At 50.1% G+C, this 140,879-nt stretch overlaps 8 protein-coding genes across 10 annotated transcripts; 3 read left to right on the forward strand and 5 right to left on the reverse strand.

The window, feature by feature from the left end:
• Positions 1-3,643: 3,643 nt before the first annotated feature.
• ANO8 (anoctamin 8) lies at positions 3,644-12,548 on the reverse strand (the record flags this gene model as incomplete). Of its 2 annotated transcripts, none has more annotated exons than XM_084248735.1 (18): positions 3,644-3,984; positions 4,821-5,487; positions 6,335-6,445; positions 6,532-6,663; positions 6,771-6,962; positions 7,198-7,998; positions 8,722-8,796; positions 8,917-8,972; positions 9,068-9,194; positions 9,306-9,458; positions 9,722-9,883; positions 9,979-10,106; positions 10,184-10,300; positions 10,850-10,946; positions 11,024-11,162; positions 11,313-11,445; positions 11,573-11,683; positions 12,443-12,548. In XM_084248735.1, 18 exons carry the CDS (start codon positions 12,546-12,548, stop codon positions 3,644-3,646), a joined length of 3,648 nt encoding a protein of 1,215 aa, XP_084104861.1. The 2 variants fall into 2 exon arrangements, with proteins under 2 accessions (XP_084104861.1, XP_084104860.1); XM_084248734.1 differs by having other exon boundaries at positions 3,644-4,002.
• Positions 12,549-14,415: 1,867 nt separating this feature from the next.
• On the forward strand, positions 14,416-17,390 carry GTPBP3 (GTP binding protein 3, mitochondrial; the record flags this gene model as incomplete). 2 transcript variants are annotated; one of them, XM_084249090.1, is made up of 9 exons in its annotated part: positions 14,416-14,468; positions 14,793-15,046; positions 15,148-15,238; positions 15,326-15,524; positions 15,698-15,770; positions 15,866-16,009; positions 16,172-16,337; positions 16,713-16,991; positions 17,165-17,390. In XM_084249090.1, the coding sequence occupies 9 exons, from the start codon at positions 14,416-14,418 to the stop codon at positions 17,388-17,390; spliced, it is 1,485 nt and encodes a 494-aa protein (XP_084105216.1). The 2 variants fall into 2 exon arrangements, with proteins under 2 accessions (XP_084105216.1, XP_084105217.1); XM_084249091.1 differs by having other exon boundaries at positions 16,776-16,991.
• An 11,120-nt stretch (positions 17,391-28,510) lies between these two features.
• PLVAP (plasmalemma vesicle associated protein) lies at positions 28,511-36,121 on the reverse strand (the record flags this gene model as incomplete). The annotated part of the gene is made up of 6 exons (XM_084250024.1): positions 28,511-28,596; positions 28,732-28,789; positions 30,722-31,425; positions 31,514-31,610; positions 31,657-31,728; positions 35,753-36,121. The coding sequence occupies 6 exons, from the start codon at positions 36,119-36,121 to the stop codon at positions 28,511-28,513; spliced, it is 1,386 nt and encodes a 461-aa protein (XP_084106150.1).
• An 8,184-nt stretch (positions 36,122-44,305) lies between these two features.
• On the reverse strand, positions 44,306-47,294 carry CCDC194 (coiled-coil domain containing 194; the record flags this gene model as incomplete). Its single annotated transcript, XM_084250342.1, has 4 exons — positions 44,306-44,456; positions 45,015-45,147; positions 45,774-45,870; positions 46,968-47,294. 4 exons carry the CDS (start codon positions 47,292-47,294, stop codon positions 44,306-44,308), a joined length of 708 nt encoding a protein of 235 aa, XP_084106468.1.
• A 26,352-nt stretch (positions 47,295-73,646) lies between these two features.
• LOC311181578 (2-Hydroxyacid oxidase 1-like) lies at positions 73,647-74,828 on the forward strand (the record flags this gene model as incomplete). Its single annotated transcript, XM_084250025.1, is given in 3 exon segments — positions 73,647-73,709; positions 74,073-74,708; positions 74,712-74,828. Coding segments are annotated over 3 exon segments (816 nt in total).
• A 2,511-nt stretch (positions 74,829-77,339) lies between these two features.
• On the forward strand, positions 77,340-80,751 carry MVB12A (multivesicular body subunit 12A; the record flags this gene model as incomplete). Its single annotated transcript, XM_084249023.1, has 9 exons — positions 77,340-77,429; positions 77,522-77,620; positions 77,746-77,842; positions 78,594-78,720; positions 79,090-79,209; positions 79,284-79,390; positions 79,962-80,023; positions 80,300-80,356; positions 80,489-80,751. The coding sequence occupies 9 exons, from the start codon at positions 77,340-77,342 to the stop codon at positions 80,549-80,551; spliced, it is 822 nt and encodes a 273-aa protein (XP_084105149.1). The 3' UTR covers positions 80,552-80,751.
• Positions 80,752-94,022: 13,271 nt separating this feature from the next.
• On the reverse strand, positions 94,023-99,255 carry TMEM221 (transmembrane protein 221; the record flags this gene model as incomplete). Its single annotated transcript, XM_084250464.1, has 3 exons — positions 94,023-94,492; positions 97,180-97,265; positions 98,936-99,255. The coding sequence occupies 3 exons, from the start codon at positions 99,253-99,255 to the stop codon at positions 94,023-94,025; spliced, it is 876 nt and encodes a 291-aa protein (XP_084106590.1).
• Positions 99,256-103,742: 4,487 nt separating this feature from the next.
• On the reverse strand, positions 103,743-106,851 carry NXNL1 (nucleoredoxin like 1; the record flags this gene model as incomplete). Its single annotated transcript, XM_084250026.1, has 2 exons — positions 103,743-104,049; positions 106,526-106,851. 2 exons carry the CDS (start codon positions 106,849-106,851, stop codon positions 103,743-103,745), a joined length of 633 nt encoding a protein of 210 aa, XP_084106152.1.
• Between the last annotated feature and the right edge of the window lie 34,028 nt (positions 106,852-140,879).

The following is a 140,879-nucleotide window of genomic DNA, read 5'->3' on the forward strand; positions in this document are numbered from 1 at the left end:
GTTCCCGGCTCTGTCTCTGGTAAATCTGCTCACCCTCCTGCACATCTGGCCTGTATCCCGGTTCTTGTATAAATAAATAAATCTTTTAAAAATAAATAAATAATAAATAAAAATCTCATTAAAAAAAAAAAAACCAAAAACCCAGGCAATAGAAGTGGCTGTAGTTACTGTAAAATTCATCTTCCCTTTCCCCTCCCAGAGACTACCTTCCTAATATGCACTGTGTTTTCTTTTCCTTTAATGAAATATTTAAAAAAGATTTATTTTTTAATTTATGTATGCATACAAGAACTGGGGTGGAGGCCAAAGGTGGGGGGCGGGGGTGAGATGATTCACTAGAGACTGAGTGGGGTGCAGAACAGGCAGATCTACTGAAATACACTGTTGAGGGGAGCAGTGGGTGAGACAGGAGAGGTCTGCTGTGCCATGTGGGTTAGCTCCCTGGCGGGGATCAGACTCACTGCAGTAGCTGGTGATACCTTGATAGTACTGAGACTAACCCCTGCACCACCGGGGAGGCCCCTCATAAAATTTTTAATGAGCAATTGTGTTGTACAGCAAGGTTAGATTTTTTGCTTCTAACATTGACCGTCGAATGGTTACCTGCCCTGGGTGAGGTTGGAGGGGCCCCATGATAAAGTGATAGCTCAGACAGTGTGAGCTGCCTGGCCTACCCTGTCCCCCTCCCTAGCCCCTCATGCTTTCATTCTTACCAGCAGGGAAAGATCTTCCCAGACCACCCACTTTTCCTTTTTTGTGGCTACCTGTAGGCTTCCCGGCTTGGGAACGCACACTTTGCCCTCTGCTGTGAAACAGACATGTATGGGTCTGTGCCAGGGTGGTGACTCCTTGCACACCAGTGGCCTCAGGGATCTGGACAGGTCTGGGTAGCAGAGGGGCTGCCCAACCAGGGTTCCAAGGCCCCTCTCTCTGACTCTGGCCATCAGAGACTCAGAGCTCTCCCTTTCTTGTTCCCCAGAATGCCGCCAAGAAGAGAGACCAGGAACAAGTGGACCTCGAGGGTGAGAGCTCTGCGCCCCCCCGCAAGGTGGCTCGGACCGATAGCCCAGACATGCACGAGGACACTTAAGACTCACACTCCCCCACAGGCGCCTCTTGTCTTCTGTGCTCCCCTCCCACCGTGTGTGTAAGCGCTCCCTGCCCGCACCCTCCCTTGCCCACACCACTTCCAACCTCATAGGAGCCAAATGTATTTATTTTCCTTGAGTTTTTATTTATGCTGTAAATGTACCAAGTGATGGTTAAAGGGGCCGTCAGACACAGTAGTGTGATATTGGTAGATGCTTTTTAAACATTGTTATTCCCTCCATCCCGTTCCCTCTTCTCCCCACTTCTCCAGACACCAGAGCGGGTCTGTGAGGGTCTAGAGCCAGGCCTGCTGCATCAGGTGACAGTGTGGGGGCCCTTTTCCCGATTCCCACCTGCTCGTCCGGGCTTTTAAGACTTGGCCTTGTCTCTCAAGTTCCACTGGAACCTATTCCGTGCTCAGATCCTGCTCTGAGCGTGTGCAAGGCGAAGTCAGCCCTTCTGGATCTTTCTCCTGTCATTTTATCATGGACTAGTGCGTGCTCCATGTCCACCCCAATAAAAGGGTCTTTCCTACTTGACCTTGCGTCTTTGCTCCGCGTGCCTCAGCCCCAGAGGACGGAGCCCCTGAGAGTCATCCCATCATCACCAAGAGGAGCCAAGAGGGAACCCCATGCACTGGGGCCCTGGGACCAGCTGGATTCTCTCATGGGCCTGCTGTGATTGCTTCACTCAGAGCTGACACCTGTCTGGAGCCGCCCCCTGCTTCACCTGTCAAGGTGTCCCTGAGGATCAGGATGTCCCCAAGAGACAGTCAAGCTGCCCGGGGTGGAACTGTGGTGGACTGCACTCCCGGGATACCTGCCAGCCGCAGTGGAGACAGCCTCAGGCTTAGAGAGCAGGCACATGGATGCCTGGGTGATGTTAGTTCTGCGCGTTCCACGACCATGAGGGCTTCCAGCTGGGGTGGGTTTGGAGCTGAGCTCAGGGCCCTAGAGGGTGTTTGGGTTCTGGGCAGTGGGTTCAGGGCTGTAGGGGAAGATCACTACCTGCCTCGCTGGTCCCAAGTGGGGCCTAGGGGTCAGAGCTGAGTGCCAGGGCTTTGAATGGTGAAGTGTTGGACCATGTAACTAGAGGACACATCAGGCCTTGGAGGGGTGCCCGACACCTCCCAGGTGGAAGGTTCCAGGGCTGGTTGCCTGGCTGTACAGGGGGGCTTTGCCTTCTAGCTCTGGGCAGTTCCTCGCTTGGGCATGGAGTTCCTAGTCCCAGGGCCGATCTGGTTACCTGGGTGGGCAGGTGGTTAGTCTCTTTGTTAGTGACTGAATAGGTGGGACCTCAGCTTTAAAGGCCAGGAGGCAGAGCTGGAGCAGAACAGGCACACCCTGCTCATCTGTATTTCTGTGCCCCAGTTTCGCCTTGGGGCGTTGGACTCCACCTCCTGCCACTGCTATTTGTGGCATTGGTGGGGGTCCCACGGCTGTGCAGGCCCCTCAGCTGACCTCCCCACTTCTGCCTTTGGTGCCCCCACCCCATCTGCTCCCCCAAACACCAAACTCTGCCTTCCCACACCTCTGTGCCTTTGCACAGGCTGCTCTCCTGCCTCCAGTAAACCCTGATGTCTCTTTCACCATCCCCCCCAAAGTGCCCCTTCCTTACAATGGCTCTCCCTGGGCTCTTCCAGCTTTGGGCAGGGCCCTGTTGGACACGTATGAGGTGATGTCTTCCCTGATCACACAGCAGAGCGCCAGGGACTTGGGCCTGACCCACAGTGGGGCACCCTGGCCACTCCCTAATGCCACCCAGGGACCCCTGAAGGTGCCATATCTTCACTACAGTGACCTGGGTACCAGATGCCTTCCAGTTTTCACACTCCAGTCTCTTCCCATTACCCCCTGGTTCTAGATGGCAGCCCTGGCAGTGGGTATGCCAGCAATTGTGGCCAAGAGGACTGAGCCCCACTCCTGCAGGGCTTAGCCTGGCTCGGGCCCAGGCCCAGCTCCCAAACTGCTGAGTCCTTTCAGTACTTTGAGATTTCTTTCTGTCTAGGAGGCTGAAGGCAGGGCCTGAGGCCCTGCAGCTCTTTCCAGGGAGGAGTTCTGAAGTCAGCCCCCAAATTTGGGCCAACTCGGAAGCGGCCAGTCTGGAGTTTTCCATCTGTGGCCTCAAGACCCAGTTCTTAGGAGGAGGCCCCCAAGGGTCACAGAATGGGCGGGGCATCCCCAGTGCCAACCTCATCACCCAGGCCCCCTGATTCCCCTTCCACGGTTCCATCCTCTGGCACTGTTGAAATATACTTTTTATTGCATTTCTGCCGTTTTACAAAAATATGACAAAATAAATTAAAAACAAATAAATAATCGCCTATTCTGTGTTTGTGTATTTTGTTGGGTTTTTGGGTTTCCTTTTGTTTTCCCCATCCTGGTCAAAAGGTAAACGGCAGATGGGGGGCAGCCCCCCCAGGCCCTCGCCCCAGGATAGGGTCACCAATACTGGGGCCCAAGTAGGTTTTCTGGGTGGTGGCTGCCACTCTGTCAGTATTGCATATGAGAGCAGAACAGAGAGTATGGGGATGACAGTTGGAGTGGGTAGGAGGCTAATGCCAGCCAGTAGGCCAGCACACAGCCTGGGGGCTAGGGCTGGGTGAGGGTGTAGGGGGCTCGGAGGTGGGTGGCAGCATTGGGGGTGGGAGGCTGTAGAAGCTGGCGTCCCCTGGCAGGGGCTGAAGGGCAGGCGGGGGCCCAGCCAGGGCACAAGGCGGGCACTCGGCAGCATCGGTGGGGGCTTGGCGGGGGGCAGCGCCCTCGCCCCCACAGCCCCATGGCCCATCCCACTGCCAGCAGCCAGCGGGCGGCGTCGGGGGCCTGGGCAGCAGCGTTGGTGATGGCGGTGGCGCGGGGCTCCGGCTACGGCGGGTGCAGAGGGTGGGGGCGCCCACTGGGGCCAGTGCTGTCCCTGCGGAGGCGAGAGGGGCCGTTCCGGGGGGATGCCGTCCCCGCTGCCGGACCCACTCAGGACCCTGCCCCCGCGCACCCTCCTGGAGTTCCAGGCACATCAAGGGCCTTATTGCTTCTGATCAGTGATGGGTGGGCATTTCAGGTGCATCCCCTGCCTGGGCCCCTGCCCATCACAGGGAGGACACCAAGGAAGTCCCTCTAACTTCCAACCTGCGTCCCTGGTGCCGCAGCTGCTACCTCTAGGGCTCCCTAGGGATGGGCAGCTTGCCCAGGGCAGGGTAGGAGGGCCGGAGTGAGGCCCCTGCTCAGCACAAATGTGGGCCCAGCATCCAAACTCCCTGGTTGAGCAGCCCTAGTCCCTACTCCAGGGAAGCTCTCCTGGAACAGCTGGGCTGCAGGGTAGGGACTTGCATAGAGGCCTGGGGGGAGTTCAGTCCCCCCAGAGTGAGCTGGGTGTGGGGTCTTATGGGGACAGGAGAGGCTGGGCCAGGTGGCAAGGTGGCCTCCCTTATCTCTCCTGGCACCAGAGCATGGCAGGGACACCCTGGGTGGAATACTAGGACAGGGGGCTTTGGCATCCCTCCCTGGGGGTAAGGAGGGTCAGGCACAAGGCTCCAGGCTCTCAAGGGTCCTGGAGACACTGAGTAGACTTTGACCCACAGGCTCCAAGTACCATGCACCCAGGTCCCCAACCAGTACCAAGACCAGACCTTTACTGGTCTTTATCCCATCAGCACCTCTCCCCAGACCTGGCCACCCCACCCCTATCCCCAAAGCCCAGCCCAGAGTCCCCACCCCCGAGTTAAAGCTTATGACCTGAGCCTTCCTCTTCAGGCCGGGGGGCATCTGGCTCCTCAGCTGCCGCCTCGTCTGCCGGCCCACTCCGCTGAACCCGGCTGCTGCCACCGCCAGGGGTCCCGTCCGGCCGGGCCTGCCCTCCCGCCCCGTTGGACCCGGCCTCAGCTCTGGCCCCACCAAAGGGGAAGAGCTTGCCAGCGTGGAAGGCCTTGGGTGGCGAGTGGCTGCGCTCAGGGTCCCGCCTGGTCTCAGGTGACTTGAGGAACTTGAAGCTGAGGAAGGCTGGCAGGCGAGTGTCGCTGCCCGTGGGCGACTGGGCAGGTGGCGGCCGTGTGGTGGGGCCGGTCCCCACATTAGCTAGCGAGGAAGCAGTCCCTGATGACAGGAACTTGCCCTGCAGTGGGATCATCTGCTTCAGCTTCATGACGTTGTTGGGTGCCAGCAGGGACCCTGGGCGCTTGGGCCTCTCTGACCCATGGCCACCTGCCCCACTGCCCTTGGCCTTGGCTGAGGCCTTCTCAGGGGCAGCAGGGTCCAGCCCAGAGCCCTCAGCTCTGGACTCTTCCCGGCCACTGGTATCCCGTTCCCGCCGGGCATGATGCTCAGCATGCCGCTGGCGCTCCTCCTCCTCCCGCCGGCGCCGCTGCTGCTGCTGGAAGCGGTGCTGGGCCTGGCGCTCATGTCTCTGTAGGCAGAGTAAAGCCATTAACAGGACTGGGAGAAAGGCTGTGAGCCGGTACCCTCTTTGGAAGTGGGGCAAGTTCCAAACCCTTATTGGGTGCCAACTGTATCCCTGGATCCACACTGGGGCTCTCTGTAGAAGTGGGGAGAGATCTAAACACTTATTGGGCACCAACTGCATCCTTGGACCCATGCCGGTACTTTCTGAGAATTGAGAGAAAGAATGTTTACTTGCCACCATTTCTGTCCCTGGCTGCATGCCAGGTACTCTCAGGAATTGGAAGAATGGAAACAAATATTGGGCCTCCATAGATCCCCTGGTTTCTGGAGAATCAGCAAGAGAACCACGATGGGTGCAGACCAGAGTCCACATTGGCCATTCCAGAAGCTAGTAGCCACACATGCCTTGTCAATGTCCACTGACATAATTAAAATCAAACAAAACTTCCATTTCCCAGTTGCCTCTGCCCTATTTCAAGTACTTACTCGCCATGGAGCGAGAGGGTGAATGGGCAGCAAGATCATCATGGAGAGCTCCTCGGCCAGCTCTGCAGTTCTCTGAGGAAGGTGGCAGGCTGGGCTTCTAGGAAGCCTCAGCTGTGTTTCTGGTCCTTAACAGGATGTTCCTGGTTGAGCTAGCCGATGGCTTAATATCATCAGTGCCAGCCTGGTGCTGAGTGCCACTGGGATTCAAGAAGGGCCCAGGCCTGCTCTGATGCTAATTATCACCCTGGGCTCGGCACATCTGCCCTCCTGCTATGGACTCAGCCATTGAGATGTGCTCCATCTTTGCCACCAGCCAGATGTGCAGGAACCCTGTGGAGTGGGGTAAACTGACACTGGGAAAATACCTTGAAGGCCTCCCGGCGTTGGTACTCAAGCTTGGCCATCTCCTCGGCTACCCAGCCCGGGATGTCAGGAATGGCCACATGGATGAGATACTTGAGGAGCAGAGCGAAGTGCTGAAGGGACAGAGAGGAGGCTGCAGGCTCAGGGGTGCCTGCCAGTATGTCCACCCCATAGGTTCCTCACCCACTGCTCGTCCCACCTCCAGCACCACCACAGACACGATGGCTGCCTCCGGGCTGAGCCAGGGGAAGAGGCGCTGCAGTTGTCCACACTGGCCGATTAGGTAGCAGTTGACCACGATAGCCAGGACACCCATGGCCTCCATCACTTTCTGCAGGGGGATACAGGGAGCTCAGGCCAGGCGGGCCACCCTCCCCTAGGGCCCTGTTATTCCCAGGTGTACCCCCTCTCCTTCTGAAGCCCAGGCACTCTCCCCACCTGCCACTGGCCGATGCTCTCCACCCGCTGCCCGAAAGGCCGCTGCAGCCCTGTGCAGAGCTTAAGAGCATCACTGCGGATCTCAATGAGATTGTTGACCAGAGCACACAGTGCAGCCAATGGGAAGGCGGAGGAGAAGAGCACGACGTAGCCAAACTGAACAAACATCTCCTGGTAGTCCTGGAACGTGTCCTGCAGAGAGAATCTGGGTACAGCCTCTGGCCACCCTCAGACGGCAAAGCCTCCTGCCTTAGGTCACCTTCTTCTACCAAGTCCAGCTCCCTCAGAATATCCCATTTAGGTCCTTCCAGTAGGTTTCCTACCACATCAAAGGCCCTGTTACCTACCCCCACCACCTCCTTCCACCCTGGGACAGCGTGCCACCTCCTTGGAGGGCCCTGCCACTGCTCTCAAGGCACCTCCTCACCTCATACTTCTTCATGCAGCTCTCCAGCTCGGCCTGGGTGAGCTGGGGCGAATGGTCCTCCTCTGGCGGGTCGATCCAAGATGCCCGATTCTGTCGCCGCTGTCTCCGAGCAGAGTCCCCTGAGCCTGGCTCTGGCTCTGGGCCCCCATCCGGCGCCTGGTCTCGGCCCTCACCCCCCGCTCGGCGGAGCAGGACAGCTGGCGGCTCTGGCTCAGGGCTGCCAGGAGCCCCCTCGGCCTCATCGTCCTCCTCCTCAGCCAGTGTGAACACTCCTGGCTCCAACCCCTTTTCCACCATGGTGGGGCTCCCCTCCTCCAGGAGCGCCTCAGGGCTTGGGCCAGGCCGCTGCCGCCTGGCTCCCCGCTCGGCAAAGCTGACCTTCTTCAGACGGAGCCCGCAGTCCAAGAGGCCACCCTCCTCGCCTTCCTCGTCCTCCTCGTCCTCCTCCTCCTCTTCCTCCTCCTCCTCCTCGCCCCCCCTGGGCCCGTCCCCCACCTCTCCACCTTCGCCCACTGGCTGTCGCTCCACCACGGCCTCCTCTTCCTCCTCAGGAGCCCCACAGCCCCCGCTGAGACACCTGCGGCCTCCCCCACCACTGCTGTTGCATCCCTCTTCTGCCTGGGGCTCGAGGCGGTGGGGTGCAGGGCGCCGGAGGCTCAGCAGGCTGAGCAGGGCTTGGGCCAGCTCCCAGGCAGCCTGCAGGCCAAACTCGCCACGGCCCAGGCGCCGGTACAGGTGCGGCTGCAGGACCTCGCGCACGTTCTGGAGGAACTGGCGAGTGATGAGCAGTGTGGCCAGCATCTGGGGGCAGGAAGGGGTGAGAAAGCCTGCGTGGGGGTGGGCGGGGCCTTGGGCACTGAGACAGCCTGCTGGTTTGGGGCCCCTTCTGCAGCATGATTCCACACACATGCCTTGAACCCTATTCCTGAATCCACCCCTTTGGATATGGAGGCCCCAGTGTTCAGCCTCTGCCACAGTTCACTTGCCACCAACCATAGCCTTGCAGGCCATAGCACTCCCAGCCAACCAAATTGCATCTCCTCCCAGATTTAAGCACCTCCCAGGAGCTCAGCAGGTGCCCCCTGCCAGCAGCGCCCCGTCCCCTCTGAGCATGCACCCCTGGTTCTGCATGAGACCCCAGCACAGCACACTGCCCACACTGGCAAGGCCCTGTGGGCTTGCCACCTGCCCATACTTTGGCCCAGGCCACGAGCAGAAGGCCCCGGAGGGACAGGATGAGCAGGCGGAACTGCAGGGCCACGAGCGGGACCAGCACCGCTCGAAGCTGCCGCTCGAGGCTCTGGGACAGGGACAGGACGAGCAGGAGCTGTGGAGGGACCGACGGACAGATGGACAGACAGATGGGGGGGGCAACAGGCAGAGAGGACGCACAGACAGACAGACAGAAAGGAGAGAAGGATGGAGGAGGGGGGGGAAGGGCTGGAGAGCCCATGGACCCCTGGTGCTGGGGCTGGCCCCCCACTGGCCACCACTGGAGGGCACTACCTTGGGCCACAGTCTCACCTCTTTCAGACGCTCCATATCCTTGAGGTAGAAGCCAATATAGAAGAGGCTCAAGTACGAGTTGACAAACTGGAACTGTGGGAAGCAGACAGGCAGGTTGTCACCCTGCCACCGCTGTGCCCAGAGCTGTGCCTCATGCAGAATCAAGGTTTCCCTGGCATATACCCCTGCCCACCAGCTGGCCACCACACTCACCAGGACAACCTTGATGATGAGGTGCTTCTCATAGGCGCTCTCCAGCCGGTAATTCTCTGGGGGCCGAGGGGGCAAGTGAGGGGTGAGGCCCAGGTCCCACTTGAGCAGTGGGACCTTCTGCTCAGGCAGGGACTGCCCCCACAGGACATACCCATGTCATTGAGCCAGATGGCAAGCTTCTTGTAGCCCTCAGCACTTATGCTGACCAGCAGCGCCAGCACAACCTTGGGAAGGAATCGGATGAGACGCGGCAGCCCCTTCACACTCAGCACCAGCTCCTGCAGGAGCAGGGAGTCAAGGTCACCCCAGCAGCTGGGCATAGGTTGGGCTATGCTATGTGAGGGGTCACCAGGTTGGGGCCAAAGCCAGGGCTGGGGTCTGGAATTCACCTGCAGTTGGAAGCAGCCGAGCATGAGCAGGAAGACACAGGCCAGGCAGCTGAGGCACAAGGGAAGGCTCACAAGAAGCTGGAAGAGCAGCCGCTTCCAAGGCGGGTAGTAGAACTCCTCAGCCCGGGTCACGGGGCTGATTCGTCGAATGCCCTAGCAAGGGGCAAGGGGAAGGTCCAGTATAAGACCAGGGGGTCTTCTGCCCCATATACCATTCCCTTCCTTACAAACTCAATTTCCCTCCATCATGCTTTTGTTCTCATGGTGACCCCGCTGAAAGCATACTTCCCTCAAATCTGATTTCCTACTCCTTCTCCTCTGAGCATGCAGCCCCTCCCTGACCCCCACCCAAAGTGCTCTCTCTCCTTTACCCCATTCTTGGAGTCTTTGGATTCAGACCCCCTGCAAAAACTGACCCTGAACTGGGGTCGTGGCTCCTCCACGGCTTCCCCAGGTGAGTCCAGAGTCCCCCACTTGTAGGCTAGCTCTGCTCCCCTCCGTTTCCACTCCTCCAGGAACAGTGTTGACCAGACCACGTTGAAGAGAGCAAAGACCACACAGGATACATCCCGGCTTGTCTAGAGTGGTGGAGGGGGGCTGAGGTGTTGAATGGCTGTCCCAGGGATTAGGGTATCTAGGGTGCCCTAGCCCCAGCCCAGCCCACACCCTGTACCTGATCAGCCTCCGTGAATGTGTACAGGACAGAGCCAAAGACAGCTGGGTATACCATGGCTGAAGTGTAGAAACCCAGCCAGGCAAAGTACATGGCAATCTTGACACCGAAGTAATCACAGATCTCATCTTCAGGGGGAAGAGGGAGTGCTGGTCAGACCTGCCCACCTTCTGGATCCCCGCCCATCCCCAGGTCCAGGCCGTACCCAGGGGCTGGTTTTCACACACGGCCTGCACCCATGACTTCATGAGGCGGTTCAGGATACGCTGTTCATGGACTGGGAACACCTGCTGGATGATCCCACGGGCTGCCAGCTCAGGGACTGTTAGGGGACAAGAATGGGGGATTCCTGCTTCTCTGCCTGCTCCTGGTCTACCTACCCCATCACTCCCTTAGCCCCTCCCCACCTTGGGCTTTTTGCCTGCTCTTACACCAGCAGAGGCTCTTCCCAGAGGAGTTCTGGGTGGATGGTACATCTGGTTCTCCTTCAGAATTTGGGAGGGGTAGGGGCAGGTAGGAGGGCACGAAGGAATCCTGGGAGGGTGGGTCCCAATGGGGAGCCATGCTTTGAAGTAAAGCCATTTGGGCCTCAAGTCATTGCTCTCAACATCTAAGGAATGATGCAAAGCTGGTGCCAGGAGGTGACTTGCAGGGACTGGTTTCCTGGAGGGGAAACTGAGACCCAGGGCCACACCATCAAGGCTACCGGGGCGCTGTCCATGGTCCTGCCCTGGCATTCTCACGGACTCCAGGGAGCAAGTCCCACCCCTCCCTTAAGACTCTGCCCCTTCAACCCATTGATTGGTCTGGCTCCAGGCCCCGCCTTTCTCCCGTGATAGATAGTTCTCCAGGAGCCCCATCTGACACTCACTGATTGGCTGGTCCTCCAGGAAGCGCACATTGTGCAGCGCCTCGCCCTGCTTGGCTCTCAGGTTCTGTAGCCAGAAGCGAATGATGCTCTGGCGTTCCTGCAGGGGACAGGGTGTGAGCACAGGGAGCAGCCACCCACGGGTTAGGGATGTGCGCTGGGGGCCAGCTGGTGCACCTGGGATGTGAAGAAGCGCAGCTCACTTTCCACGTTTTCGTAGATGAAGTCCTCCTCACAGGAGAAGCCGCGGGTGCCACCACCAAACTCGGCCTTCACTGCTTTGCGTAGACCCAATTCATCGGCCCCTCGGAGTAGGCTGCTGGGAAGACAGGGGTAGTGGGATCATGGGAGGAACACTGGCTACCTGGTGACCACCTGGGACAAACAGGGTAGCTGGACCTCACAAGTTGGTGTTTAGAAGGGCGGGGAGCCAGATGGCAAGGTCAGCAAGAGGCCAAGGACTCGCCTCTCATACGTGGCGGTGACGAAGAAGGCGTAGGCACGCGTGTGGCGGTGGTGGCGGACTTGCACGATGAGCTCAGGGATGCCCACACGGATGTGGTTCAGCAGCCATAGCAGAGTGTGGTCATCAGTGGTGTCTGCCAAGGGGCACAGGTACCCATGGCTCTTTGCCACAAGGGGTCTGAGGCTTCTTACAGACTCCCACTCAGGGGGACGAAGCTCAGGGGAGCCCTGTCTGGGCACTGAATGGGGGGACACAGATACCTGGGAAGGTCATAAGCACATCACAGTTCTCTGTGGGCACCGTCTTCATCCATGCCTTGTGGGACACCAGGTAGCGACCTGCCTGCAGGAGCCTCTTCCCAAAAAGCTTATCTGGGGGGCAGGCAGGGCAAACTTGGGTCAGGCCACTCCTGCACCACCTCCAGTCTTGATCACTCCAGTCCTGTCCCTTTTCTATTCGCCAGGGTTCCTTGGCACTCAGTATGGCATTCAAGACCCCATGAACTCTGGCCTTGGGTTCTTTACTTCCCTCCACGTCCTTGCACCAGTCAGGCCCTCCTCTAGGAATGCCCTTCCCCCAGGTCCTCACATACAAATCTTACTCATCTTGAGGCCCAACTCCGCCTCCAAACCACAATCGATGGGGCACTCACTAGCAGCACGGAGCGCTTCACCACATTATGTCAGCTACCTCACAGCTGGGTGCGGTTCTTACCCCCATTTCACAGGTGGAGAAACTGAGGCTCAGAGCGTTTAAGTCAGGCGCCCAAGGTCACACAGCTGACCTGGGATTCGAACCCAAGACAGGGTGATTCTGTATATTCCGCGGAGGATCTCTCAAGCGCATCCCTGCCCAGCTGCGATTAGGTAGCCCGAGGGGAGGGGGGTGACCTGGCTCAGCCCCTCGGTGGGGGGGGCTCCCGGAGGGGTGTGTCCACATCTCTGCTCCGGGACCCCTGCCCGCCGCACCGTCTTAGCTGCTCCCGCCGACCGCGGCTGCAGTGCTGGGAGTAGCTGGTTCGTCTACTGGACTCCAGGCCGGGAAAGCTGACCCCAATCCCCTACCCGTCCAGCCTCCGCGCGCACTCAAGGCACCTGCAACCCTACCGGATCCAGCAGCCGCACACATACCCAAAACTCCAGACGCCGAGGCTGCAGGCTCGCCCTCCGGCGGGGGCCGCTTGCCGCGTTCGCCCTCCAGGGATGTGCCCCCAGCGCCGGAGGCGGTTTCGGCCATAGCGAGGACAGGGCAGATCAGGTCAGGGGCTACGGGCGACCCGGGAGGTGGCGGGCCGCGGGTTCATGCAGCCGGTGCGGCGGCTGAGCGCGCCGGAGGAGGAGACAAAGGCCGCGCCCGCCCGCGCCGGCCGCCGTCCCCGCGTGCCAGAGCGCTGCTTCTCGTCCCCGCCCGCGCCGAACCTCGACTCTCCTTGGCTCCGCGCACGTCACTCGAGTTCTCCACTCCGCCCAAGTTGTTTTCTGGGTTTCGTTCTCGCCCGCCCACCTCACTCTGTGGTGCTCGTCCCTGCCCGCACCTAAATTGCAGTTTCCACCTTGCTCTTGCTGTATTCTGGGTCTCGTCCCCGCCTGCGAGACTTCGTTTCTCCATCTGCAAAGGCGCGGTTTGGAATAAGATGGGCGGAATTAACTAAGGCCCGAGATGGGAGAGGGTGCGCCTGGTCAGAGTAGATTCCTAGGAGCAGTAAAGTCAACCACCATTGTGGAGAAGAGAATAAATAATTATAGCCAAGTCCTGCACAGCACGCGTAGTTCAATTGCATAGGACGCCCACCCATTTTTCATCTAGTTAACCCCTGCTCCTTCCGACGTAAACTCCTCAGAGTTGTCATGTTTAAGTCTTTCTAGCTAAATGTGAACTTCAAATAAATTAATAAGTAGTGTGTCCCAAATATCACATAGGACATAATTATACGTAAACTTTATTCTTGGTATTTTGTCTGGCACCCGGATCCCAGATCATCCGGAGTAGCCTCCTCCGCGAGACTGGGGTCAGATCGGGTTCTCATAAGGCAAACACTAGACGCTAGTGTATACCTGTGATAGATGGGACAGCTCGACGTCAGCGAATGTCATCGTTCCTCTTTTACAGATGAAAAAGTTGAGAGGGCAGGCCCGGGAGGATGGGGACGGGGGTGGGGTGGGGTGAGGGGTGGAGGATTAGAACTCTAATCAGTCCCACCAATTCTTCCCAAAGTGCAGGTGCGTCGCCCGCCCGCTCTATCCAAGAACCAGAAAATTGGCCGTGCGAAACTGGGAGAACCCGCCCCGTTGGCGCCGGGAATTCCATCATCAGCGCTTTTATTCTGCGATCCTGCGCTGTCCTAGGTTAACCTGAAAGTAATCTCCGCGACTCCCCTTTCTGCCTCTTCGGGAGCCGGAGACAGACCAGACACAATTCTGCCGGAGCAGACCTGGGCCAGAGAGGAGAGAGGGTTGTGTTGGGGGGATTTCAGAAAGGCGTCCTCGCGGAGGAGACCTTGGAGATGGAGGCCCCTTAAGGATGAGTCTGTTAAATGAGGAGGGGCATCCGAGGCTGAGGGAACGGCCGAGGGAAAGGCGGGGATGGGCTACCAGCTGGAGTGGTCCTAGAAAACAAATAGGAATAGTAATCTCCCCAGAAGTTTGGCCGTTTTCCCAAGGCCGGTGGCGCGTGGGCTCTCCGGCACGCACCCCTCCCTGCCACTAAGGTGCTCTGGCTTCGCCCAAAGCTACGGAGTGGCTAGATGGAATAAGCTCAAACGCTCTTTCCGCGGTCATTCCGACGGTCAGACCCGCTCTCCCCTCCCACCCCTCATTTCCGGGGTCTCGGGGAGCCGCAGCTTTAGAATCCCACGACCCCGATCGGATGTTGCCGGGGGAATGTCATATCACTGCACCCAGAGGGCGTCCTCAGAATCAGCCAATACAAACGAAGATCTTCAGTGGGTGGGCGGGACGTTTTCTAAAGGGCCCAATGGTAGCCAAGACTCGTTAAGTACTTCGCCAGTCACTCCGCCGAGTGGGCGGGGCCTCGTGCCAGGACTTGAAGCCTCCCAGGAAGGAAGGGCGGGCGGGCGGGCGGTCGCGCGGCGGGCTGTGAATCCATGTGGCGGGGCCTGTGGACCCTGGCAACCCTGACGGCTCGCGGGCCTCGCAGGTGGGACACCCGGGGGAAAAGGGTGTGACAAACTGAGTCGCTGCTTGGGGCCCAAACCTCCCTGGGATCTGGGGTCCTAGTTCCCTGCGGCGGTGCCGTCTGTCACGTTCTTCCAAGTCCTGTCTGTCCATCCCTCGGCCGCAGAACCCCCTCTGGATCGCCCGCTCTCTGAGACCTTAATGAGGTCATCTTGAGGCCTCCGGTCGGTGCGTCCCTCCCAGCCAGAGAGCCTCCACTTTGAGCACCTCCCTGTTATCGAGCCCTAGATCTACTTGCCACTCTGTGTAGAGCCTCCCAGGGGCACTGACTCTCCTTCCTGTCCAGTCTCGGGCCGTTCACGCGCCACGGCAGCGGCGCCCCGGCCCCGGGTTCCGGAGCCACCATATTCGCGCTGAGCTCGGGCCAAGGCCGCTGCGGCATCGCTGTGATTCGGACTAGCGGCCCCGCCAGCCGCCACGCCCTCCGGAGCCTCACTGCGCCCCAGGACTTGCCCCGGGCTCGCTACGCCAGCCTGCGCCTGCTCTGCGACCCCCGCTCGGGGGAACCGCTGGACCGCGCTCTGGTGCTCTGGTTCCCAGGTGAGGAACTCCAGATCCTGAACCTCCTGTAGCTCCCATGACCCAGTTTACCCTCTTCATGCTGTGCCCTCCTTCTGACTCTTGTCGCCTCGCCACATTAGGTCCCCAGAGTTTCACGGGTGAGGACTGCGTGGAGTTCCACGTGCATGGAGGCCCGGCCGTGGTGAGCGGCGTCCTGCAGGCCCTGGGTGAGTGCAGCCTTGGGTTGGAGGTCTGACTCTGCCAGTGGGTGTGGGTATAGACCTGGAGGCTCAGGATTCAGGACCTTCCCGCAGGCAGTGTGCCAGGACTTCGGCCAGCAGAGGCGGGAGAGTTCACCAGGCGGGCGTTTGCTCACGGGAAGCTGAGCCTGACTGAAGTGGAAGGCTTGGCCGATCTGATCCATGCCGAAACGGAGGCACAGCGGCGTCAGGCCCTAAGGCAGCTGGATGGGGAGCTGAGCCACCTCTGTCATGGCTGGGCAGAAACCCTCACTAAGGTGAATCCCCCATTCACCCATCCTCTGCACTAGATCCCTGCCTGTCCTGCTCTGAAGTGAGAGTTTCTTGTCTGTAAGCCTCCAACCTGGCCCCTTAGTGGGGCTGAGCCCGGGTACATGGGGCGCCAGGGAGTGGGTTCCTAGGTGATGACTCTACCTACCCTCTGCTCCAGGCTCTGGCTCACGTGGAGGCCTATATTGACTTTGGTGAGGATGACAACCTGGAGGAAGGAGTTTTGGAGCGAGGTGGGTCTCCCTGGAGATGGGGGTATGAGTACACTTGCCATTTCCACTACCTGAAGCCCCCACTTTCCTTCCCCTCTGCTTTCCTGTACCCACAGCTGACAGCCAAGTACAGGAGCTGGAGTTGGCACTGGGCGCGCATCTTCGAGATGCCAGGCGTGGGCAGAGGCTCCGCTCAGGGGCACATGTTGTGGTCACGGGACCCCCCAATGCTGGCAAGAGCAGCCTGGTGAACCTGCTCAGTGAGTAGGAGGGAGACTGGTGATGGGGCCAGGAACTGAGGAACTGAGCTGTTTCAAAATGGGAAAGGGGCCAGTAGGGCAAAAGCTCAGTTCAGCCACGAGGGGTGGTGCTTTGTGGAGGGTCCTTCACCTCCACCTGGTCCCTCATGCTTACTTCCCTAGGCCGGAAGCCCGTGTCTATTGTTTCTCCGGAACCAGGGACCACCCGCGATGTGCTGGAGACCGCTGTAGACCTGGCTGGGTTCCCGGCGCTACTGAGTGACACAGCAGGGTTGAGGGAGGGCGTGGGTCCAGTGGAGCGAGAGGGCGTGCGGCGAGCCCGAGAGAGGTGGGTTGCCTGGGAGGTAAGTAGAGGGAGGAGACGACTCTATCCTCTCATGTTTCTTCCTGTTGCATTTACTTTTCATTCTTCCTGAATCAGAAAAAGCTACTAAGCTCCCTTAATCTTGGGGACTTGGTAATTTGGGGGAGGGGCAGCCCTTTGAGTTGGACCTCTGTCCCTGGCCAGCTCTCTCCTACTGAACCCCCAGCATTCTGCTCCTCCCCTTAATGCACAGCTCTTTCCCACATGTTTGGCCCTGCCCATTATTCTTTACCAGCCCCCTCACCCTCCTGCTGTGTCCCAGGTGCTTTATTCCACCCTGTGTCCTTAATTACTCAACTCTGGGGGTCACTGCTCAGTTGATTCTCCTTATTCCCCCAGGCTGGAACAGGCTGACCTCATTCTGGCCGTGCTGGACGCCTCTGATCTGGCCTCTCCATCCAGCTGCAGCTTCCTGGACACGATTGTCACCACCACCCGAGCCCAGAGCTCCAGTGGGAGTAAACAGCGGCTCCTATTGGTGTTGAACAAATCAGACCTGCTCCCCAAGGGGGGCCCAGGCCCCAGTCCTGAGCTGGCCCCCTATCTGCTGCTCTCCTGCCTGACCGGGGAGGGTCTGGATGGCCTCTTGGAAGCACTGCGAAAGGAGCTAGCTGCAGTGTGAGCCCCTTCACTCTTTCTATAGCCTCATTTTATCCAAATTCAAGTGGGCATAAGCCAATGACTTTGGACACAAACCTGTCTGGCAGGCTCAGTTTCTGTATCTGCAGAATGGGAATGGATACCAGTGTTGCTTTTGAAGGTAGAGACACCATGTGCTTTTTCCCTTCCAGGTGTGGTGACCCGTCTGCAGGCCCACCACTGCTGACACGCACCAGGCACCAGCATCACCTGCAGAGATGCCTGGATGCCCTCGGTCAATACAAGAAGGCCAAAGACCTAGCCCTGGCAGCTGAGGCACTTCGGGTTGCCCGGGGCCACCTGGCTTACCTCACAGGGGGTGGAGGCACAGAAGAGATCCTGGATGTCATCTTCCGGGACTTCTGTGTGGGCAAGTAAGGGAACTGCCAATCTCAGACACAGGCTGGGTGGACACCTGGAAGCTTTGAGGAATCTGGGATCAGCTTAGGCCAAGCGGGATCGGGATTTTCTATCCCTTGGGGAGGATCTTGTCACCAGAGTAACTGCCTTCATGGGTAGTAAGCTCCCAGTTGCTGGCAATTATCAGGTTGTGACTGGCTAGATCTCTCTGGGGATTTCTGGGTATTCAAGCCCTGGAGAGGGGCTGAGTGGAGGTCTCTTTGGGCCCCCAAAGCTGGAGGATCAGGAGTAGAGAGTTGGGATGAAGGAAGGAAGATCTCAGGAGTACTTGTTTTGTAGTTTTTAATTTATTATTCAAATACCAAAGGCATGTAAAAAACTCAGTTGATCCAGAAATGTGGAAATCTCCCCTCTCCCCAGCTCAGCTTGTGTCCCTCCAGAACTTTCTCTGTGCGCTTACATTTGCATTCTTATAGATGCACCAATCAAATACATTTTACATTTTGTACATAAATTGTGTGTATATTGCGCTGCAAGTTTTCATTCCCTTTTTAGTATTAATCTTAGAACTTTGCCTCTCGTACCTTAAAAGTAACTCATGAAATCCTGGGCCCAACTTCCTCTGCAAGTTCATTCACTCCATTCATTCACCCGGTGACTGTCAAGCACCTGTTACACATAATTTTGTTGGCTCTTTACACTAGCACAATGGGGTAGGTATTTAGTCACTGTTTTATGGAGGAGAAAATGGGCTCAGAGAAGTGGTCACTTGCTCATGGTTCAAGCTTTAGGATTTGTACTTAGGTCAGTTCAGTTCCAATCTGAGCTCAGGGACAGGGTACTGGAAATATGGTGGAACAAGCAGGTTCACCCTTGGCCTGATGGAAAAAAAAAGAGGCTCATCCTTACAGTGAGATCTCTGACTGCAGTGTGAGCTTACAAAGAAGAGATCTGACCTGGCAGATATCTGAGGGCACATGCCCTACATAGGTCACCTAATGTTAAAAAGGAACCCTGATGGAAGGGGCTGGTAAGAGTGTCCCAGGCAGAGAACGTAATGTGTGCAAAGGCTTTGAATTGGGAGCGTCATCTGGAAACAGGGACAACAGAGGTGGCCATTGTGGCTGGAACAGAGTGAGCGAAGGGGAGAGAGGAAGGATATGAAGTGAAAGGGAAGTGGAAGGAAATTACAGTGGGGTACAGATGATCCTTGAACAATGCAGGAGTTAGGGACAACAGACCCACCAGATACAACTTTCTTTTTAAAAGATTTATTTATTCCTATAAGAACCGGGGTATAGGCCAGATGTGCGGGAGGGCGAGAGGATTCATCAGAGACAGAGTGGGGAACAGAACAGGCAGATGAACTGAAATACACTGCTGAGGGGCGCAGAGGGCGCGACAGGAGAAGTCCGCTATGCCATGTGGGACCCTTGCCACCTGGCCGGGATCGAACCAGTGCTGCAGAGGCTGCGGACAGCCTCACAGCGGCGCGCTCAACCGCCTGCGCCCCCAGGGAGGCCCCCAGATATAACTTTTGACTCCTTAAAACCTTAATGCTGCTAGCTTGCCGTTGACTAGAAGCTTTATCAGGAACATAAAACAGTTGATGAACATGTATTTTGTGTTATGTATTGCATGCTTACAATGCATTAAGCTAGAAAGAAGAAATTTTATTAAGAAAATAGTTGTTGGGGCCTCCCTGGTGGCTCAAGGGGTTAAGACACTGCAGCCTCTGCAGCATGAGTTTGATCCCCAGCCAGGGAGCTACCCACATGGCGCAGCAGATCTCTCCTCATTCACCTGCTGCTCCTCTCAGCAGTGGATTTCAGTCAATCTGCCTGTTCTGTGCTCCACTCTGTCTCTGATGAATCCTCTCACCCCACCTCCCCACACCACTGGCCTGTACCCCAGTTCTTGTATGAATAAATAAATAAATCTTAAAAAAAAAAAAGAAGAAGAAGAAAATAGTTGTGAAGAGGAAAAGGAAGGGTTTTAAAAACACCTGGTGGCACAAGGGGTTATATCTCAGCACTATGAAGATAGCCACAGCCACTGCAGCACAAGTTTGATCCCTGGCTTGGGAGCTAATCCATATGGAACAGCAGACCTCTCCTTTCTTGCCTGCTGCTCCCCTCAGCAGTGTATTTCAGTAGATCTGACTGTTCTGCTTCCCACTCTGTCTCCGGTGAATCCTCTCACTCCCACACATCTGGCCTGTACCCCAGTTCTTGTATGCATAAATAAAATAAATCTTAAAAAAAAACAAACAGGGTCTCCCTGGTGATGCAGCGGTTTAGCGCTGGGCTGCGAAGCTGCCCGCAGCCTCTGCAGCGCCGGTTCAATCCCCTGCCACAAGGGCGGGGCCCATGTGGCACGCAGACCTCTCATTCTAGCCCGCTGCTCCCCTCAGCAATGTGCTTCGGTCCTTCTGCCTGTTCTGCTCCCCGCTCTGGCTCTGCTGAATTCTCTCACCCTCCCGCGCTTCTGACTGTACCCAGTGCTTGTATAAATAAATAAATAAATAAATAAATAAATAAATAAATCTTTAAAAAAAATAAAATAAACAAGTGAATCAGGGCTGGGGCGAGTGGTTCTGCAACTTTGGGGGCCTGATGTGGCGGTGCAGATCCACCAGGGGGCGCCAGGCTCTAATGAAGCAGATTCTGGGTGTTTCCCCATCAATACAGCAAAGCCTCAGGTTCCTGGGATGAAGGCTTCCACCTTGCCAGCAGCAGAAACAACATCTCAAAAAGGATCATGATCTTTTCCAGAATCAGGAAAAAATATCCACCTGCAATTACACGCTCTTGGGTTTGGGGGAACATGTGAGCACAGGCTGGGATGGGTCTCAGACCCACAAAGGTGCCAGGATCTCCCAACTAACCTGGATCCCAGACTCTTCACAGACTTCATTGCATGGTGTCACTGTTTGTTGATCTGTTTGCTTGTTCAGCAGTTGAAGCCACTTGTGAATAGGGGGCTCCCTAAGGCATGGGGTTACTCCATGATCCGAGTCCATGGATATTAACTGTTAAACCCATTTGGCAGGAAAATAGATACCCAGAGGGAAGAAAAAAATAATGTGGGCTGGTGTTGGGATTGTCCAGAGGTCTTCTAGGAGGGGTGAGTGGGGTCTGGGTGCGGAGGGAGATGCTCTTGGGGCAGGATGCATGTGCCCCACCCACCTCCCCCGGGATCTGGCACATAGCTGCATTGAGGTCCTTGGCTACAATCCTTTTTTTCCAAGAAGGGTGAGGCAGTTTGTGGGAAGTAGCCATGGGGGTTATTTATAGAGGTCACAGGAAATCCCCAAAGAGTCAGAACCTCACCCGGAGGCTGGACCACAGGGTCGGGGAGGGGGTCAGCCAATTGCTCTCTGGCTGGTACTCAGCCCCTGCTGGGGCCTCAGGAAAGCCATCAGCCTGGGGGAGTCAGAGCTATATGGTCATGGCAGGAGAGAAAGGAATGGGGCTGGGGACTACATCTGGGACATCTAGGAGGGCTGCCTGGAAGAGGAAGCAAGTGCCTAGAATAACTGGAGCAAGTGCTGTACTGTGTGTGGAGGGAGGGGGCACAAAAGAGCCGAGGGTCCCTCTGGACCAGTATGGGAGTTGTACTGGACGCTGAGGCTGATGAAGTCAGGGTGTTGGACAGCTGAGTCAAGGTCCAGTCATGGAGGCCAGGTTGGTGGGTTGGTATCCTGTGATGTTCCAGTTGGGAGAGACTGCCCAAGAGTCAGAGAATTGTGCCGATTGTTTGGACAGTTTAGTGACTATTACTATAGCCATTTCTCAGATGATAAAATGAAGGCTGAGATGGATTGATCCAAGATTCAAATCCAGAATGACTGGGTCCAGAACCCCAAATTAGGCTTTCTCTCCAAGACTTGCAGGCTGCCTAGCCAATAGGTTAGAGGTCAGGGACGTTCCCCACTTCCTTGGGGCCTCAGACTGGCCCGTCTAGGTGGCCTGGCCTGGCTGACCCCCTGCCCTGGCTTGGCGGGGCCCCAGCCGAGTGTTTCCTGCAGCCGCTGTCTCTCACCCGTGTTTCCGGATCCAGGAAATATCGCTCCTTTGTCCCTCCTGGCTGGCCTGCCCTAAGTGTGGCGTTGCCAACCTCAGCTTGCCTGACTCATCCCCCGTCTGTCCAGGGTCTCAGAGAATGGGGAGGGGGGAGTTGGGGGAAGGAGAGAAGGGGAGGGAGAGGGGGATCTGAGGGGGAAAGGACCAGTTGAGATTCTACATCATAATTTTGGGGTCATTTTTCCATCATGCTTTGCTTCCTGGGGTTATTAATTTTCAGAGATTAAGTCCCAGAAATGGGGTTTCTGAATCAAAGGATTTGTGCAGCTTGACTATTATTAAATGTCACCAAACTCATTTCCAGAAGGGCCATAACCAGATTTGTATTTCTACCAGTCTGGTAGGAAATTTCTCCTTTATGTCTTCACCAACAGTGGCTATTAGGATTTTTAAACATTCCCCACCCCTCCAGTCTGCTGGGTACAAGTGGTCTTCCCATGTCCCACTAATGTCTTTCCCCAGCTACCCTCTAATTTAGTGTCCTATTAGTTGATGCATGCCAAACTGGACACCAGTGTTCTTTCTGAAATCCCATTTTGCCAAAAATAAAACCAAACAAAACAAATGTCCTAGGACTCTTGTGAGACTGTTCCTGGAATCATTTTGTCGAGAAGTTCCTGCCATTAACAGCAGCTTGCGGCATCCTGGCAATTGTCAATACAATTGCAAACCAAGAAAAACAAAAGCCACAAATTATTAAAATGCTTTTTAAGAAACTCTTTTTAAATATCTGTTTTTTTTTTTTCATGTATGGAGAGTCCTACACCTGCAAAAGGGGGACATTGGCACCCCACCCTCCCCACTCCCAGATTGAATGCTCTTCTGAACTGGGGACTTTAGGGAAGGAGTTCTTGTTTCTAGTATTTTCTTCCCCAAGGCCCTGAGACACCTTTTCAAAGCAAAAATCATGACTCTGGGGCCTCCCTGGTGGTGCAAGGGGTTAAGCACAGTACTATAAAGCTACATGCAGCCTCTGCCTCTGCCCGCCAGGGAGCTCTGCCGGCCAGGGAGCTACCCACATGGCACAGCAGACCTTTCCTGACTTGCCCGCTGCTCCCCTCAGCAGTGTATTTCAGTCAATCCACCTGTTATGCTCCCCACTCTGTCTCTGGCGAATCCTCTCACCCCCCGCACCTCTGGCCTGTACCTCAGTTCTTGTATGCATAAATAAATAAATCTTTTAAAAAATCATGACTCTGGAATATTTGAAGGATTTTCTAATGTTTATTTGGTGTCACTAACATTTATAAGGCTGGGTGTGGGGAGAGAGGGTCATGAGGGAGTGGGTGAGCTACCCTCACCCCAGGGCCACGTGAGGAGCCTAGAAACCCTCAGAAAGGAAAAGATAAATGTCTCCCCTTTCTGCTTCCAGGTCTGGCACTCTAGTGGTGACAGGTGAGAAACCCTGGGGGATAAGGAATTGGAGGAGGGGTCGTGGGGTCATGGGGCTGTGTGGAGGGGCGGGAAGCTGTGTGTGTGGATGGGTGGGAAGCTAGATGCTGTGCCTGGAGGGATGTGAAATGGAGCCAGGGCTGGGCAGACAGAGGGTACATGCATTGCTGTCGCTGTGTCTCTTGGCCGTGTGTGCTGTTATCGCCACGGCACCAAGGCATCCCTGCGTCCATCTGTGATATTGTCGTGGCATCTATGGGTGTGTGGTGTGGTGTGGGCCTGTGAGAGTACTATGGGGTGTGGCTGGGTGGGGACAGCGTGGGGCACAGGCCAGGGGCACCCAATTTGCTGTGTGTGCAGAAGTTGCGGACTTCGGTCCTGACTGCATCCTGTGCCGCGGGTGTCTTGCCGTGCCGTTTCTGCTGACCAGCCAGTCTGGGGCACCCCTTGGTCCTTGGGGCCCAGAGCCTCCTCAGCCACTAGGGTGGGAAGGAGATGGGAATGCAACAGTGGGTCAGACAGAAGGCTGGAAGGACAAACCTTGGATGGGGTCAGCCTTACCTCCCCCAGGCCTGGTCTTGCTTCCAAGGACCCTAGGGCTCCTTTGGGGCTATCCTCCCCATGAGACTCCTGCATGTTGAACTCTCAGGACCGGTGGGATGCAAATGTTTGCCTTTCCATTATATAAATGAAGACACTGAGGTTCAGAGCAGCACCTCGTACCCCAGACTTGGTCTGCGGCCTGTCTGACCCTGTTATTTGCTTCCTAAGGCCTTGGGGATCCTGGGAATTTGCCCCAAAGTCCCTGGGCCACCCTTGGACCCTGAGGCACAATCTCACAGCCCTCTTCTGTTTACACAGAACCAACCAGGTCTGGACCCTAACTCATTCCAGGCAGGGTTTTCAATGAGCCTGCCCTTGCTCCTATATTCTGTATGGCTCCCCAGTACTCACAGGACAAAACTAGATCCTCTGGACCTGGCTTTCAAGACTCCACCAACTCTGCCCCCACCAGACCTCCCCACCAGGGACTTGAACCCTGCCAAGGTCCCCCAAATTTCCAAGATTAACACTGCTTCCCCTTCTGCCCCCTGCCTTTGCAGAAGCCATCCTGCTGTCTGGGATGCCCTTCCCCCTCCCAGGCCTGGCAGAAGTTCTCATGAGGGGTCAGGGGTTGGCGCAAAGGCTGCTTCCTGGTGGGGGAGGTGGGGGCCTCAGCCAAGTCCTGCTTCCTCTGGCCCCCCTCCCTTCCTTCCCTGGCTCTTCCCTGGGGCCCCACTTGCCGCACGTTCCTTGGCTGATTCCTGCTCCCCCTCCCCCTTCCAGGCTCCTGGCCAGTCCTGATATCCATTCTTCACACACTCCTGCCCGCTGGCCTGCCATGTTTCAGAGACTGAGGCCCCTGATCCCCTACCATCACTCACTTTGACCAGTGAGTCCCCTGGCCTTTGCCTCCCAGCGTCACCCTAGGATCTCACCTCCTCGCACTTGCCCCCTCCTTCACGCCCCTCTACCCCAGCCTCTCACGCAAACTCACCAGGTCCTGCCACAGGGTCTTTGCATGCACTGTATGGGCAGCCTGGTGTACCTTCCCCCTATGGCTCTGTGAAGTCTCTACTCAAATGTCACTCTCTCTCAAGATCAGGGGACCCTGTCTTGGCCCCCCATGAAAAATTCCAACCTCCTCACAACATCTCATCCCTTTTCTGTCTCGCTCATACTCAAGGGGTCCTAAATGACTCATCTCTATCACCTGGCACCCCATAGTGAGCCCACGAGGTCAGGGATTTCTGTCCTTCACTCCTTCCCATATTCTTTGGCTGAACGAACAAAGGAATCATAATAGCGATGGCAAGTGAACCTGAGCACATTTGCTGTATGCCAGCTCACAACTGGTGCTGAACTCCCACCCTTGACCTTCCACATTGAGACTTCTGCCATCTCTACCCACGCAGCCCCAGAGCCAACATTTACCCAATATTTGTCTTTATATCAACTGTTTTTTTTAAACTGAAATAAATTGATTGCCAAAGAAGATCCATCAATAGGGACCTCCCTGGTGGCCTGGGGTTAAGTCTCAGCACCACCACCACAAGGGCCCACCAGAAAGGCCTGAGTTCCATCCCTGGCCAGGGAGCTGACCCGCAAGGCGCAGCAGACCTCTCCTGGCTCACCCGCTGCTCCCCTCAGCAGTGTATTTCAGTCAGTCTGCCTGTTCTGTTCCCCTCTCTGTCTCTGGTGAATCCTCTTACATCCGCCCTCCCCTCTTCCACCTCTGGTCTACAGCCCTGTTCTTGTACACAAAAATAAATATATAAAATCTTTTTTAAAAATCCATCAATAGAAAGTCTATCAATAGAAAACAATTTAAAATGTTCAATTTAAAGGCAAGATCTTCCGATCAAGTTGGGGTGACTCCAGGTCTGTCCTGGTTTTGTGAACATGGGAGATGCATGTGTCTGGAGGGTGTCATTAGGGTGGGTGCGTTAGCATCTGGGAAATGTTCTCAAGCCCCCAAGGAAGGGAAAGGAGCGGAATAGGAGTTGACCCTCTCTGCTCTGGAAGGGGAGGGTTTAATGCAGGGCACTGGATTTGGCCCTGCATTGGGCACATAGCAAATTTAGATGTTATGACTCTATGAGCCTGGAGTGTCCAGTGATGACTGAAAATCCAGAGCTGCAGCATCCTACCCACCTGGGACTTTGCAGGTGCCTCTCTTTTCCTCCCTCCTTTTCCTAATAAACCTGTCCTTTTAAAATGTAAAGAGAGAGAGAGAGAGAGAGAGAGAGAGAGAGAGACTCCAGAGCTGATGGCGCCTGCTCACCCGTTCCCTCTCCCAGGGGCAGGCAGATCAAGGCTGGAGCCCAGCAGCCCTTCCTGCGACCCTGCAGTGAGAAGCAGAAGGGCCCTGGCTTAAGTAAGCATTGTTTTCTCAGCAGGGGGACGTCACTTGGGGTAAACAATGTCAAGAGCTTCCCCGGTCTCAGTTGGGACCAGGACAAGCCTGGGCTGAGAGGCTGGCTCCAGCCCGGACCCGCTGACGCATGACCCGCATGACCCGGGGCTGGTCACTTCCTTGGGGCCTCAGTTCCCTCCTCTGAGAAATGGGGTTAGTAATAATAGAAGCTCCTTCCTTGCCACCAGGGCTCTGGGCCAAGCTGTGGAGAGGAAAACTGTTTGCTCGGAGCAGGGATCTCGTCCCCTCTCCTGTACCCCCAGCTCAGCCAGCCCTCTCTGCAGACTCCCCGTGGGATTTCTCCCAGAGCTGGGTGTCCAGAGCGTTCTGTGAGCGCTGCGTCGTGTGAGGGGCTGAGTGCCCTGTCAGAGGGAGTTTGTAGGAAGAGGCATGGTGGGGATGGAGTCGGATGTGGAGGACTCTGGGTGGATAGTTGGCGACGGCTCTGGAGGTCAGTTTGGCCCCCAGACCTGCGTTTAGCACCCCGCCCCAGGCTGGAAGAGACCCAGGGTTGACAATACCAGGCGGCCAGGCCAACGAAGGTACAGGCTTTGGGGTCAGAGAGATCTGACTCAAAGTCCTGAGTGCCTCTCGGAGCCTCGGATTTTATCCTGCCTATGGGAACAACAAAGACCACTTCCTCCGTCAGGCCTGATGGGACCATAGCCCAGACCCCAGAAGGACCACATGATGTTCTCGAGGTGACGGCCTGAGCCACCCTCCCTGCGACACGCGGGGTGTCGTCCAATAGAGGAGCAGATCCTGGGAGGCGGTGAGGAGGCTACAGCCAAGTGTGTGCTAAAGACCCTTGATGTGCCCTGGTGAAGGCCTTGGCCCTTGCTCTAGCCATTTGTGGACAACGTTTTACAGTTGGCAAAGGCTTTTCCAAGTGAGCAGGGAGGACAGGGGACTCTCAGAAGCTGCTGTCGCTCCCTCTTGCCCTCCACCCCAGCCTGGCTTCTGGGCCTTTGTCCTGGTTACTCTTGCTGCCTGCCCATGGTTACCCCTGCTCTCTGCCAGGCATGCTCCTGCTCATTTTCCAGCTCAGTGTCTCCTCCTCACAGGGGCATCCCCTTGCCTGTCTGGAGGTCAGTCATCTGGTTTCATGTCCCAGCTCTGCCTCTCCCTGTTCTGTTAGCTGGGGCACAAGGCACACCCTCTCTGTGCCTAATTTTCCTCATCCAGAAAGTGGGGATCACAACAGGTCACTCACTCACTCACTGATGAGGGTTGTGAGGATTGAATGAGTTAACTGTGCAGAGTGCTCAGAACTGTGCTGGGCTCATGGTGGGCATCTAATTATTACAGACTTTCATCACCTTTCTTATGGCTTCTTCACTGTCTTTCCCGCCCCTGAATGGGGCGAGAGATGTGTCTGTGTCACTGCTGTATCCTCTGGGGGCTGGCATAGAGCCTGGTAGAAAGCAGGTGCTTGGGCTTCCCTGGTGGTGCAAGGGGTTAAGCACAGCACTGTGAAGCAATCTGCACCTCTGCAGCACGAGTTCAATCCCCTGGCCAGCCAGGGAGCTACCTGCTGCACCTCCCCCTGCAGTGACCTTTAGGGCTAATGGCTTTCGCCACAGTCCCTAGGTCCGGCTGGGCAAGGAACCAGGGCGCAGGGGGAGAACAGCAAAACTCCCTGAAGCAGGGGGAGAACAGCAAAACCCCCTGAAGACATAGATAAGACAGAAGCCTGTTGAAAGATAACGACCCCAAGGAGCCACTACAGGAATGCTGACCGCAAGGAACCTTATCTCACCTTCTCAAGACCCACAAACTTTATTCTACTACAACTGTCTCTCTAAAATCTTTTCCCTTTCTAAAATCTTTTCTCTTTCTCTGTCTAAAAAGGTCATTGGTTGCTGATTAAAAAAGAACATACGAAATCTAATAACTAGGCTAATTCAAATGAAACGTTACTAAACTCTGTGTATTAATAGAACTGTTAGCTTAATAATTTCTCTGTTGTATGCTTAGCCTTGTTAGTATTAATTTTAATGATAAAAATATTACATTGTGAAAAGTAAAACTCACCCATGCTAATTAATAGTAATTTAGTGGTAGTGAGTAGTTAAAACAAAAAAGTAATCACATAAAACAAAAAGAAAAATTAATAGCCTAACTACTTAGGAATGCGCCTGGGTCCAGATGTAAATCACTGCCCTGTCAATGATAAGCTAAACCTATAAGCAAGCTGATTTCTTCACTGATGTTCGCCATTCCTATGCCTTTAGAAAAACATATATATACTGGTCACCAACTCAAAGAAAATTACACTCAGATTTACACTCTCTCTTGAAGTGCGTCTGTTTGTCATTTCTTTCGCTGACTCCCTGACCACCCTGCATGCTTCTCTCAACCCTGAGAGGGCCTCATTGTCTACTGCTGTGCTGGTCCGCGGCAGCTACCCACATGGCGCAGCAGACCTCTCCTGTCTCGCCCGCTGCTCCCCTCAGCAGTGTATTTCAGTCAGTCTGCCTGTTCTGTTCCCCACTGTCTCTGGTGAATACTTTCACCCCCCATACCTCTGGCCTGTACCCCAGCTCTTGAATGCATAAATAAATAAAAAATAACCTTAAAAAAAAAAAAAGAAAGCAGGCACTCATAAGGAAGCAACAAGTACGGGATGAGCTTCCCTCTGCTCTGGTCCTGTTCCCAGCCTCATCCAAAGCCCTGAGACTGAACTGTCTCATCCTGCCAGCGCCTTACCTGGGTGGGGATATGGCATTGCCTGAAGGGAGCCTTTGGGATTCCAAGATCATCTTCTTGAATTCCTCTAGTTCAGCACGGTCTGAAAGAGAAAGGAAGAGGTAGAGTGTGACCTACTGCAACAGGAGCCCCCACTCCTGGGCTACAGCTGCATCTGGCAGCCTGGCATACAAGGTAGAAAGGAGTCACCATCCCTATTCTACCCTCCATCACTCACCAATGGGTGGGGGGTTGGGGGCTGGGACCACAGGCCTTGGCAGGGATATCAGCTGGGACTGTGGGAAGAAGGATAGAGAGAGGTTAGTAGCTACCAGAGTTTCTGGATAAGTCCAGGGAAGCTCCAGCTCTTCCACATCCTTAGATACCTGGGTCTGAGGTCCTTCCAGGGTGTAAAAACAGACAGATACCATGGAGAGGGACATGTGATAAAGGATGTACAATCCCTACACCCAATCTCCCTCAAATGACTGGTGACTCTAGGGACTGACTTCCCTTGGCAGCCCCCAGAGAGCCCATCCTGCAGGAATGGCTGGTCCCACAGTCTTAGCACCACCCTGACCTCAATCCATGACTGCAGCTGAGTCCATGCACCTGCCCAGTTCCCTCTAGACTAAAGCAAACCTGCTCTGTAAACCTAATGTATCTCAAGCCTCAATGCTATCCCGTGAATAAACCGAGCCAGTCCTTCCAAACTCGAAATCCAAAACCAGTTCATAACCTGGTCACTTAAAATCTGATCCCAATATGAAAATGGAAACTTTCTTAGACTCAAGTCCAGTCCTAATGACAAATCTGATCTGATTGTAACTTTAGATCTAACTCTGCCCCTAAGCCATCCCCTAGATCTGGCCATTATGAACAATCCAACCCCCAACCCTATTCCCCCATCATCAGCCCTGGGGTCTGCCATGGCCACCCAAAAACACCTTCCTAACGCCACACTCAATTTCAGTGCAGCCTTAGACCACAACCTCTGCCTGAAACAGAATGTCCCAGTCCACTGAGGATCAGCATCCACATATCTTCTACTCTGCATCCAACCCTGACTCTCTTTACCCCAACCCAATGTATCCCAACCCTAAGCCAGGGTCACCTAATCATTTTACCTCAAATAGATCTAGCACCAGCCCTATTCAACCCCCAACAGCCACCCTAAACCCAACCCAATCTCAACAGCTAATCCATGGTCAATGCCAAGTCCAGTATTAATGCACATGAAATCCTAAACCTACTCTTGGCACCAAACTTCTAATCATCTCTAAAGCCACCAGCCACTTACACCTAACTGTGCCTCAATTCCAGCTTTAGTGCCTCAACTCAACTCAATTCCAAAGGCACTGAAATCCCAGATTCACGTCTCACCAGCCCTAGATCCAACAGCCACCCTGCAAGTGACCCCTCACCCAACTTTTTACCTTTCCTTGAAACCCAAAACTCAACCCCAATACTAAGGTTAGTAAAATCTTAGCTAGAATCCAGTCCTTAACCCAGATCAATTGCAGACATAGACGTCACTAGGAACTCGCCTTGACCTCATTCTAAACAGGAGTTCTACATCCACAACAAACCTTCCTCTAGACCTGCTTCAACGCTCATCATAATCCCAGTGCCCCTCTCAACCCTAACCTATTTCCCCACAACCTTCAACTCAATCCTACATTCCAACCTTGAAACAAACCCCCCAGTGAATCCCTAATCCTAACCTAAATCAATTTTTATATTCACCGGCCACCCTAATCTCAACCCCGATCCTTACCCCTTTCTCAAGGTCATTCCCAATTCCCAATTCCATCCTAATCCTCATGACAATTAAATCCCATATTCATACATAAACACGATCCTAAACCCAACTCTGGACTCTACAGCCACTACCAGTGATGCCAGCCTTGATTCTAAATTCACTTTCAATGCCGAAGCTCAACCCAATTCCAAAGCAGTCAAAATTCTAGACCTGCTCTTCACTCAACCCTGAACCACAGAGTCACCCTACCTTAAACTGAACCCTAAAAGCTTTCCCAGTGTTGATCCCCATTCCAGGCTCTGCCCCAATCCTCACATCACTGAGACTCTTAAGGGAGTCCCAACTAACTTCATCTAGACCAGTAAGATGATCTCAAACCCAGGTTCAAACCCAAATTCAACAGCCCCACAAATTTGACTTCCAGACCCAACCCCAAGGCTACCTGAATCTGGGCCCACACACCCACCTTGGCCCTTAAGCAGGTGTCCAGGGCCAAGTCCTTGGACGCCAGCTGTATCTTGAGCTGCTCGGCTTCCTTCTTCTTCTCCTCCAGTTCCTTGGCCAGGTTGTCTCGCTCCTTCCTCAGTGTCGCCTTTTCCTCCAGCGCGAGCTGGGTCTGCCTAGCACATTCTGCATGGAGCTTGGTCTCCCGGGCCTGGGCCTCCTTCTCCATCTTCTGCTTGGCCTCCTCGCTGGCCTGCAGACGCTGCTCAGTCTCCAGCTTCTGGCGCTGGAGGTCTGAGTTCTCACGTGTCACATGTTCGATGTCAGCCCGCAGGCTCCGTGCCAGCTCCTCCGCCTTGGCACTCATGAGGGTGGGCAGGAGCTCGCAGATCCTCCGGGTGGAACTCAGTTCTGAGGAGTAAAGGCTGTAGCTCATGGCGTCGAGGTTGCGTGAGATGATGGAGTCCTGCCAGACTTTAAGCAGCGCCTCCTCAAACTTGCCCTTGTCAAACCGGAGGCACAAGCTGAACACCTTCTGCCGCTCTCCCTCTGCCAGCCGTAGTTCTTGCTGCACCTGTTCCCGGTTCTTGGCACACTGAGTAGTCTGCTCCTCTGCCAGTCGCTTGCCCAGTGCCAGGGTCTCCTTATCCTTGGCACATGTCACCTTCTCCTTTGCCATCTCCCCCTCTACATCCTTGATCTTCTGGTTCAGTGACAGGACCACGGCTAGGGATACAAACACAAAGTTTGGGGGCTGCCAAGACACGGGACAGGGAAATCTGCCAGCCCACTCTCGGTTGTGAAGCCCACTCACCAACATGCGTCTTGTTATTTTCCTTGCATTGCTTGAGGCATTGCTCCTCACTTGAGATGATGGCAGCTATGAACGGCAGTTTGCTGTTGTGTATCATCTGCCCAGGTGGGACACCAGAGAGAGCTCAGTGGGTGGCCCCTCACCCGAGTCCCCAGGGCGGCCCAGGGCTTCAGGGCTGGGGCCCCAGATCTCGCACCCAGGTAACCTGTGTTGGCCTGGTTCAAGAGGGCGTGGCTCCTTAGGGGGGATGTTGGTCTGACCTTCAAAAGTTGCAACTGAATACTGTTTGGCATAAAAAAGGAACTGTGCACTGACACATGCTGGAACTTGGGGAAACCTTGAAACGTTAGCTCACAGTCACAGTCAACTGATTTTTGACAAGGATGCTGTCATGGGCTGAATGATATACCCCCAGCCCACCCCCCCCAAATCTGTATGTCCTTACCCCCAGCACCAGAGAATGTACTTGGAGACATATTTGGAGACAGGGTCTTTACAGAAATGATTAAGTTAAGATGAGGTCATTAGGGTAGATCCTGATCCAATAGGATTGGTGTACTTATTGGAGGACACTTATTTTTAGTTTTTCATTATTAAGGGGAAATTTGAACATGGATTCAAGGAAGAAGACAGTGGTCTAGAAGCCAAGGAGAGAAGCTGGAACACCTTCTTCCTTCACAGGAACCAGCCCTCCTGACACCTTGATCTTGTGCATGTGCAAAAATAAATTTTTATTGTTTGAACATCCATCCAGTGTGTGGTACTTTGTTAAGGTAACCCTAGAAAACTAATACAGGTGCCATGGTCGTGCCATGGGGAAAGAAGAGTATTCAATAAATACTGGTGGTGCAAGGGGTTAAGACACAACCAATGATGCTGTCTGCAGCCACTGCAGCTTGAGTTCGATCCCCGGCCAGGGAGCTACCCACATGGTGCAGCAGACCTCTCCTGTCTTGCCCGCTGCTCCCCTCAGCAGTGTATTTCAGTCAATCTGCCTGTTCTGTTCCCCACTCTGTCTCTGGTGAATCCTCTCACTCCCCACCCCCACATCTCTACCCTGTACCCCAGCTCTTGTATGCATAAATAAATAAATCTTTAAAAAAAAAAAGGAAAAGAAAAGTATTCAATAAAGGTTCTGGAATAACTGAAATGCCACAGGCCAAGGAATGATGCTGGGCTCCTACCTTGCATCATATATAAAAATTACTAAAAATGAACCAAAATCCTAAAGAACAAAAGCTATGAAACTTCTTAGAGGAAAACGTAGGTGTTCACTCTGCATGATCTTGGATTTGGCAAAAGGAAAAATAGATGTGTGAAAAGTGTGTGAAAAGACCTTCACCATTGTTAGTCATTGTGGACTGAAAATACACTGCTCCCCTCAGCAGTGTATTTCAGTCTCTCTGCCTGTTTTGTTCCTCGCTCTGTCTCTGGTGAATCCTCTCAACCCCCACACCTCTGGCCTGTACCCCAGTTCTTGTATGCATAAATAAATCTTAAAAATAATAAAACCAATAAAGGGCAGGAACAAGTGCTAGTGAGAAAGTGTAGAAATGGGAATTCTCTGACAGCACAGGTGGGCATGCAGAAAGGAAACAGTTGTAGAAAACAGCTGGCTATTCCTCACAATGTTAAACATTGCATACCCAAGAGGAAGGGACATATGTGTCCATACAAAAAATTGCTCACAAATGCTCAAGGCAGCACTACTCACACTCACCAAAAGGTGGAAACAACTAAACCATTCACCAAGAAATGATGGATTAACTCTATCCATTCTCTCATTACTCAGCCATAGAAAGGTGTGAAGCCCTGGCACATGCTACAACATGGATGAGCCTAAAAATGAGATGCTGAGGGCCAGATCAGAGGCAAAAGGTCACATGGTATCTGATCCATTGATAGAAAAGTCCAGATCAGACAGATCTACAGACAGAAGGCAGATGAGCAGGAGTCAGGGACCACGGGAGGGGTGCGTGACCGCTCATGGGGATGTGGTTTCCTTTTGGGGTCATGGTATGTTCTGGAACTAGATGGAGGGCTGGTTGCGCAACATTGTGAATACAGTAAAATTATGTAAATAAAGCTATTTTATAAGAAAGTGTATAGCAAAGCCTGTACCTTCTAAACTTTGGAACAGAACCCCCTACCAAAATATAACAACCAAAGAAGAGCACGAAGGATTTGTCTTTCTGCTATCCTCATCCTACTTCTTTGGAGTTGACCCTCCAATAATGTCCTGGGGGAAGGGAATGACAGAAATAGCTCTGAAAGTTCTAGTGACTTCCATTTTCTCAAGCCTTAGTCACAGAAAGGGAAGATCTGCAGGTATAAGCAAGGAGAATTGATTTGAAACATGAAGTGAGAAGGAGGTTTTCTTCCAGCTGGGGAAGGTGATGAAATGGGAACCCCAGGATGCTCGGTCACACCTCGGGCCCAGGTCCCTGTGCCTTGACACAGGCTGGGTGGGGCAGAGTCAAAAAAAAAAAAAATCACTGCATTAAACTCTCCTTTCACTTCCAGGTCCAGGGCCAGAAGTGCAGTTTTGTATTTGCAGAGAATTTAAGAAAAGAAATGTTTCTTAGCCTTGATGGGAGAAAGACTTAAGATTCAAACCCACTACCATCAGACATGGAGCTTGCCAGATTGGGGTGGGGGCTGCTTCCCAGCATCGGTGCCCCTTCCCAGGATGGAGGGAGTACAGCCTGGAACCCAAGGAACCCCAGAACCCCTAGAGAAAACCCTGAAAAGAAAAAGTATAATTTTTCAAAATTTGAAGTTATAATGTTCCAGATTCTTAGATTTCAGATATTCTGTGATGGAGGAGTCCAGGGTGCTGGGAAGACTGTGAGCATCTAAAACTTTGTGATCCTGGAATTCCTAAGGGCTCCTGGATCCAACGGGCACACACATTCTAGAAGAGCAGAATGGGCTGATCCCTGGGAATGAGAAATCTGAGAGGGCCTGCCGGGCCTGAGGGGCATCTGTAGAGGAACACAACACTGTTCTGGAGTTTGAGGGGAGGATATAGTCCACTGAGGGGCTGAGAGGGTAAGTTCTGTTTTGGAGTTGTCTAAGGGGGTACATAGTCCATCCTGGGGTCTTGGGGGGGGGGTCATCCCATTTTAGGAATCTGAGGGTGATCTGTCCATCCTTGAAGGCTTGATGGGGGAATTTACCCCATTCTTGGAGTTTGAGGGAATGTACTACATTCTGGGAGGCCCCAGAGTGATCCATCCTTCATTGGGATTTGAGGAGGAACTCACCCCACTTTGGGAGTCTGAGGAGGACCTATCCTTCATTGAGGAATTGAGGGGAAGCAACTCATCCATTTTGGAGGTCCAAGGGAACCCACCTTCCCTCAGGGGTTTGAGAGGGAGAGAATCACCTTTCCTTAGGCAAGTCTGAGAGGAGTATACATCCTTCCTGCTGGCTGGGGAGCACTGGGTGTTCCGGGGCCCCAGCAGAGCCGCTTCCTTCCAAAGCCCCCCACCTCAATGAGCCAGGAGAAACTGAGGCACTCCCCACCCCCCAATCTCTCAGCCAGGTGCAGCCTCTACTTGGTGTCTTGGGGCTGCAGAACTTCCCCAGAGGGTGTGTGTGTGTGTGTTCTTGTATGAGAGAGAGAGAGAATATGAATATCATGGGTGATTATTGAGTCCAATGAGCTTGGCATGAGTGAGAAGTTAGAGGGGGCAACAGACTCCAGGAAACCCCCTAGGGTCCCCTATTCCAGCCCGGCAGGAAAGGGAACTTGTCTCAGGCCTCCATTGTTCCCTAAGCTTTTCTCTGTATCCTGGGGTCCAGTGACATGGTTTTTCTAAAGTAGTAGATACCCAGCATGAAGCAAATATGAGCTGTTCATTACCCATTTTACTGAGTAAGAAGCAAATGCTTTGAGTTTTTCTTTAGCCAACTTATTTGTAGCTACTGTGCATTGCACATGCAAAGTGCTTTGGCATATTAAATCAGGGGCCCAGTTATGGACAGGATGCCCAGTTATACCTGAATTCCAGAGAGAGAATGAACAAAAAAAGATTTAGTATAAGTATATACCAAATTTTGCATGGGATATACTCACACTAACAAAATCTGTATTGTTTATCTACACAGGCGCCTCAGATGAAAGTAGAGCCTGTGCCTGTCCCCATCTCATGGGCAAAGTTTAGAGGGATGATGTGACTTGCCCTAGGGGCCAGGGTGCCCAAGTCCCACCCATAGATTTACCTGCAACCTTACCCGTTCATTGTTACACTGGCGGAAGCTGGCGTTGATTGCGTCCAGGTCTCGGCGGGTGCTCAGCAGCTGCTGCTGGATGGACTCCTTAGATTTGGCGGTGAGGTTGAGCACCTTGGAAAGGTTGGCCCGGGTGGCTGTGAGCCCCACCACCTGGGTGTACAGGGTCTGCGCGCGTTGCTCGGTGGCCTGCAGGTTGGACTCGGTGTTCTCGTGCGGGTTGCCGTAGACCATGAAGAGAACGAGGCCCACGATGATGAGGAACTGGATGAGTGAGACGAAAAGGAAAAAGTAGCGCAGGTAGTACCAGCAGCCCCGGGAGCTGCTCCCTGCCCGCGTGTAGGGCCCTCCGTGTTCCACGGCCAGGCCCATCGCTGAGTGGGGCTGCCCGCCCTGTGCACCGCTCTGCTCAGTGGCTTGGCCTGTTCTGCGCGGCAGCGGCTGCCCCTTCTGGACCCTGCCGAGGTGGGGAGTGTTTATATTACTCCTCTTAATACTTCCTCTGCCTGGCTCCTTCCTGGCCAGGAGGAAGCAGGGGGCTGCGGGTTATCACAACAATCCCGTGAAGGGTGGGGGCCCAGGCAGCGGGGCTGATTAACACTGGGAGGGGCGCTCGCTGCATTGCTGCCTATTCTCTCCTTTCATCAGCCTGATCTTTGGGGGGAGGGGGGGCAGGGAGGAAACTGAGTCACAGGGGTAAAAAGGGACTGCCTCCGGTGTTCATGTCCACAGGGCTGACCTTAGCTCCTTGAGGGCCTGGCGATTCCACCTCCAGGCAGAGCCGCTTAATTGCGCTAAATCATGCTGAGCGCGCAGCCCAGGCACAGGCATGTAGTAGGTGCTTCGTAATTGGCACACACGGAGCGGGCAGATCCCTGGGCAGTGGAGATCAGGTTCTGCCCAATAGCCCATTCCTGTGGGCACTTAAGTGCTCGGGCAGCAGTGCGTGCAGCGAACCTGGGTGCCGGGCTGTGGAAAGAAGCCGGGCCTGAGTGAGCCCAGGGGAGGGGCTTCTTTTGTTTGTGCCTTGGTTTCCCCCTCTGTGGGAGGATGCCTGGGTCACAGGGTGGTGAGAAAGGATTTGCTGTAGTTATTACTATTGGTTTCAGCTGGCAGCATTACCTGGGCTTTCCATGAGGTGGAAAGCAGATGCGCAGGGTGGGTGGCACACAGGCGCGGGCCTGCAGGGGTCCTCTAGAGTAGGATGCATCTAGGAGGCAGAAGTTGGGTTGGGAAGGAGGAAGTTCCCAGGGGTGGGCAGGAAACCCCTGTCTGACTTTTGGCCTTTGCAACCACCCGGTAATTCCTGATTCCGGACCCTTCCCAGGCTGGCGAAGGGAAGACAGTTGGGGTCTGCAAGTAATGCCCAACCAGTTATTTCTCTAGGTTGACCAGGCCTACCCAGAGGCCCCCCACCCCCAAAAACGGGGAGTAGGAGAGGGACATTGTCCATCTTCCACCTCCGTTATTGGGGGTCACAAAGGTAGAGTGTATATGTAGTTTCAATTTAGGTCTCTCGAGTTGAGACCTGACTGTGTGACCTGGGATAAGCGACTTCTCTTTGTCAGCATGCTTGACATACACTCAGCCTTAATAAATAGTGGCATTTTTTAAGGTGAGAGGGGCTGGATCATGTGTAGTTTTTGATGCTAGGCTGAGGAACTGAGGCACTGTTATGATAACCCAGGTCTGTGGGAGCACTGAGGGGAGGGAGCGTGACGGGGTAGAACCTGGGTGACAAGAGTCCATGCTCAGGAATGGGGAAAATATTTGGACCAATAAGGAGTGTGACATTGGTGGTGTGTATTTAAGATCCAGGCTATTTGTAATGATATACTAATGATGTTGCATATATGTATACATCAACACTATCATCAAGGAAAAAGAAAACAACCATAAATTCCCAGAAAAGTAAAAAGCCACCCTTCACCTAATGGTGCAGATGTGCTACAATTTTGAGCAACTGTTCCAGTGTAAGAACTAGAATTTCAAATATACACACTAATGTCATTGTATCAAATTGCAAAATACTGTTGCTTCTTTTTGGCAATATAATCTCACATTTTTTTAAAATTTAATTTTGCATAGAAGAACTGGGGTGCAGGCCAGAGATGTGAGGGGTGAGAGGACCCATCAGAGACAGGGCAGGGAGCAGAACAGGCAGATCTACCGAAATACACTGCTGAGGGGAACAATGGGTGAGACAAAAGAGGTCTGCTGTGCTGTGTGTGCCCAGTGGGTTAGATCCCTGGCTGCGGATAGCACTGAGACTCAATCCCTAGGCCACCAGGGAGGCCCTGATCTCACATCTTTGATTTGTAAATGTTTCTTTTTCAACTAACTTGTTTTAATAATTAGATATTTTCAGGGGGCCTCCCTGGTGGTACAAGGGGTTGAGTCTCAGCACTATGATGCTTTCAGCAGCCACTGCAGCAGGAGTTGGATCCCCGGTCAGGGAGCTATCCACATGGCGTGGCAGACCTCTCCTGTCTTGCCTGCTGCTCCCCTCAGCAGTGTATTTCAGTAGATCCACAGGGTCTGCTCCCCCTCTGTCTATGGTGAATCCTCTCACCCACCCCGCCCCCGCACCTCTGGCCTGTACCCCAGCTCTTTTATGCATAAATAAAATAAACCTTTAAAATATTAGATCGGGCCTCCCGGGTGGCACAAGAGGTTGAGTGCAGCACTGTGAAGCTGTCGCAGTCTCTGCAGCATGGGTTCAATTCCCGGCTGGCCAGGGAGATTCCCACATGGCAGGGCAGACCTCTCCTGTCTTGCCTGCTGCTCCCCTCAGCAGTATGTTTTGGTCATTCTGCCTGTTCTGCTCCCTGCTCTGTCTCTGGCGAATTCTCTTGCCCTCCTGTGCCTCTGGCCTGTACCCCAGTGCTTATATAAATAAATAAAACTTGGGCCTCCCCTGTGGCGCAGCGGTTGAACGCTGAGTTGGCAAGATGCTAGCAGCCTCTGCAGTGCCGGCTTGATCCCTGGCTGCTCCCCGGCCACCAGAGGAGGGTCCCACATGGTGCGCAGACCTCTCCTGCTGCCTGCTGCTCCCCTCAGCAGTGTACTTCGGTCCTTCTGCCTGTTCTGCTCCCCGCTCTGGCTCTGGTGAATTCTCTCACCCTCCCGCGCTTCTGACTGTACCCAGTGCTTGTATAAATAAATAAATCAATCTTAAAAATAAATAAATCTTTAAGAAAAGATAAAAAAATAGATCTTTTTAAATGGAAAGATCATGATGAAACTTCTTTTTGCTCAATAGTATGTCTTCCAGATCTGTTGATTGCTTGTGCCTACTGTTAAGGTTTTCATCACATACGTTACCATAATAACTATCAGTGGACATTTAGACTATTTATAATTTTTTGTTTTAATGAATAAAATAAGAGTTAATATCAAACCCTCACAAGTGAAATCTGGATTCCAAAGCAGTTACATTTGACATTTTGACAGCTGTAACTAACTTGTACTTCAAAGAAGTTCTTTTCCTTGACACCCCTGCCAGCAATGTCTAACAACACTTTCTGAATATAAGCTGCATGTGTCCCTGGACAGAAAATTCCAGTGGGAGGAGGTGGGCAACCGGCCCTTGGATGAGCAATGGCCCCAATGTGAGTGTTTTTTTCCTGAAAACAATTTGTCACATTCACAGGAAGTTTTGGGCATGAATCTCTGAATTCCCTCCAGGGTCATCACAAAATGAGGCTTTCGCTTTACACTCCGTTTTTTTTTTTCTAAATTAAAAATAATTATGGGCTAAAAAACCCAAAACAATTTTGTTTTATTTGTTTGGACACAAAAGGGTGAACTGTCATGAGGAAGTCAACTCTGTGTCACACCCTGAAAACTGACACTGAAGTTTCTTGCAAGATGCAAGATTTTCAAAAATTCTCACAGAACTCCAGGAAGGTCTTGAGGAAGTGGTATTTGTAGTCAAGAAAAAATCAGTGAAGTTCAGAAAATGCTTTGCTTTTATGCCAATGAGTTGGTTTTGGTTATATTCAGGTGAAATTACATTTTTTGCTTGCAGGTGACAGAGAAGGCAGTGACCCCTTTGAAGAAGAACAGCCTGTCCTCATTGGTTGGGCCTCTGTGTTCCCAGGTGAAAAGGGGTGATCTACTTTCTTACATGGGACTGAGGAGCTGTCTGTCCCAAGTGCCCTCCAGCCACAGCTGTGTCCAGGCCAGGGCCGGTATCTAGGAACATGTGGTAGGTACAGGGGTGGAGACACAGAGATAAAGAGATTCAGAGACAGAAAGACTTTTTTTTATTAATTAATTTGGAGCTCCCTGGTAGTGCAAGGGGCTAAGCACCACACTGTGAAGCAATCTGCACCTCTGCAGCACGAGTTCAACCCCCCAGCAGGCCAGGGAGCAACCCACATGGTGAAGCAGACCTCTTCTGTCTCGCCCGCTGCTCCCCTCAGCAGTGTATTTCAGTCTGTCTGCCTGTTCTGCTCCCCACTCTGTCTCTGGTGAATCCTCTCACCCCCCGCACATCTGGCCTGTACCCCAGTTCTTATATGCATAAATAAATAAATCTTTAAAAAAATAATAATAATAAATTAATTAATTTATATTTTACATCGTTCATTTTTAAACAATGTTTGCTCCCCGCCCCCCCCCTCAGGTGTAGTCCCCATAAAATTTCCTCCACCAATTCACCTATGCACCATCACCACAGTCCCTTGTGCTCCTCCCTCCCTTCCTCTGACCCCTCTCTCCTCCCCTGCAGGATGTCTCTGGTTTATAATTGTCTGTTTGTTTTTGTTTTGTTGTGTTGTGTTTTGTATTGTTATTATTTTTCCCCCCTGATGAGAGACAGACAGATTTTGCGTGGTATTTAGACAAAGTGGAGAAAGGGAGACAGACAGAGCAAGGGCAAGTCAGGGGCTTGGAAGGCAGGGGGGGATCTCTCTTAGCATTGCTGTTTGTTCCAGTTTTTTAAAAAAGATTTTAAAAAAGATTTATTTATTCATGCATACTAGAGTTAGGGTGCAGGCCATGGGTGTGGGGTGGGGGGGGGTGAGAGAATTCACCAGAGACAGAGTGGGGAATCAGAGCAGATAGATTCACTGAAATACACTGCTGAGGGGAGCAGCGGGCAAGACAGGAGAGGTCTGCTGCGCCATGTGGGTAGCTCCCTGGCCAGGGATCAAACTTGTGCTGCAGTGGCTGCGGATAGCTTCATAGTGCTGAGACTTAACCCCTTGCGCCACTGGGAGGCCTGTTTGTTCTTCTTTGTCTCAGCCAGGGGACTATCGCCCTTGTCATCCCCAATCCTTATCTACTTCCTGTCCTGTGGTCTCCTCCAGGATTCAGAGCCCTCAGCCTCTGCCCTCCCTCTCTCCTCAGCTGTCTCTGACACCGGCTCTGCTTTTCCTATCTTCCCAACTGTCTCTGATGGTGCCCTTCCTGCTCACACACCTGCTATGGCTTCCCCAAGGGAGTTGACTTGAAGGGATCTGGTGAGGTCAGGATGGAGCAAGCAGAATAAATTAATAATAATGATAATATTTTAGTCCCATTTACAACCCTGAGCCCAGCCCTGAAGATGGATCAGCCCTTGACTCCACAGCTCCACAGTGTAGGGGGTGGTCTTACGTTCCTGGGGTTCTAGACAAGGCGAGGACAGTCTCTGATTCTCCATCCCCAGCTGACTCCAAGAGGGAAGGTGTTTCATGTTCGCTTCTGGATTTATGCCCGCTTTGGGGGTCTCAGGTCTACTACCCTCACGATCTCGGTCCCTCAGCAGGCAGTAATCAGGTCCGATACTGGGGCGACCCCTGGTGGCGGTAGCGGTACATAGCGACTAGACACTAGTTCCCAGCCTCACTTCCTCCTGGAGTGTGTATGTGCGAGGCTCCAGTTCTTCCTCCCGGTTGCCCTCCTCCCAGGTGAAGGCGCGGACAAGATAAGGCGTTTCCAAGGTGGACAAGATAATTTCACAAGACAGGCTGGGGGGGGAGTGTCAGAATTCCAAGGGCTCCCACTACCTCTCCCCGCCTCCCCCGCCCCATACCAGCATCTTGGGAGTTTTTCAAACAAACTTTAATTGTTTAAAAAGTAATACATGTGCAATTCTTAAAATGCAAGCTTTACAAAAATGCAAACCGAGAAACATGAGACTGTCTCCCCCCAGCAAGCGCAGTGTCCTGATTCCCATTCCAGAGGGCATAACTGTGACCAGTGTTACCTCAGAGAGATTTGGATAAAAGACCCCCCGCCTCAGTCCCACATTTTAGAAAATGTACACAAATTATCACGCTTGCTTTTTACACAAATACATATTGATATGATATGCTTCAACAGTTGTATAGTATTCTGCTGTGTGGATGGATGGATACCCATTTTAAAATCCCCAAAAGGTGGGCATTGAAGTTGTTCCCAATTTTTGATAATACCAAGAATGTGTCATTCTCTCCCCCACCCTCACCCTTTGTCTTCTTTTAAAAAGTAACTTTTAGGGGGAATAATTTCAGATTTACAGAAAAGTTGCAGATATGCAGAATTCCTGAATTACCCTCAACCGGTTTCATCCAATGTTAACATCTTAGATACCATAATATATTAGTCAAAACTAACAAATTAACTGAGTACATTAAACCTAGTATATTTTAGATTTTGATTTCTCCATTAAGTGTTTTTCTGTTCCAGCATCCAACCCACAAAACTGCATTGCATTTAACCCATCATTTTGTATACATGTGTAAATATGGTTCTAGAAATATTCCCAGAGAGGGAATTGATGGGTCAAAGGTTATGTGTACTTTTTATTTTGAGAGATTCTAGAACATTGCTCTGCCAAGTGATTGTACCAACAAGCGGTCTTAACCAGCATGGGGTGAGAATTGCTAGTTTCCCTACAGCAAGGCCAACACTGTGTATTTGTAAACTTTTAATTTGCTGTAGCTTGTTTCTTTGCCAAGCTAGTGGATAGAAAGTGGAACCACATTGTTTCAATTTGCATTTCAATTGCAGGAGTGAGGTTGGACACTTTTTTTTGTTAATGTTTCATTTAACTGACTGTCCATGTTCTTTGCCCATTTTTCTACTTTTGTTTGAAAAATTAATTTATAAGAATGCCTCACATTATAAGGAATGTTTATTCCCTGCATAAAAAAACAGTCGAAATGGGTCTTTATTTTCTTCCAAAGGGTTTTCTAGCTAGTGGGTCACATATAGGAAAGTTTCAGTTCATTCTCTTGGGTTTTCTATGTATAAAATTCACCAGCAGATAATATAATTGGGTTGAATTGCTTCTGAGAAACTCCTGCCAAAAATATCAACCTGAAATTCATCATAAGGAATTATCACCCAAAGCCAGTCTCAGAATCCACAGAATGGCTGACCTGACTTTTAAAAAATGCCAGTGTCATGAAAGGCAAAGTCAGACTAAGGAATGGCCTAGAATAAAGGAGGTGAGAGAATTTGATAAACACAGTGTGTGAGTCAGGGCATTCTTCTGTATTAAAGGACATTATTAGAATGCTTGACAAAATGTGATTAAGGTCTGTAGATTAGTGCGATGGTAAAATTTGATGTGTCGATTTCCAGCTGTCTGTACTTATACTGTGATTATGTGAGAAAATGTCCTATATTTAGGAAATGCATACTCAAGTATTTGTAGGTAAAAGGACATAATTTCTGCAAGTTTTTCAGAGAGAGAGAGAGCAAGAGCACAACGTGGTAAAAATTAACATTCGTGGAATCTAGGTGAAGGATATCCAGGAATTCTTTGTACTAATCTTCCAATTTTTCTGTGAGCCTGAAGTTAGGTTAAATATAAAGTTAAGAGACAAAAACAATATGGAATTGGTCATGAAATTGTTGATATTTCTGTTTTTTGACTTATGTAAGCAGTACTTTCATATGATTCAACTTCTACTTCTTCCTTTTTTCTAATAGTTGTACCCTATTACTTTTTCTTAATAATGGTCATCCTTATCTTGGTCCTGATTTTGATGATCTTTTTATAACTTTTCTCATTAGATCCATTAGTATGGTTAATTTTATTTACAGGCCTCCAAATGTTAAACCATCCTTACATGTCAGGAATGTCCCTTTTGTTGTGGTGTTTTTAAAAATGTGTTACTTGGTTCTCTTTGCTAAAAATCCATTTTGGAGTTTTTTACACTCTTCCCAGTGAGAGGGGTGTGTAGTTTTCCTATTGTGCCTCCTTGTCAGTTTTTGGATAGACCAACTTTCTAAACATAATTCAAATCGTTCATTTTACAGACAAGTTAAGCTGAGGCAGTGAGAGAAGGGTCTCCCTCCAGTTCAATCCTGAGTCAGTCGGGACCCTAAGTCCTTGTGTCAGTGGGGTGAGGGCAACACTGTCGTAGAGGGACTAAACCCCCAGCTCAGCATTACCTCATTACCTCAGCATTGTGTGGCTCGGGAGAGAAAGGGGGTCGAGTCTCCTTCCTGCAGTTTCCGTTCAGGGCTGTTCCTGGTCTACAGCTGAGCGTTGGTGGGTGTCAACTGGGCATCTCTACACTTGCCCCCACAGAGTCGGTCCTCCTGACCTGGAGCCCCATCCTGACGGGGACTGATTCACCCTCGTGTGCTTTGTGCCGGCCGCCGGCAGGCCCCGGAGGTTCCCGGGCGAGAGCGCGAGCGGGGGCTGGGCCGGGGCCGGGACCCCGAGCGTGTCCGGGGGCGCTGCCCTCTGCGCAGGGAGTCCATCTCTGCCTTCAGGGCGTTACTGCAGGGAACCAGGAGGGGCCTGTGAGCATCTGGACCCCCGTCTCCAGAAACATCCCCGATAACATTCTTCCACCTTTCCCGGGAACCCCAGACCCTAGGATCCCCCATTCCATCCTTGTCATTCCCGGGACCGTCCCCGGGGAGTCCAGCACCGTCATCAGCCGCCCCGCCTCTAGACCCCCGGCTCCTCCCTTGATACTCCCTTTTCTGAACACCCTTCTCTTCTGCCCCGCCCCGCCCCCACCCTCCCCGGGGCTCCTCCAGGCGCTCGACCCCAAGCCTCCCTCCCAAGTGCCTACGAATTCCCGCCTCCGGAGAGCCCCATCCCCGCGCCGTCTCTGCTTCCGATGCCGGGATTCTCACTTCGACCCTCCCCTCCGTTCCATCTCCGAGGGCCCGCCCATTGCCCACGCCCTCGCCCCTCCCGGGGACCCTCCCCCCGTAACCCCAGCCCCACCACGCCCCACGTGGAAATCGGCGGAAAGAATTTAATCTGGGCAGCCATTGGTCGCGCCCTCCCCCTCCGGCCCGCCCCCTCGGCCAACCCTGCACTCACACTCGCGCGCGCAGCGCGGCTTCCCGGGCTGCGCAGGCCCCGCTCTCGGCCTCGGCCGCGCTGGCTCGCCCCTGCGCCTCGTCCAGCCGCCGCGCAGACTCCGTGGCAGCCGCCTCCCAGCGCGCCAGGGCTTCTGCGGGCGCAGGGAGTAGGGTCAGGTTGGACACACCGCGCCCGAGCTTACGGTGTGCATACTAGCAATATTTGTGCGCTTTGCTTTATTTGCATTAAAGTTGTGTGCTGTTTGCATGACCTTTGCTTGTCGTGTGCATCGCTTTTCAAAAATTTGCACTGCTGGGCCTCCCTGGTGGCGCAAGGGGTTAAGCACCGCACTATGAAGCAATCCGCAACCTCTGCAGCACCAGTTCGATCCCCGGCCCACCAGGGAGCAACCCACATGGCGCGGCAGGCCTCTCCTGACTCGCGCGCTGCTCCCCTCAGCAGTGTATTTCAGTCTGCCTGTTCTGTTCCCCACTCTGTCTCTGGTGAGTCCTCTCACCCCCCGCATCTCTGGCCTGTACCCCAGTTCTTGTAAAAATAACTAAATCTTAAAAAAAAAAATTGCACTGCTTTTGCGAGTTGTTTGCATATTTCGCTGCTTTGATATCGTTTCTTGTGACTGCATGACCTTTGCATGATGCGTGTATTTCGCGTTTGTTTGCTTGTCCTTTGCAACAACTGTGCGTCTTGGGTAGCACAGAATCTTCTAAACTCCTCCCACCACTTCTAGCCACGCCCACCCCTTGCGCCCCAACACACCTGTCAGCGCACCATTCACAGCCCCCATTTGGGTCCCCTGCTCCTTGGCCTCGTCCATCTCAGTCTTCAGCGTCACAAGTTGGGTCTCAAGCAGGCTCTGTGGAGTGGCCCAGAAGGTAAGGGAGAGGGAAGGGAGAATGAATTGGCCTTGCCCTTTCCAGGGGATACTGAAAAGACACTGGTGTTACTTGAGCTTTTATTGGAATGTCTTTTGGGGTCCTGTAGTTGTAAAACACAGAAGTGGCCGCTGAAGTCTGGGGTACCCAACAGTGACAGCTACCTGCCTGTAAGGCGATCCCTGCCCAGGTCGACCAGCCACCACTCTATAGCACTGGGGCGCCGACATTTAGCTCCCCGTCACACTGCCCTCAATTCCACCTACAGTTAGACTTGCTCACTGGCATGTCAAACCAGCACAAGCCAATTTAGTGATGAACCATGACTGGGCTTCTGGAGTATGCTTTGTCATCATCTGAGACAGCAACTGGCCTGGCTTCCTTGGGGGCAGCAAGGGACAGAGTCAGAATTTGAACTCTGGGCAGGCTGCTCTTAACCTTCACTGCTTCAGGCCTTCCCCAGGCCTTCCTAGGCCTAGGCAAACAGGAAAGAGGGTAGGGGGCTGTTCTGATTTCTAAAAGTCACATGCTGCCTAATTCTGCTGGGCCCAGTATACAGCAGTCACTCAATAAATGTGAATGGTTGGGACTTTGAGGATGGTTCTTCTGCAAGGCCCAAAACTGGGAAGAGTTAAGAAAGGGTTTGAGGGGGGTGGCCAGAGGAAAAGGGAGGCCCTGGCAGGTACCTCCCCCAAGAGGCCAACTTTAGCTGCCTAATTACAGGGGATATAAATGTCCCTCTCTAGAAATAGGACTCTGAACACTGGCTGGGGGGTTGAGTGGGTGGGTACAGTTAGCACAGGGCCTCCCCAGGAGGATTAAGGGGTCTGGGGCTTCCCTAGCCACCACCATTTATGTGACAAATAGCAGAGGACAGTGGAGACTTCTTGGTCAGAAGACAGACTCAGGAGTGAGCTGGCAACACAGGATTGGGAGGAATTGTCGTGCTATTCTCACCTCTCTCAGTGGAAGAATTGGAGAAAGGTGTGTGGGGGGGTGGATGCTGGGGATGTGTGTACTGGCCCTCTCTCCTCAACATTCTGGATTCACCCGCCCCCCCACCTCACCCCCCACCTACCTGGCGGCCCTCACAGGCCCTCAAAGTCACTTCCAGCTCCTGACGGACACCCTGGGCCTGGTCCAGCTGCCTGGCCAGGGCCTCCTCTCGTTGGATAGCCTCTGCCAACCGGCGCTGCAGTTCCTCAATCTCGGGTGCTGGGTCCCAGGGAGGCATGGTGGCATTGACCCTGGGTTCCAGACACTGAGGCCCCCGGGAGACCGAAGCAGCCAGATTCCAGGCCAGTAGGGCTCCACCAGCTGCTGCGGCTGCCAGGAACACGGCGGCCCCGCATAGGGCCAGGAGCCGCCATGCGCGCCCAGGTTCCTCCAGCCCCTGCTCGGCCATGCCACTGTTCACAGCTCTGGCCCCAGACAGCCACAAGTATTTAATTGGCACCTTGGGACGCCAGGGACACCCACGGTCCCGCCCCACGCGGTCGTGGCTTCCCAAACTGTTAGGAGGGGCGGGAACGCTGCCAAGGGCCAGCCCAGGCTTCTAGAACCCTGAACAGGACTAGGGGTCCTGGGTTCGAGTTTTGCTTCTGTGACTCACATGATGTCCTATGAGTTTCCTCCTCTGTGAAATGGGGGTGCAGTAGTTCCTGATCCTCAGGGCTTTGAGGGGATCCCATGAGCACATTCCATGGGTGTTGGTGGTGGGGTGCTTGGTGAGGATCTCAAGGTATGTTGTCCCTTTCTGTTCACGGGGAAACCATGGCTGGGAGACAGAAGTCTATCCCTGACTGAGGTCAGCCTGACCCAGGCTGCTGAGCTTTACGTGATAGGCTGTGAGGGAACCGGGCAGACAGGAGGGTGTACTGGCCCCACCCATCTCCTACTGGTTCTCCACTGGGCCACCAGGGGGCGTTCTTACAACATGAATCAGATCCTGGGCAGTTTCTAAGCGGCCCTCACTTTCATTCTGGCTCAGAATCCAAAATCCTCTGCTCTTCCCCTTCACCCCTTCATTCCCTTCTGGCTCTCCTTCATTTCCATATCCCCTGCCTACTTACCCTTCCTTCTCCTCCCTCTCTATTGCACCCTCCACCCATCTCCCCACTTCTTAATCCTTTTCTGTACTTCCCCTGAAAGGCTCTTGGCACACTTTTGGTGTCATTTCCTCCTTGACACTGGTATAACTTTCTCCCCTAGAGCCCTCCTTCTTCTCCACTAACTCACATGGGCGTTTAATCAGATTTCTCTCCTCTTCTGTAATTTCACATTTCCTGTGTTTGATTCTCAGCTGTGTCCCCCATCAGACTGGGTGAACCTGCTCAACTGAGACGAGTTCATTAAAGAATCAAAGTGAAGACTCGAACCCCGGGAACAGCCTTCAGCTTGCTCTGAGAATGAAGGAGAAAGAAAGTTGGGGGCCTCCCTGGTGGCAATTCTCAGTCTCTGCAGTACAAGTTTAATCTCTAGATCGATCCCCTGGCGGGCAAGGGAGCAACCCCCATGACACAGCAGACCTCTCCTGTCTTGCCTGCTGCTCCCCTCAGCAGTGTATTTCAGTCAATCTGCCTGTTCTGCTCCCCATTCTGTCTCTGGTGAATCCTCTCACCCTTCACACCTCTGGCCTGCATCCCAGCTCTTGTATGCATAAATAAATAAATCTTTAAAAAAATAACTTCAGAGGAATGGTGATTTTACAATTTACAATCTTTCTAAATCCCCAAGTTTCCAGAATGTTTTTCCAAAGAGATAGGAGAGATAGGTAACATCATACAGAAGATATAAACCAGACCCTCTATCTAAAATGTTTACTGTGACCTCACTACACATATACCAAATGTGTGAAAACCTTGAATGAAGACAGAAACTGGAGCAGTCCTCTGGAATTACGCCTGGAGTCCAGGAGCTGAAATCCAAGACGCTGTTCCTGGTCCTTGTCTCCACGAGGAAAGAATTCAGTGTTGGACCAGGACTTAGGCAGAAAAGCAAGAAATTTATTGTCAGATAAGAAGGAAAGGAAAGCTCTGAACAGAGAGGGGTCCCGAATGGGTAGCTGTTGCACAAGTAGGGGAGTTAGGTTTCAGGGTTTCACTAAGTGAAACTGGGGCTGAGTAGTCTCTGTTGTCTTTTTGGGACTGGCAGAAATCCAGGACATGTTTTTTGTTTTTGTTTTTGTTTTTAGATTTTATTTATTTTGATACATACAAGAGCTGGGATGTAAGCTGGGATGTAAGAGGTGCAGGGGGTGAGAGGATTCACCAGAGAAAGTGGGGAGCAGACCAGGCAGACTGGCTGAAATACACTGCTGAGGGGAGAAGCAGGCAAGAGAGGAGAGGTCTGCTGCGCCATGTGGGTTGCTCCCTGGCTGGGGATCGAACTCATGCTGCAGTGGCTGAGGACACCTTCATAGTGCTGCGTCTTAACCCCTTGCACCACCAGGGAGGCCTCTCCCCTGAAGTTATTGAGGCACAACCTTTTCATAGGACCAGACCAGCAGTGCCCTGACTTTCGACAAGTGCCCACAAGTTTGGGACAATGTAACCGGGAGACTGGTGCTTGGGCCATCTGTCACCACCAAATGCTAATAAAGTAAAGACAGGAATTGAATCTTTAAAATGTGCTTTAACAAAAACAGACAATTATAAACCAGAGACATCCTGCAGGAGAAGAGGAGGGAGAGGGGTGAGGGGAGGAGGGAGGAGCACAGGGGACTGTGGTGATGGTGCACGGGTGCCTTGGGGAAGGAAATTCTAGGGGGACTCAATGGGGGGGGGAGCAAATATTGTCTAAAAAATTTAAAAATGATAAAAGTTAAAGTAAAAAAATAAATAAAAATAAAATGTGCTTTAATCAGACAACGGGCAATCTGGAAGATGGTGGGGGTGGGGAGGGGGCTAACACCCTAAAGAAACCACCTTAACATTTCATTTCCAGCTGACTTTTTATAGTGAATTGAACAAAGACATTTGTTCAGCAGCAAGCAGGCCTTTCCTGCTGCCAGGAGCCTGTCATGTCCAGCCTCTGGAGCCCCTTATCCCTTTCCTGGACACCTGGCCTTAAGGGCGCCCTGGTGTGCTGAGGCTGGTCCTCAGATAGCGCTGGCTCCCTGCGCTCCTCCAGGCGTGGAGTCTGGATTTTTTTTTTAATTTTTTAAAAAAAATTTTTCCTTTGTGCTGGAAAATTAACTCCGACTAGACAGGCCATAAACAATGTGTGTGTGCAGATTTCTTCCTACACATTGTATAGCGTCTTACCCAATCCCCCTTCCTAATCCCTATCAGGACTAGGAAGAAGGGCTCCCAGTTTGTGTCAACTTTTTTTTTTTTTAAAGATTTATCTATCTATGCATACAAGAGCTGGGGCACAGGCCAGAGGTGTGGGTGGTGAGAGGATTCACTGGACACAGTGTGGGGAACAGGCAGACGGACTAAAGTACACTGCTGAGGGGAGCAGTGGGCGAGATAGGAGAGGTCTGCCGCACTGTGTGGGTTGCTCCCTGGCCGCCTGAGGATCGAATTCATGCTGAAGAGGCTGAGGATTGCTTCATAGTGCAGTGTTTAACCCCTTGCACCACCAGGGAGGCCCTGTGTCAACTTTTAATTTTAGCTAACAGTCCCCACAAAGCAAAGCCTGCATCTGCCTTATTCCCATGTCTGCTGAGTGGGCCTGGCACTCAGGAGTTAAGCGTGAGTGGAGTGAATGCCCAAACAGGATCTCTGCCCCACATCCTTGCTGCCCCATTGCCACATGAAGAGACTGGAGCCAGAGAAGTCAGATCTCAATACCGGGATACACAGCAGCCTCTGATCCCTGCCAGATTCCTGCTGGAGATGGACCCACCACAGGCGTGCAGGACCCCTCTGTCTTGACTTCTCAACCTCTAGCTGGGTCACAGTCAGTGAGGGAAGAGGGACATTTTTAGGAAGGAGAGAAATCTATGCTCAGACCATTGTGTCAGGGCTTTGGTTTGGGGGGGGGCAGTAAGAAATAAAACAGGTTGAATTCATTGTATTGGGTGAAACTTCCTCCTTCTGTCCCAGGTGTGGGGGCAGGATTGGGGGGGCAGCAGTGTTTTGGGACATTGTAGTAGCAAGCTGGGGGTGGGAGTGGAGGATAGTGAGGAGGGAGGAGTAAAGCACCAAGGTGATGCGAGAAGGGCTTGCTTCCAGCAAGTCAAGAGAAACTGCTGGAGGGCCTCCCTGGTGGCGCAAGCGGTGAAGCACAGCACTATGAAGCTGTCCACAGCCTCTGCAGCACAGAGCTCGATCCCCAGCTGGCCAGGGAGCTACTCACATGGCATGGCAGACCTCTCTTGTCTAGCCCGCTGCTCCCCTCAGCAGTGTGTTTCAGTTTGCCTGTTCTGTTCCCCACTCTGTCTCTGGTGAATCCTCTTACCCCCAGCATCCCTGGCCTGTGCCCCAGCTCTTGTATGCATAAATAAATAAATCTTTAAAAATAAAAGAGAGAGAGAACCCGCTGGAAGTGGAGGGTTTACAGGTATGGGATGGAATGACTTAGTCATCATAAAGTGACTTCCTGAGCACCTATGGGGCCCTCTTGCAACCTGGGGACACAGAAGTGAGCAGAGGGTTCTACTGACAGAGATTCTGCTCCCAGGAGACACTTGGCTTCACTATGTGAAATACCCAGTGATGTCTGATGGCATTTTTGTTGGCACAACCTGGGAGTGGGCACAATCTGGGCGTGGTTGGACGTCAGGGATGCTGCTCACAGTGCACAAGACAGACCCACCACAGAGAACAATCCAGCCCCAAGATCAACAGTGCTGAGACTGAGGAACCCTGTCCCGGAACTTGAGAAGAGGGAGAGGGTACTCCAGGCAGCAGGTGGAGCATGGGCAAAGGCCCTGAAGCGGGATGAAGCTTGACAAGGTCCATACACAGAAATAATCGGGGCTGTAGAGCATGGTGAGTCGAGGCATAGAAGGAGCAAGGTTGTTAGGGGCCGGGGCGGTGTTTGAGGGTCTCTGGGAGGACAGTGGGAGTCATGTGGGGGAGTCCACTGACCATCTGGGTCAGGGACTGTGGGAATAGGGATCAGTATAGAATTCAGGGCAGACATAAAGGTCCTGGTCCAAGTGCCAATGCAGGAAGTTGCTTGTATGATAGTCAGGATTCCTGCAGAACTCCAAGGAAGATAACCTGAGGGATTATCAGGCTGGGGGAGAGTGGACCATGGTCCAGTACAATCAATAGTGTCTTTTAATGTGATCCCGGTGGAAGAGAGAGCTGGGGAGGCAATGTGGTGCCTGCCCCAACCCTAGACATTCCTGGGAACAATCTGGAGTAGGAATGACTGGGTGTTCATCCTTGCCCTCATGGTAGGTTCCAGATGTGTGGGTGACGCGTGACACTCCAAGAACTCGAAATAAGATCTTTCCCTCCAAAAAGAGTTTTTATTTTTTGGAACCAAAAGACCACCCCCTCCAAAATTGTGAAACATGATAACAAGAAATATGTGCCCCCCCTACCCCAGGCCCTACCCAGCTGTGAGAGGGGTGTGAGGGAGCCCTGGGCCAACTGTACTACTCTCCAGCCCCAAGGCCACCCCTGGTCCCTCCAGAGCTGCTCCATGGAATCCCCAAGAAGCCCCCAAACCTCCTCCCAATCCCTGCCCATTGTCTCCTCCCCCAACCCTGCTGCCGTGTGGGCCCCTCCAAATAGGCCCAGTCAGGTAATCCTGGAAGCGGAGAGCAGAGAACCGGACCAGTCCAGGCTGTGACCTAAGAGACATCATAAGTGGGACTCAGGGCCACCCGGAGCAGTTGTTCATCCCTGCCCAAGCCAGCTGTGGTCCAGGCCCCCTCCCCACTCACTGCACCCTCCCACTCCCTCTCCAAGACCCTTCCTTTTCTGTGCCCAGGGCGGACCTGTCTCTGACTCCCCACACCCTCCCCCTCACTAGCTTTCCTCTCCCCCAGGTTGCCTCCACTTACCAACTGGCTTCTGGGAACCTCAAGTCCAGACAGCCCAGAGGTCCAGCAGCAGAAGTGCAGCAAGCGCCATGGGACTGAGGGTCACCAGAGAGCTGATGGAGGAGGTCTTGGGGTACTGGCCCCACTCCTCTTTCTCTTTCCTGGGGTAGAGATGGGGGTAACTCATGCAGCTGGCCAGCCTGGCTCCACCAGCTCTAGGCCAGTCTCCCCTCATAATCTCTTCTTCCACCACCAAGTTGGTGGGGGGAGCTGGGAGAATAGGCAGTGATCACCCATGACTTTGGAACATGCAGAACACAGCTGGGTCTCGAACTTTACTCACTGAGCTATGGGGTTTTCTGAGCAAAGGGGTCGGGGGTGTTGGGGGAGGTAAGGAGGGGGTAGTTTCAGAAAGGGCATAGCTGGGGGGTACATCTCAGACCTTAGTTTCTCCACCTCCGCGGAAGCTTCCTGTAGCTGCTGCTGCAGGCTCTGGATCTTTTCTAGAGTGGAATACAATCAGGTGGTGTGTTGGCAGAGTGGCTACCTCCCTCACCTGGCCACACTAGAGACCTGACTTCAACTCCAGCCCCCACCTCATCAACCCCCCCCCTTTGAAACCTCTTGTGCCCCATTCTCCACCCTCCACTGGATTCTGACCTCATCCCTCTCTCTGGACTCCAACCCTGGAGCCTTCAATCCCCATCCTCTTCAATACCTGACCTACCCCTCCAAGCCCACTGCTTGGTACACTGGCCCTGCCCTCTAGCTACTCTCTTTGTTGGGGACTGTGAGTTGGTCTCTTCTCACCTTGAAGATTCTTCTCTCGCACTTGGCTCCGAGACTTCTCCTTCTCCAAGGAAGCCATCAGGGTCTCCTGAGACAGAGGGAAGGATCAGAAACTGGAGTCCTATTCCAGGGGGTTGGCTGCTGGGCCTTTTCCCCAGGTCCTGGGATAGAAGGATTCAAGTCCAAATCCCTTTCAGGTTCCTTTTCAAACCTCTCTGTACCTCGTTCTCTTGTCTTGGAGAATGGTCACAGCCTCCCATCCTCCCAGGGTCACTAATAAGGATGTGATCCTCAAAATGGGAGTTTTGAGGCTCCTCAAATTGGAATTTGGAGATTCCCTGTGCCGAAGACCTCAGAGATCTTCCCAGGCCCTTTGGGCTATTGCCTAAGATTTATAAGTTCCACCAAACCCAGAACACAGGGGAATTTTCGAGCCGGAGTTAGATGCCCAGGGGCAGTGTCAAGGCCCCCCCATCTCAGGACCCAAGTGGAAGTGTCAATGCAATGCAAATATCAAGTGTTAGGGTACAATTTAATAAGGTTAAAAACTAAGTTCCCACTCCTCGCCCAGCAGCCGGGTTGGGAGGCTGGGACAAATCAGGAGATGAATAAGCCTGCCTTGGGTATGAGGCCATAAGACTGATCACCATGACCAGAAAAACCAGGCATATAGAAGTAGAGGCCAGGACATGTTTCTGTGTCAAAGGCCAGTGACTGAGCCCAGACATCCCAGCAGATAACTGGTGCAAATTGACACCCCAAGTTAGAAAGTGCAAAAGCAGAGTATAAAAGAGAGTCTTGGGGGCCTCCCTGTTGGTGCAAAAGGTAAGGTCTCAGCACTGTGAAGCTATTGCCAGCCACTGCACCTGAGTTTGATCCCCAGCCTGGGAGCTAACCCACATGGCACAGCAGACCTCTCCTGTCTTGCCCGCTGCTCCCCTCAGCAGTGTATTTCAGTCAATCTGCCTGTTCTGCTTCCCACTCTGTCTCTGGTGAATCCTCTCACCCCCCCTCCCCCACACCTCTGGCCTACACCCCAGCTCTTGAATGTATAAATAAAATAAATCTTAAAAAAAAAGAGAGCCACCAATACTCCTTTGGGCAAATGAAATTTCCAACTTTTCTGCCCCTTCTTTTAGCAGTGTATGTCAATAAATTCACTTCCACTCTGTCTCTGGTGAACTCTTTCACCCCTGTACCTCTGGCCGCATGCCAAGACTTCCCCCACTACAGATTTCCCCCCCTTCCTTCTTCAGGGCCTGGTGAGGACCCTACCCCATGCCTTAGACAGAATTTCTACTCTCCCAAAACTGGTGCCCAAAGGAAGTTTCCTCACACCAGTGCCCTGAAATCTAGAGATTCTCTCACACCCTGGTGGGGAATACCTAGGACCCTAATTTTGGGGCTCTGGGGGAACACCCTTACCAGCACCCCAGAAAGTGTTTAGAGTTCTCCAAATCCTTGTGGGGAAGTTCAGGGCTTCAATATGTGGGTTTAGGGGCAGCTTCAAGGTCTGTCTACCTCCACCTACCTAGGCCCTGGAGCCCCTCTCAAGGGTCAGGGGCTTACCACAGTCTTGTTGCAGGCAGTGACCTGGGCCTTTCTCTGCAGTTGATCTTCCTGGGCCTTAGTCAGCTGATGTTCCAGGAGGCTCGTGCTATTGCAACAATCCTGCTTAGCTTGGACATCCTTGCAGGATGGTCTGGTGGTCCTGATGATGAAGGTTATCAAGGTCGCCAGCACAGCCACCACCACCAATAGCAGCATTGGGATTCTCAGACGTCTCAGCAGCCTGGGGCATCCTTCCACCGGCTCCATGTTCTGCTCAGACACAGGCCATCTGTAGTGAAGAATAGTCGCATCCAAACAGGCTCTAGACTGTAGAGTGTGAGAGTTAGGGAAGGAACTGGAATCTTTTAAGGACGGCCCCTTTATTAGCATGGTAGGCCTGCTGACCAATGGTAAGTCCGGGGAGGATCCTCTGAACTGGAGGCCCAGGAATGGCCTTTCAGTTTCAATTTCCTAGAAAAAAACCTGTGAGTTGTTTCAAAGCTTTTTGGGTTGGGCGTTCTCACTTTCCTTTTGTGTGTTACTGAAGGTTACCATTACAATTACTGAGTGCCTAGTGCATGTCACTCTTGTGTTCGTATCTACCACAGGCTAAAGAAGTGAGTTGGGGAGTGGCAGCAGCATCCAGGTCTGAGCTAAGAGGCCAAGTTTTGTGTTTAATGATCACTGTGGACATCCAGCAAGGTTTCGCTTACCCCTGCCCAGGCTTTCTGGGGGACCACAGACAACATAGAGAGTATCAAAGAGGAACTGGAACCTGAAAGGTGTCAGAAGAGGGACTGGAGGGCCTCCCCGGTGGCGCAGCGGTTGAGCGCTGGGTTGCGAAGCTGCCTGCAGCCTCTGCAGCTCCGGTTCAATCCCCGGCTGCTCCCCGGCCACCGGAGGAGGGTCCCACATGGCGCGCAGACCTCTCCTGCCGCCCGCTGCTCCCCTCAGCAGTGTACTTCGGTCCTTCTGCCTGCTCTGCTCCCCGCTCTGGCTCTGGTGAATTCTCTCGCCCTCCCACGCTTCTGACTGTACCCAGTGCTTGTATAAATAAATAAATAAATAAATAAATAAATAAATAAATAAATAAATAAATAAATAAATCTTAAAAAAAAAAAGAAGAGGGACTGGAACCACCAGAAGAGGGTAGAGGCCTCTCATGAGCCCGTGTGTCTGAGGCTGTCATCCCCCCATTTGGCCACCGGGTGTCATCCCACGCAACGAGCAAGGTGGCCCAGTGCCACTAGGGAACAGTTTCCTACGTTCAGAATCTGCCCTGTGATATCAGGACTCCAAGTAAACCTTCTTTGCTTCAGTTTTCCAATGACAAAAGTAGCCTCCTCAGGAGGGACCAGTGAGGAATTGAAAGTAAAATGAACATCCAGTAAGCGTTCTGTGGGTGCGCAGAGGGGCCTGTGGCTCAGGCAGTAGCAAAGGTAGATAACAGGACACAAGGCCATAAAGCAAGGAGCACATCTGAAGAAAAAATGTGACTAGGGCCCATTGGAACACACTGAACCCAAAGGCTTTGACAGGCATATGGGGGGCATCCCCTAAAGGAAACTGGACTGTGGAAAGGAAGCAGACCTCCCATCCCCTTCCATGTAGCCAAGGGAGCCAGTGCTTCCTATAGGAAATTGTGCTATTTACAAGCAGCCTTGCTGCCTAGTGGGTGGGGGTGGGGGTGGGGGGAGTGACAGCAGGAAGGAAGTTATATGTTTTTCCTGTGTTTTTTCAGCTACCAGGTGACCACAACCCAGATTTAGACCCAGATTTCAAAGGTTCAGACATTTCTGGTATTTGTGTTCTGCTGTGGTGGTGGTGGGGTGTGCAGGGTGTGTATGGTGTATGTGTGGAGGGTGGTGTGAGAGGGCAAGGGGTGGGGTAAGTGTGGGGGATTATCAGAGGCCCAGTCTTCTTAATAGACCTGGAGAAACATCCTTAGGTCCCGGTAGGGCATCCTTCTGCCTAGAAGCCCTCCATTAAAGCCCTATGGCCATCTTGTTGAAGAGGCCCAGGGGAAGCTTATGTGTCCTATAAGAGGAGCCTTGCTGCAGGGGGCCTTGCTGCCCCAGCCAGATAAGACACGGGCAAGCAGCTAAGAAAAGGGCCTCACACGGTGGGGCTGAAGAAAAAGGGCCTCACACCGTGGGGCTGAAGACTTTTAAGAGCCTCACACCATAGGGCTGAAGAGTCCTTGTGCCTCACACCGTAGGGCTGAAGATTAAACATCCCTTTGTTTTTTGTTCTTGGTCATAATAAGAAAAAACTTCTCGAAATATACATTGGACAATAAATTACACGTATAAGAATATTATAAGTACATGGCATGGAGAATTACCTACTTAAAAATTAAACACTGGATAATTTGGCCCACTTGACAATGGGAAATAATTATTGTGCAAGGGCATGCCTGATAAGCAACCCAGAGCTGGCTGCCATTTTCCTTGTATGGAAGTTCCGTAGTGGGGAGAGGAAGAACTAGAGTCAAAATGGGAGGGGGAGGGGTACAATTGTATAGGGAATATAACCAAAATGAAAATGCATACATTGTACAAAGATGAAAAATGATGTAAGAAAAAAGACCCGCTGAGACCCTCAGCAGGAGATACCTGCACCAAAAAAGAGTGTCTGTGTCTGCCATACTCTTGCCCCCAGCCCTCAAGTTTCGCTGACACGTCTCATCTTTTCAGGGATACCTGACCAGACATTTTGCCAGAGCTGGTCTGCAGCAGAGCCTCCCTCCCCAGCCAGGTGTAAAGACACCAACTTTGGCCAAGTTGACATATTTGAATTGCTCTGGGCTAGCTTCAAACCTTAGGCTCAACTTGGGACCAGCACTGAAGGTCAGAGTGTTAAGGGAGGTATCATGTTCTCCACACCCGCTCACATGCAGCACCTTGGAGTAGCTACTGGGAACTAGCTGGGTGGCCAGGTATAACTATATAACATAGGAGGCAGGTGGGCTGGGCAGGGGTGGTGTGTGTGTGTGCGTGTGATGAAAACTCTGTGTCTGTGGTCTAACTCGCACCCTGGTACTGCTGGGAAGGAGACATGTAGAGCAGAGACGTGTAGATGGAGCCGGTGTGTGCTGTTAATTTAGCCCTTGAACCACCACAGGGTCTTGTCCCACGAAGCTATAAAAAGGAATTCATAGACTTTTTAGATAAGTAAGTAAGCAGAGAAAAGAAAACTTTATTCAAAAAGTGAAGAAAAGATTTATTTATTTATAGGGCCTCCCTGGTGGCGCAAGGGGTTGAGACACAACCTAAGAAGCTGTTTGCAGCCACTGCAGCACAGGTTTGATCCCCAGGCCGGCCAGGGAGGTGACCCACATAGTACAGCATACCTCTCCTGACTTGCCTCGGCAGTGTACTTAGTCAATCTGCCTGTTCTGTTCCCCGCTCTGTCTCTGGTGAATCCTCTCACCCTCCACACCTCTGGCCTATACCCCAGCTTTTGTATGCATGAATAAATATATTTTTTTTAAATTTAAGAATTAAAAAAAAAAGTGAAGAAAACTTATTTAGAGGAAAAAGAACAAAAGCAAAAAAAAAACTTTTGGGCCAAACAGGGCCCAAAGACTTCAAGGCAGCGATGCTGAGGAGGGGCAAAAGGTGCTATTATGGGCCTGTGTCTTGGGGATATTTAAATCTGATTGTAACAGGGTGGTCTCCAGGAAAGGGGGAGGTTCCAGGTTTCCTGCCCCACCCAAGGGAGGGTGGAGCTGAGCAGGGAGAAGAAGCTGCAGAGGAGACTGAGGAAGGAAGCAGGATGGAGGCAGGAGACCTGGGGGAGGCGCATGGAGCCTAGAGACACGTGAAGAAACTGCGCTTGTCTTTTGGTCGTGGACTGGGTGACACAGATGTGGGTGAGACCCGTGGGGAGGTGGCAATGGCAGCTTTTATCTTGATTTTGATTTTGCTGTTTTCCTTCCGGGTTTGTCTGGTTGTTTCTGACCCTTTTCTGTGGGGCCCCACTGGAAGATGCTTTAGACTTGTGGCAGGCTTTGGGGCCAATCCCATTTGGTTGGAGTTTTACCCACGAGGGGACGGGTAACTTTGGGTGCTTGATTTAGAAACTAGATTCTTTGCCTTTCCTGTCTTGTTTCCTAATTGTGTTAAAGTTCCCTCCCATTAAAGTCTCATGTTTTGTGTTAATGCAGCGGATGGCAGAACCCTATATAGAATAGGCAGGTTTGCAGGGTTTGGGCTGCCCCTCTCCCTGCCCTGTAACACTTTTTTCTCTATTCTAAAAATCTCATCATCCTGTTTTGTAATTGGCTGTTTCTCCTAATGACTATACTCCTCCAGGCAGATGTGTCCACTTTCCCAGCTCTTACCTTAGAATTTGTCTTTTTACCTCCTGTAGGGTAAATGATTTTTCAGGCTTTTCTACCCTCCCACCACTAGGATTGCCCTGCCTGATGGGGCACCTGCAGTAGTTACATTGTTGCAAGCTGTCTTGTTTACTTCTGTGGGCCATGGGAGGAGTATTGAGGGAGTCACCAAGAGAAGCAGAAGAGAGAGTCAGGAGAGAAGGAGAGAGAAGCCCAAAGTGAAGATGTGCTGGGAGCTTGGAGACCCGCCAGCCTCCTTGCCCCCCAGCACTCCTGCCTGCTGTGTACCTGTTTGCCACACTACGTGTAAAGCTCAATAAAAGCCTGTTAAAGCCACCGAGGGCTCCAGGACTCCTCCTTTACCCGTCTGCTGGATCAGAAAACCTGCTCGGTGCTCATCCTGCCCCTATACCTCCCCTGTCCAAGGTCTCTTAAAATTTACTTTCCCAAGTCATTTTAAATTTTAGCCTTAAAGTTTACTGCCCTCATTAGCCCTTCTGAGTTTCTCTGCCCTTATCTCAGAAGCCTCTCTAACTCTCCGGAAGTCCCTGCCTGTGCTGTCCCCGAAGCTGCCTAATTAACCCTCACTTGCCCTGGGACTCAGAGACACTTGAAAGGTGGGGGAGGGGAGAGAGACCCAAGGGGAAGCTGACAATAGTGTTATCTTGATTTGTACTTTGATTTTGCTCCTTTTGTTCCAGACTCACCTGTCTCCTTTCACCCCCTTCCTGTGATTCTCTTTGTCAGAAAGTGCCGTAGACTTGTGGCAAGCTTTTGGGCCCTGTTTGGCTGGGAATTTACCCACAAGGGGATGGGTAATTTTTTGGTGTTCTTATTAGGAACTTTCTCCTTTCTATTCAGTTCTACTAGATATTTTACACTAAAGGTTTGCTTTCTTTATCTTTATGCAGCAGATGGCAGAACCCGTCTGTTTTAAAACATGTACCCTATTTGTTTGGGGTCCCGGGTGCCCTTCAGTCACACGCTAAGAAGCCAAGATTATATGTGTGTCCCTTCCTGTGGGACCCTGGGCAAGAAATTTCCTCAGTCTGGGATTCTGTAGCTGTGAAATAGGGATGAGAATAGGAAAACTTTTTAAAAATTTTTTTATATTTTTAATTTTTTTAGAGATTTATATATTTATGCATACAAGAGTTGGGGTACAGGCCAGAGATGCGGGAGGGGGGTGAGAGGATCCACCAGAGACAGTGGGGAACAGAATAGGCAGACGGACTGAAATACACTGCGGAGGGGAGCAGCGGCTGGGCAGGAGAGGTCTGCTGATGCTGCTGCTGGCAAGTGGGTCACTTCTCTTGATAGCGCTATCTTTAACCCTGCGCCACCAGGGAAGCCCTTTTTAGAGCAACTTAATACGTTTTAATGCTGCTAAAAATGCATTTTCTTGATTTCACTCTCGTCTATTTTGTTATGTGTGACAAACTTTATATATTGATTTTTTACCTGCCACTTTAGTGCACCGATATATAGTGTTTCTTAGTACATACTTAAGCTTTTCTATATAATCATGTCACCTACAAATAGTGATAGTGTCAATTTGGGTTCCTTTCACACCTTGCTCCTGCCTAATTGCTCTAGCGAGGACTTCCAATGTTGGGGGAAGATGAAGTCCCGGGTGGGCTCCACCTCACCTCCACGCCAAAGAGCTGCCAGGCTCTGAGGGGAAGGAGTGGCGGGTAAAGAGGAGGCCGGGCCAAGTTTCTGACAGGCAGGAACTTTACTGCGCTCCCCACGAGGTTTGCGGGCCCCTCCGCTCCCCCAGCCCCCCCACGGGCGTCGGAGAAGTTGTGCCCCTTGGGGGATTAGGGTAAATTTTTATAGGTGGGGTCTGGCTTTGGCAAAAGTTGAGAAAGCGGAACCGAAGTCAGTTTTTTTTTTTCCGAAACTGGTTGGCTTTCAGCGGCGCTATCACATCCGGTGCGAAGCGGGCGGAGCCGGCTCCGGGGACGCGGGCGGCAGCAGCTTCAAATTCCCCTTTCCTGCCCCAACCTTGCCCCGAGCTGCACCTTACGCTGAGGACTGCAAATCCTGTCAATCTGCCGTGACTTGACTTCCCAAAGGTGGGATTGCTGGGAACTAAGGGTGGAGCTAAGCAGCCGCGCTTGGTATAAAGCCAAACACAAGCTTGGTTTTGCCGGCCCTCAGCATAATGGGGGGTGGGGTGAGTTGGGGAGAGTGGGGGTGTCCCAGCTCAGACACCGTTACTGGTAAGACACATTCACCAATTAGCCTGTCTTTTCCCCTGGGTTCCCCTTTTCATTTTCCCTTTATAAATAAACATTTATTAACTTTTTATGTGTGCCAGTTGGGTTTTAGTCTTATTTATTTTTTTTTTTTAGCGTGCAGGTGAGGGCTTACATTCAGGCCATCCATTTTCTTTCAGGAGTGCCCTGTAACATCAATACTGTGTTGGATAGTAGAGGTGAGAGTGGACATCCTTGTCAAGCTCAATCACTTACGTAGCAGCAGGATGGGCAGAGCAGGTTTTCTATGATTCGTGCAGACCAGACAGGTAAAGGAGTCCTGGAGCCCTCGGTGGCCTTCTCAGGCTTTTATTGAGTTTTCACACTCAGTGCAGCAACCTGGTACATGGCAGGCAGGGGTGCTGAGGGCCAGGGGGCCGACAGACCTCCAAGCCCCTGGCATGTCTTCACTCTGGGCTTCTCTGGTGTTCTTTCTCCCCTTCTCTCTCTGCTGCCTTTGCTTCTCTTGGTGAATATATCTATACTGCTGCCACGGCCCACAGACGTAAACAACATAACTTATAACAATGTAACAAAATGCAGGTGTCCCATGCAGGGCAATCCTAATGGCAGGGGGCAGAAAAGCCTGAAGATCATTTACCCTACAACTTATTTGTGTTAGTGGAACTTGTGGAAATTTATTTTATACTTTATTTTGTTGCTCAAATTGTTCCAGTTTTGGCTTTTTGTTAGGTTTGACAAACTTAGTTCCATAAAGATGTTCCAGAGAATTCCTTGTAAATCAGTAGCAACAAGGTGCTCAGTTAAGAAGGTTTCACCCGCAGTGGGGAAGCATGTAAAAGAGTTTTAGGAGCAGGGAACAAAACACTGGGGTTTTTGTCTCATGGTTAAAATTGAAAGGCTAATATAGAACCTTTTAAGAAATTAACCATTTTTGACCCTACATGTTTTTCTATTTTATTTTCTCCTCACCACCATCATACTCCTTTGACCCTTTGTCTCCTTCCCCCAACTTGACCTTAGAAATCTCAATTCATTTGTAGTGTCTGCTATTTTTGAAGTATTTTGCTTTGTCCAATCATCTGCTATTTAAGTATTCCATAGCTGTCCTTGACATTGCTGCTTGGTTTATACAATAATTCCCTTCAACGTCTTCCTTTTGCTATAAATGGCAACAGTTCATCTTTTCTTATGACTGAATAGTATTCCATTGTGTGGCTATACCACATCTTCTTGATCCAGTCCTTTATCATTAGCCTGCTTACATGTCCTAGCTGTTGTAAATAATTCTGCAATAAACATCGTAGAGCACATATTTTTTTTTTAGTGGGTTTGCTGGCTCATATGATATTTCCATTTAAAAAAATTATTTTTTATTTTCTTCCATCATTGGTCACCTTTGTATAGTTGTTTCCCTTAGGTGCGGCCTTCCCGTCAATATTCCACCACCACCCTGCTCCTCCCGCATCTCCCACCCCAGCTCCCATCACTCCAACTCCTCCCTTTGCTGCATGCTCTGTATTGATGACTAGCCCATGAACCTTGTCCTTTTTCTGGAAACTTGTCCTCTTCCAGGGTGAGGACCTGAGCTCTAGGACCACAGCAGACCAGGCTACTCAGATTAGGAGCAGCTGGGAGGCAGGTAGCAAGACAGCAGTTCAGGAAGCTCTTATAGGGCTGCAGTGTGCAGTGGTTTTCTGGCCCCCTTGATTTTGGAATTTCCTATGTTTTAGAAGACTGTTCCACTTTATCCAAACCAGTCTGGTCTCTGGGTTCTGTGCCTCCTCATTTACACTGATTATCCCATCCATCCTGATGACTGTCCCCTGATGCTGCTGCTTTTTTTTTTTTTTAAGATTTATTTATTTATGCATACAAGAACTGGGGTGTAGGCCAGAGGTGTGGGGGAGGGGTGAGAGAATTCATCAGAGACAAAGTGGGGAACAGAACAGGCAGATGTACAGAAATACACTGCTGCAGGGAGCAGTGATCAAGACAGGAGAGGTATGCTGCACCATATGTGAGTCACCTCCCTGGCTGGGGATCGAACTAGTGGCTGTGGATTGCTTCATAGTGCTGTGCTTAACCCCTTGCGCTACCAGGGAGGTCCCTGATGCTGCTTCTGAGATAATTATGGCGTTGGGAGCCCAGCTCCCAGCCAGTGTCGGTGGGGAAGTTCCCTCCTGGGTGATGTCGTTTTTTTTTGGAGACAATGGGTTTGGAGTGCCAGGTCCTTGGGTTCACTCTGGGAAAGGTTTTCACCAGAGCTCCTCTTTCAGCAGCATGCGGTGAGTTTCCCAGACAAGTTTCTCCACTAAACAGAGACGTTAGTTATATTTAAAGGGCAGGTTTATTAGGAAAGGAGACAGAAGAGTAAAGGACACTTGCATAGGCACAAGCCGGCAGGAAGAGCTGCCCCGAAAGGGACAGGTTTGCTGAGAGAGGTCTGCATGGCTGCAGGCAGGTGGCCTTGAAAGCTGCCTCTGCTGAGGAAGGTCAGTGCAGAGAAGTCCTGTCATGGTACAGGTCACTGGTAGGCAGGAAGCTGTTGCCCTGCAGAGGGAAAGAGTTTGTGAAAAAGCACCTGCATAGTCACAGGTGGGCAAAGGGACTACTGCCCCATGCCAGTGCAGAGACTGCACTGATATAGTCCTCTTCTCTTTGGAAGGGTCACTCCTCCGTGGAGTGGCCTTTTTGCTGCTGATTTTGGGTAACTATGCAGAATCTGAAAGGAAGCAGAGATTCCACAGTGGGCCCAATCTCTATCTTTACCTTTGGGTCTGTGCTCCACACACTCCCTACAGCAGTCTGAAACCTGCTTGGGTCTTATGCCTTGTGATAAGGCACTGGTGCCTAAGGATATTGATTTCCTTTTTTTTTTTAAGATTTATGTATGTATGTATGTATGTATGTATGTATGTATGTATATAAGCACTGGGTACAGTCAGAAGCGCGGGAGGGCGAGAGAATTCACCAGAGCCAGAGCGGGGAGCAGAGCAGGCAGAAGGACCGAAGTACACTGCTGAGGGGAGCAGCGGGCGGCAGGAGAGGTCTGCGCGCCATGTGGGACCCTCACCCGGTGGCTGGGGATCAAACTGACACTGCAGAAGCTGCGGGCAGCTTCGCAACCCAGCGCTCAACCGCTGTGCCACCAGGGAGACCCTTATCTCTATCTCTTATCTTTTATTTGAGATAAATAGATGTTCCATCTTTCTAGAAAATCAAGAAACACACTTCTTAAAGGACAAAAAGCTCATTCATAATCCTGCTTCCTTCACTCAAGTTTTGTTCTGTTCATTAAACTACACATGTATTTCATGGTAGAATGTCTTACTTTGGGATAGTGAGGTGTTTCCATTGTACAAGCCCCTATGCAATATGCAGACAATAAAGGACATCATGTTTGTAGGAACTGGCCCAAACCTGCTTGCTCAGGGGTGATTTTGCTTCCAGAGGGCATGGGATGAAGTTTGGAAACAATTATGATTGTTACATTCAGTTGTGAAGGGAGCTATTGGCAACTGGTGGGTAGAGGCCAGGGATGCTGCTCAATAACCTACAGCGCACAGATTGGCCCCTCCCCGGGGAGTGATCCAATCTCAGTAGCCCTGGAGGCTTTTAGGTACAATGTATGAGTCAGCCTGACCTCAAGTTCCCACTTGTCTCTGGTCTAGCTACTTCAGCTCACTGATACTGCATCATTATAGAATGGGTGTGATATCAGGTACTTCTCAGGATTAAATAAATCAGTACCATTAATCCTTAAACAACTTGAGGTTAGGCGTATTTACTCCATCCCACCCTATATTTGCAAATCTGAATATAACCCTTGACTCAGCCAAAACTTAACTATTGATAATGCTGCTATTGACTGGAAGCCTTACCCATAACAAAAAGTTTGTGTGTACATGTTCTGTATATTATATGTATTCTGTATTCTTACAATAAAGTAAGCTGGAGAATAGACAATGTTACTAAGAGAATCCTAAAAAGATCATGATGAAAATCTTCATCCTCATCATCTTCACTTTGAGTGGGCTGAAAGGAGAAAGAGAAGCATGGAAAATATTCACATGGGCATCCCTGGTGGCGCAAGGGGTTAAACACAGCACTGTGAAGCTATCTGCAGCCTCTGCAGAATGAGTTTGATTCCTGGCCTGCCAGGGAGTCACCATGTGGTGCAGGAGACCTCTCCTGTCTTGCCCGCTGCTCCCCTCAGCAGTGTATTTCAGTCTGCCTGTTCTGTTCCCCACTCTGTCTCTGGTGAATCCTCTCACCCCCTGCACTGCTGGCCTATATCCCAGTCCTTGTATGCATTAATAAATACATCTTTTAAAAAAAAAAGAGAGAAAATATTCACATATTGGTGAACCACATATAAGTTCAAAGGAGTGTTAAATGTCAAGTGTATATGACAAGTGTTTAGCTCAATGCTGGGTACATTCCAACTATCTCATAAGAGTTTGTCCTATTATCATTTGAGAAATTTTGGGTTTCTTTGAATTATTTCCTTGGGCTGAATTGAAGAAATGGGATTTCTGTGTCCCAAGGGAGTTCTGTGTGTCTCTTTGGCTTTCCATTTCCTAAAGAGGAATCTGCAAATTAATCTGTTGTCTGCCCCTGTGGTGAGGAGCAAGTGGATGGTTGTCTGTCCAGGTGAATCACAGACATTAATTTCTGTTATCTTTCCAGTTCCTTCCCCATTCTGGCACCGTGTGGTTTCTTAGGCAGCATAGCTTCTACCTCCTCTTAAGACACACTGACTCCAAAACATCTTTGACCCACTGTGTACATATCCACTGTTGAACCAGCACACCTCAGTCCCAAGCTTCTTAATTAGCCCCATGTTAGGGGGAAAGGATGTCCTGGGCAAACTCCATACAGGCTTTGTGGATGCCACCCCCACTCTTTCAAGACACTGGGAACTACAAATCCCATGATCCCCAAAGGGAAGTTGCAAGGACCTAGGGCGGAGTTAAGCAGCCATTTTCTCTGTTTGTAAATAAAAACCAGCCATGTTAGTGGGGTCTTGAGGCACTTGGCTCATGCGCTTGGCCAGGCAGGTTTGGTCTCGGCAGGTCATTTGGGATTCCAGGGCAGCGGGTCTGGTAGGACACATTTAAGAATTTATCTCCCTCTTTTCTCCCTGAGATGTACGTTTCCTCATTTCCCTTTCCCTTGTAAATAAACCTTTGTTAACTTTCAGTGTGTGCCTGCAATTTAAGCCCCCTTTAAGTGTGCAGGTGAGGACCCACAGTCAGGCAACCCATTTTAGAGTGGGGTTGCCCTTTAACACCCAGAGTGGAGTGTTGGCATTCAAAGTGATGGAAACATCGAGTAGAATTTAGGATGGGAGGTCTCCTGAGGACAAACACCAGAAGTGGGGGTATGGACAATAATAAATGTTAACTAAACCAGCTATGGTAGGTTCCAGGAATCTAAGGTGGAGTCAGAAAAGATTATCAACAAAAGGTGGAGGCAGAAAGGATAGCTCTTAGAACCCAACTAACCAAGGTGATGAGTTCCACAATAATTCCATCCAAGAACACTACAAAAAACACCCTTTGCTCTGGCAAAACACTGTTCTAATTCTTTAAGATGCCCTCCATGGTTCCAGCCAGAAAAAGAGGAGGTGTCCCTTGTTTATGAAATCTGCCTCAGACCCTCCTACCAATCTGGATCTGCCTCTTTCTTCCATCTTTCCTTTTTTCCTGTATGAAGAAAGGGCCATTTTCACATTTAACCCAGGAAATGCCCAAGGTTGAGAACCAAAAGTTGGTGAGCCAGCCAGAGGACTTGGGAAGAGAAATGGGTCTTGGAAAAGAGGTATCCACAAGGGATTGGCTATCTGTAATAGGGTAGTGTCCAGAAAAAGGGGAGGTTCCAGGTTCCCTGTCCCCTCCAAAGGAGGGTGGAGCTGAGCAGGGAGGAGAAGAAGGTGGAGAGGAGCCTGGAAATGGAAGGAAGGAGGATGGAGAGCCAGAAGGAGACCTGGAGGAGGCACGTGGAGCAGGGAGACACGTGAAGAAACTGCACTTGTCTTTTGGTCATGGACTGGTTGAAGCAGATGTGGGTGAGAGACCCGTGGGGAGGTGACAATGGCAGCGTTGATCTTGATTTTGATTTTGCTCTTTTCCTCCCAGACTTGCCTGGCTGTTTCTGATCCTTTTCTTTGGGTCCCCACCAGAAGGTGCTTTAGACTTGTGGCAGGCTCTTGGACCTTGCTCTGGGCCAATCCCATTTGGGTGGACTTTTACCCACGAGGGGACGGGTAACTTTGGCTGTTTGATTTAGAAAGTCTATTCTTTGTCTTTTCTGTATTGTCTGCTAATTGTTTTAAAGTTTCTTTCCATTAAAGGTCTTATATGTTTTGTCTTGATGTGGTGAATGGCGGAATCTGTTTAGAACAGGCAGATTTGGGGGTTCTAGAAATGGCCCTCTCCCTGCTCTGTAATATATTGATCTCCATGTGGGGAACAGGTGACCCATAAGGTAGATGCTTGTGGACCTGTGAGTACAGGGACTCTGAAGTGCAGCCTAGTCTAATGCTCTTATTTGAGGAACTGTGCAAAGGCCACTGCAGCAGAGAGGGGAACAAGTGGCTGCTGCGGTGGACTGGCCTCTGCTGTGGTGGCTCGCCTCACCACCAACACCCAACCAGAAGTTGAAACTTCTGGAGTTAAAAAGCTGGAAGAGGAGTTGCTGAGGTTAGAGAAGAATGTGTGGGTGTCCATCACTCTGCTTGTTAGGGGGAAAGGATGTCCTAAGCAAACTCCACACAGGTTTTGTATACTCCACCCCCACTCCAGACCAGAGCCATCAAGGCACCGGGAACTACAAATCCCATCATCAGCAAAGGGAGGGTTGCTGGGACCTGAGAGTGGAGTTAAGCAGGCAGGTTTGGTATAAATCCAGACATGTAGGCCTTGGGTTCCTCTTGGCTTCTTGGCTCTTGGCTTCACTCTTGACTTTTCACCAGCTTTCAGTGTGCCATTGGGATTCCGGAACTGGTAGGACGTATTCACCAATTTATCTCCCTCTCTTTCCCCCAGAGTTATTCATTTCTTCATTTTCTCTTCTTTTGTAAATAAACCCTTATTAACCTTTTTATGTGTGCCTGCAGTTGAGTCTTATAAGTCTGTTCAGTGCACAAGTGAGGACCCACAGTCAGGCCTCCCTGGTGGCGCAAGGGGTTAAGATGCAACCTATGAAGCTGTCCACAGCCACTGCAGCAGTTCGATCCTGGTCAGCCAGGGAACTGCCCACATGGTGCAGCAGACCTCTCCTGCCTCACTTGCTGCTCCCCTCAGTAATGTATTTCAGTCAATCCATCTTCTCTGCTCCCCACTCTGTCTCTGGTGAGTCCTCTCACTCACCACACCTCTGGCCTATACCCCAGTTCTTGTATGCATAAATAAATGAATATTTTTTAAAAAGAGAAAGTGAGGGGCCTCCCCGGTGGCGCAGCGGTTGAGCGCTGGGTTGCGAAGCTGCCCGCAGCCTCTGCAGCGTGGGTTCGATCCCCGGCTGCTCCCCGGCCACGGGAGGAGGGTCCCACATGGCGCGCAGACCTCTCCTGCCGCCCGCTGCTCCCCTCAGCAGTGTACTTCGGTCCTTCTGCCTGCTCTGCTCCCCGCTCTGGCTCTGGTGAATTCTCTCGCCCTCCCACGCTTCTGACTGTACCCAGTGCTTGTATAAATAAATAAATAAATAAATCTTAAAAAAAAAAAAAAAGAGAGAGAAAGAGAGAAAGTGAGGGGAGTGACGTGGAACATGTTGTGGTGGTTGACAATGAAATGGACAAAGTACTGGTGCCTTCTGATCCCTAGTACAAAAAAGACAAAAATCCTGCAACACAACCCCAACCAGCAAGATAACCACTCTTCAGGAGAAGTTTCAGATGACAGAATATACACCCACTGGACATTGAAAGAGCTGTTTCCAGGCACAGTCAGTGCGGCACTGGGATTCTGGGAGTAATGGCATTTTTTTCTGACCAAGCAGAAGGCAGAGAAAAAGAGCCACATCAACAGGCACCCAGCCCTCCAGCTGGGTGTGCTTGTGGGGCTGGGGGTGAGGCTCAAAGAACTCAATCCATTTTTTTTAAAGATTTATTTATTCATGTATACAAGAACTGGGGTACAGGCCAGATGTGCGGGAGGGTAAGAGGATTCACCAAAGACAGAGCTGGGAACAGAACGGCAAACTGACTGAAATACACTGCTGAGGGGAACAGTGGGCTAGGCAGGAGAGGTCTGCTGCGCCATGTGGAAGTCTCGCCTGCTGGCTGGGATCAAACCCACACTGCAGAGGCTGCAGACAGCTTCATGGCACTGAAGCTCAACTGCCTGCACCACCAGGGGAGGCCCAGAACTCAATCCATTTGATGAATTATTTTAGAGTGGGGGAGGGTGGCCCAATGAAAGGGATCTTCCTGGACATCTTGGACCCTGGAAACCTATGGAAGAGGTACAACAGCTCCTTAGGGACACAGGCCATCTACATCCCTGCCTCTGAAGTCCCCGGCAGGGCCACCTTCTCTGCAGGAATGAAATTTAAGATACTCCAGTCCCCTGGATCACTGATGTTCTTGCTCAGCCCCATGGTGGCATTGAGGCCCCTGATACTGGAGTTATCTTTCAAGAAAAGAATTTCATAAAGCACCAGAATGAAGCCAGCAACAAAGTTTATTAGGAAGCTGCAGGACAGAACACTGTAAGAGGCAGTGGGCAGTGTCAGAAAGCTGGAGAGCAGCCCCGAGCAGTAAAGCAGTAGGGTTTTTTCCTTTCTAGGCAAGAAGGAGGTCCCTCTAAATTATACACGCATTGCTCCCATCACTTCTGATTCTATTTCCAGATTAATTGGAACTATCTCTCAGCCTTTTTTCCAGTGAGGGATACTAGAGTGGAATTGTTAACAGGGCAGGGAGAGGGGCACCCCAAGACCCCCAAACCTGCCTGCTTGAAGTAGGTTCTGTCATCTGTCGCATCAAGACAAAACATATAGACCTTTTATGGAAAGGAACTTTAATACAATTAGTGAACAATACAGAAAGACAAAGATGATAGTTTCTAAATCAAGTACCCAAAGTTTTACACCCTCTTGGGTAAAACGCCACCCAAACTGGACTGGCCCAGAGCAAGGCCCGAAAGCCTGCCACAAGTCTAAAGCACCTTCTGGTGGTGACCCACAGAAAAGGATCAGAAACAACCAGACAAGTCTGGGAGGAAAAGAGAAAAATCAAAATCAAGACAAAAACTGCCATTGTCACCTCCCCACTGGTCTCTCACCCACATCTGTTGTGTCAACCAGTCCACGACCATAAGGCAAGTGCAGTTTCTTCACGTGTCTTTCTGTTCCATGTGCTTCCTCCAGGTCTCCTTCTGGCTTTCCATCCTGCTTCCTTCCTTCCTCAGTCTCCTCTGCAGCAGCTTCTCTCTCTGCTCAGCTCCACCCTCCTTTAAGTGGAGCAGGGAACCTGGCACCTCCCCTTTTCCTGGGGACCACCCTGTTACAAAATTTGAAACTCCAGCTATCTGAATATGAAGTACTTCTCTGTGTATGGAAGGCCCTCTACCTAACCAATGAACTTCAAACCCACATTTCTTTGCTGTTAACCTGCTCCTTGGCTAATAAAACTTAACTCTTTTGTTCTCAACCCCAACTCCCGAAACCAATATAAAACCCTTTCTCCTACCTAAAAGTGCGAACAGATTTGAGTTTTTTTCTTTTGCCTCCTTTCTTAGCGACTTACAATAAACTTTTCTTTCAAAATCTGGTTTCATAATTAGCTCATGCACACCAGGGAGCAAGCCCATTGCTCAGGAACAGTGAGGATCAGACACTTGTCCCAGAGACTGTGACTGAAAAGCTGCAATCTAGCCAGCCCCCAAGAAGATGAAAGAGGTGCAAAGTTTTGAAGGGTTTTTTGGGTTGTGGGGGCTTTTATTTTCCACGTGGCAGTGTCTCCATCCTTCCATCACTGCCTGGGAAAAAAAAGGGCATGTGTGGGACTGGGGGTTACAGCAGCAAGGTCCCTTTGAGAAGGTATAAATATTGGTGAAGCTAATTAAAGCTCTGGGCGTCTCCCAAGCCAGGCTTCCGCTTCAGTTAGGTGCATCTGTGAAGGCATGAGCAGGGCATTGGCAGAAACCACAGAAGGAGAGGTTGCCCCTAGTCACCTCTGAAAGGGGCCAGAAAACTGATATACCTCTTAGCATTTACCCAGGATCTTCCAGGTGGAAACACATGGAAAAACAGCATGATGTGGTAAGAAATTTCTTTCCTATCAAGGTGTGGGGTTGAGAACATATTTTATTGACCCACCTCTGCCAGGGCTTAACCCCCCAAAGTGATGTAAGTGGTATGCCTCTTTGCATATTTACCCAGAGGAGCACGCTGCATGCCTACCCACTGTCTAGAAATGAGTGTTATTTGGCCCTGTAGAACATGTGGATCCCCAAATGCCTCGCTCCATTCCTGTGGCAACCCCTGCAGCCCGTAGGGAGGGAGCAGGGGAGATTCCCTTCGTTGTCGGCTACACAGATGTGTCTAGTCCAAACAGCCCACACATAAGGACTGTGGCTGGTACTCGGTCGAACACTGACACCATCTGGATGGAAATGGAAAGGAACTCCAGCAGCCAGGGACTCAACTCAGCAGTTTGGCTGGTGATCACTGAGGAGCCCCAGCGGCCTTTATCCCATGTGTTGATCTTTGGACCCTTCTAAAGGGATTAACCCTAAAGCTTGGATAATGGGAACCTGAAGGGTGGGTGATTGTGAATAATTCCGTGTGGCGTTGGTGTATGTAGAAAGACTATTGGGTTTGTCTGCAAGAATCTGAGGCAATCCTCATTATCTTCTATATTCAGACACCCCCCTCCACTTACCCACCCCAGCCTTCCTGGGGAATCAGGCAGCTGATGCCCTAGTAAGAGGCTAGCAACTCACTGCAATAGATGGAGCAGATTGGGTGCATAAGATGAGGAGCTGCCTATGCACCCTGCTGTCATGGCATGTTGCCAAAAAAGCTAATTACTCTTGAAATACAGTCATTTGGTTAATGCAGTAACAGCATGTCTTCCATGTTCTAAACAACACCCAAGGTGCCAGTCAAAGGAGTCTTGGGGACATCCATTGGAGTCTCCAACAGGTGAGGGACTGGCAGAGTGAGTATATTGGACCCCTTCATCCAAGTGGGGACAATGTGTCTGGCTAAGCTTTCCCTTATCACTGTGTGAAGCAGGTTGCCACCATTAGGGCATCAGAGAATCTGAGTACCGAGTATGGCAACCCTTGTTGAATAGACAGTGATCAGGTTTCCAAAGGACATGACTGAGCAAAAGAACATGACATTGAATGGAGATTCCCTCTCCCTTAAAACCTGCAAGTAGTAGAGTTGGTAAAAAGGAAAAATGCAGGGCCTCCCCTGGAGGCGCAGCGATTGAGCGCTGGGCTGCAAAGCTGCCCACAGCCTCTGCAGTGCCGGTTTGATCCCCGGCCGCCGTCCCACATGGCACGTAGACCTCTCCTGCTGCCCGCTGCTCCCCTCGGCAGTGTACTTCGGTCCTTCTGTCTGTTCTGCTCCCCGCTCTGGCTCTGGTGAATTCTCTCACCCTCCTGCGCTTCTGACTGTACCCAGTGCTTGTATAAATAAATAAATAAATCTTTTTTAAAAAAGGGGAAAATGCAATATTATAGCAGTAGATTAAATCACTAATGCATAAAGTCACCTTGGCTGAATGGTTGAAAGTTCACCCAGTAGAGTCTGTTGCTCCGTATGCCAGAGCAGGGACCCCTGCCAAGGGACTCGGCATCACAAAGGCATGGATGCCTAGGAAACCAGTCATTACCAGACTCCCACCATGGGCCAACCTGCTGTGCTGCTGAGAACACCAAAGCCATCATGCCTGGGAGAGGCGTCATTTACTGCAATTGGCAAGGGGACGTCCTATACTGGAATTGGCAAGTGATTTCCCATCCCGGGTGTAGGCGACTACTCAGTCCCCACTGCCCTGTTGAAAGTGGGACCTGTTCCTGGAAAACTCACTGCTCCTGGAATGGAACTCACACCATCCAAAGAGGGGTGAAGGTGGTGTTTCCCACCCCAGTACATCCACTTGCTAGTGGGCAAAATGAGGGGTAACCTGAGAGCCCCCCTAATCTGCTTCTCTAAATAGGGTTCTGCCATCCACCACATAAAGACAAACACTTTGAGAGGAGACTGAGGAAGGCAGGAAGCAGGATGGAGAGCCAGAAGTAGACCTGGAAGAGGCACATGGAGCAGAGAGACATGTGAAGAAACTGTGCTTGCCTTTTGGTCCTGAAACAGATATGGAAACTGTACCCTCGGATGCTCCAGAATGTTGCTGAAATAGATCTGTCAACTTCTGTTTTAGAGCAGAGGGTCAGCATGCCAATATGTGTGGGGGCCACTGCCATGCAACGTATGGCCCATGTAGATGGAGAGCTGGCAACTGTGCGAGCCTGCAGGTCACTAGGAACTGGCATGATGCTGAGTTCTTGGGCCACCTCTTCAATTGGAGAAGTGGCAGACGCTGGTCCTGAAGCACTTGTCTGGCTGCAACTGTATATCTACAAGGACCGTGAGGTCACCAAGCAGCTGGTGTGGCGGGCAGAGCGGATGAGCTACAAGGCCAGATTTGTGACTGTGGGCACCCATTTCTTGGGCAACCGTTTTGATGATATGCGTAACTGGTTCAATCTGCCATCCCAACTCAGAATGAAAAAATTTGAAGCCAATGATTTATCATTTTCTCCTAATGAAAATTTTGGAGACAACAGCGGACTTGCTATTTATGTGGCTAAAGCAATTGACCCAGCTATGAGCTGGGAGGATATGAAGTGGCTGAGGGGACTGACTTCTCTGCCAATTGTTGCAAAAGGCATTCTGAGAGGTGATGATGCAAGGAAGGCAGTTAAACATGGTTTGGATGGGATCTTGGTGTAAAATCATGGGGCTCGACAACTTGATGCAGTGCCAGCCACAAGTGATGTCCTGCCAGAAATTGTGGAAGCTGTGGAAGGGTGTTCACTTGTGACCCATTGGCAGACTCATCTGGTATGAACACACAACACTTTGCTTAGTGAGATAAAGGCGTAAGTGCTTCCTTGCAAGGCAGTACTAATGTCCAAGTCGATCCCCATTTTGAAGGACAGCTTTTGTCACCAGAGACATTGCAGTGTTGAATAAGGATAGGCTCTGTCAGCTAACATTTAAGGCTTGCTGGGTGAGATTAGTAAGGACTTCTATGTGTGTTATAACATCCTCTAAGCCAAAAAAGTGGGCAATGATGGCAGTCAAATGATCACACCAGTGAAAATAGAATGTAACACCTGGCCTTAAGAAGAGGGAGATTGGCAATTGTGGTTACAATCTTCCTATGCCAAGGAAAAAGTCAGGATACAGGAACTCCCTGGTGGCGCAAGGGGACACAAGTGAACACCCCCAGCCCAGAGGACTTAACAAATCAGTACTTCAGATCAAGGGCTTTTGGTGGGAAAAATGGATAATTTTAGGAATTATTGTCTTAAGCTGTGATTTCCCTTGCATGTGCCTACATTGTTGTCCTGGCATCTGCTTCCAGTGCAGCAGGAGAGCTACCAAAATAGCCATCTCCATGCTAATGAAACTCCGTACTAATCACTCAGGGTACATTGCAGAAGACAGGGCATGTGAGATTATGAGTTGGTCAGGAGGCATGGAGTTTTGAAGCGGGTCTTGAGAAGAGGTGACTGTCAGTTGACCAGAGTTGGACTAGACAACTGGAAGCTCTTCATCCTCTCCCCTGTCCTTGGAATGCACATTCTGCCCCCTTCCTACAATGGAGACATTTTCGAAGATGCGGACGTTGAGAGAGTCATGTGTTGTCGAGACCATCTGCACAGGGCACATTGCTGAATTTTGGCAAGGGGTCTATACAAACTCTTAAGATTCTGGCAGGCAGGTGTGGAAATCCACTGTTCTTGCAGTTGCTGAGGGTAAGTCTCATATGTAAGTTCCCTTTCCTATTAAAACTGCCACCTGCCAGTCTGGAATGGTCTCTTTGGTCTTTCTTTGCTTTCTATTAACTAGGGTCCAGTTTCAAACTTCACTCCAGGGAACTTCTAAAGTGAGAAAATCGCTTCTTGGCCTTTTGGCTAAGATCAATTATAAAATCAGAAACCCACATTTCTCCTAAGGGGTGGGAATAACCAGCTACCTCAAGGGGAACCCATGTTTTTCACTTCTGTGTATCATTATTAGGTCAGTTTGCCCAAAGACATTATTTCCATGGACAGTGACATTTGAATGTAATGTCAGTAAATATTCTTTTGATTCTTTCCCCAATCATTTACAAATACAAAACCCATTCTCAGCTCACAGGTGGTACAAACTATGCAATAAGCCAATCCAAAATATTGTAGAAAGCTGGAAAATATAGAACACTAGATAATATTCTGTTCCCCAATTAGCCATATTACTCCCTGATGGATGTAAAAGCATGTTGCCACACTGAATACTTTGGTTTCTCATTAAAAAAAAAAAACATTGTAAGGGGGCCTCCCCTGGTGGCGCAGCGGTTGAGCGCTGGCTGCGAAGCTGCCTGCAGCCTCTGCAGCGCCAGTTCCATCCCCGGCCGCCGGCGAGGGTCCCATATGGCGCGACAGACCTCTCCTGCTGCGTCTGCCCGCTCTGGCTCTGCTGAATTCTCTCACCCTTCCGTGCTTCTGACTGTACCCAGTGCTTGTATGAATGAACAAATGAACAAATGAATGAATGGAAAAACAAAACAAAACACTGTAGAGGCCTCCCGGGTGGTGCAAAGTTAAACGTCAGCACTATGAAGCTATCCGCAGCCACTGCAGCAGGAGTTCGAGTCCCGGTCAGGGAGGTGACCCACATGGTGCAGCAGACTTTTCTGTCTCGCCAGCTGCTCCTCTCAGCAGTAGATCCACCTGTTCAGCTCCCTGCTCTGTCTCTGGTGAATCCTCTCACACCCCGCATCTCTGGCCTGCACCCCAGCTCTTATATGCATAAATAAATAAATCTTTAAAAAATATATAAATAAAAAACATTGTATCTGTAGTCCTCAAGATCACCCAAGATGTCATGACCCATAGTGGTCGTGTTTTCCCCTGCACAACGCGATTTTACTTTGTGTTGTTTTCTCGGAACTAGAATTACGGGTTTTTCGCAGTTCTTCCCTACATTTTCCGGGAACACGGGCTTGTGCCTGGAAGAGCAACTGGCAACACAAGGAATTCTGGGGAACGTAGTTTTCATTTGTAGCCCCCAAGTACCCTCGCGCTGCCCTGGGACATTTCCGGCGGAAGCTCTTGTGTGTGAGAGGGTTGCAAGTCAATTTTCCGCAAACGTCGCTCATGGGCGCACCTTGGTGACTCAGAAAGAGCGTAGCTCCTCGTCCCCACAAGATTGGCCGGCGACTTTCCGGGCACGCGCAAACGGTTTTTCCGGGGTCCCCGCCTTCGCAGAGCCAACTGGGAGTTGTAGTTCAGGCTCCTGCTGGAACTCGGCAGTAGCTCGTCGACTCTGAGGTCCGAGGCTGCCCACCGCCCTGGGCGATTGGCTTGGAAGATGGATCCCGGGCCCGGGTCCGATGCAGCCCCGTTGGCTAGTCTGGTGTGGTCGTCGGCCTCGGCGGCCCCGCCCAGGGGGTTCAGTGCGGTGAGAAACGTTTAGGGGAACGGGGTTGAATCGGGGCAGAGGCGGCAGTGGCCGGGTCTGGATCCTGGTGCTGACCCGCGTCCGCTCCCTAGATCTCCTGCACCGTGGAGGGGACTCCCGCCAGCTTCGGCAAGAGTTTCGCGCAGAAATCTGGCTACTTTCTGTGCCTCAATCGCTTGAGCAGCCTAGAGGTAAGGGGTGCCCCCTTGGGGGGTCTCCGAAGTTCCCTTATTCTCCCCCCGACCCCCCCCGCCCATTCGCCTGTGCCCGGCGCTATGTTTCTGCTGCTGAGTGACTCTTGCGTGTCCTCCTCCAGAATCCACAGGAGAACGTGGTGACCGATATCCAGGTTCTGTTGGACAAGAGCCCCCTCCCTCCGGGCTACTCCCCGGTCTGCGATCCCCAGGACTCCAGTGAGGCGGGTGGTGGTGGCGTGGGGTGGGGTGGAGGGGCGCGTTCGCTCCCCTGCGGAGAGGATGGGTGGGGGGAGGTAGTGGAGGGACAACAGTTTCGCGATTTCTGAGCCTCTCCGCCCCCTTGTTGCACTGAGTGATGACAGGGCTGGCCGAGGACTCTGAGCCGGCGTGACCTGCCCTTCATAAAAATGTGCCATTGGCACAGTCTCTGTCCTAGAGTAAGAATCCAGTCAACGCGACCTGTTTTATTATTGTTGCTGCTATGTCTCTCCTTGCATCGTAGCCAAGCTGAACCACGCGCAGTTCTCTCTTTCATTTCCAAGCTTTTGCACACACCGATATCTCTGCCTGGAGCACCCTTTCCTGAATCTTCCGGTTAGCTAATACGCCATTCTCCCCATCATTTCTCTCTGGCTCCCTAAACCCTGGTGCTGGTCCCACCTCCCAGCCCTGACTGCTCTGCTTTCTAATCATCTGGCGCCCTTGCCTGCCACGGTGTTTTTTATATTTGACTCTCATGGCCACTCCATGAATGCTCTGTGTCACCAAAGATGAGCCTGTCCCAATAGCTCCTAAAAGTTGCATTGAGTACCCTCCTGTGGCTATACCATCAATGATTTAACCACTGCCATAAGGCCTTCCAGGTGGCTGCCTTAAAAAGCGCCCTGGTGAGCACCATCTCAGAGAGCCACCTTTGGGATCCTCCCCTGGTTTATCCTTCCTCTTACTCCCCACCCTCCACTCCCAGAGGCCTCTGTGTCCAAGAAGAAACGCATGTGTATGAAGCTGGTGCCCCTGGGGGCCGCAGATGTGGCCGTGTTTGACGTCCGGCTTAGTGGGAAAACCAAGACAGTGCCTGGATACCATCGAGTAGGGTAGGACTGACCTCCCTGCCCAGCCTCTGACTTTCTTCCTTGCCTTCCCAACTCCTCTATCTACCCTTTTGGCTCTCAGGGACTCATCTGAATCTTTCCATCCCTTCTGCTATTTCTCTGCCTGTTTCCACATATTAAAATTGTACTAATCACATAGGGTTGTTGTGAGGCGTAAATGATGTCTCAAGTCCATAGCACAGTGATTGTACCAAACAGTATTAGTATGTTGCTTAAGATGAGGTGCTGAAAGGAGAATTCTCCAAAGGGCAGCAGTCATCTAGAGGCCCAGGTTCCTCCTCTCCCGCCCTGGCAGCTACTCTCAGCCCTGGGGGCATGTTGGACCAGGACTCTTCTTCCCTCCCCCTTTAGGGACATGGGAGGCTTTTCCATTTGGTGCCAGAAGGCCAAGGCCCCTAAGCCGGTGCCCAAGCCCCGAGCTCTTAGCAGGGATATGCGGGGCCTGTCCCTGGACCCACCCAACGAGCCTAGGTGAGTCTTTGGGTTTGGGGATGGGAGCAGCCCAGGGGGCAACAGACCTGATTGGCGTGTTCCACCTTCCCCAGCAAGGATGGCTTCCCAGAGCGGACGCTGTCAAGGCTGGGCTCTCGGGCTTCCACCCTGCGGAGGAGCGACTCTATCTATGATGCCTCCAACCTTTATGGCATCTCAGGTAAACAAATTAGGAAACTGAGGCACAGGGGTGGGGAGTGACCAGACTATGCAGATGGTCCCTGCACTTACAGTGGTTGAACTTAAGATTTTTCAACTTAGAATTTTAAATTTTGATCTTTTCCCAGTCTAGAGTTGTGTGTTACAGTCCTCTCTTGTGATGCTGGGCAGCGATAGTGAGCACAGCTCCTAGTCAGCCCTGAGATCATGAAGGGAAACAATCCACACTCCGCATTGTACCATATAGTCAATCGATTACAGGAGCTGTTTCACACTTTCGTATAAAATAGGCCTTGTGTTAGATGATTTTGCCCAAGTTGAAGTTAATGTCAGTATTCTGAGCAAGTTTAAGCTTGGGTAGGCACAACTATGATGTCTGATAGGTAAGATGTAGTATTATTGGAAGTAACCTTAACATGAGTCTAGGAAGATGGCGGGGTGGGTGGGGGCAGGTTGGAGCCAGGCCTGGCCCTGCCACCATTGTGTAAAGACTGGTGAGAGCTGGGGCCAGAGGCGTCAACAAGCAGGGCCCAATCCTCTCCTCAGCTCCCTCTCTTCTGTGCTCTCCTTAGCCATGGATGGGGTTCCCTTCATACTGCATCCCCGATTCGAGGGCAAGAACTGTAACCCCCTGGTGAGTCTATGCCCTGCTTGTGCCAGGGCTCCCAGAGTGCCATATGTATTTCCATATGGAGGCCATGTTCCTGGGTTGAGAGAGGCTGGAGGCTGAGGGGTGAGGTCTGGAGGGGCTCCACGGGGGCATCAGGAGGCATAGCTGGATGCTGGTGGCTAGAGGCTGTAGCAGGTGGGGGGAAGCGTTCAGGCAATATTGAGGGGGGCTCTCAAAGTTAGGGGAGTGAGGGTTTCAGGTTGGGGTTCCAGCACAAGACTGACCTGCCCTGCCCATCAGACCTTCTCTGCCTTTGCGGATCTGACCATCAAGTCACTGGCGGACATAGAGGAAGAGGTAGGTACAGAGCTGACTCTCCCAGCCATACCCCAATCTCTAACTGGAAATTGCTTGTCCTGAAGTACCCTCCAATCCCCACCATTTCTCGCTTCCCACAATCCTTCTTTGACTCTGCTCTCTCCCTCCCAGTACAATTATGGCTTCGTGGTGGAGAAGACTGCGGCTGCACGCCTGCCCCCCAGCGTCTCGTAGCCCCTCACTCTTGTGTCCCAGGGAAGAGTGCCTGCCCCACACCTGCAGGCCTGGCAGCTACCCTACTCCATCCCATTTTGAGAGCTTTGACAGCACTGGGCACTTTGGACCTTAGGCCACCCATCACTATCACCCTGGAGGAGGGGTTGTTGCCAAGCTGCTCTGCAGTAGGAACCTCAGGCCCTGCATGGCTCGGGTGGTCGCTGGCCAGGAACCAGTGCCTTCAAATTATTCTTGTCAAAACTCCAGTGCCTGGAGGTCGCAGGCGTCCTCCTGGTAATAAACACTACCTTGTCCTGCTGTCTGGTGTCCTGATCCTGGCCACTGGTGCCTTCATCTTGAACCCTGAGCACTGAGCACCAAGCAGCAGTGGAGGCAGGCTGCTGCAACTCCCTTTCTACAGAGGGGGAACAGGCTCAGCAAACAGGGATCACAGAGCAGACTCACCCAACCCTCTATCATTGCACATAATAGTTTATTAGTCTTCCCTTTTTGGGATCCATGTCCCCAGTACACAGCATCCCACAGCTCAGTGGGAAACCCTAGTTTAGTTGTTTTTTTCATATGGGGAAACAGGAAAAACAGAAGCAGGTGGCCGCGAAAGTCACAGCTGGGGTTTGAATCCAGTTTAGTTGTCAAGCTGGTCTCACTTCCCCTTTCCTCCATGTGCCATGATTACTTGGAGGAACGCTCACCCCTCTCGGTTAAAGTCTCCTTGAATTAGTAAATACTGGATTCTTGGGAACGAGTCAGTATAGGTTCATGCAAACCTGATCACATTTATTTTTTAAGATTTATTTATTTATGCATACAAGAATTGGGGTACAGGCCAGAGGTGCAGGGGGTGAGAGGATTCACCAGAGACAGAGTGGGGAACAGAACAGGCAGACAGACTAAAATACACTGCTGAGGGAAGCAGCGGGTGAGACAGGAGAGGTCTGCTGCGCCGTGTGGGTGGCTCCCTGGCTGGCCGGGGATCAAACTCGTGCTGCAAAGGCTGTGGACAATTTCATAGTGCTGTGCTTATTAACCCCTTGTACCACCAGGGAGGGCCCGACCATATTCTTATCAAATGATAAGTACATATGCTTCTTCCGTGTGTGTTTCTATTTAAAGACACCTGGTTAAATATATATATATATATATATATATATATATATTTGTTCATTTTGGACTCACTGCCAGTGCTGCTTTCAATTCATGCTGAACAAAGTTTACATAACAGGTATTCTCCCTGTGGCACATTCCAGCCTCTCTTGCTTGGGGACACCAGAGGGCGCTTCTGCACCATGTTTGGGGAATTTTTTTTTTTTTTTTTAAGTTTATTTTTAAGGCCTCCCTGGTGGAGCAGGGGTTAAAGGCAGCACTATCAAGCTATCGCCAGTCACTGCAGCAGGAGTTCGATCCCCTGTGGGCCAGGGAGCAACCCACATGGCGCAGCAGACCTGTCTCACTTGCTGCTCCCCTCAGCAGTGTATTTCAGTGGATCTGCCTGTTCTGCTCCCCACTCTCTCTGGTGAATACTCTCACCACCCTGTACCTCTGGCTTATACCCCAGTTCTTGTATGCATAAATAAATAAGTCTTTTAAAAAATGATTTATTTTTATTTACTTATGTATACAAGAACTGTGGTATAGGCCAGAGGTATGGGGGTGTGTATGTGTGAGAGGATTCACCAGAAACAGAGTGGGGAGCAGAACAGGTGGATCTACTGAAACATGCTGCTGACGGGAGCAGTGGGCAAGATAGGAGAGGTCTGCTGCTCCATGTGGGTCAGTTCCCTGATTTGGGGTCAAACTCAGCCCACAGTGGCTGGCCATAGCTTGATAGCACTGAGACTTTAACCCTTGTGTCACCAGGGAGACCCTTGGGGATCTTTTTATTTTATTTTTTATGTATTTATTTTAATTATTTATGCATACAAGAACTGGGGTACAGGCCAGTTCTGTGTGAGAGGATTCACTAGAGACAAAGTGGGGAGCAGAACAGGCAGACCCACTGAAATATACTGCTGAGGGGAACAGCGGGTGAGCCAGGAGAGGTCTGCTGCACCATGTGGGTAGCTCCCTGACCAGGGATTGGGATTGAACTCATGCTGCAGTGGCTGTGGATAGCTTCATAGGGCTTTGTCTTAACCCTTGGACCACCAGAGAGGCCTGCTTGGGGACCTTTTTAAACAGCAAAATTACCAAGGAAAAGCACCGAAATGTGAAAAATGTTACACTCAATGACGTTTGTTTGTCAGAGAGCTGGAACAGGAAAGCAGAGCCATGCTGACAGCGTGCACATTGGGGGCTCAGTTTTCCTCCTCCTCTGCCAGCCCTTCAAGAGTACCACAAGTGTTTGCTTAGGGGTTACAAATAAATTTTAGCCTGTCGGAGAATTTGTAAACCCACCATCTGTGAATAACAAGGGTCAGTTGGTTTGCCAAACTAACCTCCAAGGCTCCCACTCTTCCTTCCATGCGGGTGCTTGTCTCTCCCCCAGTCCCCAGGACGTCAGGCTGGGGCAGGTCTGCCACATGGAGGGCTTCCCCGCACTGCTGGGGCTCAGACTATAGCTTGTTCCTGCCTGTAATGTTGGTCGGTAGTGGGTGCTAACTCCACCATACTAGTGGGGCCGTCTCCCTGTGATGGTGGGGACGGGACTCGCCCTGGCCCAGAAGTGGCTCGTCAGCTCTGCTTACAGCTCATTGTCCAGAACAGGTCCCAAGGGGCGTTTGAAGGGGTGTGCCAGCCAACTAGGCACTGATGCCCAACAATACTGCCCTCGGGGCCCCAAAGGGAGGGATCGCCTTGCACTGGAGGTCTGAGGCACACAGGCATGGTTCTGCCCTGGAAACCTGAGGGTGGAAGACTGTTGTCCTAGAGGGTGGGTGTGTGGTGAGTAGTTGGGGGAAGACCATGCAACCTGCCTCCTCCTGCCCCCACTTCATCTGCCTTGGAAAAACTAGGCCTCTGGTGCTAGGATGAATCCCCCACTCTGGCCACAGCAGCACCTGCCAGGCTCTGCCCAGTCTGCTCTGGCGCCGGCCGGGAAATCCAATCCAGCCAGGAAGCAAAGAGTGTTTGTTCTCTGGTGGCCTTGTCAGCCACCTTGAAACCAATTCTGGATCACTTTCCAGGATATCTGCATGTGACCACGGACCCCCATGTGACCCATATTGTCATCAGGTTTAATTGGACCAGCCATCATTGCTAGACCACTGACCCTGCAAAATCTAACCCCCCTGAGCCAAGCTGGGCATGGGGATGGCCTCCCTAAGGGGCCAGGCCCACATCAATCCTAACTGCTTGGGGCTAAGCTTTATCAGTTTGTATCAGCTTGGGTTACAAAGAAGGGAGCCTTTGTAACCTGGAACCTCATCCTGCCTTGTGCTCACTCCTGGCCACAGAGAAGATGGCATTGCAAGGGCCTGGGTACTGAGAGGGGGCATTTCTGGTTCCATTGCTCAGCAGCACCTTGAGCAGTGCCTTAGTCTCTCTCTACCTCGGTTTCCCTAGGTTTACAACTGGAATCTCATTGTGCTCACTTTATAAGGTAATTTTGAGGGAGAGTGCATGTGGAGGATGAGTCTCTAGGGTGTTCTACTGACTACTGGCTGTTCTACTTTCAAAAGTATTTTTGTATGGGGAATGCCACTGCTAGTGGCTAGCACCACACTTCCTCTATTCTGCAGAAACCAGCTGTGGTCCCTCCTGCTATCTCCACCCCCAGATCAGGGAGCCTACCTTTATCAATCTTGAACATCCCTTTGGACCCCTTCTTAATCAAGTCTCCCTCCTCCCGCCAAGACACTGGTTTTTACCCCATCATTCATTCTGCCGGTTCTTGGTATAAATGCATTACCCCAGTGAAACACTTCTGAGTCTGGCTAATTCTGTTCAATATAATGTCTGTTTCTTTTATTTATTTTTTATTTTAAAAGATTTATTTATTTATACAAGCGCTGGCTACATTCAGAAGCACAGGAGGGTGAGAGAATTCACCAGAGCCAGAGCAGGGAGCAGAACAGACAGACTGAGGAAATACACTGCTGAGGGGAGCAGCAGGCACGGCAAGAGAGGTCTGCATGCCATGTGGGACCCTCGCTGGAGGCTGGGGATTGAACTGGCGCTGCAGAGGCTGCAGGCAGCTTTGCAGCCCAGCGTTCAACCGCTGCGCCACTGGGGAGGCACTGTGCCTTTTATTTTGAGTGTGGCCTGTATTAGTATAGTTAGGTGTCATTCAACAATGTGTATGGTCTAAGAAACATTGTTAGATGATTCCATTATTGTGAGAATGCCGCAGACCAGCACAGCAGTGAACGATGAGGCCCTCTCAGGGTTGAGAGATTGCGCAGGGTGGTCAGGGATTCGGTTAAAGAAATGAGTCGGTTAAAGACACACTTCAAGAGAGAGTGTAAATCTGAGTGTAATTTAATTTGAGTTGGTGACCAGTATATATATATGTTTTCTAAAAGCATAGGAATGGCGAACATCAGTGAAGAAATCAGCTTTCTTATAGGTTTAGCTTATCATTGACAGGGCAGTGATTTACATCTGGACCCAGGCACATTCCTAAGTAGTTAGGCTATTAATTTTTCTTTTTGTTTTATATGATTACTTTTTGTTTTAACTACTCACTACCACTAAATTACTATTAATTAACACGGGTGAATTTTACTTTTCACAATGTAATATTTTTATCATTAAGATTAATACTAACAAGGCTAAGTATACGACAGAGAAATTATTAAGCTAACAGTTCTATTAATACACAGAGTTTAGTAACGTTTCACTTGAATTAGCCTAGTTATTAGATTTCGTTTGTTTTTTTTTTAAATCAGCAACCAATGACCTTTTTAGACAGAGAAAGAGAAAAGATTTTAGAAAGAAAAGATTTTAGAAAGACAGTTGTAGTAGAATAAAGTTTGTGGGCCTTGAGAAGGCGAGATAAGTTTCCGTACGACAGCATTCCTGTAGTGGCTCCTGGTGGTCGTTATCTTTCAACAGGCTTCCGTCTTATCTATGTCTTCAGGGGGTTTTGCTGTTCTCCCCCTGCGCGCTGGTTCCTTGCCCAGCCGGACCTAGGAACCGTGGCGAAAGCCATTAGCCCTAAAGGTCACTGCAGGGGGAGGTGCAGCATGAGAACATCATTAAATGTAATTACACAAACCTAGATGGTACAGCCCACTACACACTTAGCCTAGATGTACAGCCTACTGGGACCACCTTTGTCTATACAATCCATCATTGACTGGAACATTATTAAGCAATAGGTATAATTTCCTCTTTTACGTTGCTGCATTGTATTCCATTGGATGGATGTGCCACAGTCTGTACATTCATTCAGCCCTTGTTTGTTCCCAGGTCTTGGCCACTGAGAGAAACTGGCCTGAGTTTTTCTTTTTTTAAAGATTTATTTATTTATTTATACAAGAACCAGGGTACAGGCCAGATGTCCAGGAGGGTGAGAGGATTCACCAGAGACAGAGTGGGGAACAGAACAGGCAGACTGACGAAATACACTGCCTAGGGGAGCAGCGGGCACGACAGGAGAGGTCTGCCATGCCATGTGGGACCTTCGCCCCGCCCGCCGGGATTGAACCGGTGCTGCAGGGACTGCGGACAGCTTCACAGCGCTGTGCTCAACTGCCTGCGCCACCAGGGTAGGCCTGTCCTGAGCATTCTTTTATGTCATTTGATGAATATACATTGTTCCTGTTAGCTAAGACTCCCAGTAGAGGAGCCTCCCTGGTGGCACAGGGGTTAAAGACAGCGCTGTCAAGCTATCACCAGTCACTGCAGCACAGGTTCGATCCCCGGCCGGCCAGGGAGCCATATGGCACAGCAGACCTCTCCTGTCTCGCCCGCTACTCCCCTCATTAGTGTATTTCAGTAGATCCGCCTGTTCTGCTCCCCACTCTCTGTGGTGAATCCTCTCACTGCCCCGCACCTCTGGCTTACACCCCAGTTCTTGTATGCATAAAAAAAAAAAACTCCCAGTAGAAATTTGAGGTGGTAGGAGAGGTCTATGTCTAATTTAAATAGAGATATCAATCAGGTTCATAAAGCAGCTATACCAATTTACCCTCCTATGCACAGCAAACAAGAGTTCCAGCAGCTTCATATCTTCACCTACACTCAATATCATCAATTTTGCTAAATTTGTGTATTTGTCTCACCAGAGATGAATTTTTTTTTAAAGATTATTTATGCATATAAGAACTGGGGTACAGGCCAGAGGTGGGGGGGGGAGTGAGAGGATTCACTAGAAAGAGTAGGGAGCAGAACAGGCAGAATGACTGAAATACACTGCTGAGGGGAGCAGCAGGTGAGACAGGAGACATCTGCTGTGCCATGTGGGTGGCTCCCTGACCGGCTGAGGATTGAACTCGTGCTGTAGTGGCTGGAGATAGCTTCACAGGGCTGTGCTTAACCCCAGAGTTTGAATTTCTTAACTATTGTGAAAACAGTTGTCTGAGATACACTCCATCTTATTCCTGCAATTCGATGTTACTGGACTTTTTTTTTTTTTTATACAAGCACTGGGTACAGTCAGAAGCACTGGAGGGTGAGAGAATTCACTAGAGCCAGAGCGGGGAACAGAACAGGCAGACCGACGAAATACTGCTGATGGGGAGCAGTGGGCCCGTCAGGAGAGGTCTGCACCATGTGGGACCCTGGCCGGCGGCCGGGGAACTAACTGGCGCTGCAGAGGCTCCGGGCAGCTTTGCAGCCCAGTGCTCAACCACTGCGGCACCAGGGAGGCCCCTGGACTTTTATTTTTTTTTAAGATTTATTTTTATTTTTTTATTTATTTATACAAGCACTGGGTACAGTCAGAAGTGCGGGAGGGTGAGAGAATTCCCCAGAGCCAGAGCAGGGAGCAGAGCAGGCACAAAGACCGAAGTACACTGCTGAGGGGAGCAGCGGGCGGCAGGAGAGGTCTGCGGGGCATGTGGGACCCTCCTCCGGTGGCCGGGAAGCAGCCGGGGATTGAACCGGCGCTGCAGAGGCTGTGGGCAGCTTCGCAACCCAGTGCTCAACCGCTGCACCACTGGGGAGGCCCTGGACTTTTAACTTAAAAAAAAATACTGTTTCCCAGCCTTCCCCAAAGGCTGTGCAAAGATAATTTTTTCTTTTTCTTCTCTCCAGCTAAGTCATTTTAACCAAAATCAATGAAATGTAAGAAATGCAGTCTAGGGCCTCCCTGGTGGCGCAGCGGTTGAGCGCTGGGTTGCGAAGCTGCCCGCAGCCTCTGCAGCACAGGTTCGATACCCGGCTGCTCCTCAGCCACCGCAGGAGGGTCCCACATGGCGTGCAGACCTCTCTTGCGGCCCGCTGCTCCCCTCAGCAGTGTACTTTGGTCCTTCTGCCTGCTCTGCTCCCCGCTCTGGCTCTGGTGAATTCTCTCACCCTCCCGCACTTCTGACTGTACTCAGTGCTTGTATAAATATAAACAAATAAATAAAAAATATTAAAAAAAAAAAAAAAGAAATGCAGTCTATAAGCAATCCTAGTTTTTCCAATTCTATCATTCTTTCTCCTGTGTATTTCATTTAAGACTCCCTTAAACAAAGATCCCAGTGGAACACAATTTGAGCTGACTCCAAATAAGCACAATTTGTTTTATTTTAAACTTGTGTTTGTCTGGGTTGACACTGTACTTTTGCTAGTTTAAAATCTGAATTGAATTGGAAACAGCTGATTTGTGTGGTATGGGAAACACTTTTCTCATCATGCATAGTGTAGGGGCAGGATGGGCACAGAGCAGGATATCTATGATTCAAGCAGACCAGAGGGGTAAAGGAAAGTCGCGGAGCCCTCGATGGCTTTCTCAGGCTTTTATTGAGCTTTTACATGTAGTGCAGCAACCAGGTACATGGCAGGCAGGGGTGCAGAGGCTGGGCTGGGGTGGGGGAAGGGGGAGGCCCCACTCTGGACTTGTCTCTCCCCTTCTCTCCTGCCTCTGCTTCTCTTGGCCACTATCTCAATACTGAGCCATGGCCCACAGAAGTAAACAACACAGCTTACAACAATGTAACAACTGTAGGTGCCGCTTCTGCAGGGCAATCCTAGTGGTGGGAGGGCAGAAAAGCCTGAAAACCATTTACCCTACGCTTAGCTGCCTGCTTTTTATTTGTCTTTGGACAGAGAACATGGAGAATTTATGAGACATAAGGTAGCTACTGAGATGGTCCCCAAAGATGGTAGAGTTTTGGCTTTCAAGCCCTTAGAAGCCCCTTGTCTTGAGTGTGGGCTCCACCTAGGGACACCTCTAACCAATAGGACACAGAGCAGGCGATGGGTGCTCACCTTTAAGGTTAGAAGAGTGAATTACGTTGTTGAGCCTTGTTGGCTCAGTGTAGCAAACTTCCTTATAGACACTCACAAGTCACAGAACTGGCCAAGGCCAACAGTCGGTGAGCAATCAGGCCCCCAGGAACTGAATCCTGCCAACAACTAGAAAGTGAGCTTGGACCCTAATCCAGTTGATGGAAGACTGAAAGGAAGGTCCCCAACCCACAGAAACTGTCAGATAATAAATGTACATTGCTTTGAGCTGTTAACTTTTGGGGCAGTTTGTTATGCTGCAATAGCTAACAGATACAGACAAAAAGATCTAGAAGTCAGGGAGAGAAAATGTGCTGTTTTCAGGTGAATTTCTATGATTCTTGCTCCATGTATCCTACTGCCCTCCTTTTGCATCTCAGATAGTCTTCTGAAGCTAAGGTTCAATTTTTACTGTCCTGGGAATCATCCTGAAGATTGAGGAGGGCTTTTCAAAATTCTTGTTTCACCCAAAATATATTTTAAAGGTGTCAATAAAGGGTTTGCTGGGGGAAAACAGATCCCTCGTACTAGATAATCTCCAAGGTATCATTTGGCATTCAGATCTAAATGTCACAAATACAGAGCATCCTAAGTCTATTCTGCCACTTTTATATTTTATGTGCAGAAGTAAAGGATAGAGACCAGTTGTTAAATGAAGGGACAACAATGATGATGCTTGGGTAGGTTAGGCCTATGACATATGGCCAGCGTCCAAAAATCAATAGCTTTTAACTACAAGTAGTGTGGTGAAGTGCCCTCAACATCCCATTTGTGCCTGTTATTGCAAAAATGCAATGTAACTGAAGAAGCTGCTGTCTGTACCTTCTGCCTCTACCACCAGCCCCCCCCACATTCATCTATTCATGAAGTCACTCAAAGCAAATACCTGTGATCCTGCCTGTGGTCACAGGAGCATGACCAGCTGGTACACAGTGAAGGCCAGACTGGAGAGGAGTTAATCCCTCCAGGAGCAGCTCTGAGTTAATGCCTGATGAGAACCAGTGGCTAAACACCATAGCCCTCTTACCCCTGGGTGGGAACACTCTGCCCTGTGTACCCTCTTCAGTCTCCCTGAGGTCCCCACCTCATCCTCAGTTCTTTGGTTACCCATAGAATTGCCTGCTTATTGGCACCCTCTGCAGGACTCGGAATTTTCCTGGGGTCACCTCCACATAAACTATATCCTTGTAATTATTTCTGGTCTGGTTCCCATGATCTTAAGCCAAGGCAACATCTTTTTTAAAAAAATATTTGTTTTATTTATTTATGCATACAAGAACTGGGGTAAAGGCCAGAGGTGTGGAGGGTGAGAGGATCCACCAGAGACAGAGTGGGGAGCAGAACAGGCAGATTGACTGAAATACACTGCTGAGGGGAGCAGCGGGCGAAACAGGAGAGGTCTGCTGCACCATGTAGGTCACCTCCCTGGCTGGGGATGGCTGCTGATAGCTTGATAGTGCTGAGACTTAACCTCTTGCGCCACCAGGGAGGCCCCCAAGGCAACATCTTTGATAGATGTTGTCTACATCCCAGAACACACCAGGGTATGATAGCTGTTTGCATTCAAGAGGCCGGAGGAGTTAATAGAGACACTGTTTGCTTTCTGATCTGTTCCTCCTAGCTGTGTTTTGCGGGGTAGCAGAGGTTACCCCATTTGAGAAAGAAGGAAACTGAGGTGCAGGCCTCAAGATTCTTTCCAAAACAGGTCTGCCCAGGTTGTTTCCAGAATGCCAAGTCCTCCTCTGGTGCTGGGACAGGAAGAAAACTGAGCTCTTGGCTCTGGCTGGTCTTGGGGCCCAGCTTGTCCCTTGACCCCTGATTCTGGCGAGATATGGAGACTCTTGGCGCGCCTTCCAGGCGGTGCTGCTGCTGGGGGCAGGTTTCGGTCAGGCTGTGGGCAGTGCTCCCCACCTCTAGCCTCAGGTTCTTCAAGTTAGAACCTTGGAGAATTTCTAGGGCTCCTGTTCTGGGTCCCAGGAGGATGAACTGGGATCAGACTGGAGTAAAGGTAGTTATCACGCTCTCAGGGCATATCTAAGAATGTCCTTACATCACAATTGGTGGCGACAGGGGGCTGCCTGAATCTCCGGCACCCTGAGAGTAAGTGCCTCCTTAAATGTTTTCTTTCTTTTTTTCAACTGAGGTGAAATTCACATAACAGATTTTGCCATTTTAAAGTGAACATTTAAAGTGGTAGCTGATGTGTTGACGTTGCACAACCCCCACTTCTATCTCATTTTAGAATATCCCATCACCCCAAAAGGAGACTTTGTCCCCTTGAGCAATCACTTCCCCCCAGCTCAACCACTGCGCCACCAGGGGAGGCCCTGTGAACACATTTTTTAAAGATTCTTTAGGACCCCCCTGGTGCCATAAGGGGTTAAGACACAATCTATGAAGCACGAGTTCAATCCCCAGCCAGGGAGATACCCACATGGCGCAGCAGACCTCTCCTGTTTTGCCCTCTGCTCCCCTCAGCAGTGAATTTCAGTCAGTCTGCCTGTTCTGCTCCCGACTCTGTCTCTGGTGAATCCTTTAACCGCGCCCCGCGCCCCCCCCCACTGCCCCCCCCCCGCACACCTCTGGCCTGAACTCCAGTTCTTGTATGCATAAATAAATAAATCTTAAAAAAAAAAAAAAAGATTCTTGGAGCCTCCCCTGGTGGCACAGCAGTTGAGCGCTGGGCTGTGAAGCTGCCCGCAGCCTCTGCAGCGCCGGTTCAATCCCCGGCCACCAGCTAGGATCCCACATGGTGTGCAGACCTCTCCTGCCGCCTGCTGCTCCCCTCAGCAGTGTACTTTGTCAGTCTGCCTGTTCTGTTCCTCGCTCTGGCTCTGGTGAATTCTCTCATTTTCCTGCACTTCTGAATGTACCCAGTGCTTGTATAAATAAATAAATCTTTAATATATATATTTTTTTTAAAAAAAAAGATTCTTTGGACCTCCTTACATTTTGTTTCCCCACCCCAGTCCTGGCCCTGGGGATGAGGCCTCATGGTCCAGCCTTTAGTTTCCCTGGCAAGCCCAGGGATGAGAAACTCCAAGCTGGCAGTCAGTTGCTCTGCCCTCTCCCCCACCCTCAGGGTGCCCAGGTCTGCCCCATTCGAACTAGAATCCTCAGTTTTTCCAGGTAACTGTTCTGTCCTGGAGCCCAATGTGATGGTCCCAGATTCCAGCCATACCACTGCAATGAGCTCTCTCATGGTGGGGTGGGGTGGGGGGCTAGCTTCTCAGGACTCAGTTTCCCCATTTATGAGCGGAACTGTCTTGAGAATTAACTAAGGCCAGGAAAGTGCTTGGCATGTGGCAGGAATTCGATAAAAGGGACCTGGAATGGATACCAGGATCACCATAAAGGTAATCCATTTATTCTTATTTTATACATTTTGTTGGCATGTATCATGCTCCCCAAAGCCTATGTGTCAAACACCAAATGGGGTGATCATGTGATTTACCTCTTCACCCCACTCCACAGGATAGGAGGGGGTCTGTGCAGCTTCATGGAACCCAGGATAGAGATGGCTGAGGATGCGGGGCAACTGGGTCTGTATGTATTTGATCAGGACGGTCCCTATCCAGGAACAGGCTTAGTTAGGGACCAGCCCGCTGCTGGGAGCTGTCCCTTTTCTGCCCATTGGTAGGAGTCCTGGGGTGCTTCAAACCACTGTGTGCTGAGCCTCCTCTGTAACCTAGCCCCTGGAGTCCCTTTGTGGCCCAGAAAGGGAGAGGCTGGGAGACTTCTGGGGACATTTGTCTTCTGGAGTGGGGACTAGGCCATCTCCACCACCTGTGAAACTTATATGTATGTCCATTTGTGGAACTAGGGTCTCACACAGGTACCCACAAGACGCAGACCCTGCCCTGCCTCCCCATCCTGCCCTCCTAACCCCACACCCTGGGACTGGGCTTGGCCACAGAGGACATTTGAAGTGACACAGAGATTAGCAAATGCTTGAGTTTATTTGCGAGTCATACTGGATGGGAATGGGACCAGGGTCCCTAGGGCTCCCTGGGGCTCCCAGTTATCCTTTCCAGGCCTCATCAGTTCCATGAGTACCGGAACTTGCCATCAGCCCACCTTTTCATACCAAGCACCCTGGCTGAGAATCTACTGTGCACAGACCCCCAGCATGCCTTGCACGAGATTCCTGGGAGCTGGAGGAGGAGGAACAGGGTCCAACCCCATTTTATAGATGAGGAAACAGGCACAGACTGGCAAAGCCCTCAAGCCATGGGTCTACAGCCAGGAATCTGGGTTCAGTCCTCCAGGTGGACCACGGGCCCTGGAACACTGAGCTTGCAGCCCAGAAGGAGTCGCAGAGACTGTCAGTGGCATGGAGGTTCCAGGACCCAGATGCAAATCGACTCTGATGCTCAGCACTGACCGTGGGCCCCTTGGTGAGTCACTGGCCCTCTCGGGGCACTGGTTTCCTCATCTGTGAAGCGGACAGAGACATTTAGAGGACTACTGCTAAGCCCTCTCTTCCTCTTCTGGTTGAAACAGAACTTCATTCCGAATTGCCCCGCTTCCTGCCTCTGCACTGAGGTGTGGCCATGTGACTCTGTTCTAGCCAGTGAAGCATAAACAGAATGGCGACAAAGCATCCCAGGAAGATTTCCAAAAGATGCTGAGCCAGGGCCTCCCTGGTGGCACAGGGGTTAAAGACAGCGCTATCAAGCTATTGCCAGCCACTGCAGCATGAGGTCGCTCCTCAGCCCGCCAGAGGGATGCTCACATGGCGCAGCAGACCTCTCCTGTCTCGCCTGCTGCTCCCCTCAGCAGTGTCTTTCAGTACATCTGCCTGTTCTGCTCCCCACTCTCTCTGGTGAATCCTCTCACTCCCACACACACACACACACACACACACACACACACACACTCCTGGCTTACGCCCCAGTTCTTATATGCATAAGTAAATAAATCTTTGGGGGAAAAAAAGATACTGAGCCAGCTTTGGCCTCTGCCTTTCCTTCTAAGTGAGGAGGTAAAGGCGGGGAGCCTGGCAGCCACCTTGTGCCATAGACAACATTAAAGACAAAAGTCAGGGATTCTGTGAACTGAGAAATCAACTTATATTGCTGCTGTGGCTGAGTCCGGACTTCTCTAAGATCCTCTTTCCTGCTTTCTGACTCCAGCTTACTGATCTCTGCACTCACACCAATGTGGAGTCCTTCCCTGAGCTCCCTGACCTGTGGCCCAGCACACTTCGCATCTCGTGGGTAACCCCTTCCCAGTGCCCCCCACTGGCGGGCAGTGTCCGGTGCATGTGGGGTGTAGGCAGGCTGCTTTCCAGACCTCCCCCCAGGACTGCAGGTGCCACTGTAGCAAACGAAGGTCTGGGAGAATCCCTGGGTTCTGGAGAGGAGAAGTAGGGGATCTGGCGATGGATACCCTGTTGGGACTGAGCCGTGGGGGTGGCCTTGGAGACTTCAGCGGGGCTGACAGGGTCATCTTCACAGTGTGGCAGAGTCAGCTCATGGATGCCACGGCGAGTAGCCCTGGTGGCCCGGAGCAGAGTGTGGGTCAGTGCGGCCACCAGAACCAGGGCACCTGAGCCAAGGATAGCGGCAGCTGCTGCTCCTGTCTCAATCTCAAAGAGCAGCAAGGCATAGATGGACAAGGCTGGGGAAGGAAATGGCTGTCATTTATTCAGTCAACAAACATTTGCTTCCTAAGCCCTAGAGAGCTCCCCCAAACTGGGGACAATCACAGAAAACCATACAACTCGATAGATACAAAGATTAACTCCTCTAATCTGTTCACACCCCACACACATCACCATGTCCATTTTACTATAAATGGTAAATTTGGTTTTACGTGTATTTTACCACAAGTTAAAACAACTCAGACCTCAGGCCTCCTGAGTCCCTGTGGTTGACTTTCAGGATATCACAGGCCCTCCTTGACCTCAGTTTGTTGCTGTGAACAAATCAGTCGGTGATCTGACCTCAAGGACCTGCACTGGCTCTTCATTGCCATTGTCCATGGCGGGGTCTATGCTGGGTGTTGTAGGAGCTTTACCTACCAGATACCGGCAGCAATGGCCCCTCCCCATGTGACCAAACATATCTCTAGATATTGGAGATGTGCCCTGTGGGGGCAAAATTAGCCCAGCTTGGGAAGGGAGGTTCTGGCCCTCTCCCTACTCTGGAAGAAGGTCCTAAATCAATGACACCCCCCACCCCCATCAATGACCCGCGTGGTCCTGGACTTGGCCAGTTAGAGCGCTGCTGGGTGTAGTGATTTGGTGCAGGGTGTAGTGATTTGGTGCAGGGACATCACATGACACAAGTTCAGTCCATTTACAGTTAACCCTGGGATTTTTACAGTTAACCCAGAGCTTGAGCTCTGGGGATGGGGGGTTGGTTTGCTTACTGCAGTGGCTTGGGCATTGGTAGGGGAGGAGCCCTGAGTTGATGGGGAAACTCTTGGTACTTTGTGGGTTGTTTTATGCTTTCTCAGCTCTGCACTCTTGCTTTTGAAGATGCCATAATACATTAAGTCTTACATATTAAGGGAGACCCAGGACATTTTTTGCTCTAAACATTGTTGAAAGGATTATATCTATTCTTTTGCCTCTGGTTAGCAGCGAATGGCTGGCTGGCTGGCAGAGGAATTCTTACTGAGTGAGGTCATCTAACCTCAAAACCAATCTAAATAAGAAGTGAATGAATTCTCAATTAATTTTTTATTATATTTTAAAGAGATTTATTTATTTATGCATACAAGAACTGTAGTGTAAGCCAGAGGTATGGGGTAGGAGGGGTGAGAGGATCCACCAGAGAGACTGGGGAGCAGAACAGGTAGATCCACTGAAATACACTGCTGGGGGGCACAGCGGGTGAGGCAGGAGAGGTCTGCTGCACCATGTGGGTTGCTCCCTGGCTGTCAGGGGATTGAACTCATGCTGCAGGGGCTGATGATAGCTTGATAGTGCTATCTTTAACATCTGCATCACTAGGGAGGCCCTTTATTATTTTTAAAGATTGATTTATTTATGCATACAAGAACTGGGGTGTAGGCCAGAGGTGTGGGAAGGGGGGTGTGTGTGTGTGTGTGTGTGTGAGAGAGAGAGAGAGAGAGAGAGAGAGAGAGAGAGAGAGAGAGAGGATTCACCAGAAACAGAATGGGGAACAGAACAGGCAGATGTACTGAAATACACTGCTGAGGGGAGCATCGGGCGAGACAGGCAAGGTCTGCTACGTCATGTGGGTAGCTCCCTGGCTGGGAATTGAACTCATGCTGCAGTGGCTGCTGATAGCTTCATAGTGCTGAGACTTAATTCCTTGTGCCAGCAGGGAGGCCCTGAATTCTCAATTTAATATTTAATGAAGCAGGTATAGCAATCTTGTTCTCCACTTGTACGTTTTCTTATATTTTAGAATGAGGATTGTGTTTTCTCCAAGTCTTCAACATTTTATGGGCCTATGCAATAGATCGAGGTTGAATGCATTGTGTCTAAAGCACTCAGATGAAGGCATCTTTCTCAGTGGACAGCAAGTGAGGGGGAAGTTGGAGGGACTTCTGACAAGCTAATTTGAGCACCTGGATCTAACCACACCTAAAGCCAACAATCCCCAAAAACCCTTTTCAGATACACACTTCACCCATTATCCTCTTTAAAAAAAAAACAAAACCTCACAGGTGCTCTCCTGCCTGCCTGTGTCTCTGTATGTTCTTCTCTTTTTCTTTCTCCTTTTCCTAATAAACCTGTCATTTTTTAAAGATTTATTTTATTTATTCATGCATACAAGAGCTGTGGTATAGGTCAGTGGTATGGGGGGGACAGGGAGTGAGAGGATTCACCAGAGACAGAGTGGGGAGCAGAACAGGCAGATGTACTAAATACACTGCTTAGGGGAGCAACAGACGAGACAGGAGAGGTCTGCTGCACCATGTGGGTAGTTCCCTGGCTGGGGATCAAAGTAGTGCTGCAGTGGCTGCTGATAGCCTCACAGTGCTGAGACTTAACCCTTTGCACCACCAGGGGGTAATGACAGGCTCTAAACCTGTCATTTTCAAATGTAAAAAACAAACAAATGAAAAACCCCACAAGTGGAGCATTTTATTAAGTCAAACAATGGAAGTTATGCACTTCATATACAAATTCCACCATGAAACCAACACTCACATCTCATAAATACATCTTTTAAACTTCTATTTCTCTATTATGGAACTAAGAAAAAACCGTGATAATTAATCCCTTGAATTTTTTTTCCCACTAAAACAAGCTGCTAGAGGGCTGAAAGAGGGAGTTTGCCTAAGTCCTCAGAGCAACGAAGTATTAGAATCTATACCCCTGCACGCACCTGCTAAGTAGACAGAGACCCCACAGCAGAAGAGGCCAAAGGCCATGTGTCTGAGGAGACGACGGTCATAAAGAAACCAGTCAGACCTGGAGGGAAGGGGCCAGGAAAAAAAAAAATGGCTCAGAGGTGTGGGAAGGCCCAGCTTTGGGGAACTGAAGATTTTTGTGATCTGCTATCCATCTACCTACCTACCTACACATTTGACATCCACCCATTAATCCAGCATCCATCTATCCCCCCATGCAGCCAACCATTCATCCAGCCATCCAGCCATCCGTCATTTATCACCCATCCGTTTAAAATCCAGTCCCCAAAATCCATTAACATACAACTCTCATGAAACAGCTGCTATGTACGGGCACTTATTAGATACCCAACTTCCATTATTTTACAGACTGTAAGCTTATTCGGGAGACAAAACTGAAGTTAATTTGCTAGCAGTGATGGTAGATACACCAATCCCAAGAGCTGACATTGTGGAGGACTTAGTTTTGAGTCTGGTGCCATGCTCATCACTTTACTACTACACTTTACTATACCCTCCCTCCTCTAGCCCTGTGAGAACTGGAAATGGAAGCTAAGAGCTTCATCATCACTTACCTCCCACCAGTGTAATGAAAATGGCCTCTTCCTTATTGCCTCCCCTCCTGGTCCCTGGTGACTGGGGGGTGTCATTCCAAATCTAAGTCAGATCACATCCCTCCTGGCTCACAACCTTCTCACAACATTCTCACCATAGCGCATGAAGCCCCACTTAGTCCAATCCCTCCGACCTCTCTGCCTCCATCTCCCTCACCTTCCATTCCAGTCACGTCAACCACCTCCATCTCCCTCTAACTCATTCTGGCCCCAGGACATTTCCATATGCCCCTCCCAGATCACAGTCCTCCAGGTCTTGTACTTCCTTCCCTTTTTCAAGTCTCAGCTCAGTTGGTGTTACTGATCTGTTTGACTTGTTTCTTGACTGTAACCCTATGAGTGAGGGTCTAGATCCGCCTGGTCCCTACTGGATTCACAGTACCCATTGCAATTTTTCAGAGCTTGGTCCCCTGGAGGCTCCCAACACATTTGTCTACTGACAGAACACATGCACTTCGGTGCCCCCTGACCTGTCCAATGAAGTGTGCACAGTTTGGGTGGGATCTAGCCTGGCAGTGAAATTTCCCAACACTCAGACCCACGGAATCCTAGACAGGATCCTGACCACCCTCCCCTGGTATCCTGAATCCACATTTACTTTCCCTCAACCACGTTCTTGGTGCCCATGTCTGTCTGAACTTAGGCTCCTGAACAAGGAACCCCAGCTGGAACCAGGGTACAGGCCCTGGGTCTACCAGAGTCAAGTTCAAATCCAGCCCGCGCCCTTCTAAAGTGGGCAGCCTGGAGGTAGCAGCCTCCCTCATCTGAGACACAGTGTTAAAGTACCGCCGCCAGGGGGCTTGGGGCCGTGTGGAGTAAACCACACCACGCTGGAGGTACTAGAATTTAGGGTTCTGAAAATGACCAACGCTACAACACTGAGGGAGTCGCCACAGGTCTTCCCTGAGCCTCGTTTGGACATCTGTAAAAGGGATGTCACATCAGTAGTTGCACCTGCAGTTAAATGTCAGCAAATCTAGGCAGGAGGGAGGGAAGGGGGAGAGGACGGGAGGAGAGAAGAAAGGGAGGCACTTCCCCAACCTTAGTCCCAGAAAGGGGCAGCAACTCCCTTGGGCCCGCACCGGCCACAGGCCAGCGGAGGGGCCGATTTTCCTACCTGCTGGGGCCGCGCCCCCTCGCCAGCTCAGCGCCCAGGTGGCCGCAGAGCGCGGCTAGCAGCAGACAGGTGAGGCCCAGCACCAGCGCGAGCGCGGCCAGCGCGGCTGCCAGCGGCAGCAGCGCCCCGGCCGCGTCCTCCGGGAGCCCGGGGCCGGCGCCCAGCTCCGGGCCCCACGCGTCGGAGCGTGAGCCCCGCAGCTCGGCGCGACCCGCCTGCAGCTGGAACAGCAACTGCGCGCCCAGGGCCGCCAGCACCGCCGCGGGGATGCCCAGCAGGACCATCGCGGCCAGCACCCGGCCACCGTAAGACTGTTCCATGTCGGGGAGTTGGGGAGAGGCCTCGCGGGTCTGGGGGCCAGTCCAGGAGTAAAAGAGAGTTTAGGAGAAAGGACAATTTTAGGAGAGGCGCAGTCCGAGGGGTTCCGAAGGGGTGGAGCCTCAGGGAATGCCTGAAAGTTGGGGGCCACCGGGAGCTTAGGGTACCGCTGGCGGTGGGGATGAGGACTGGCGAAAACTTGGGTCGAAGTTTTCCTTCAGGGGAAACTACGGGCGCCCCCTCCTGGGTCCAGGCCCGGGAGGGGCAGGGCCAGTGCGGGGCGGGGACTGCCCAGGAGAGGCGCGGCCGCGGCTGGTTCCCAGGAGCCTCACAGCTCCGTAAATTCATTAAAATGTCCCCACCCGGTCTCACTCGTAGCAGGAATCTAGAAAACTTAAATAAGGGGCCAGGAAAAAGAATAACTATGAGAAAGAAAATATCAAAATCGACAAACAACTATGAACCAGAGACACTCTATGGCGGGTGGGGGCGGAGAAAGGAGGGCTTGGGGTCCAAATAAGGGGGTTGTAATTGTATGGGGAATATAAAAATAAAATTTAAATTAAAAAAGTCTCCACCCCCACTCGCTGCCCTCAACGCTACTTTTATTATACTTTAAAAAAAGACATCTGAATATATTTTATTTTATTTTTATTTTTTTAAGATTTGTTTATGTATGCATACAAGAACTGGGGTACAGGCCAGAGATGCGGGTTGTGAGAGGATTCACCAGAGACAGAGTGGGGAGCAGAACAGGCAGACTGACTGAAATACACTGCTGAGGGGAGCAGCGGGCGTGACAGGAGAGGCCGGCTGCGTCCTGTGCGTCGCTCCCTGGCCGGCAGGGGGTGGAACTCTTGCTGCAGTGGCTGCGGACAGCCTCACAGAGCTGCAGCTTAGCCCTTTGCGCCACCAGGGAGGCCCTGAAGGAATTAAGTAATTCCCTCTGCCCCCTTACTATGCGGGGATTTCACCTCCACTCGCCTTTCACCTTTCACCTTTCAAGGCTTTGCAGTGAAGCTGCTTTTTCCGGAGCCCTCCTGGGTCTCCTCCCCAAGCAGCAGCCTCGCCCCCCCCCCCCCCCGGACATTTCTTATAAATGGAGTCACATGCTCTGTGGCCTTTGTATCTGGCTTCTCTCACTCAGCATCATGTTTTTGAGGTTCATCCACCTCTTGGCGTATCAGGGCTTCATCCCTTTTCATGGCTGAGTGATGTCCTGCTCTTTGGATGGACACATTTTGTTCATCCATTTACAGGTGATGGACATTTGAGCCTTTTCCCCCTCTGGCAATTGTGAATAGTGCTGTTATGGATACATGTGTACAAGCATTTATTTTAAACATGATTTTCATTTCTTTTGAGTCTATTTCTAGAAGTGGAACTACTAGATCTTATGATTGCCATGTAATAATTCTGTATTTAAACTCTTGAGGAATTTCCATATTGTTTTCCACAGTAGCTGTGCCATTTTCCATTTCCACCAGGAGTGCATGAGGGTTCTAATTCCTTCATTTCCCCACCAACACATTATTTTCTGTTTTTTTTTTTAAGATTTATTTTATTTATTTATATAAGCACTGGGTACAGTCAGAAGCGTGGGAGGGTGAGAGAATTCACCAGAGCCAGAGCAGGGAGCAGAGCAGGCAGACTGAAGTACACTGCTGGGGGAAGCAGCGGGCAGCAGGAGAGGTCTGCACGCCATGTGGGACCTTCCTCCGGTGGCCGGGACCCTCCTCTAGTGGCAGGGGAGCAGCCTGGGATTGAACCGGCGCTGCAGAGGCTGTGGGCAGCTACGCAACGCAGCGCTCAACTGCTGCGCCACCGGGGAGGCCCTCTGTGTTTTTTTAAAGATTTATTTATTTATGCATACAAGAGAGGGAGTACAGGTCAGAGGTGTGGAGGGTGAGAGGATTCACCAAGGACAGAGTGGGGAACAGAACAGGCAGATTGACTAAGCACACTGCTGAGGGGAGCAGCAGGTGAGACAGGAGAGGTGTGCTGGGCCAAGTGGATTGCGAACTCCTACTGCAGTGGCTGGTGATAGCTTGATAGTGCTGTGTCTTTAACCCCTGTGCCACCAGGGAGGCTCCTATCTTCTGTGTTTTGATTCTAACCATTCTATTGGGTTTTGATTGCATTTCCCTCATGTTGAGCAAGCAACTTTTCATGAACTTGTTGGCCATTTGTGGATCTTCTTTGGAGAAATGTCTGTTCCTTTCCTTGCTCATTTTACAGCAAGGTTGTGTGTCTTGTTTTCCCACAGTGCTTTGTCTTCTCCACAGTGCAGTGTATAGTTTCCTCAGTACCTTAGGGCCCCCTGGAGGGGGAGCTCCAAGACTGAACAATGACTACCATAAGCCTCTACCACCCTGTTCCTCAGAGTCTGGGGCTCCACCCAGGACACAGTAGGCCCTTAGTAAATACTCAGCACACATGAATTACTGAATCACCTTGGAATCCTGTTCTGAAATTCCTACACAGTGTGAAATATCAAATCTGGAAATGGTTTCAAAAGTAACACATTTTGTATAGACCCAAAACAGTGAATGAGACTGCCTTGGCCTCCTACAAGCAGGGCCATGTGTTACTACATTTGGGCTTGGATAGTTCATCACCCTGGACTTTGCAGATGAAGAAACAGCTGCAGAGAGGTGCACTGACTCCCTGGATCACACAGCCAGCACAAGCAGGATGGAGTTGAACTCAGCAGCCTGGTTCATATCCATTGTTCTATGCTAGCCCACAACCATGCCTTAGATCCCACTGGTTTTGCATTTCCTTGTCTCTTTTCTGATTTTTGGAGTCAATTTTTTTTTTCAGGTTTCAAAATTTTAGGGTTCTCTAGGAAGAGTTTGTTGACCCTGAACCCTCAGCACAGCAGTGCCTTAAAATGGCCCTGTGGGAGAGTACCAGGTGAACTTCAGACCTAGATGTCTTTCTCCTTTGCTGTGTGACTTTGGGCAATTCCCTTAACCTCTCTGGGCTTCCTCATTTGTAACAGGAATCAGCTCATTCATTCATGACACTTCAGCTTAATATACCCAGCCTCTTTTATCATCACCAAAACTAGGGTTAATTTTTCATGTTTTATACGTTATGAAAAGTTCCAAATTTGGGTATCTGGGGCTCAGTAACTCATTTGGTACAGAATCACTCCTCTGTTCTAGATGTTGGGGATCCATATGTATAAAATACTTGTATTTATTCATTCAACAAGCATTTATGGGAAGTCTGCCCTGTGCTCAGGGCCCAGACTCTGGGGAACAGTGATGACTAAGGTAAGTCTAGCTTGCCCTTTCCAGGCTGGTGACCTGATGAGGGAGGCAAAAAAAATCCCTAATCCCTTGCACCACCAGGGAGGCCCCAGGAAGGACATTTTTTTTTAAAGATTTTATTTATTTATTTATTTATTTATTTATTTATTTATTTATACAAGCACTGGGAAGTGTGGGAATTCACCAGAGCCAGAGCGGGGAGCAGAGCAGGCAGAAGGACCGAAGTACACTGCTGAGGGGAGCAGCGGGGCGGCAGGAGAGGTCTGCGCGCCATGCGGGACCCTCCTCCGGTGGCCGGGAGCAGCCGGGGATCGAACCGAGGCTGCAGAGGCTGCAGAGGCTGCAGAGGCTGCAGAGGCTGCAGAGGCTGCAGAGGCTGCAGAGGCTGCGGCAGCTTCGCAACCCAGCGTTCAACCGCTGCGCCACCGGGGAGGCCCCAGAGTTTTGCTTTCAGTATTCTGCTGTCTCCCCCCGGAATCCCCGGAGAGGCAAGGACAAGGGGACTACTAGCCTCACCGGTGGCCCAGGAGCCCAGCGCACGCGACGCTGAATCTTGAAACGCAGCCCGTGCAAAATATAAGTGTGTTGTTAAAGGACTGTTATCATTCTGTGTAGGAGCTGTGTGGGCAACTCATTTAATGTACCTTCTCAGCACCATCATTATTCAATCTGAGTTTACGTTTTCCTGTTTTGAAGCTATCAACCACCCCGCCTCTCCCAGGTTTTCAAAATCTCTCTAGAGACCCTGTTTGTCCCTGTTCGGAAGGGTCAGACGCGGCTTTGGAGGACCAGGACTGGCTCTGGGCCAGTCCCCCCTCTCGGAGGGTGTCTCAAGTTAAAGAACTACGGACCCCGCCCCATGTCCGCCTCCCACCTTGCCCCCAACCCCCATTCTCCATCAGCATCTCATCACGGCCCCGTCCCCTCCTGGGGGTGGGTTTCACAAGAACCCATCTCCCCAGGACGCCCTAGCGCGCCCCTACTCCTCCCCTGGCCGCCTCCTGCCCCCCTCCAGTCTCAGACGCCGAACGGCCTCTGCCCACCCCACCCCACCCCGGCGGGGCCGGCAGCGCAGATTCCCTTCCCTGCTCGTCTCAAGCCCAGGCCCGCAGGCTCAGCTCCGAGGACTCCCCTCACCGCCCCCCCACCCCCGTCCCCACACCCCGCTTGGGGATTCGTCACAGAATCCTGGACTCCTCTTCTCGCAGGGATCAGAACAGTCCCGCGGCCCCGGCACCCCCCACGGGGCCGATGCTGCCCGCGCTCCGCGTCGCCCGGTCCACACGGTACTTGCGGCGGCGCCACGGCTCGGTGAGGCTCCGCGGCGCAGGGTCGTCCAGGTCCTCGGGCGGCAGAAAGCTGCGATCCAGCATCTCCGCCGCCTCCTGCCAGCTGGCGAAGCAGGCGGGGCCCAGACGCCGGATCTCCTCGGTCGCGTCGCTCACGAGCACTTCCCCGTCTGACTTCAGGACCACGACCGTGGGTAGCCGCTCCGCAGAGAACTGGCGTCTGAGGTCCCTGCGGGGTGGGCAGGCAGGTCAGGCCGCCGGTCCCCTGTCCGGGACCTCATGTCCCTCCTCCCGGTGTTCAGTGGGCGCCTTCTTTGTGCACTGCCTGGTGCCTGGCTCTGGGGTCCGGGGTAGGTGGGGGGGGGAGGCGTCCAGGACAGTCCCCCACCTCAGGCCTTTGCGGTGGCTGTGCCCCCTGCCTGGCGCCCTCTCCCCAGACCTCTGTGAGGAAGATGCTTGTGCTGCGGTGTTGACAACAACTACTTCTTGTCACCCAACCTCAAGTCACCGCTGTGGGAAGGGTGTCCCAGGCAGAGGGTACAGCTGGAGCAAAGGTCCCTAGATTGGGGTGAGCCTTAGGCACACTGACCCTCCTGGCTGGGAAGACATCAAAGCCCAAAATAGACCTTGTTTGTGGCAGGACCCTCAGGAGACCCTGGACCAAACCTTGCCTCTAGGCCAGAGTCCTGTACAGTCAACATGGAGCAGAGCCAGCTGCTAGACTGGGCCCCTCCTCACTTAGGATTCTGAATTTTTACCCACTGAGTTCCGGGGTTCTTTTTCCAGGTCTCCACATGGAGAAGACATGGAACTTGCAAAATCCCACAAAAGTTAAGTTGCCAGACAACAATAGAAATATAGGACAACAGGTTAAATTTGAATTTCATAGCAACAGCAAATCAATTTTTGGTATATCTCAAGTAAGTTGGGATGTTCTTATACTACATTATTCATTATATATTTTAAAGATTTTATTTATTTATGCATACAAGAACTGGGGTACAGGCCAGAGGTGTGAAGGGTAAGAGGATTCACCAGAGACAGAGTGGGGAACAGAACAGGCAGATCGACTGAAATACACTGCTGAGGGGCGCAGCAGGCAAGTCAGGAGAGGTCTGCTGTGCCATGTGGGTCACCTTCCTGGCTGGGGATCAAACTCGAGCTGCAGTGGCTGCTGATGGCTTCATAGGTTGTGTCTTAACCCCTTGCGTCACCAGGGAGGCCCTACATTATTCATTATTCATGTGAGATTTGTGTTAACTGGGCACCCTGTATTTTTTTTTTTTTTTCTGGCAACCCTGTGTGGGGACAGAGGCCAGCTAGGCCAGAGGGGACTGTTGGGGGCCAGGAAGGGAGGACTCCCTGGCACGCTGAACCTACACTAGCCAGGGTGGGTGATTTGTACAGAGGGCCCTGCCTCAAACCAGGTCTATTTTGAGCTTTGATGCCCTTCCAGCCAGAGTTTCTGCCCCAGCTAGGGATAAGTTGCCAGTTTCCAGGTGAAAAACACTGAGGCTGCAGGGGCAGTAGGTGTGAGCAAATGTATAAATTTTGATAAAATTGGGTGAGGAGGTTAGAGTCCCATGACCAGAAACTTTCAATTTGTGTAACAAAATGAGTGACACAGGTAAAATGTAACAAAGTTGCCAGCTCAGTTTCAAACTTACCAACACCATGTGATGTAGATAAAGCAAGGATGGCAAAATGTTAACAATTTTGTGGGTTTCATTGTATGCTTTTTTTCAACTTTAGGGTGTGTTCTAACATTTTCATAATTAAAAGGTGGGATTTGAAAAGAAGGAAAGTCTTGCTGCACAAAAAGGGTAAGTTCTGGGCATCCCCTGGTGGCGAAGTGGTTGAGCACTGGGCTGCGAAGCTGCCTGCAACCTCTGCAGCACTGGTTCGATCCCCGGCCACCTGCAAGGGGCCCACATGGTGCGCAGACCTCTCCTGCTGTGCCCACTGCTCCCCTCAGCAGTGTATTTCGTCAGTCTGCCTGTTCTCTTCCCTGCTCTGGCTCTGGTGAATTCTCTCACCCTCCCATGCTTCTGACTGTACCCAGTGCTTGCATAAATAAATAAATAAATAAATAAATAAATCTTCAAAAATAAAAAAGAAAAAGGGAAAGTTCTAAAATAGTTACGCTGACACCATTTATTGGGCAGTTCCTTATCTCCTTGGAAAGGCCTTCAATGGCTCCCAGCTACTCTGAGGATTACATCACATTGTTAAGGTGGTGTTTGGAGCTAATCCATATAGTGCCTGCTGAATTCTTATAGTGGAATTACTTATAATTCCCTGTTGTTAACTGTACTTTCTCTAAAGGCTTCTGAGCTGTGACCCCCTTCCCTCTTTCCTCATCGTTGGGGGCCTCTTTTTAAAGCTACTTTCTTGGATAAGATTTCTCTGACCCCCAAATCTCAGCAAAGCCTTCCCATAATATTTCCTCTGGAAATATATCCTCTGGAATATTACTGCATTGTGTTACTATTTATTTATTTGAGTCTTTTTATTTACATCTATCTCCCCTACTGGGTTGGAAGCTCCTGCGAGCTAGATGGAAATGGGCATATGAACACACCCTTCTCTACTCACAGTTCTCAGTACATGTACTAGACTAGATGCATCAATAAACAAATATTTCATTTTCAGTAGAAACACCCCCTCATCCAAGAAGCCCTCCCTTATTTCCCCTCCTCTCTCACCTCCTCAGGTCATCCTCATAGGGCAGGAAGAGCCACTTCTCGGGCATGTCTCTGAGGAACTGGTCCTGCTGCTCCTCTGTGTAGTCCTGAGACACATACACCAAGGCGAGCTGTGCAGCCCTCAGCACATAGAACTCATCTGTGAGCCGCACAAAGAAGTCTTTGAGGACAGGTACGAAGGCCTGGCACTGCAGGCATGTCCCAGCACCAAAGAATAACAGCACCAGTCGGTTTTCCAACCGGCGGCTGAGCTCAGCCTCTGTGTCCAGCTCATCCTGGTCGCTGTTGTTTCGAATTAGGATGTGTCCAGAGAACAGGGAGGCCATGGCAACCCTGGCTGGGTGCTGAGGACAGAGCTGCTGTTTGCCTGGATTAGGAATCTTCAAGAGGGCTAGTTTCGGACTTCACTAATCTGCTTAAACTGAAACCTCATTCCATGATGCCTCTGAGGGCAGGGGCAGGCTGCCCCTTTTCAGTAGAGAGGTGTAAATTCATTATAAAATTGCACAGAATTGCAAAGGAAACCAGTCATATTGACACATGGTGCCAAAAAATTTGATTATATGGTGTAAATATATGTTCTTTAAAAATGCATCAAGAAATTCTGATTCATGAGCATTCTACTACTTGATTTCCAAGTTGAGATAAGTGAAAAAGACATTTTCACTTATGCAGTGACCAGTATGTGGCATGAAATTATCCTTGATTCCCACTGGTGACGAAGTCACAGGGTCAGCTAATGCCTGTTTTAAAAGAACATGCTAATTCCAGTTAGAAACTAAAGAAAATAAACATGTCTGATTTTCTTTCCACCCTCCTGAATTCTCTCTGGATAGCCTACGTAAGATGCCTGAACTGGCTGCTTTTTTTTTTTTTTTTTTTTTTTTGCATAGAAGAACTGGGGTATAGGCCAGAAATGCATAGGGGTAATAGGACTCCCCAGAGACAGAGTCGGGCACAGAAAAGATGGGTCTACTGAAATACACTGCTAAGGGGAGCAGCAGGCAAGTCAGCAAAGGTCTGCTGCACCTTATTTGGGTCACCTATCTGGCTGGGGATCAAACTCAGGCCATAGCGGTGATAGTACTGAGACTTAACCCCAAGGCCACCAGGGAGGCCTTGGCTGTTCTTTTTTTAACTGCCTCAGAGCTGTTGTGCTATGGTTATTTGTCTCTGCTGGAAACCTTTACTTTTCTCACCCTCCTATCCTCCTCATCCTGGGAATCTCTCCTGGCATAGAAAGTTGAAAATTATGGCCACAGTAGTTTGCAGTCCCCCTCCCATCAAGAGCTAGAGACTGATCTCCCTCTTAAAGCCCTGATGGCTTTGCAACTTGGTTTTTTTTTTTTAAAAAGATTTATTTATTTTTGCATACAAGAAGTGGAGTTCAGGTCAGAGTTGCTGGGGGGGGGGGTGAGAGTATCCACCAGAGACAGAGTGGGGAGCAGAACAGGGGGATCTATTGAAATACACTCCTGAGGGGAGCAGTGGGTAAGTCAGGAGAGGTCTGCTGTGCCATGTGGGTAACTCCCTGGCCAGGGATCAAATTTGTGCTGCAGTGGCTATGGATAGCTTCCTAGGTTGTGTATTAACTCTTTGCGCCATCAGGGAGGCCCTACAACTTGTTTTGACCAATAGAATGTGGTGAAAGGAGTGAGCTCTCAGGATAAATCTTCCTGCCTGCCCTTTCTCTGCCATGGAATGCTGCCCCCAAGAGCCTCCTGTAAGAAGATAACTTAGCCTGGAGTTTGGAAACCTTTTCTCTAAGGTACCAGATATGGCCTTCCTGGTGGCACAAGGGATTAAAATCTCAGCACTACAAGCTATTGGCAGCCACTGTGGCTGGAGTTCCATCCCTGGCCAGGGAGCTAACACACATGACGCAGCAGACCTCTCCTGTCTCGCCTGCTGCTCTCCTCAGCAGCGTATTTCAGTCAATCCGCCTATTCTGTTCCCTACTCTGTCTCTGGTGGATCCTCTTACCCCCCAACACCCCTGGCCTGTACCCCAGCTCTTATATGAATAAATAAATAAATCTTAAAAAAAAAAGAAAATTTGAGTATATCTTTTGACTCCCCAAAAAACTTAACTACCTCTCCCTTGGTATCTGAGGGGTATTGGTTTCAGAACCCTCTATGGGATACCCAAATCCTAGCATACATAAGTCCCTTATAGTTGGCCCTCTGTATCTGCAAGTTCTGCATTTGCGGATTCATCCAAGCTCAGATGTTAGGAGTCCGCATATCCAATCTGTGGATATGAAGGGCTAACTATATTTATCTAAAAAATTCTGAGTGGTCCCATGCAGTTCAAACCCACGTTATTCCAGAGTCAATAATATTAGCCTTTTGATATTTTCCAGCCACTCAAAATTATTAAAGTCATTCTTAACTCACAGGGAGCAAGCTTTAACCTTCAAGATTTAGTTTGCAGACCTTGTTCCAGCCATGTGGAAGAGAACCAAACACCCAGCCAATAACCAGCATCGAGTCCACACAGGTGACCCCCCCAACCCCCTCATCTCCCTACCCCACCACCCAGGCCAATCAAAAGCAGGACATAGCAGAGTGACGGGGCCAGGTGAGGCACTGAGTCAGTCAGCCCACAGAATGCTAAGATTTTTTTTTTTAAGATTGATTTACTTATGCATACAAGAACTGGGGTACAGGCCAGAGGCGCGGGGTTTGGAGGGGTGAGAGGATTCACCAGAGACGGAGTGGGGAACAGAACAGGCAGACTGACTGAAATACATTGCTGAGGCGAGTAGTGGGCAAGTTAGGAGAGGTTTGCTGTGCCATGTGGGTAGCTCCCTGCAGATAGTTTCATAGTTTGCATCTTAATCCCTTGCGTCACCAGGGAGGCCAGAGATTGTTAATCAATGTTGCAGGAAACCACTCACTTAAGGGTGGCTTGTCACACAGTGATAGTTAACTAGCACACTGGATCTAGAGGATTTCTCTGGGCTTTAGGACCCTGAAAGAAGCTGTTAGTATAGGCTTTGTTTTATTTATTTATTTATTTTTTATAGAGGCATGTTTTTATTTATTTATTTGTTTGTTTGTTTATACATGCACTGGGTACAGTCAGAAGCGCAGGAGGGTGAGAGAATTCACCAGAGCCAGAGCGGGGAGCAGATCTGGCAGAAGGACTGAAGTACACTGCTGAGGGGAGCAGTGGGCGGCAGGAGAGGTCTGTGCGCCATGTGGGACCCTCCTCCGGTGGCCGGGGAGCAGCCGGGGATCGAACCGGCGCCGCAGAGGCTGCGGGCAGCTTCGCAACCCAGCGCTCAACCGCTGCACCACCGGGGAGGCCCTAGTATAGGCTTTAAACAATAAAAAAGGAACCACAAAATCCTCTTACCCTGGAGTATAACTCATATTGTTGAAATCTATTGGAGCATTGGGTCTTGTTCACATGAGTCATTCCTCTTTGTCCTGTGAGTCCTCTCTCTTTGAATCCTCAGGCCCCTATCCCATTTTTTTTAAAGATTTATTTTATTTATTTTTGCATACAAGAACTGAGGTGTGTAGGCCAGAGGTTGAGGGGGCGCAAGAGGGTTTGTTATAGGACAGGGAGAGGGACAGCCCAAACCCCGCAAACCTGCCTATTCTAAATGGGTTCTGCCATCCGCCGCATCAACACAAAACATATGAGACTTTAATGGGAAGGAACCACAATAAAATCAGGAAACAATACAGGTAAGGCAAAGAGTCCAGTTTCTAAATGAAGCACCCAATATTGTTTCCTGGTTTTATTGAGGTTCCTTCCCATTAAAGTCTCATATGTTTTGTGTTGATGCGGCGGATGGCAGAACCCATTTAGAAAAGGCAGGTTTGCGGGGCTTGGGCTGCCCCTCTCCCTGTCCTATAACAGGTTCACCAGATGTAACAGGGTGGTCCCCAGGAAAGGGGGAGGTTCCTTGCCTCACCCAAGGGAGGGTGGAGCTGAGCAGGAAGAAGAGAAGCTGCAGAAGAGACTGAGGAAGGAAGCAGGATGGAGCCAGAAGGAGACCTGGAGGAGGCGCATGGAGCCTAGAGACACGTGAAGAAACTGCGCTTGTCTTTTGGTCGTGGACTGGGTGACACAGATGTGGGTGAGACCCATGGGGAGGTGACAATGGCAGCTTTTATCTTGATGTTGATTTTGCTCCTTTCCTTTCGGGCTTGTCTGGTTGTTTCTGGCCCTTTTCTGTGGGTCCCCACTGGAAGATGCTTTAGACTTGTGGCAGGCTTTGGGGCCTTGCTCTGGGCCAGTCCCATTTGGATGGACTTTTACCCACGAGGGGATGAGTAACCTTGGGTGCTTCATTTAGAAACTAGATTCTTTGCCTTACCTGTATTGTTTCCTAATTAAAGTTCCTTCCCATTAAAGTCTCCTATGTTTTGTGTTGATGCGGCGGATGGCAGAACCCATTTAGAATAGGCAGGTTTGCGGGGCTTGGGCTGCCCCTCTCCCTGTCCTATAACACAGAGACAAAGGGGGGAGCAGAACAGGCAAATAGACTGAAATACACTGCTGAGGGCCTCCCCAGTGGTGCAGCGGTTGAGCGCTGGGTTGTGAAGCTGCCCGCAGCCTCTGCAGCACCGGTTCGATCCCCGGCTGCTCCCTGGACACCAGAGGAGGGTCCCACATGGCGCGCAGACCTCTCCTGCCGCCCGCTGCTCCCCTCAGCAGTGTACTTCGGTCCTTCTGCCTGCTCTGCTCCCTGCTCTGGCTCTGGTGAATTCTCTCACCGTCCCGCGCTTCTGACTGTACCCAGTGCTTGTATAAATAAATAAAATAAAAATAAATAAATCTTAAAAAAAAAAACTAAAGAACTTAAGAAAAATTACCATTAAAAAAAAAATACACTGCTGAGGGGAACAGCAGGTGAGTCAGGAAAGGTCTGCTGCACCATGTGGGTAGCTCCTGGTGTTATAGGACAGGGAGAGGGGCAGCCCAAACCCCACAAACCTGCCTATTCTAAATGGGTTCTGCCATCTGCCGCATCAACACAAAACATAGGAGACTTTAATGGGAAGGAACTTTAATAAAACTAGGAAACAATACAGGTAAGGCAAAGAGTCTAGTTTCTAAATGAAGCATCCAGAGTTACCCGTCCCCTCGTGGGTAAAAGTCCATCCAAATGGGATTGGCCCAGAACAAGGCCCCAAAGCCTGCCATGAGTCTAAAGCATCTTCCAGTGGGGACCCACAGAAAAGGGTCACAAACAACTGGACAAGCCCGGAAGGAAAAGAGCAAAATCAACATCAAGATAAAAGCTGCCATTGTCACCTCCCCACGGGTCTCACCCACATCTGTGTCACCTAATCCACGACCAAAAGACAAGCGCAGTTTCTTCACGTGTCTCTAGGCTCCATGCGCCTCCTCCAGGTCTCCTTCTGGCTCCATCCAGCTTCCTTCCTCAGTCTCTTCTGCAGCTTCTCCTCTTCCTGCTCAGCTCCACCCTCCCTTGGGTGGGGCAGGGAACCTCCCCCTTTCCTGGGACCACCCTGTTACACTGGCAGGGATCGAACTTATGCTGCAGTGGTTGCAGATAGCTTCATAGTGCTGAGACTTAACTCCTTGCACCAGTGCATCCATTCTTAAACTCAAAGTACATACTCCCACTTTGCTCCATTGTATTTAGAATCCAACTCTATGTAGATTCCCTTGTCTGTAATTAAATTCAGTCTTTTCTCATACAAAGCTAAGTGATGCTAATTAGATTGCCTGACTAGCCTGAGAAGAACCCAGGGGGTGGGTAAATTTCCTCTCCACTCCTACAATGCAAAGCTTTGTGTAAGGGCCCATTCCAGATGCATGCCTGCTTTATTCTATTTAGAAACAATTTCCTGGTCAGATTTTCCTCACCACTGCTAGAACCCCAGGAGGTCCCAGCTTGATGTGAATTCAAGAAACTACTGAGAGCAAAGACCTCAATAATGGAGGACTCTTCCATGTTATGGGGTGCTGGGCTCCTATTCCCAGAACAGCACTATGAGGTTCCTATGATTTTATCCCATTACAGAGGAAACGTATGCCTCAGAGAGATTCATTAGGCTGCTATTGTTAGGGGGAAGTGATGTCCTAAGTTAATCCCATACAGGCTTTGTGGACTCCACCCCCACTCCAGACTAAAACCATCAGGACATTGGGGAAGACAAATCCCATCACCACCAAGGGGAGGGTGGCTGGGACCTGAGGGTGGAGTTGGGCAGCCAGGTTGGATATAAAAAACCAAACACGTGGGCCTAGGGCTCTCTCTGGCTCGCGATCGCTCGCCTCCCGGCTTCACCGCTCCTGGCTGGCGGCCAGCTCTCAGAGCGCCATTTTGGGGTTCCAGATCGGCGGATCGGGTAGGACTCATTTAAAACTTTGTCTCCCGCTTTTCTCCCAGAGCTGTATATTTCCTCATTTCCCCTTCCCTTGTAAATAAACCTTTTATTAACCTTTCACGTGTGCCTGCAGTAGAGCATTGATAAGTCCTTTTAAGCGCGCGGGTGAGGACCCACAGTCAGGCACCCCGTTTTGTATCGGGGTTGCTCTACAACAGTTTGGCGCCCAGCGTGGTTTCCAAGTTACACCCGCGGTTGACCAGCCCAAAGTAACATTCCTTGCGTTGGTCACCATAAGCGCACTAGTTCTGCAGGACTAGCAGTATAATATTTGTCTCTAGTCCTTAATTGCAAACTTTTGCTATGCTGTTAAAGTTTGGGATCAAGGTTGAGAGAATTCATTTTTGCATAAGTTGAACCATTTTAACATTTTTTTCCTGTGATCTTGACATATCTGCTGTCTTGTTCTGGCTAATGCCTCCAGATGTTTTCTTTCGGCTGGGACTGATGAACTGTTTTTCCAGGAATGGAGGACTTTTCCTTTCCACAATGGACAATACCTGGAGGGATTCGTTTTCTTTCAGACTGGAACCCTGGAAAACTTTCATCTGAGACTGTATCCCAGCATCCATATGTTTGATCTTCATCACCATGGAAATGGTGGCAAAAAGTGAAAGGGGAGAATTGTTAGGGGGAAGTGATGTCCTAAGTTAATCCCATACAGGCTTTGTGGACTCCACCCCCACTCCAGACTAAAACCATCAGGACATTGGGGAAGACAAATCCCATCACCACCAAGGGGAGGGTGGCTGGGACCTGAGGGTGGAGTTGGGCAGCCAGGTTGGATATAAAAAACCAAACACGTGGGCCTAGGGCTCTCTCTGGCTCGCGATCGCTCGCCTCCCGGCTTCACCGCTCCTGGCTGGCGGCCAGCTCTCAGAGCGCCATTTTGGGGTTCCAGATCAGCGGATCGGGTAGGACTCATTTAAAACTTTGTCTCCCGCTTTTCTCCCAGAGCTGTATATTTCCTCATTTCCCCTTCCCTTGTAAATAAACCTTTTATTAACCTTTCACGTGTGCCTGCAGTAGAGCATTGATAAGTCCTTTTAAGCGCGCGGGTGAGGACCCACAGTCAGGCACCCCGTTTTGTATCGGGGTTGCTCTACAACACTATGTCACCAAACAAATGACCTGTGTCAGACTGCAAAGCCAATGACAATTTGATTTGGGCTTTTATCTATCTCAGAATTTCCAAATTGCAGCAATCTTGACATTTGGTATCAGATATTCATTTTGTGTGTGTGGTGTGGGGGCCATCCTGGGCACTGTAGGGACAATTAGAAAGCATTCATAACCTTCACCCACTAACACTGCCCCTCCCCACAGTTGTGACAATTAAAAATATCTCCAGGGCCTCCCTGGTGGTACAGGGGGTTAAGCACCGCACTGTGAAGTGATCCACAACCTCTGCAGCACAAGTTCTGAGACACAGGGCAAGCTAGGAATTAGGCAATTTTAGGGACAGTGCAGGAGGGGACCTCTGAAGAATTTAGGGAGGCTTCAGAGATAAGGACAACCAAGGGAATGTAACCAATTCCACTAGGAAAAACAAATATCTCAGGACCAAGAACAACATTGTTAAAGCTGGTCCTGGTTTCCTTCAGGTGGTAAAGGGAGGCGGAGATTGGAGAAATGGAGAGTGGTTTAATTTATGGACAACTTAGAAGGGCAGCTGTTTAACTTCAATGCAGGGATGCCCCTCCAGAGGACTGGGCCATAAAGATAAAGATGCAACAAATGGGGAAAGAGAAAGCTGTTAGATAAGGAATGTGAAGATCCCCCACTCAGTAGCAAATTAAGTGAGACAGCCGAGAACTAACCAATCACAGAGAGACTGGTGGAGCTTTAGAATAATGAGGGAAAGAAGGTGTATATTCCCTGAGACACGACTCCACTTTGGCTTCCTTGCGCCTCCCAGGCCTGGTTTCCTGGCCTGGGAGTCCCACTTTATTTCTGCTCTTTTTCTCCTCAATAAACTTTTTCTTCTTCTAAACAAACCTGCCTCTTCTCGCTTGCTTGCCTGAGCATCTGCGAAGTTCCTGCTGCGGCTTCGTGAGACACCAACCTTTGGGGGTCTAGTGGCTGGGGCTCAGCGCTGCCCTGCAGCCTGGGATCTGTTCCTGGCTGGGAGACTAGGCCTGACAATTCCGGTATCAGTTCGATCCCTGTGTTATAGAGCAACCCCGATATTAAACGGGTTCCTGGCTGTGGGTCCTCACCCGCACGCTTCAGGTCCCAGCCACCTTCCCTTTGGTGGTGATGGGATTTGGAGTGCCCAGTGTCTTTGGCTTTGACCTGGGGTGGGGGTAGAGTCCACAAAGCCTATATGGAAATAGCTTTGGGACATCCTTTTCCCCCTAACACCTGGCCGGCCAGAGAGCAACCCACATGGCGAAGCAGACCTCTCCTGTCTCGCCCGCTGCTCCCCTCAGCAGTGTATTTCGGTCAGTCTGCCTGTTCTGTTCTCCGCTCTGTCTCTGGTGAATCCTCTCACCCCCCGCATCTCTGGCCTGTACCCCAGCTCTTGTATGCATAAATAAATAAATCTTAAAAAAAAAAATCTCCAGATGTTACCTAGGGTGGGGGTGGGCCAGAATTGCCTCCTAGTTGAGAATCACAGCTCTAACCCATGATCCTGCTGTAATGGGATTAATGGTGGTCACCAATGAATAGATCCATGACCTAATGCCAGTGATGGAAGAAAAGAATAGAAAACTTGGAAAGGCGGGACCATAAGACCAGAAACCTGGCTCACACAATGCTGGATGCTGGGGGTGGGGGTAGAAATGATTACTAAAGTTGTTAAACTGACTATAGAAAGAAAAAATCTTCAGATGCCAAGGTGCAGTCCTAAGCAGGTGTCAGACTGCTGTTAGAGTGTGTCAAGTGATGTAGACTGGAGATGAAGTTATGGAGATTGAGGGCTTTTGTAGAATCTTTGGTCCTTTTCAAATTTTACATAGCTATCAAAATCCATGAGAACAGGGCCTCCTGGTGATGCAAGAAGTTGGGACCCAACCTATGAAGCTATCTGTAGCCACTGCAGCATGTGTTTGATCCCTGGCCCGGGAGCTACCCACATGGTGCAGCAGACTTCTCCTGCCTCACCTGCTGCTCCCCTCAGCAATGTATTTCAGTCAGTCTGCCTATTCTGTTCCCACTCTGTCTGGTGAATCCTCTCACCCCCTGCCCACACCTCCGGCCTGTACCCCAGTTCTTGTATGCATAAATTAATGAATCTTTAGGAAAAAAATCCATGAGATCAAACCACTCCACAAAGGAATAAGCCCCTCCCAAAGAGAATACTGTATCAGGGCAGTCTCTGCACTGGCTCGGGGCAGCAGCCCTTCTGCCCACTTGTGACTACGCAGGTGTTTCTTTTCACCAACCTTTTCCTTTTGTGCAGCTGTCAGCTCTCTCCCTCCACAGGGTAGCAGCCTTCTGCCTGCCGTGACCTGTGACCATGTCGGTGCTTCTCTTCACCAATCTCCCTCAGCAGAGGCAGCTCTCCTCAAGGCTGCCCGCCTGTGACCATGCAGGCCTCTCTTTTAGCAAACCTGCCTGTTTCGGGGACTGCCCTTGCTGCCCGCTAGGTCTATGCAAGTGTCCTTTATTCTTCCCTCCCTTTTATAATTAACCTACTTTTTTTTTTTTTTTTTAAGATTTATTTATGTGTGCAAGAACTGGGGTGTAAGCCAGAGGTGTGAGTGTTAGGGGGAAATGATGTCCTGAGTTAATCCCATACAGGCTTTGTGGACCCCACCCCCACTCCAGACTAAAGCCATCAAGACTCTGGGAAAGACAAATCCCATCACCACCAAGGGAGGGTGGCTGGGACCTGAGGGTGGAGTTGGGCAGCCAGGTTGGATATAAAAACCAAACACGTGGGCCTTGGGCTCTCTCTGGCTCGCAATCGCTCGCCTCCTGGCTTCACCGCTCCTGGCTGGCGGCCAACTCTGAGAGCGCCATTTTGGGATTCCTGATTGGCTGATCGGGTAGGACTCATTTAAAACTTTGTCTCCCACTTTTCTCCCAGAGCTGTACATGTCCTCATTTCCCCTTCCCTTGTAAATAAACCTTTTATTAACCTTTCACGTGTGCCTGCAGTAGAGCATTGATAAGTCCTTTTAAGCGCGCGGGTGAGGACCCACAGTCAGGCACCCCGTTTTGTATCGGGGTTGCTCTACAACATGAGGAGTGAGAGGATTCACCAGAGACAGAGCCGGGAACAGAACAGGCAGATCTACTGAAACACACTGCTAAGGGGAGCAGCGGGCAAGACAGGAGAGGTCTGCTGTGCCATGTGGGTAGCTCCCTGGCCGGGGATTGACTTGTGCTGCAGTGGCTGCTGATAGCTTCATAGTGCTGAGACTTAACCCCTTGTGCCACCAAGGAGACCCTAACGTGTGTCTGTCTTGTGGAGAAACTTGCCTGGGAAACTCACTGTTGCTGCTGAAAGGGTATCTCTGCGAAACTTTTCCCAAAGTTAACCCAAGGACCCCCTCTCTGAACCTAACATCTCTAAAAACGACTTCACCAGGAACATGTGACTGAAAGGTTCAGCGCTGTAAAGAAAAGGAGAGCCAGGCTAAATTTCTCAAAGGAAGGGAAAATTTATTGTGCCCCGATGGACCTCACGGACCCAAGGTGAAGGGTCAGTGAAGCGGCGCATGTCGTTAGGGGGAGGCAGGCTTGTATAGGGTGAGGAGAGGTCACGTGGGAGACTGGGTTTGTACAGCGAGGGGGGGGCGGAGTTTGTAGGGCGCGAAAAGATTTGTAGGGCGGGGGAAGGTTCATTGTCTGAATCCTCTAGGCAGGCTTCTGCATTCCTGTTCCCAGGTGGGCTGCCTGGTGGGTTTTTGCATTCCAGCCTCCTGCATGGACCTTTCAGTGACTGTGACCTTATGGAAAAAAAAAACGGCCTTTGCAGATGTAATTAAGTGAAGGATGTCGGTGAGATTGGCCGGGGGGACGGATGTCCTAGACAAACTCCACAAACAGGTTTATGGACCCTACCCCTACCCAGACTAGAGTTCCTTGACAGGAAGGACTACAAATCCCATAATGCCATCACCACTGAAGGGAAGAGTGCTGGGAACTGAGGGTTGAGTTTGTTAGGGGGAAAGGATGTCCCAAAGCTATTTCCATATAGGCTTTGTGAACTCCACCCCCACCCCAGGCCAAAGCCAAAGCCACTGGGAACTCCAAATCCCATCACCACCAAAGGGAAAAGGTGGCTGGGACCTGAGGGGGGGGGGGGTTAAGCAGCCAGGTTGATATAAAAGGCAGACACGTGGGCTTTGGGGGGGGGTCCCCCATTTTGGCTCTCTGCCAGTTTGCAGCTTCCAGCCAGCTCTGAGAGTGCTTTTTGGGTTTCCAGGTCGTCGGATCGGGTAGGATGCATTAAAGACTTTATTTCCCTATTTTCTCCCTGAGTTGTACATTTCCCTTATTTCCTTTTCCCTTGTAAATAAACCGTTTATTAACCTTTTGTGTGTGCTTGTAGAGGAGTATTAATAAGTCCCTTTTAAGCGTGCGGGTGAGGACCTGTAACAGGGTGGTCCCCAGGAAAGGGGGAGGTTCCCTGCCCCACCCAAGGGAGGGTGGAGCTGAGCAGGAAGAGGAGAAGCAGAAGAAGAGACTGAGGAAGGAAGCAGGATGGAGCCAGAAGGAGACCTGGAGGAGGCGCATGGAGCCTAGAGACATGTGAAGAAACTGCGCTTGTCTTTTGGTCGTGGACTGGGTGACACAGATGTGGGTGAGACCCGTGGGGAGGTGACAATGGCAGCTTTTATCTTGATGTTGATTTTGCTCTTTTCCTTCCGGGCTTGTCCAGTTGTTTGTGACCCTTTTCTGTGGGTCCCCACTGGAAGATGCTTTAGACTCATGGCAGGCTTTGGGGCCTTGTTCTGGGCCAATCCCATTTGGATGGACTTTTACCCACGAGGGGACGGGTAACTCTGAATGCTTCATTTAAAAACTAGACTCTTTGCCTTACCTGTATTGTTTCCTAGTTTTATTAAAGTTCCTTCCCATTAAAGTCTCCTATGTTTTGTGTTGATGCGGCGGATGGCAGAACCCATTTAGAATAGGCAGGTTTGCGGGGTTTGGGCTGCCCCTCTCCCTGTCCTATAACAGATTCACAGCCAGGCAACCCGTTCAATATCGGGGCTGCCCTATAACAAGTTAAGCAGCCAGATTTGGTATATAACCAGACATGTGGGCCTTGGTTGGGGGTCTTTTGGTTTTTCACAGGACTGCAGCATGATATTGGGATCCTAGGTCAGCGGAACTGGTAGTGTTATAGAGCAACCCCGATATTAAACGTGTTCCTGGCTGTGGGTCCTCACCCGCGCGCTTTAAAGGGACTTATGAATACTCTACTACAGACACACACAAAAGGTTAATAAAAGGTTTATTTACAAGAGAAAAGGGAATAAGGAAAATGTACAACTCAGGGAGAAAATAGGGAAATAAAGTCTTTAATGCGTCCTACCCGATCCGACGACCTGGAAACCCAAAGTCACTCTCAGAGCTGGCCAGACTCTGCGAGCTGGCAGACAGCCAAAAATGGGGCCTCCCCAAAGCCCACGTGTCTGCCTTTTATATCCACCTGGCTGCTTAACCCCACCCTCAGGTCCCAGCCACCTTCCCTTTGGTGGTGATGGGATTTGGAGTTCCCAGAGTCTTTGGCTTTGGCCTGGGGTGGGGGTGGAGTCCACAAAGCCTGTATGGAATTAGCTTTAGGACATCCTTTTCCCCCTAACAATTGGACACATTCACCAATTTATCTTTTTTTTCCCTCCCTGAGTTATTCCTTTCCCCTTCTTTTGTAAACAAACCCTTTATTAACTTTTTGTGTTTACCTGCAGTTGAGTCTTATAAGTCCCCTTTGAGCGCAAGGGTGAGGACCCAGTCAGGCAACTCATTTCATGTTGGGATTGTCCTGTAACAACTTGGCAGCCAGCGTGGTGGACCATGTTACACAGGTCAGAGCTTGTGGAGCTCAAAGTAACTTTCCTTGCATTGTTTATCCTAAGCGCATTAGGTCTGCAGGACACGTGGCATAATCTTTCTGCCTCAAGTCTTGAGGAGTTTGCTTTTCCTGTGTAAAGCTCTCTCGTGGGTGTGTTTTTGGCCGAAACATGGCCTCAGCCATGCATTTAAGCAGTTTTCTCCCTAACATAAGTTCGTTAGGTTTTCTTCCAACTTAAAGTAACCTTTTCCCTTTAAATATTACCTCTAGTTTTATAAACAAATAATTTGGTAAAACCTGGTATATGACTTGTGATTTTGCTTCTGTACACATCCATGGGTGGTTTACAAGCCATCCCTACTTTACAATCTGTGCTTCTGGGTGTCTTCTTGGTAATGTGTTTAAGTGCCATTTGCTGCATGTTTGGTTCTGTAAGAGGTGGATGTTCTACTTTAGCTACTGAGAATGTGCAACAGCAAATTCAGGCTCTTAATTTAGCTCTTGAGAGTATGAGGGATGAGAACCATACTGTTTTTGATTCAGCTTTTAAAAGTGTGCAAGACCAGATACAGGCCGCCCTCCATAAATTGCATAAGGTGGAGGCAGAACTGATGGCACAGAGAAAGGATAAACCTTCCCCTGAGGGTTGCACAACGGCAGAGTCAGAAAAGGAGGATTCTCATTTGCTAAATATCTTAAAACCACCTGGACAAAATCCTTCTCTGCATGACAATGCCTCTCCTGCGGGGACTGTGGAGGCTCCACAGCCCCCACTGCCCCCCCCCCCAAGGAACTGAAATGGCTTCTCCCCACACTTAGACGGGGCACCCACTTTGACAGGAGTTGCCCTGAAGCAGGACAGTTCCGGCTTCTTCAAATGCCTGCTGGGTATATTTGGTCTCACCACCCATTTAGTACTGCAGACCTCCTAAATTGGAGGAGCCTGCTGGGTATATTTGGTCTCACCACCCATTTAGTACTGCAGACCTCCTAAATTGGAGGAGCTCTGTCCCTTCTTACCGGCAGGATCCTAAGAGGATGGCAAACTTGTTTGCCTCTATCTTCCTCTCCCACCATCCTAACTGGGCAGGTATACAGTCCATGCTGCAAACTCTATTGACTTTGGATGAGCAGAGGATGGTTTTCAGGAAAGCCATGGAGGAGGCTGATCGTCTCCACCAACAGGATGTAGAATCGCCAGAAGCAGAGGTGGCTGTTCCAGTGGTAGATCCCAACTGGGACCACACTCATAGGGGAATGAAAATGTTAGAACACTATAAAAAGTGTTTACTGGTAGGACTTAAGCAAGGATTTCCCAAGCAAAGAAATTTCAATAAAATTCTACAGCTCGAGCAAAGAGCTAATGAGGATCCATCAGAGTTCTTTGAGAGACTTATCCAAACATATATTGTTATAGGACAGGGAGAGGGGCAGCCCAAACCCCGCAAACCTGCCTATTCTAAATGGGTTCTGCCATCCGCCGCATCAACACAAAACATATGAGACTTTAATGGGAAGGAACCTCAATAAAATCAGGAAACAATACAGGTAAGGCAAAGAGTCTAGTTTCTAAATGAAGCATCCAGAGTTACCCGTCCCCTCGTGGGTAAAAGTCCATCCATATGGGATTGGCCCAGAGCAAGGCCCCAAAGCCTGCCGCAAGTCTAAAGCATCTTCCAGTGGTGACCCACAGAAAAGAAACAACCAGACAAGCCCAGAAGGAAAAGAGCAAAATCAACATCAAGATAAAAGCTGCCATTGTCACCTCCCCACGGGTCTCACCCACATCTGTGTCACCCAGTCCACGACCAAAAGACAAGCACAGTTTCTTCACAAGTCTCTAGGCTCCATGCGCCTCCTCCAGGTCTCCTGGCTCCATCCTGCTTCCTTCCTCAGTCTCTTCTGCAGCTTCTCCTCTTCCTGCTCAGCTCCACCCTCCCTTGGGTGGGGCAGGGAACCTCCCCCTTTCCTGGGGACCACCCTGTTACAATATCACCCACACAGATAAAAATCCAGATGCCCCAGAAAATGCCCGTTTGATCACTATGGCGTTCATTAGCCATAGCACCCCAGACATTAGGAGAAAATTAGCAAAGGTGGACGGCGTCGTAGAGATGAGACGATCCCAGTTATTAGATTTAGCATTTTGGGTTTATAATAACAGAGAGGAAAGGAGACCTAAACATAGGACTGTTTTTGTTCGGAGGGAGTATAGGACAGAGTTTCGGGGAAACCATAGTAGAATGGGGAGAGGAGACTGGAGGAAGAAAGGAAGAAGGATAGAGAGCCAGGAGGAGACTGGGAGGAGGCACAGGGAGCAGAGAGAGACACGTGAAGAAATTACACTTGCTTCTTGGTCCTGGACTGGTTGAAACAGGTGGGGATGGAGAGACCCGTGGGAAGGTTAACAGTCAGCTTTTATCTTGATTTTGCTCTTTTCCTTTTCAGACTTGTTTAGCTATTTCTGACCCTTTTCTATGGGCTTAAGCAGGAAAGTGCTTTCGACTTGAGGCAAGCTTTCGGACCTCAGAGGCCCTGCTCTGGGCCAACCCTGTTTGGCTGGGCATTTACCCAAGAGGGGATAAGTAACTTTGGGTGCTTGATTTGGAAATTATATTCTACTCTTTGTTGCACACTAATTGTATTAAATTTCCTTTCCGTTAAAGGTCTTACATACTACAGTGTTTTGCCTTAATACGGTGGGTGACAACCTATTCAGAGCAGGCAGCTCTGGGGTTCTAGGGTGCCTCTCTACCTGCCCTGTAACAGATTTGGCGATGCAGATAGGATGGGGAGCCATCCGTGGTTGGTCAGCCCTATGGGGAAAGGTGGCTTCCCCATGGTACTGGTTACCATAAACACAAATATGGTTTTGGGTTTTTTTTGCATGTTTGCTTCAGATATGTGTGGATTTACTGTTAAAAAAATGGCTTGGGCCATTTTAGGAAACTGTTTTTGTGCAATTTGTTTGCAATACTTTATTTTTTTTAAGATTATTTATTTATACAAGAACTGGGGTACCGGCCAGAGGTGCAGGAGGGTGAGAGAATTCACCAGAGATAGAGTGGGGAGCAGAACAGGCAGAAGAACAGAAAACACTGCTGAGGGGAGCTGCAGCAGGCAAGAAAGGAGAGGTCTGCTGTGCCAGGGGTATCTCCCTGGACAGGGTTTGAATTCATGTCGCAGTGGCTGGCAATAGCTTCATAGTGCTGAGGCTTAACCCCTTTGCCACCAGGGAGACCCTAGTAAGCAAGTTTTACTCAAAAGATGGTAGTAAGTTGGGCCTTGCAGTGGTTGAGCGATGGGCTGTGAAGCTGCCCACAGCCTCCGCGGCGCCCGTTCGATCCCCCCTGGCCGCTGGCGAGGGGGGTGAGGGTCCCACATGGCACGCAGATCTCTCCTGCCGCCTGCTGCCTCCCTCAGCAGTGTACTTCGTCAATCTGCCTGTTCTGTTCCCGCTCTGGCTCTGGTGAATTCTCTCACCCTCCCACGCTTCTGACTGTACCCAGTGCTTGTATAAATAAGTAAATAAATCTTAAAAAAAAAAAAAAGATGGTAGTAAGTTAGACCATGTGGCCATGTTAGGGGGAAAAGGATGTCCTAAAGCTAATTCCATACAGGCTTTGTGGACTCCATCCCTACCCCAGGCCAAAGCCAAAGACACTGAGAACTCCAAATCCCATAACCACCAAAGGGAAGGTGGCTGGGACCTGAGGGTGGGGTTAAGCAGCCAAGTGAGTATAAAGACAGACACGTGGGCTTTGGGGGTGTCTCTCCCCCCCCCCCGTTTTGGCTCCCCGACAGCTTGCACCATCTGGCCAGCTCTGAGAGTGCCTTTGGGTTTCCAGGTCGGCAGATCGGGTAGGACGCATTAAAGACTTTATTTCCCTATTTTCTCCCTGAGTTGTACATTTCCCTTATTTCCTTTTCCCGTGTAAATAAACCTTTTATTAACCTTTTGTGTGTGTCTGTAGAGGAGTATTAATAAGTCCCTTGTAAGCGCGGGGGTGAGGACCCACAGCCAGGCAACCCGTTCAATCGGGGCTGCTCTATATAACAGCTGGCGCTCAACGTGATTTCCAAGCTTCACCCGTGGTTGACCAGCCCAAAGTAATTTTCCTTGCATTGGTCACCATAAAGCACACTAGGTCTGCAGGACTCGCAGTGAAAATCTTTGTTTTACGTCTTGAAAAGTCTGTGGGTGTGGTTTTGACACAAACGTGGCCTCAACCATGAACTTCAGCGGTTTTTATCCCTAACTTGAGTTCTTTCAGTTTTTTTCCGGCCTTGAATTTAAGTAGCCTTTTTCCGTTAAATATTACCACCAGTTTGATAAGTGTAAATAATTGGATTAAACCTAGTGTATGGCACATGATTTTACTTCTTGTATACATATGTGGGTGGTTTACAAGCCATCCCTTTGCAGTCTATGCTTCTGGGTGTTTTTTTGGTAATGTGCATAGGCGCCATTTGCTACATTCTTGTTTCTATGAGAAATAGAGGTTCTACTTCACATACTGAGAATGTGCTGCTGTTAGGGGGAAATGATGTCCTGAGTTAATCCTATACAGGCTTGGTGGACTCCACCCCCACTCCAGACTAAAGCCATCAAGACTCTGGGAAAGACAAATCCCATCACCACCAAGGGAGGGTGGCTGGGACCTGAGGGTGGAGTTGGGCAGCCAGGTTGGATATAAAAAACCAAACACGTGGGCCTGGGCTCTCTCTGGCTCGCGATCGCTCACCTCCTGGCTTCACCGCTCCTGGCTGGCGGCCAACTCTGAGAGCGCCATTTTGGGATTCCTAATCGGCAGATCGGGTAGGACTCATTTAAAAGTTTGTCTCCAGCTTTTCTCCCAGAGCTGGACATTTCCTCATTTCCCCTTCCCTTGTAAATAAACCTTTTATTCACCTTTCACGTGTGCCTGCAGTAGAGCATTGATAAGTCCTTTTAAGCGCGCGGGTGAGGACCCACAGTCAGGCACCCCGTTTTGTATCGGGGTTGCTCTACAACACTGCAACAAATTCAAGCTCTTAACTTAGCTATGAAGCAACAAAATCAGACTTTTTTTTTTTTAAATTATTTTATAATTTTATTTTTATATTCCCCATACAATTGCAATGCCCCCATTCTGATCCCAATCCCTCCCAAAAGTGTCTCTGTTTCATAGTTTTTTGTTGAAATCAGACTTTTGAGTCAGCTTTTAAAAGCAGGCAGGATCAAGTGCAACATCAAAATCAGGCTTTTGATTCAACTATTGAGAGTGTGAGGGATGAAAATCGTAACGTTTTTGAGTCAGCTTTTCAAAGCATGCAGTATCAAGTGCAACAACAAAATCAGACTTTTGAGTCAGCTTTTGAAAGCATGCAGGATCAAAGTGCAACAACAAAATCAGGCTTTTGATTCAACTATTGAGAGTGTGAGGGATGAAAATTGTAACGTTTTTGAGTCAGCTTTTAAAAGTGTGCAGGACCAGATACAGGCCGCCCTCCATAAATTGGATATGGCAGAGGCGAAGGCTAGGCTAATGGTGCAGAGAAGAGATAAACCTTCTTCCCATGAGGGCTGCAGAAAGGCGGTGTTAGAAGAGGAGGAGGGGGGAGTATCATTTGCTAAATACCTTAAACACATGGGGACAAAGGCCTTCTCCAAGTGAACAGGCCCCTCCCGCGCAGACTCCTGAGGCTTCAGGACAAAGGCCTTTGTCACGTGATCAGGCCCCTCCCGCACAGAATCCTGAAGCTTCACAGCCTCATTGCCCTCCGGGAAGGTAACTACAATGGCATCTCCTCCCTACACTAGAAGCTGCACCCATTTTGGCAGGAAGGATCGCCCTGAGGCAGGACAGTTTCCTCTTTGCCAGTTGCCAATGGGTGGCTTGAATGAACAGGGGCGACCTGCTGGGTACTTTTGGTCGCACCATCCTTTTAGCACTGGGGACCTCCTAAATTGGAGGAGCTCTGTTACCCCGTACCCGCAGGCTCCTAAGAGGATGGCGAACTTATTTGCCTCCATCTTTCTCTCCCACCGCCCTAACTGGGCAGATATACAGTCAATGTTACATACTTTACTAGGTCTAGATGAGCGGAGGATGGTAGTAAGGAAAGCCAGGGAGGAGGCTGACTGTCTCCGCCAACAGGATAGCCAATCCCCAGAGCCAGAGATTGCTGTCCCAGTGGAAGATCCTTGATGGGACCCCAACGATGGAGGAATGGCGAAGTTGAATCTGTATAAAAAATGTTTATTGGTAGTGAGACACAGGGCAAGCTAGGAATTATGCAGTTTTAGGAACAGTGCAGGAGGGGACCTCTGAAGAATTTAGGGAGGCTTCAGAGATAAGGACAACCAAGGGAATGTAACCAATTCCACTAGGAAAAACAAATATCTCAGGACCAAGGACAACATTGTTAAAGCTGGTCCTGGTTTCCTTCAGGTGGTAAAGGGAGGCGGAGATTGGAGAAATGGAGAGTAGTTTAATTTATGGACAACTTAGAAGGGCAGCTGTTTAACTTCAATGCAGGGATGCCCCTCCAGAGGACTGGGCCATAAAGATAAAGATGCAACAAATGGGGAAAGAGAAAGCTGTTAGATAAGGAATGTGAAGATCCCCCACTCAGTAGCAAATTAAGTGAGACAGCCGAGAACTAACCAATCACAGAGAGACTGGTGGAGCTTTAGAATAATGAGGGAAAGAAGGTGTATATTCCCTGAGACACGACTCCACTTTGGCTTCCTTGCGCCTCCCAGGCCTGGTTTCCTGGCCTGGGAGTCCCACTTTATTTCTGCTCTTTTTCTCCTCAATAAACTTTTTCTTCTTCTAAACAAACCTGCCTCTTCTCGCTTGCTTGCCTGAGCATCTGCGAAGTTCCTGCTGCGGCTTCGTGAGACACCAACCTTTGGGGGTCTAGTGGCTGGGGCTCAGCGCTGCCCTGCAGCCTGGGATCCGTTCCTGGCTGGGAGACTAGGCCTGACAATTCCGGTATCAGTAGGACTGGAGCAGGGAATCCCCAAACAAAAAAATTTTAACAAAATATTAGAACTTACACAAGGGGCTAAGGAGGATCCATCAGAGTTCCTTGAGAGGATTATTCAGACGTATACAAACCACACGGATATAAATCCAGATGCCCCAGAAAATGCTCGTTTGATCACTATGGCGTTCATCACAAATAGTGCTCCAGACATAAGTAGAAAGTTAGCAAAGGTAGACGGTGTCACAGAGATGAGTCCGTCCCAGGTAGTGGACTTAGCATTTAAGTTTTATAATAATAGAGAGGACAGAAGACTGAAACCTGCGACCATTTTCGTACAAAGAGAGTACAGGACAGGGTTTCGGGAAAACAGTAATGGACAGAGACGTGAACCCCTAGGAAGAAATCAGTGTGCTTTCTGTAGGGAAGAGGGACATTGGAAGTACAGTTGTCCCAGGTTACAGGGAAGCGGCAGACGCAGTAATTCCAGAAGGCAGGATAGAAGACTGGGGACACCACGACAGGATGATTCACGTAGGGGTTACAGGAGGGAATATAGGAGGAGCACACAGAACCAGGAACCAAGGAGAGAGGAAAGAAGACAGATGTTAGCACAGAGTAGAGGCTCAGATGATGATAGGGAATACGGATGGAGAAGGAATCGAGAGCCCAGTACAGAGAACAGGAGACCAGTGATAGGACAGAGTAGGATTTCAGGTGAAGATAGGAGGGAATATAGACAGAGTAGAAGGAATCTGGAGCCAAGTGTGGAGGAAAGGAGACAAATGATAGTTCATGGAGAAGGTTCAGATGAAGAATAGGGGTACCCAGGGGCTCCACTAGATCTTAAGCCCATCAAAATAACCCCCTCGGAGCCCCGGGTAACCCTCGCTGTGGGGGAATCGTCTGATTGATTTCTTGGTGGACACTGGAGCAACATACTCAGTTTTAAATTGGGAATTGACTAAAATGAGCAAAAAGACTGCAGCAATTATTGGGGTTACAGGGAGGTCACAACAGACACCCTTCCTGCAACCTTTGGAGTGCCGGCTGGGCACCACACAGCTCCAGCACAGCTTCCTATACATGGAAGAGTGTCCAATCCCTCTACTTGGTCATGACCTTTTAAGTAAGCTCAATGCACGAATTATATTCTCACCCAAAAATCAGAGGCTTCACCTACAGTTTCCTCCAGAGCATGCTCTGCGGTTCCAGATGTTGCTTACTCAAGATGCTCCACCAAAAGGTGAAATTTTACCTCCAGAAATTGTTGAAAGAGTAAGTAAATGGGTATGGGCTGATGGAACCCCAGGACGTGCGAAAAATGCGGAGCCTGTAAAGATAGAAGTGATAGAGGGGAGCAAAACCCCGAGAAGGAAACAATACCCCTTAAAAGAGGAGGCCTTGAGGGGAATTGAGCCAGTATTGAAAAGGTTCCTTCAATCTGGACTCATTCGGCCCTGCCACTCACCGTACAACACTCTGATTCTGCCAGTGAAGAAACCCCATACAGGCGAGTACCATTTTGTCCAAGATTTAAGGGCTATTAATGATATTGTTCGGGATTTACATCCCACTGTGCCTAATCCGTACACCCTATTAACTGCCATACCTGGTGACTTTGGGTGGTTTTCGGTATTAGACCTGAAGGATGCCTTTTTCTGTATCCCAATTGATGTCCAGGATCAACTGCTTTTTGCCTTTGAGTGGCAGGACCCTAAGTCCAAGAGCACTCTCCAGTATTGCTGGACTGTACTTCCACAGGGATTTAAGAACTCCCCGACTATTTTTGGGGAAATATTGGCCAGGGATCTCAGGAAGGTTCAACTAAACCAGGGTGTCTTATTGCAATATGTAGATGATTTATTGATTGCAAGTCGAGATTACGAATCTTGTCTGGAAAATACCATAGTGGTACTGAACCAACTTGCAGAATGTGGCTACAAGGTGTCCCTAACAAGGCACAGATATGCAAACAAACTGTGACATATTTGGGGTTTGAAATTAAGAAAGGCAGATGGAGCCTCATGACGGAAAGAAAACAGGTAATTTCAGCCCTTAGAGTCCCCAGTAACCGGCGACAGTTGCGCGGATTTTTGGGTACAGCTGGGTTTTGTAGGATTTGGATTCCTAATTTTGGACTAATAGCGAAACCTTAATATGATGCTCTCAAAGGCCTGGACTCTGAACCTTTGTCTTGGACTCCAGAATGTCAAAAGGCTTTTGATGAAATAAAAATAAAGTTGATCTCAGCACCAGCATTAGGGCTTCCGGATCTTAGGAAGTCGTTCAGACTTTATGTACATGAGAGACAGGGGGTTGGCCTAGGAGTGCTGATCCAATTGTTGGGGCCAGAAATGCAGCCCGTGGCATAGCTGTCCAAACAATTGGACCACACCACTAAGGGATGGCTTCCATGTTTGCGTGCTGTGGTTGCCACTTGTGACCTCCTACACGAGGCAGAGAAGTTTACACTGGGTCAGCTCATCACTGTGTGTGTGCCACATCAGGTCTTGACATTGCTGGAGCAGAAGAGTGGACTTTGGTTAACCACTGGGCGAATGGGAAAATATCCAGCAACTCTGTTGGACAGTCCTAATGTGAAACTGCAGGTTTCTAATTCCCTGAATCCTGCCACACTGCTTCCAAGCAATGCAGACGGATCTGAGGATGACACTTTAATCCATAACTGTTTAGAAACCATAGACACAGTGTATGCCAGCCGACCAGATCTAACGGACCAGCCTCTGCTGGATCCAGAGTGGGAGCTATTTACAGATGGCAGCAGCTTCATGGATCGAGGCTGTCGATGTGCCGGATATGCAGTGGTGATGCTCCAGAACACCGTGGAAGCCAAGGCTCTTCTGGCAGGTACATCAGCACAGAAAGCCGAATTAATAGCCCTGACCCATGCCTTGGAACTCTCAAAAGGTAAAAGAGTCAATATATTTACTGACTCAAAATACTCTTTTATGATTCTCCACATGCATGGGGCCATTTGGAAGGAGCGGGGACTTCTTACCGCTAGTAACAAGGTCGTCAAACACCCATTGGAAATCCTGGCCTTGTTAAAGGCAGTAGCTTTACCATCAGCTGTTGCCGTGATGCACTGTCCTGGCCACCAAAAGGGTGGGTCTGACATGGCAGAGGGCAACAGGGCAGCTGATCGGGCGGCTAAGGCCGCTGCCCATTCTGCCCTCCAGGGTGCAATCATCCCTCTTGTGGACCTGACTCAGTATGCTCCTGAATACACCAAGCGGGATGAGGAGAGAGCTTGTGCATGGGGATTTACTGAGTTTGACCCCAGCTCTACTTGGAGAGTAAACTCCCATGGGATGATACTCCTCCCGGAGGCCCTGGTATATCCGGTGCTAAAACATCTTCAGGAAGGATCACACTATGGGAGAGATGCCTTATTAGAAACGGTGCGCCCATATATGAAGGGCCTGTATTTACACAAAATAGCACAACGGATCACCAGAGGTTGTGAATTATGTGCCAGGAATAACCCCAAGACTGACTCCCACCCTAAAGCCATTGGGGTTCAATATTGAGGCAAGTGCCCTTTTGAGGACTGGCAGGTGGACTTTACACAAATGCCTAGAACAACAGGCAACTTCAAATACCTATTGATTTTTGTGGACACGTTCTTGAGATGGGTGGAAGCATTTCCCACAAAGACGGAAAAAGCTTCCGAGGTTGCAAAACAGCTGCTGAAGGAGATAATTCCTCGCTTTGGGTTGCCGGATTCTATCCAGAGTGATAATGGGCCAGCATTTGTCTCTGACATTACTCATGCAGTAAGCAGTGCATTACAGATCAACTGGAAATTGCATGCTGCATGGAGACTGCAGTCTTCTGGACAAACGGAGAAAATGAATCATACCTTAAAGAAAACCTTGGCAAAACTGTGCCAAGAAACACAGCTTTGTTGGGACCAGGTACTATCCCTTGCCCTCCTCCGGATAAGAGTGGCACCTAGAAGTGGGCTACAATTAAGCCCCTTTGAAATTGTGTTCGGAAGACCCTTCCAGGCCTCAGTTCTGAAAGCCAGTCCAGAAATAGCACAAGACTGCCAGATCACACAATATGTGAAACACATCCAGGAGGTTCTGGCAGTAATTCACAACTTCGCAACCTCGAGGATCTCTATGCCTCCTGATCAACCATTGCATCCTTTCAAACCTGGAGATCAGGTCTTACTGAAGACCTGGCAGAGTGGGGATGCCCAAAACCAGCTGTCAGAAAAATGGACTGGTCCATATGACGTTTTGCTAAGCACACATACTTCTCTGAAACTTGCAGGCATAAAACCCTGGGTACATCATTCCGGAGTTAAGAAAGCACCAGAAGGAACTGACCCAGAGATGAACTCCCTCTGGTCTTGTGAACCCATTGAAGACTTGAGATATTTGTTTAAGAAACAGAAAAAACTTGAATGTTACTGACTTCTTTTCCAGTTATTGTTGCAGGATACCCAAGAACTCATTTTTTTTCTGAAGAAACCCTGAGAAAAAAACTAACATGCTCTAACCAATCTTCTTCCTTTCAAAGTTTAGTAGGAGACGTGAAATAACATCTAGGATCATGCATATGCTGACAGTACTTTTTTTTACATAGAAAGGTTTTTCAATCTTGATTTTGTTGTTTCCTATCAACTTTTTGGTTTTTTTTACTTTGAGGTTTTTTTTCTCTGCTTGTTTTTTGTTGTTACTTTGGCCTATCAGTGAAACTGCTGTTGTATGGGATATCCCACGCGTGATGAATGGTAACTAAAGAGCTCTTTGTGTCTTTATGTTGTCTGTCTGTATGTCCTTGTGTCTGACTGTCTTGGCCTCCAGTGATTGACAAATTGGTACACATGGTGCCCATAGATGTTGGGAAAAAAAAAAAGAGTCTCCAGTTATGAGAAAAACAAAAGGTTATGGTTTGATTGTCAACATTGTGCTACTGAACTAAGCCGGTGCCTTCATAGAGATTGAATATTGTTTCTGCTATTTTTCTGATACTTACGGCAAAGCTTCCCAGAAATCTAAATTCAAGTACAAATTTGGTAGCTTGTCATTTGGCAGATGCAAGGAAATTTTGTGGAACCTCAGTAGAGCTCCTGAGACACTCCACAAAGTTTCTCCCTTTCCTCCTGGGAAGGCATTAGATGAATTTGTTCTGTTTGGCTTTTACCTAATGAAGTAAAACTGGAAGGGAAGCAATGTCACTTGGGAAAATGGTAAAACTCTGGTATGTACAGAAATGTTAACAGTGGTTTTCTAAAATGTGTATATAAAAAAAAAAACCCTCAGTATCTGGTATGTATGTAAATTGTCATTGGTGATTGTCACCTTGTAATATTGTATAATTCAATTGTTTCATATCTACAGAAATTGTTTCTGGAAATATAGGGAGAAAAGGTCTCAACAGATTCCTATTGATGGAACTGTTGAGAGTAAAAACTTTCCTACGAAGGACTGAATAGACCTGGAAACACACCTGACATTTACTAAGTTTTCATTGACATAATACTGGTAATTTTTTATGCATTTTGTCCTGAATCCACGAAGTTTTTGCTTTGTTTTGTTTTGTTTTGAGTAACCAGGATCTGCAGCAAGGTTGCAATTTTTTTCCAGCAAAGCTAACTTGTCACATTTTCTTTCCCCTTGATACCAACACAGCATACAAATAGTGGTAGTAATTTTTTTTTAATTATTTTTTTTATAGAGGCATGTTTATTTGTTTATTTGTTTGTTTGTTTTGTTTACACATGCACTGGGTACAGCCAGAAGCACAGGAGGGTGAGAGAATTCACCAGAGCCAGAGCGGGGAGCAGAGCAGGCAGAAGGACCGAAGTACACTGCTGAGGGGGGCAGCGGGCGGCAGGAGAGGTCTGCGCGCCATGTGGGACCCTCCTCTGGTGGCCGGGGAGCAGCCGGGGATCGAACTGGCGCCGCAGAGGCCGCGGGCAGGTTTGCAACCCAGCGCTCAACCGCTGCGCCACCGGGGAGGCCCATAGTGGTAGTAATTTTTGCTACTTATCTCAGAGTCTGTTTTTGCATAACTTACATAGGGATTTTGTCTGCTTAAACAAAAAAATTGGAGGTGAGTTTGATTGTGTGGCTTTGGTGTGGAGTTCTTTCAGAAAGTTGAAAAAGAGCTGAACCAAGAAGAGGAGAACCTGTTTGCTTTGTTTGTAGGGTTCCAGAGACCTCCAAAGAAGGTGAGGAAGCTTGCCTCCATTGGCAGGACTGGACAATCTGGCCAATGAAAATGCCCTGGTACCCTCGAGAAGAGGAAAACCCAGGTGGAGTCTGATGAGACCAACTTTGTACCTGAAGCCTACATCGACCGGATGCCACCGGTTTGCTCTGATCCTATATGGAGTATTCCAACAAAGCCAGCTAAAAATTACTGTTAGTTATTTCTGCCCTGTGATTTTATGCAAAAATAAGAAAAATGGTTTAAAAGTAGATTTAGTTTGCAAACTTTTGCTATGCTGTTAAAAGTTTGGGATCAAGGTTGAGAAGATTTGTGTTTTACATCAGTTGAACCATTTTAAGATTTTTTTTCCTGTGATTTTGACATATCTGCTGTCTTGTTTTTGGCTAATGCCTCCAGATGTTTTTTTTTTTTTTTCTTGGCTTGAACTGATGAACTGTTTTTCCAGGAATAGAGGACTTTTGCTTTCCACAATGGACAAACACCTGGAGGGACTGGTTTTCTTTCACACTGGAACCTGGTAAAAATGTTCATCTGAGACTGCATCCCAACATCCATATATTCAATCTTCATCACCATGGAAATGGTGGCATAAAGTGAAAGGGGGGAATTGTGAGGGGGAAAAGGATGTCCTAAAGCTAATTCCATACAGGCTTTGTGGACTCCACCCCCAGGCCAAAGCCAAAGACACTGGGAACCCCAAATCCCATCACCACCAAAGGGAAGGTGGCTAGGACCTGAGGGTGGGGTTAAGCAGCCAAGTGAATATAAAGACAGACACATGGGCTTTGGCGGGGGTGGGGGGGGGTGTCGGTCCCCCCGTTTTGGCTCTCTGCCAGCTCACAGCGTCCGTCCGGCCAGCTCTGAGAGTGACTTTGGGTTTCCAGGTCCGCGGATCGGGTAGGACGCATTAAAGACTTTATTTCCCTATTTTCTCCCTGAGTTGTACATTTCCCTTATTTCCTTTTCCCGTGTAAATAAACCTTTTATTAACCTTTTGTGTGTGCCTGCAGTGGAGTATTAATAAGTCCCTTTTAAGCGCGCAGGTGAGGACCCACAGTCAGGCAACCCGTTCAATCGGGGCTGCTCTATAACAGACAGATCAAAGATGACGCCTGAAGCAGTTTGGTGGGCTTCTCTGAAACTCAGAAGTTTTTTTTTTTTTTTTTTTTTTTTTTGTCTCCTACTAAGATTTTTTCTGTCTTGTATCCTTTGTTATCTAAAGTTAAGTTGCTGGGAATTTGGACTTTTATTTGTGATCTCTGCTGACTTACAGGTCTGGTTAGCAGTTCTAAAGGCAATAATGTTGGGCCTCCCTGGTGGCGCAGCGGTTAAGTGCTGGGTTGCGAAGCTGCCCGTGGCCTCTGCAGCGCCGGTTCGATCCCCGGCTGCTCCCCAGCCACCGGAGGAGGGTCCCACATGGCGCGCAGACCTCTCCTGCCGCCCGCTGCTCCCCTCAGCAGTGTACTTCGGTCCTTCTGCCTGCTCTGCTCCCCGCTCTGGCTCTGGTGAATTCTCTCACCCTCCCGCGCTTCTGACTGTACCCAGTGCATGTATAAACAAAACAAACAAACAAATAAATAAATAAAACATGCCTCTATAAAAAAAAAAAATTAAAAAAAAAATAAAATAAAGGCAATAATGTTGAGGCTATTTTTTTTCTTTCTCTTTTAAGATTCATTTATTCATACATACAAGAACCTGCATAAAGGCCAGATGTGGGGAGGGTGAACAGATTCACCAGAGACAGACCAGGGAATAGAACAGGCAGACTGAAATACACTGCTGAGAGGAGCAGCGGGCGGGACAGGAGAGGTCTGCCATGCCATGTGGGCATCTCCAGGGCTGGCCGGTGTCGAACTCGTGCTGTAGAGTCTGCAGATGGTTTCACAGTGCTGCACTCATGTTGATGCTATTGATGGAGGATGAGAATAGTAAAACTAGAGGGCCTCCCTGGTGGTGCATGGGGTTGAGTGCAGTGCTGTGACGCTGTCTGTAGCCTCTGCAGCACGGGTTCGATTCCCGGCCAGCCAGGGAGATACCCACAAGTCGCGGCAGACCTCTCCTGTCTCACCTACTGCTCCTCTCAGCAGTACTTTTGGTCTGTCTGCCTGTTCTGCTCCCCGCTGTCTCTGGTGAATCCTCTCACCCTCCTGCACCTCTGGCCTGTACCCCGGCTATTGTATAAATAAAAAATAAATCTTTAAAAAAAAAAGGGGGGGGGGAACAAACCATCCACCCACAAAGATGAGCCCTTCCCCACCAAAAGATGATAAAAGTTAACACTGCCCTCACAAAGGGACAGCAGTCCTTCTGCCCACCTGCAGGTGGTGCTCCCTTTCACCAACCCTCCCTCTGCAGGGCAGCAGCCTTCCTGCCTGCCCGTGACCTGTACCATGCCAGGACTTCTCTTCACTGACCTCCCTCAGCAGAGGCAGCTTTCAAGGCCGCCCGCCTGCAACCATACAGGCCTCTCTCAGCAAACCTGTCCCTTTCGGGGCAGCTCTTCATGCCTGCTTGTGTCTATGCAAGTGTCCTTTACTCTTCTGTCTCTATTCTAATAAACCTCCTCTTTCAAATATAACTAATGTCACTGTCTTGTGGAGAAACTCCCCTGGGAAACTTGCTGTGTGCTCCTGAAAGGGGAGCTCTGGTGAAACCTTTCCCAGAGTGAACTCAAAGAACCCCGCACTCCAAAACCACTGACTCCAAAAAATTACATCATTAAGACTTTGGTTTTTGATTGTGACTACTTCCTGGTCTCTGCCTGAGGGGCTTCCAAAAGCCAGAAATGGAGCAATGTTTAAGTTAACAAATGCATGCCTAGGTGCTAAGGTAAAAATCCTTGAGTAGTAACTGGTAATTATTGGTATCCTTAATGGATTCTTGGAGATAACTTGGGTTTTGCAAGGTCTGGATCAGAAAAATTAGAGATTTTGTCTGAGTCTGAAAGGATTTGCTGCTGTGAAATATTATCTACACAATTTGTTATGTGCATGTTTGTCATTTGCATTCTGGATTTGTTTGATTGCTGGTGCAAGACAAGATTCTTAAGATTCTGCTTCCTACTGAGGAAGGTCTGTTGTGGAGAGCCCTCTATGGTGCAGGATGTAACTGCCAGGTTTTGATACCTGTGTTGTTGCTGTCCTAGTGTGGGGGAGGTGATGTGTACTTTGATTTTGATGTGGCCCTTTCAGGTTCTATTCCGGATACCCAAGGACTGCATGCTTGCTGCCTGGCAGGAGGTGACTCCTTTTCTTGCAAGTTAACTGTTGATTTTGCTCTTTCAGCTGCTGTACAGGATCCCCCAGGATTGATTTCTTTTTTTTTTTTAAAGATTTATTTATTTATTTATACAAGCACTGGGTACAGTCAGAAGCGCGGGAGGGTGAGAGAACTCACCAGAGCCAGAGCAGGGAGCAGAGCAGGCAGAAGGACCGAAGTACACTGCTGAGGGGAGCAGCGGGCGGCAGGAGAGGTCTGCGCGCCATGCGGGACCCTCCTCTGGTGGCCGGGGAGCAGCCGGCAGCCGGGGATCGAACCAGCGCTGCAGAGGCTGCGGGCAGCTTCGCAACCCAGCACTCAACTGCTGCGCCACCGGGGAGGCCCCCTCAGGACTGATTTCTAATGGAAGGCTTCAGCACTGAAAACTCTAAAGAGATAAACAAGGCCATGTAACTCTTTCTTAATTAATGGAAATTTTTCTTCCTGTTTCCAGAGACTTAGGTTTGTAGGATGACAACTGGAACTTGTGATTTCTGACAGTAACACTGCACATTTTTTTGGAGGTTTGAGTTTTTTTCCTGCACCTATGGAGTATAAAATATTCCACAGGGCATAAATAAGAGAACTATCTGTCTCTATGTTGTATGTTTGTGTGTGCCTAATTGTCTTGGCCTCTAGGTGTTGTAAAACTGGTATAGATGTTGACTGTGGACATTTTGAGATAAGAAATGGTAACCGCTAAGTACTTCTAGAAAACATGATCTGGGATAATCCTTGCTTAATAGAAACTAATTTGTAATCTAATGTGTTGTTTTAAAACATACTTATAAAGTTGTATGGGGTATAATATTTTCTCTTATGGATTATTGATGTTGGGTACATAGTATCTTTTAAATGTTGGAAAAAATGGGAGCTTGGAACTTTTAAGGGTTTTTTTTTTTTTTAGGGGGGTAAGACTCCAGTTAGGAGATAAAAAAGGTTATGGTTTGACTGTCAACATTGTACTACTGAGTTGAGGTGGAGTTTTCATAGAGACTGAATATTGTTGCTGCTGTTTTCTGGTTTTTATGGCAAAGGTTCCCAGAAATCTAAATTCACGTAAAAATTTGGTAGTCCAGAGTGGGAACTATTTATAGACGGCAGCAGCTTCATGGAGCAAGGCCGTTAATGTGAGGGATACGCAGTGGTGACACTTCAGAACACCGCAGAAGCCAAGGTTCTTCCAGCAGGTATATCAGCACAGAAAGCTGAATTAATAGCCCTGACCCGTGCCTTGGAACTCTTCAAAAGGTTAAAGAGTCAATATATATACTGACTCAAAGGACTCTTTCATGATTCTGCACATGCTCGGTGCCATCTGGAAGGAGCCAGGACTCCTTACACCAGTAACAAAGACACTAAGCACCTATTAGAAATCCTGGCCTTGCTGCCATCAGCTGTTACCGTGATACATTGTCCTGGCCACCAAACGGGTGGGTCTAACATGACAGAGGGCAACAGAGCAGCTGATCGGGTTCTGCTCTCCAGGGTGTGCTCATCTCTTGTGGACCTAACTCAGTATGTTCCTGAATACCCTGAGCAGGATGAGGAGAGAGCTCGTACATGGGGATTTACTGAGTTTGGCTCCAGCTCCACTTGGAGAGTAAACTCCCATGGGGTGATACTCCACCCAGAGGCCCTGATATAGCCCGTATTAAAACATCTGCATGAATGTTGCCACTATGGGAGAGATGCCTTATTAGAAACAGTGCGACCATATTTACATAAAATAGCACAACAGATCACCTGAGGTTGTCAAATATGTGCCAGAAATAACTCCAAGTCTGACTCACACCCTAAAGCCATTGGGGTTCAATATGGGGGCAAATGCCCTTTTGAGGACTGGCAAGTGGACTTTACACAAATGCCTAGAACAACGGGCAATTTCAAATACCTACTGGTTTTTGTGGACATGTTCTCGGATGGGTGGAAGCATTTCCTACCGGGACAGAAAAAACTTTCGAGTTTGCAAAACAGCTGCTAAAGGAGATAATCCCTTTGCTTTGGGTAGCCTGACTCCAAGTGTGATAATGGGCCGGCATTCATCTCTGACATTACTCATGCAGTAAAAGCAGTGCGTTACAGATAACTGGAAATTGCATGCTGCATGGAGACAGTCTTCTGGAAAACAATGAACCACACCTTAAAGAAAACCTTGACAAGACTGCCAAGAAACACAACTGCGTTGGGACCAGGTGCTATCCCTTGCCCCCCTCAGGGTAAGAGTGGCACCTAGAAGTGGGCTACAATTAAGCTTCTTTGAAAATTGTGTTTTGGGGTCTCCCTGGTGGTGCAAGGGGTTAAGACACAACCTATAAAGCTGTCCGCAGCCTCTGCAGCATGAGTTTGATCCTTGGCCAGGGAGCTACTCACATGGTGCAGCAGATCTCTCCTGACTCTCGCGCTGCTCCCCTCAGCAGTGTACTTCGGTCAATCTGCCTGTTCTGTTCCCCGTTCTGTTTCTGGTGAATCTTCACCCCCCACACCTCTGTCCTGAACCCCAGTTCTTGTATGCATAAATAAATAAATCTGAAAGAAAAAAAATTGTTTTGAAGACCCTTCCAGGCTTCAGTTCTAAAAGCCACTCTGGAAATAGAACAAGATTGCAGGATCACACAATATGTGAGACATCCAGTAGGTTCTGGCAGTGATCCACAGCTTTGCCATCTTGAGGATCTTTAGGCCTCCTGATCAACCATTACATCCCTTCAGACCTGGAGATCAGGTCTTACTCAAGACTTGGCAGAGTGGGGATGCCCCAAATCAGCTGTATGAAAAATGGACTTGTCCATATGACGTTTTACTAAGCACATATACTTCTTTAAAACTTGTGGGCATAAAACCCTGGGTACATCATTGCAGAGTTAAAGCCCCAGAAGAAACTGACCCAGAGACAAAATCCCATTGGTCTTGTGAACCCACTGAGGACCTGAGATATTTATTTAAGAGAAAGACCACTTAAATATTACTGACTTTTCCAGTTACTATAGCAGGATACCCAAGGATTCACTTTATTGAAGAAAGCCTGAGATGACAAACATGCTCTAACCAATCTCTTTCCTTCCAAAGTTTAGGAGACATGAAATAACATCTAGAATCATGCATATGCTGGCAGTATTTTTTTTAATAATTTAAATTTTTATTACACAGAACAGCTTTCAATCTTGATTTTGGTATTTCCTTTTGACTTTTTTTAACTCGGGGTTTTCTTTTTCTGTTGATTTTTGCTCTTTTGGCCTATGAGTGAAACTGCAGTTGTATAAGATGTCCCACGTGTGATAAATGATAGCTAAAGAGCTCTCTGTGTCTATATGTTGTATGTATATATGTCTTTTCCTTGTGTCCTTGTGTTGGCCTCTAGAGGTTGAAAAATTGATATACATGGTACCTACAGATGTTAAACAACAACAAAAAAAAGTCTCTAGTTATGCAAAAAAAAACCCTGAAGGTAATGGTTTGATGTACTACTGAACTGAGCCAGTGCCTTCATGGAGATTGAATATTGTTGTTGCTGCTGTTTTCTAATATTCATGGCAAAGCTTCCCAGAAATCTAAATTCAAGTAAAAATTTGGTAGCCTGTCATTTGGTTGATAGAAGGAAATTTTGTGGAACCTTAGTAGAGCTCCTGAGGCACTCCACAAAATTTCTCCCTTTCTTCCTGGGAAAGGCATTAGAAAAATTTGTCCTATTTGTTTTATCCAATAAAGTAAAACTAGATGAGAAGTGTTGTCACTTGGGAAATGGTGAAACTTTGGCATGTACAGAAATGTTAACATTGGTTTTCTGAAACATGTATAAACCTTTCAGTATCTGATATGTATGTAAATGTCAATGGTGACTGTCGCCTTGCAATATTGTATACTTCAGTGGTTTGATATCTACAGAAATTGTTTCTGGAGAAAATAATAAGGGGAAAAGATCTCAACAGATTCCTATTGATGGAACTTTTGATGGCACAAATTTCTTACAAAGGACTGAATAGACTGTTGGAGAGAATTTTGATTTTTACTAAGTTTTGTTTGATACAATACTGGTAATTTTTTGCATTTTGTTTTGATTCAAACAAAATTTTCTTGTTTTGACTGACCAGGACCTGCAGCAATGTTGCATTTTTTTTTTTTCAGCACAGCTAACTTGTGTTTGCATTTTCTCTCCCTTTGATACCAACACAGCATAAAAATAGTGGTAGTAATTTTTTTTACTACTCATGTCTGAGTCTGTTTTTGCATAACTTCCATAGAATTTTGTCTGCTTAAACTAAAAACAATTGGACATTAGTGTTATTGTGTGGCTGTGAGTGGAATCTTCCAGAAAGATGAAACAGAGCTGAGCCAAGAAGAGGAGAACCCACTGCTTTGTCCGTAGGCTCCAGAGTCCCTCAAGGGAGGGAGGTGAGGAAGCTGCCTCCATGGACAGGACTGCATGACCCGGAAAAAGAAAAGCCCTGGTACCCTCTAGAAGAGGAAAGCCCAGGTGGAGGCTAGCGAGACCAACTTTGTTCTTAAAGCCTATGTGGATCGGATGTCAAGAGTTCGCTCTGATGCTATATGGAGT

Source organism: Talpa europaea, assembly GCF_964194135.1.
Source record: "Talpa europaea genome assembly, chromosome: 12".
In the NCBI taxonomy this organism is placed as follows: Eukaryota; Metazoa; Chordata; class Mammalia; order Eulipotyphla; family Talpidae; genus Talpa; species Talpa europaea.